The sequence below is a fragment of the Netta rufina genome (assembly GCF_964035555.1).
Source record: "Netta rufina genome assembly, chromosome: 21".
Lineage (NCBI taxonomy): Eukaryota > Metazoa > Chordata > Aves > Anseriformes > Anatidae > Netta > Netta rufina.
The window spans coordinates 4,534,906-4,673,910 of NC_140145.1; the positions used below are offsets into that span (position 1 = coordinate 4,534,906).

Genomic DNA, 139,005 nt, shown 5'->3' on the forward strand with positions numbered 1-139,005 from the left:
TCTTGCACACATTTTGCTCGCGGTGATGCTGTGCAGGCTCAGTGCCTCCCGCTGGCCATTCCCTGTGCCTTTTGGGCTGTAACTTGCAAACTAACACACCCCAAAGGCACCCCATGGAGCGAAGGGCTCGTGTTTTACCCCCTTAGTGGCTGTGTGGATGTGCTGAGCGTCACTGCCAGGTGGAGCCGCCAGTCCTCGGGGCGGCCTTGCCACGGGAAATTTCCTGAAGCAGAAACTTCTTCCTTCGGAGTAATTTTTGGTTGATTATTGCTTACATGTGCAATTAGTCTAATTGCATCTGATTATGCAAATGTATTTAACCGTATAATTAGAACGTGGGGCGAGGAGGTAGAACGCAGTCGGGGAAGCTGTTGTGAAGCTCCCTGAGCTCAGCGCACCGTGCGCAGGGCGGTTGTTAGAGCTCCTGCCGTGGGCTGGAGGGTTTGGTTCAGCATCCAGGCAGCTCCAAAACACAGCTCAGTGTGCCAGCAGTTACTCCAGAGTTGGAATAACACCCGTAATGGTGTAAAGACTTAATTTTTTTTTTTTTTATATGATGATATCAGGAGCCTGCTGCTGAGCTCAATCCCGCCGTCTCACATCTGCATGCATGCCTTGCCCCAGGACCAGGAAAGCACAGAGCTGGCTTCATCACCGAGGGGCAGTGAGGGAGAGGAGGACGAGGATGGAATAATGTGTCCTCGGGGTGCTTGTCTTTGTGGCTCGGGGACTGGACTAGCCCTAAAATGCCCTTTCAACCCCCCTGCCTTGTTAAGGCACGTAGACAGTAAGCAAAAGGAGGCAAAAATGACACATTTCCCAGGCGAAGAAAAGTGGCTGGGAGATGTTTGTTGTCATTCAGGAAATTGGGCAGGGGCAGGGGCCTGAGCCCTGCTTTTCAGGTGTCTCACACGAGCTGGAATCGCAGAAATGCCGTTTCTTGTCATTCAGTGGTTGCTTTTAAAGCTGTGCTAGGAGCTTCACAGGAGCAATCAAAGGGCCTCGCTTTTATGATCTAATTTTCAGCTGTGGCACAACAGCCAGGCTCACTGCCAAGGACTGGGGAGAGGAAAAAAAGCCGTGAATGATCAGAGCAGGACGGAGTGATTCTCAGCAAGACATGGCTGGGCTCTGCAACGAGGGCCTTGAAAAGCACGTGGATGGCGTGTGCATAAAGCACAAACACTGCCTCCTGTTTAGTGTTTGGGTTGTGGGAATTTCTCCTGGTTTTAGTCAGGGGCCTGGACCTGAAGCAGGTTACCCTTTTGCTAGGCACGTGGGCTGCTCTGCTGTCCGGCTGCCCTGATATCTCTGCAGGGTCGTGCTCTCTTTTTGGCTTTGCAGGTACATGAAACAACCCCCCTGGTTCTTGGTGTCTCACGTGGGGCTCGTGGCAGCTCAGCTGTTGTCCTGGTGCATGAGACAAACCCCACATCAGCTCCTACATCCTGCAGATGTCTGGGCGGGTTGGTTGGGATTTGGGTGCGTGTATCAGGGTGATGCACATGCATCTCCCTCGTGTTGGGAGTGCCCGAAGTCCTGCAGACCCGGCTGCAGAAAGGGGAGCTCAGGAGACACTCCGGGATGGAAATAGCCGCAGGCTGTGGTGTTTGGTGTGGAGAGACAGCCCGGGCTCTGAAAGGGACTCGCTGACCTAATATTTCAAAAATGTCATCTGAGGAGCACTTCAGGGCTTGGCTGCCCAGCCTCGGACTCGCCGCTTGTCTCCTTAAAGGGAGTTTCTGGTGCTGGCTGACAGCAGCAGAGCAGATAATTAATCTGTGCTGTGCTGAACATTGGGAGGAAACCAAGCAGCAGGTGAGGCAGGGAGGGCTGGGCATGCCTAGGGCTGGGGGACAGCCCTGAAGGGTGCTGGTGCTGGAGGTGGCATCCTGTCTGCAGGTCATCCCAGTATGTGGCTGGCTGGAAAACTTGCCCTGCCCCCTGACCTTGCTGCTGCATACCAAAGGAGCAGACAAAGCTCTCCGTGCTCTTTGGGACCTCTCTTTTCCCTCTGGGTCTTACAAAGTCAAGAGGCACCAAATGGGGTTTGCCTCCAAGCAGTGCTGCGGGGTGACGTGCCCCACGCTGTCCCTGCGGTCCCCAGGCTGTTGGGAAGGGCACTGCGGGCACCTGAGGAGGTCTCTGGCTCTGAGCAGGGGCAGGATTGCTGCCTGGCTGCTTCCCCTGCAAACTGCAGGTCTGGATCCCGGTGCTCTCTTCTACTGCAGGGCCCCCGGTGCCGGAGCACGGGGTGAGTGTGTGCTCAGGGACAGAAAGGGGAAGCGGGATGGGGCGGGCTGAGCGCAGCATCGCTCCTCTGAGCATGGGAACTGCGGCACGTGAAGCTCTCAAGTCGTTTTCCTGGGCAGCCTGTAGCAAAATCAGGAAATGAAGCTGGAGATGCCGAGCCCAGGGCCCTGTAACCTCCCCGTCCCTCCTGTGAGAACGTTTCCCGTTAGCCAAATGGAAACACCAAGCAGCAACCCAGCTTTACCACCTCTCCTTTTTCAGACAGTGCTTGGAAATACGTTATGGAGCAGCAAAATTAATTACGTTTGCTCATCTCCTGCTCCCACGTACAATACAGAGACATTTCTCCAGAATCATATTCCCTCTAAAAGCTTGTTTTCTGCCGTGCTCTGCTCGGTGCCTATGAGGGAAACGTGCAGCCGCTTGATAAATGCACTGCGGAAAACACCGGCGAGGCGGCTGCCTGCCTGCAGGAGAGGAATAGCTGGAGGGAGACCCAGTAAATAAGGTATGTGTAAGTGAATGAATTCTGCTCATATAAGCTTGTTTGCAGCTTCAGCTCCTGTCTGGAGCGCAGTGCCCAGCTCTGCGGCAGCAGATCGCTGTTTGGGAGAAGTGATTGCCTTTTGTCCGGGGCATCCTGCGCGGTGAGGCTGCTCTGGGTGTGACTGATCTGCTCGCTCACAACCCGTTCGTTTCTGATAGCCTGCTGGAGGATTTAGCTGTGGAAAGGAATCCTTCAAACCAGTAGGATCCGAACCAAGCCCAACTGAACAGATGAACAATTGCTCTCTCGAAGCCTCGCTGGGTTTCTTGCAGAATACTTCCAGCAGCGCTGTGTCGTGTTGCGATGCTGGATGGATCTGTTCGGTTTGATCTGGTGGACTGGTTATGGGGTTGGTGTGAAGCTGGGAATTACCCGAGGATTCATTTTGGGAGGCCAGCAGGTGAGCTGCGTGCTGCCCCTTCACTTCCCTGGTCCCCAGTTACAGACGTTTGCCTGGGGAGTGACCAGAAGGGATGGGAGCGACACGGCCCGGCCCTGCAGGTGGAGCACAAGGAAGGCGGCTTTGGGAGGCAGTGGGGCAGCTGCAGGCTGGCCGTGTGCCCTGCTCTGCTGGCCCTGCGTCAGGCCAGAAGCTCTCCAAGTGCAGAGCAAACGCGGCAGGTTTCACGCGGGTGCGTTTTGAAGGACGGGATCGGTGCTGAGCCAGCTCAGGGCTGCAGCTGGCTCTGGAGCAGCCTGGTGATAAGGACAAGTTAGGGGGCATGGGGCTGGGAACGGGGGCTGTGGGGGAACCTGGAGTGGGGGTAGGTGGGGAGGGGAGGTCCTGCCAAGGGGCTGGCACGCTGGTTTTTCTGTGGGGCTGGGGGCTGCTGGAGCCCAGCGCCCCTTCCCCTGCTGCTGCTGCCACCCCCCGCTGCCCGCCTCCTGCTCTGAAAGGATTTGTGCTCGGGGATTGAAGGGTTTAAATATAGTTTTAATAGAAGCTTTTAAAGCTGATTTCACCGTTTCATTACTGCTCCGAGTGACTGACGTTCCTGTCAATTTGTTTCAAACATGCTGCAGAAAAGACAGGAGAAGGGGGGAAGATTATTCCAGGATGGAGACGGAGAGGAGGGAGGTGAGCAGCGGGCCTGTGGGGAAGAAAGAACGTGTCGGGGGGGGATTTTTCCTCCCTGTGGCATGGCGTGGTTGGCATGCGACCCAGGGCTATGCCTGCCATCCAGGTCTTGCTCCAGTTTCTGTATTGCTATGGCAGATTTGCTGGAGTTTGGCTGCTGTGCGTCTGCAGGGCACTCGGAGGTCGTTCCCTGCAGCAGCACCCAGCGGGAGATGTTCACCAGGGCATCGCTGGGCAGCTCCAGGCCGGGCTCGATTTCTGCTCCCTGCCCCTGCTGGGGGAGCCCGCCGGTGTTCCCAGCCTGGTGGCTGCCCGCAGCCTCCTGAACTCTCCTGGCCTCCCCTTCCCTGAGTAAACTGAGCGTGGCCAGTGTGAAAGCAGGGCCCTGGGAGTGTTCCCTGCCCTGTGTGGGTATTTATGCACCGCCCGCTTCACCTGGAGCAAACCAGAGGTTGCAGGCCTCTTCCAAAGGCCAGGACGGAGCCCACGTGCCGATGAGCACAAAGCTGTGGTGAGCTGCAGCCCCGTGCAGCTTTTATGTCTGGTGAGCACTGAGACTGCGGCGTGTTTGCACGTAGGCTGCAGCCACGGGGGCCAGAGCAGACCCCAGACCTACAGACCCGCTTTTAAATCCCACCTTGGCCGGTGAGGAAGCTGCACGGGGGAACTGGCTGCTGGGGAGCGAGTCGGTGGCCGTGGCTTGGCTTCCAGGCAGCTCTGTGACACCGCGGGGCCACACAGGGCAGCGGAGCCTGCTGGGGAGCCCTACATGGCTGTGGACCGGGTGTGCTGCGTGCTGCCTTTGGCCGCGTACCAGCAGCTCTTGTCCCCTGTAAGTAAGAATTGGAGAGGCCATCAGGCTGACCCTTTCCCCTTGGCTGGGGAGAAGCTGCACTTCCCCTTACTGTAAACGCGGGCTGCCCCGCTGGAGCTGCAGAAGTTGTCTCTGTCGGCGTGTCACACAGATAAAATCTCAGCCTTATCGCTCGTGGAAGTTCCTGCAGGCAGCGCAGTGCTCGGCCCTGCCTCTCCTGGGTGGCACCGCTCGCACCTCGCCTGCCCCGCTGGGGGAAGGAGCCGGGGGCTGCCTCGGCTGTGTCTGCTGGGCGCTGTTAGCGCCGTTACCTCTCTGTGCTTCCTTCCAGGTGCCCTGTGGAGCTGCTCCTCGTGCCGCATGCTGCCGGTGAGTGCTGCCATCACCGCTCTGCGCAGCGCTGCCTGAGCCGGGCCTGGCGATGGGGGACTCCCCGACCAGGGGCACGGGCACGCACTGCCCGGACACGCAGCTGGAGCTGGCAGAGCGCGTCGCAGCCATCGCTGTGGCCGTTAGCCCGGATAGAAGTGACCAAAACGGTGAGGACAACGCTGAAGAAAACGACACGGTCTTCACTGAAAACATGAAGGACATCCAGAGAAACGGAGTCAGCGCTGACGTGGGCGCGAAGGAGTTCCTGCCCTCCCAACGGCCGGACGATGCTCACTGGAGGCACGGTTCCAAGAGACCTCTGGCTAGACCTGTCCTGTCCAGCAGGAAGCTGTCTCTCCAGGAAAGATCGTCGGGAGGTTACTTGGCATCGAGCAACTCCCCGGGTTTCGGTGCTTACGCCACGGGGCCGTCACCGCGGATAATGAGGAGACCAACGATCGAGTCCAACCGCGTCTCCATCTCGGATGCTGAGGTAGGCACGTTGCGTGTTCTGCCCCTAACTGCTGGGGGAAGCTGTACCTGCTCACGGCAGCCTGTAGTCTTTTGAAGCAGGAAATCTGAAAGCAGCCTTTATTTAAGGGGAAAAAATCCCTGAAAACAGGGATTATGCTGGCTTGAAATCGCTGGGCACCTTTACATCCATCCCCACACCTCACACGTGGCTTCTTCAGCCCTCGTGGGGCTGGGACCCCTGGTGTGAGGGGGCCGGGCCCCCTGCTGTGTAGCAGTAGCGTGCAGGAGCCCCGGGAGGCTGCTCAGAGAAAGGGCTGTGGCCAAACAGATTTGCTTTGTGTCCCTGCAGCGCGCGCCCTTTGGGGGTTTATCAGTCAAGGCAGCTTTGCCGCTGGTATTTTATGGATTTAAGCTTCTGGAGATTATGTATCTCCTATTATGTTTTGCCATTATTGAGTGCCTGATTTAATTTTATAAAGAGCTTAAATGCACTGGTGTTTCCTGCTCCTGTCAGGATTTTCTCTTGTCTCGGAAGCGTTCGCACGGCTTTGTAAGAGCAGAGGCAGCTGCGGGCCGCGGCCCCGTCCTTCCGAGGGGTTGCTGTGCTGGCTGCGGCCCCCCCAGGCCCTGTCCTGCAGATGGAACTGAAACTTCAGCACGGCTTCCTTGGGAACTCAGGGGTGATAGAACTGGAGAAAATGGGCATTGCTTGAAGTAAAAATGTGAAGTTGTACCAGTTGGGAGGATTTTTTACAGAGGGAATGGGCAGCCTGGTGCCCGGCGTTGCTCTCGGGTGCTGCCACACCGCTGCAGTGCTCGTGGGTGCTGTGATGCCCCCCCTGTGATGCCTAAATCCCACTGTGGGTCCTGCTCTGTGTCCTCAGCAGCCAAAATCACCGGAATTGAGACCCGGAGCCTAACACAGGTGGCTTAGTGCTTCCTTCCTGCAGGCAGGTGATTTCCCCGTACGTCTGAGATGAAATCGGCCACTGCCCACTGGGAACGTTTGCAAGTCACAGTAGCTGGGAGGTGGGTGATGGCTGGGAAGTGGATTTCTGCCTGAGATGAGCTGCAGAGATTGCAGCTCCTCTGACGACAGCCCTGAGCTTTAATAAAAGGGACGGGAGGGCGAGGAGCCAGCTCCTGGGAGCGGCCGTGAGCGCTGTGCTGGAGCTCCCCTGCTGCGGTGCTTGGCTGTGCCGGCAGCGGGGCTTGTCCGAGATCTGCTTCCAAGTATCTGCAGTCCAGGGCGAGTCTAGCACGCTCCAGGCTGAGAGGAAATTGAAAATGCTCCGTCTCCTTGCACAGCATTCACATCTCAGGGAGCGATCGTTGCTGCCTTGGGACGGGGATGCTCGGTTAGAAATGCGGGTGCGGAGCCTGCATCCCCCAGCAGTCAGGCAGCTCTGCTTTTACAGGTCACTTTGCTGTGACTGTTTGGAGCCTCGCTCCAGTGCAGAGGAGATGCTCAGCAGTGCCGTGCTTGTCAGAAGCCATCGCTCCTGCTAACGGGGAGCGCTGCAGCAGCGGGTGGAGGGGAGGCTGGGCAAGAGCGGTGCGAGGTGGCACTCGCTCCCCCAGCAGGGCCCTCAGGAGCAGCTTGTGGGACTGGGATCTGTACCCTGTGAGAAACAGCAAGAGGACTGGGAAGATGCACACTTGGTGAGAAGGTTCAGAAGTCTGAGGCTGACCACTCACTAGTGAAAAAAAAGCATGAAATTTGTGCCTGCAAGAGCAGCACCCAGCCTGCCCGCAGCCCAGCTCCAGCAGCCGCTGTGCCACCCGCCAGGTGCTGCTGAGAGCACGGTGCCCGTTCTGGGGCTGGGGGATGCCCTGGCAGTCCAAACACGAGCTGCACGGCTGGCTGAGATGCAGCAGGAACTCGGAAGAGAAACGAGGAGCAGATTTTAGGTTGCTCCATGCATTTCTTTGGTGCCTTGGTTGCGAGCTGTAAGCGGAGCCTCGCATGTGAGCTGGGAGGAACAAGCAGAGCCAGGAGATGGAGCAGAGCTTGTGAGAGCCACTGGGGACAAAGCGTTGGGGTTTTCAGCCCTATGGGGAATAAAATAACCCTGTGGTGAGTAACAACAGCAGCTGCTGCTAAGCACACTGTGATTCTGTGCCATCCCTTGATCGTTTTGCTGTGTTTCCCGGTGGCTCCCAGCTTCTGGAGCCGAACTGGGCTCTGTCCCCGTCCCCTGCTGCCAGCCCCAACCTCAGGGGGCTGCTTGTGTCGGGGCTGCTGGGCTGGTGGGCTTGAAGCAGACCCAGGGCTTGTTGCCTGGTACAGACAGCTCACGCTTCGCCGAGCAGAGCCACCAATTAGCTAATTGCCCCGGGACGAGGTGTTGGCAGCTGCTGGTTTCTTGCAGCCGCTGCCGATGAGCCTGCAGCTGCTGTAGGAACTTGGCAAGGGATGGAACTGGTCCTGCTGTCCCGGCAGCGGGGCTGTGCGTTGATTAACCCAATCTGCCCCAGCTCTCTGAAAATGGAGCCGCAATTTTCAAAGCACGGGGCGTGAGGCAGCTTCCCTGCTTGGTTCCCTCCTGTCTTAGGCTCTCGGTGGCCCATCCATCCTCCTGCGGGGAGTGCCCGTGAGGCCGGCAGGATTTTTCCTTGCTTTTCTCCTCCTCGGATGAGCCCGGCCCTCTTGTGTCCCAGGAAAAGGATGAGAGCCTGCAAACGAGTTCATACAGCCCTACAGGATCTTGTAGGTCCCCCTACGACCCCATCACCCCGTCTGACAGAGCGTGGCCCACCTAGGGTAGGTTTGGGTGCTGCCTGCTGGGAGCGTGTGTTGGAAGGTGCAGTGCTGCTGTTTTATTCGGCCATCCCAAAGCAACCTTCTGAGGCAGCTGAGAGACCTTCCATTTGGTGAGCAGCCAGCCAGAGCTAGAAATGCCTTTTTTCAGACTTTCTCCCCAGACCTGCCTACGCTGTCAGTTGCTTTATCCTCCTCCAGTCTCTGCTGAGCTCTCTGTCCTCTCTTCACACGTTCCCTTCTCTCCCCTGGATCCGTCCTGGCAGCCTGGCGTGGTTCTCCCAGCCCTGGCAGCCCGGCGGTGTCTGTGCCGGGGCTCAGCAGCTCGTCCTGCAGCTCCCCGCTGTGCTGTTGGCCCCGCGTCCTCAGGCAGGAGCACAGAGTACAAAAAGGGAATTTTCCTGCACTCCAAGTCCACAGCTCGCCCCAGAGGCACAGAACATAAATCACTGCCCCGTCCTTCCTTCCCTTGCCTTTCCACATTTTTTTTTTTGCGGGCCTGCTGCCTGCTTGGCTGACTCACCCAGGCCTCCCCTCAAGTCCCAGGAGCAGCCAGATTTTCTCCACCAGGTTGTGATTTCCTTGCTGGGCACCCAAATAGCCCCCTGAGGGGCTGGGGCAGCCATGGGACCAGGGTTTCGGCATGGCTGGCCTCCCTGTGCAGCCCCACAAGTCCCCGGCCTCGTTTCTCGCAGAGGTCTGGCTGCGGGGCTCAAGCTGCGGCTCTCTCAAAAAGATGAAGGCACTTGGGGAACATTCCTGCAAAGGAGAATCCCCCCCGGACGCTGCTAATTGCTTTTCCTAGGGCTAATTAACCTTTATTTAAAAGTTACATTTCCAATTTGCCTAAAGCTCGGTCTTAAGGGTGTAGGGTGGAGAGGAGGAGAAAGCCCGAAGGCAGAGCTGCGGCGGGGCCGCCTCTGTCCCGCTGGGCTCGCAGGGGCTGGGGAAGCTCAGCTGCCAGGAGGCTGAGCCCAGCCTGGTGCTGAGCTTCAGCATCGTGCTGCCTGCGAGCCCTGTGCTTCTTTTGGGGCACGTTTCAAACCTGCCTTTCCCACCTCCATGGGCTCCCCGTGCATCCTGCTCTGTCCCTTAGCAGCTTTCTGATTTGTCTTGGTTGCTGCCCCCAGTGCCCCGTCTGGTTTGTGTTTTCACCTCGGCTGTTTTAGGACTGCTTTCGCTTCCCCCTCCAGCCGGGATGATTTTAAAGCCGTGTTGTCATCATTAGCGGCTCGTAGTTCCCAGTTTTCCTTCCCGTGTTTCTCTCTGAAGCGTGTCTTGATGGAACTCAGCTGCTTGAATTCGGCTTCTTTTAAGGACAGACTTTTTCCCGGTATCTGTATGTGCGGCCAGCCTAACCCTTTCTGAAGATGCCGTCCTTTGGGCATTAGCCCTGCCTCTTCCTTCCCACTCCCCCTCAGTGGGCAGCGAAGGCTCAGTTCTGTTTCTTGGGGTTTGTCACAGCGCTGGCAACAGCGGATTCATGGATTAGGCCCAAACTCTGGCCTTTACCTTGCTTTGTGACCTTGTGATTGATTTTTGTCTTCTCTGTAGCTTTGACCTCCCCTCCTTCTCCTGAGCAATACCTTGGACACGCAGTGGAAGGGGGCACCTTGCTTTTAAGGTGGAACAATTCCTGCACACCGAGGTGGGCACCGTGCACTAATTCACCCATGGCCTTCATTAAAATTTAATTTTGTTCACTCTTTTTGTAGCTGCCAGCGGTTGCAGTTACAGGGCCGTGATGCAGTCAGCAGGGCCGTACGATGCTCTCTCTAGGAACACTTGGCCCAGAGGTAGGAGTTGGTGTCTGATAAGGACATGGTACAACTGTCCTGCTCCCTGCAGGAGCCCAAACACCAGTAACAACGCTGCCAGTCCGCAGTGACACGTGGCAGGAGTCACCAGGGCTGTCAGCTATGGACTTCCTGAAAGAAGGACATTAAAAAAAAAAGGTAAAAAGCAGCTGTAATGTGGTTTGGGTTTTGCTGAGTGGAGCTCCAAGTGCCTAGAGCCTGGCAGCAGGCAGAGGCAGCCTGGCAGCGGGTGTGGGTCCAGTGGGGATTGCTGCAGAGCTCGGGGGCCGTGCTGCAGGGCCGTGTCCTGCCAGCAGCCTGCCCTTGGATGAGGCCAAACACGGGGCAAGCAGGCCAGGAGCCATCACCAGAAACTGCTGCTGCTTAGTGGGTGAAAATCATCCCAGCACCAAGCACAGCCCCAGGCCGGGAGGTGAATCTGCTGCCTGGGGCAGCTGTCCCCTGTGTGTCCCTACCCGGGGTGCTGCAGGCCCCTAAAATTCACCGGGCCTTTCCTGCTCCGCACGTCTCGGTGGCGTTGTGCTTTGCGCCTTGTCTTCTGCTGGTCCCACTCTTGCTGCTTCAAGTTCTGATGGATTGGGTTTTGCCTTTGGAAAGATTTTATAAGCTTTGCTAGCGGTGGAGTTAATGCACTGCTGCGGCTCCATTACTCACTGCTGCCTCTTTCTCCCTGTCAGGGCGGTGGAAAAAAAACTTCCTTCGCTGGAAACGAGATGAAGATTTAAATCACTGCCTGTATTCCTGACAAGGTGCTGCTTGCAAGCTTAGAAAGTCATCATTTCCCCGGTTCTTCATTTCCTTCACTGCGATGATGGCTTGCTCTGGAAGGGCTTTGTGCTTCGTGGGGGGGAAATGCCCCCATTGCTGCCTGCTGCACCCGCAACAGAGCGGGGCGGTGGTGGTGGAGGGCACGGGGCTGTGCCACCTGCCCCTTCTGATGTGTGCTGGGGGTGCCTGGCATCCCTGCTGCTGTCCCGCTGCTGCTGCTGTAGGCTCCAGGGGTATCTTGAGGCTTGGCTGAACGTTTGCAGAAGGGTGAGCCTGGGGCATCTGTTTTCCCCTCTCCTGAGGGATGGGGCTTGGTGGTGCTCCGGGGTATGAAGGGCGATGCCTCTGCACCCCCTGGGCTCAGCTCCTCAGTGCCCGGTGCCCTGGCTGTGGGCTCCGTGCTGCTACGTGCCCCGTGTGGGGCAGGCTTGTGGAAATACAGGTGCTTGGGCTCCAGCAGAACGGGATCTCGCCTGAATTTTAGGAGGAGCTCTGCCAGGGCGCAATGGATTTCGCAGGGTTTCTTTTCTTGTTTTTCTGTGAGGCCGACAAACCCACAGCAGTGTGGCGGTGCCGTAAATAATTCTGTGCCTCAACATCTCCTCCTTCCGCTACGAGCTGCTGAAAGGGCAGCCTGACCTTCAGAGCCAGGGAAGGCAGGGGAAATTGAGCCTTTACTACCAACGTGTGTGTCAGGGCTTTGGTTGTACCCACAGAACATAGCCCCGTGGGCTCAGCTAAACGGTGCCAAGGCACAGCCCGGCTGCCGACAAGCGGGTAGCAGGAGGAGATGCTTGAAGGAAATCGATGGAGCCGAGCAGACACAGAGCAAGCTCCTGGCCTGGGCTGACTCCTCGGCACCCAGTGGGCTGAGCTCTGTGGCCTCCAGTGCCTGGAGCTGGTTGGCACCTTGTCTTCAGTGTAGGGATTCCTCAGCCATGGCTGATCTCCCCGCTGGTGGTGCTTTTTAACTCGTTCATGTCTCAGCTGCCGCAGCATCGTGCAGCAGAGAGCTGCAGGGGGTCACCCAGCACCAGCACAAAGCCTGATTTCTGTCTTGTATTTAATGAGGACGGAGGGGTCAGCCCCAAGCGCAACGAAGCTGCAGAGCTCTCGCTACCTCGGTGGAAAAAAAAAAGCATCTTCCTTTAGGTAGTGCAGTGCTAAAGGGAGCCGTGGATTTAGCACGTGCATCAATTTTTAGCAGTGCATTAATTACAACCCTGCCAAGGCCATCAGCCTGCATCCACCACCCATCAGCCTCCCGAAGCTGTGGAGCTCGGTGGCTTGCAAACCGAGACCAGGCCTGCTTCGGGGGGCTTTTATTTCAGTACTGTCGGCTGAGGGCAATCTGTTGTTCTTGAGTTGCGTTGCAGAGGAGCGTGACTGCGTTTTCCTCTCAAAGAGCAGCCCCTGATTCACCTGGGCCCTCCGTGTGCAGCTCTGTCCTCAGCTGCCAGCAGTGCTGTGCTGGTAGGGGAACGGGGAGCGGTTGGAGTGAGCCTCAGTCTTCCATTGTTCAGCACGCTGCCTCTGCTTGGTACCGAATCCAACTCTGTCATTTTCTTTTACCGATACCCTAATTTTCTTCTCCTTTTGATCCGCAGGACTGCGTGCAGTTAAACCAGTACAAGCTGCAGAGTGAAATCGGCAAGGTACGTTCCTGGAGCCTGCTTCTCGCAGGGACCTGCGTGCACACATAGGTACGGGTGGGAAGTCTGTGCCAGCCCCAGGGATCTTACTGGTCAGCCCTTCGGAAACCCGCGTTTGTTTTCTTTGGGGCTTTTATGTTTGTCTGTTTGCCTTGTTGGTTCCAGCAAGTTTTGTTCAAGGTCAAAGTGGAACCACTTCCTCGGAATCTACATTTGTTTTCCTTCCCCCTGGAGGTGGTTACGTTGGTTTTCTTCCAAGGGATTTGCTTACCGAATGTGACACTAAGTGCCTGTGGGCATAAATACAGCCCAACAAGGGGGAAAATAAAAATAAAAAATCAGGGCAGGTGTTTGGTCCTCGCCAGGACTGGTTTAAGTTTTTAATTCTGTGAACGAGCTGCTGGTTTAGTCGTAGCCCCTGGTTCAAAGACACAGAAGGCTCAGAAGAGATTCCTCCAAAGTTATTTGGAGGTCTGGGCTGGTGAGCAGCAGCTCAGACCCCTGAAGACCCCAGACTCCTTCAGCCTGACTGAAGGAGTGCGAGGTGTTCCCCCAGCAGCAGGCATGCTCCTGCCCCCTTCCCTGCACCCTGAGGTTAGCAGGGGGCCTGCGGGCCTGGATCAGCTGGGCGGCTTGTCCACCTCCCGTGGGGCCTGGACCTTGGTCCCAGCACCCCGTGAGGTCAGGAGCGGTGTTGTGAGGGCTGTGGTGGTCGTCCCACTGCTTTATCCTACGGGCAGCTGTCGGGGTGATGCCTTGCCACAGTCTCCTGCTGAAAATGGACTTGTGCCGGAAAGCTGTCCGGGCAAAGTTTCCAACCTTGCACCAGAAATCATCAGCTGAAATGATTCGATCTCCTCCCTCCCTGTTTTTGACTTGAGACGGGCAGGAGGTGATGAGCTAGCACACCCCTCCTCCTCCAGGCATTACTGATCCTCAGCAAGTGCCCGTGGTGCCACCAGGGCTGCCGTGACGTGCCGGGTGGTGCTGTGCCAGCCTCGAGCAGCAAGGAGGCAAGGTGCTGAGCTGACGGTGCCACTTGTTTTTATTTCTAGGGCTCCTACGGTGTCGTAAAGCTGGCCTACAACGAGAACGATGACAAGTACTACGTGAGTGTCTCTGCTTTGCTCACTGCTGCTGCCGCTGCTCCTCATTCCCTGCTGCACCCCTGGGAGCCGCATCCCCCTTGTGCTGCTTTTAGCAGATGCATTTCTCATCTGGGCAGCACGCAAGGCACCAAACCTCCCCGTGGGGCACAGAGCAACGTGCTGCTGGCTGCGCACCTGCCTGCACGCACACACGGCGAGAGGAAAACGGGGTGGGCTGCGTTATGCAACACGCAGGGACCTCGGAGGCAGGCTGCAGAAGCGTGCTGCTGAGCTGTCCTGACATTGCTGGCTGTGAAGCAGGTCACCTGGAAGCAGAGGCGTGTGTGGGCGGTGGGGTGCAGCACCTGCTGTGCGTCGCAGGCTCAGCCCACAGCGAGCTCGCCTGTCTCCTGAGGACACCGGAGGGTTCAGCAGAACGATGCTGAGCAGTGCCTGGCTCTGCGGGGTCTCACCCCCCTTGCAGGATGCCTCCCCACGCACTGGACGGGGCTGCAGGTGTCGGATGCAGTGCAGAGAGTGCTTCTGAATGCTTTCCTGAGCTGAAGCCAGAGTTGAAGGGCTTGGGCTTCAGAAGGGCTGCTTACACAGAAGGCTCCTCATCTGTCAGTCCCATTTCAGAGGCAGGCAAATCCGAAAGGTCCCAGCTGGGGTTCAGTGTGTCGGGGCTGGGGCCAGCACGCGGCCGTGCTGCTCTCCCTGCTGCGATGGAGCAGCCTCGGGGTGGGAAGGGGCCCATCAGGGTGCCTGGGCACACTTGTGCACTGCTGCCTGCCCCAGGTCACAGCCGTGGGGCTGGCAGTGACTGCAGGCAGCCCCGCTGTTCCCCAGCTGGTTTTTCCCCCAGCCCTTGGATTTACAGGTGATGGGGGGGCTGGGGGGCAGTTGCGTGCCTGTCTGTAGCCCTTCTGTGCTAGCATCCGGCGTGACACTGCAGGAGGAACACCGTGAAACGAGGGATGGAAGAGATGAGACAAAAATCTGGAAGGGGTGCCCTGAAGCTGGCCCAGCAGAGGAGGCGCAGTCAGTATGGCTCTGTGATTCTTTCCATCCCCGGTGCCTTCCAGGCTGACTCACCCAGCGCCCTGGAGCGCTGCTGTTTCCACCAGCTCCCTTCCTCTGCTGCCCTCCCACTGCTCCCTCTGGTGCCTGGAGCGACACGGCTTTGCCCTGCTTCTGTCTGTGCCCTCGGCCTGCCCAGGGTGAGCAGCACGGAGCAGCTCATCACGTCCCCTTTATTGCTGTGCTCACCTTTTTTTTCTTGGAAAATCGTGACCTGTGCGTTTTGGCATCGACTTTTGGTGGTGGGAGTCACAGTGCTGCTGAGAGGGGCAGGGCAGCCCTCCCACTGCAGGAGGGGAGCGTGGGTGCTGCCTCTCCTGGTGGTTTGGATGCCGGTTAACACCAGGGATGCAGATGGAGCTGCTCAAATCAAAGCCAAAAGTGAAAGCCTGCGTCCAGGCTAGCCTGACGCGTGTTAGTTAATCCCTGCTTAATCTCCATTTCTTCTTCTAATCTCGACACACACTCCAAAGCTACTGCAGCCGCAGTGCCTCCCGTGTCAGGGTGCTTCTTTGTCAGCCTCGCCGCCCGTTTTGCTGCCCAGTTTGTGCCCTGTGATCCACCCCAACCCTCTTCTTGTGGGGTCGAGGCAGGGGCTGGGGCAGCCTGCAGCAGGGACCTGCAGCCACCTGCATTTCGTTGCTGTGCACATAAGCAGAAGGGAGGGGAGAGGGCAGACGGCTGCCCTGCAGGGGACAGGCTGCGATGCTGATGCCTGAATTTTGTGTGTGCGCTCATCTGTCAGCTGGGGCAGTGCTGGAAGGCAGTAACAGCTAACGAGAGGAGATCAGGCCTCGGCTGGCATTTGGTCAGCAGCCCCACTGGTTGATTCACGTGGCACGAGGCCAGGACGCTGCTGCCTGCTTTATTTTCCAAGCAAGCATGCTGAGATAAAAAGGAGCCAAACTTTAAAGCTGAATAAATGATTCTGGGGTATAATTCAGAGCGTGACACCCCGATCCGTGCTGAGGCACTTTGCTAGTTCTTTGCTTAACTGCAGAACTTGGAGGTACCACGGATTGAATTTAGCTCCTGACGAAGTGAGTGGAAAGATTTCTCTTGCTTTAATGAGTTTTAGGTCTGGCCTAGACCTAGGAAAAACTCCCATTGCCACATCTGGGAAAAACGTAGATGGGCTGCATTTATCCTGTGGGCTGTCTGACCTTCCGTTACTGATCAGAAAGTGCTTCCAGGAGCTGCTGGGAAGCTGCTGATTTACACCAGTGGATGCAGGGAACACAGCCTGGGGGAATGGAGCAGCCAGCACTGGGTATGTGACTGGTGCCCCCTTCGAGGAGGAGCCCCCTGGGCGGCAGAGCTGGCTCCTGGAGCAGAGCCCCCGCCACGGCGCTGGATTCTGGCTGCTGGGGAGCGCGAAGGAGCCACAGCAGCGCCTGCAAGGCTCTGCCAAGGAGCTCGTCACAGCTGGAAAGGTTTCGGTGTCACAGTTTGCAGGAGATGCTTCGACAGTGAGTAGGGGAAAAAAGGCCAAAAAAAAAACGACAAAAAAAGCCAAGCTCTGCGAAAGAGCAGCAAATAAAAAGCGAAGGCAAACGTGTCCAGGCAGAGAGGGAGTTGGGAGTCATTGTGCTGATGGAATTTGATTCTGCCATGCCTCAGGTCATGGCTCCTTCCTCTTTCCAATCTCTAAATCAGCTCACAGAGCAGAGTGGTTATGATGGACATTTGTTACGCTGGTTCTGGACAAAAGCAATAGCATGGGAGCTTGTCAGGGAGTTTCCATTTTTTTCCTCTTTTAATCCGGTTTCCTAAGAAACAAGATTTATGTGCTCATGCACTCTGCCTGCCTCCATCTCCCAACCTTTGCATCGAAGGCTGTTTTCTACCAAGTGGCATTGCTGGGGACAAGTTCCTCCCAGGCTGATGAGCCCAGAGAGCTGAACAAAGTGCTACAGCCAAGGAAGAGTGGCCAGCAGCCAGCCTTCAGCCTTGCCAGCCCCTGGAGAGCTGGGATGGGGAGGACGGATGGGAAGGCACAGCTCCTGTGTTCCTCACCCTCTCACATACCTGCCAGCTCTGCTGCAGTGCGCTCAGGACCAGGGAAATCATTTCTGACTCACTCTCACAGCCCGTGCCCTTCAGTAGCAAGGAGCTGGATTGCTCAGCATTAAAGGGGGAGCCAGATTCTGGGGGCCTGGTGGCTGAGCCTCTCTGGTTTAGGCTTTTCTTTACCCACACAGCATCTCTCTTGTGAGCTCCAAGCTGCAGGGTGCTAGGAGGGAGAGCAGGAGCCTGAGCTAAGAAAGGCACATGGAGAAGGGCACGGGGTTCCTGCTGCCTCTCGGAGGGCAATGCCACGGGCTGTGTCCATGTGTCACTCAGAAGGAAAGTGGGCACAGGGCACGTGTGGGGAAGTCTCCGAGGCTCCCTGTTTCCCTGAGGAAGCCGAAGCAATGCTTACCAGTGCGAGGGGAACATCCCTCGGCCTGGCTCTGAGCTGATTCTTTATCAGGAAGGCATCAGCTGAGTAATTAGCTCTGCCTGCCACTGGAAATGTCGCTGGCACTTTGAGGCTGGGAGCCCAGAGGAGCAGTTTGCTGAGCAGCCCTGTGCCTGCCCCTTCTGTGCAGCCACAATTAGCAGGGAAGCCTCGCCCCGCCAGCTCCTGCTGTAATTAGTGAAGCTCCTCTGCTGTGTGTGCTCATCTCTGCTCCTCTGGCAGTTCAGAGCCTCTGCCCTGCGGCACGACGCAGTTTGTTTCTGTCTGGAAGTGCAGGGGACAGGTCCTCCTCTGATCCAGCCCTGCTCGCGTGGTGGCAGCTACCCAGGCTTTGGAGGTGGTGTGAGCACGTCCAGAGCTCTTGTGCCCTCCGTTTCTGGCCACAAAAGCAATTTGTGTCGTCGTTAGTGCCCCTCTCTGTCCCTTTTGCTGCCTTCCCCCCTTCCCAGAGCCTGCCCCAGGGCGGATGCAGCCGTAGCCGGGCGTTGGTTCAGCTCCTGGGGCTGGATTCCCCACAGCGTGGTGCAGCCGGGAGCTTCCTGCAGCAAACTGCATCTTCTGCTTCTTGTTTCTCTGAACTCCGTTGCCAGAGGGCAGACAAGACCCAGGTGGCCAGGGCAGCAAGAGCAGCTCCAGGGAGCTCCCCAAAACGTCTCGCTGACCTGCCCCTGCTGCGTGCATTAAATAGGGGCAGCGTGCGCAGCCTGCCCCCGTGGCATTCGTGCACAGTTCCTTGGCATTTGACCGTGTCCTGTGGGAGTCCTTAGCTAATTGTATCTCACAGGGCTCACCCTGCTGGGAACGAGGGGTTTGGATGCTTAATTAACGGGAGTAATCACCCCTGCAAGGGGATGGAGCCGTGCCCTGACATGCTGCTCTCCTGGGCCCTGTGGGGCTGTGGGAGTAGCCCTTGGAAATTTGTTAGTGCTCAGGGAGCTGGGGGCACAGCAGTGGGGCATGCTGCACATCCTCTGCATGGCTCTGGGACGGTGAGGAAGGCCTTACGGGGCAAAAAAAGGTCTGTGAGAATGCACGAGGCCCCACGCAGAGCTGGGTTAGGGGCCGTGTCCTCACCTACCCCAAGTGTGTGCTGTAGGATGAAGGGATGGTAGTGGCGTGGCTGTGATGCTCCAGCTCTTTGGCTTCGTAGACCTTCTGGCGAAGCAAAACATCAGGTGGAGTAGCCTGGAAGCTGCTCCGACCTGCAGCACGGCCATCGCACCATCCAAAAAGCCAGGTCTGTAAAGCTCTGCGAGAGGAGCACACCCTTTCCCTTGAGCTGTGGCCCGGAGCGCAGAAATCGGGCTCATTTTCTTGGGTCCAAATTAAAATAAATCAAACCCAGTTATTTTTTCCATGGGAAAAAAGATAAAGGCGCTGCTGTTCGCTTCATTTCGGAAGGCCTGTGGCAGGGTGTGCCTGCGGTGGCCGCCTCTAACCAGGAGCCTTCTGCCCTGAGCCGAGGGCAGAGCCGAGCCAGCCCCGGCCTCACAGCACCGAGCGTTTGGGGGCTCCCAGCTGGTTTTAACTCTGCTTTTTCCTCTTCCTCCAGGCCATGAAAGTCCTCTCCAAGAAGAAGCTCCTGAAGCAGTACGGATTTCCACGTGGGTATCTCACCCTTGGAGGCCTGCTGCCCTCAGCCAGGCACAGCGCTGCCTGCCGGGGCTGTGGGACGAAAGCTCCCCGAGGAGCTGGGGGCTGCTTAAAGTGCAGTAGTGAAAGGCCAGGCACGGATAAATTCAAAGCACTCCGTAATTAGGTTCCTGGCTTTGATTTTCAGAGTCTTTGAAGTGCTGGCTCGTCCCCGTTCGCCACCTCTGAAGCCTGACAAAGTGCTGGGAGCTGGGCAGGGCAGGGCAGGGCAGGGCCCCTCCTCCCAGGGGCTCTTCTGCCCCCTTGGGACCCGGCCCCGGTGGCAGACAGACCAGGCTGGGCAGCCAGCAGGAGCTGCTCTCAGTGTGGCTTGGCAATCCCTCTTCAGGGTGGGGACTGCAACGCTTTGGGGTGGTAATAGGGTGATGAGATCTTCCCCTGCAGCTGGGAAATCCTGCAGGGGGGCAGCAGCTGCTCTCTCCTGCATGCCAAGTGACTTCCTGACTCTGTTCTCACATCCGCAGGTCGGCCTCCTCCTAGAGGGTCTAAAGCATCCACCGGAGAGCAGCCAAAGCCGATGGCACCGCTGGACAGAGTCTATCAGGAAATAGCCATATTAAAGAAACTGGACCACGTCAACATCGTTAAGCTGATAGAGGTGAGCTACTGCCGCAGCCTACGCCGCACTGAAACAGATCTGGTTTGTCTTGTGGCAAGAGGACGCTTCTCCAACTGCTCCTACTGCAGCCAAAATTGTTTTAAAACGGGCGTTCAACAGCTAGGTTGGTGATTTTGAGTAAGATCACAGAGATGTGTACGACAAACTGACACACTTTGGTGCTGTGCTGAGTGAAGGCAGCTGGGTGAGCTGGTGGAAACAGCAGCAAGCTCTGAGCAGACAGGCCTGGGAAGGTGCACACATGCCACGCTTCGTTTCTGGTTTTGATAATGGCTGAACTCAGACCAGGATAAGCAGTTTCTACAAATATTGGTGGAAACCCTTTTTTTTCCTGGTGACAGGAAAATTCATGTCCTCCAACACCGTGCCCCCCTCTCAGGAACCTCTAAATATCAGCACAAGTCTTCCTTAATGCTCTGCAGCTCAGCACAGCACACAGGGAGCAGTAAAATGTTGTTTGATTAAAAACGACTCTTTCCCTGCTGTTTTCTTACTCCCCTCTCCCCTTCTCTCTCTGTTACCAATTGCAGGTCCTCGATGATCCTGCAGAGGACAACTTGTACATGGGTACGTGAGTCCTTACAGGCTAACAGAACCGTCCGGGCTTTAGACCTAGTGGTGCAAGTAACTCGTGCTGGGACTCGGGGTCAGTACCAGGAGGAAACTTGTACCAACTTGAGCAGAGGTATTTCTTCTGAACAGTTAAACACCTGTAAGGGCAGCTGAACTGGCAGGGCTACAGAGCTGCACGCGTCCCCTTAACATTATGGCACTACAAAGGTGTGACCGCAGCTCTGCCCTCCCCTCTGTGTATGCCAGAGCCAGGAGAGAAGGGAAAAGTGCAGGAGAGCTTCTTGTTCTCTCAGTCTGAGGTCCATCTCTCTGAACTCCTGTACGCTGTGGGTATTGGTGGTGACTGAAGAAAGCTGTCTCAGGATGTTCCCTGTGCCCCCTGCAGACACGCTCACCTCCTGATGAGCCTTGAGACCTTCTTAGCCTAATCCTTGCCCTGGCTGTCCCGATGGAAGGTCGCAGCTGACTCTGCATTTATGCCAGGGGTGGGAAAGTGCCCTCCATCCTGTCTTCCTCTCCCTAAAACCTTGGGGGTGCCCCGATTTGGGCAAAACCCCCAGGGACAGGCCTGGGAGCATCTAGGGTGCAGAGCTGCTGAGATGAAGACGTCCGCCCTTGTTAAATCTCTGCTCACCAGTAGCGTTCCCTGATGAGACAGGCTTAAAGGCTGCTTCTCGTGAAATAATTATGGGATGCTTTTTAAGCTGCTTCTGCAAGGCATCTCTGCCTAGCAAGTGAAGCCGTTTGCCTCCGAAGGGCCAGCCTTCCCTGCTGCTGGAGCCCCGTAGCCCTGGTGTGGTGCTGGGTGCTTTTGGCTTCTGCAGGGCAGGAGCTGGGTGCCATTAAGTGTCTGCTTCAGTTTGTAGAAGGGGGCAGAGCTTCCTCAGCCAGCCTGCAGCTGACTCCCAAGGCAGTGTTCCCCTAACCACTGCTGTCATGCTCCCTGTGGTTTTGTACCCCAGCTTTTTGGGAGCTGAGCGGGGCAGGGGCTGCAGAGGAACGTTTCCCTTCCGAGGGAGCCAAGGGGCCCAGCCTGGGGCTAGGAGACCTCAAACATCTTCCTTGGTTTTCTGCAAGTTGCTTCATATCCTAGCATTGCTACCAATACTTGGTAAAACCCCATTGACCGCTGCCACGGGACCAGAAAAACCCCACATGGCCGGGGCAAGTCCCTATTTAACCCCTGCTCAGGCACACAAACCCACATGCCCTACAAGCCTCAACTGATGCCAATAAACCCTCTGCAATTGCCCCTGCCAGGGAGCATTTCCCTCTCTGATAGCGGTGTAGCTGTGCTGCTGAGTGACACAGCTGAAATGGAGCAACGTGTTCTTACAGCATCTCCTTTGGTATCAGCAATTTAGCAGAAATCTCACACCAAACGCCCTCCCCGGAGGGACTGAACGAGGCAGGGCTCAAACCAGCCAGGGCTGACACCGGGAACAGCAGAAGTGTGGTTGGTAAATTAGCACCCGCTGCCTCCCTGGCAGGAGGTGGGGAGATTTGTCTTTGAAGAGATGAATATTTTCATTTTGCATTCCCTGGTGTCCTTGTCATGTGGGAAGAAAGAAAGGTGAGGGAGATAAATTGATTTAGCAGGTAGGGGAAGGGATGTGTTTTCATAGGTGCTAAAATATGAATAAGCCCGGTTCTCGTTTCTGCGATTCATTCATGGTTTGATTTCCTTCCTTGCAGTGTTTGACCTCCTAAGGAAAGGGTAAGTAGTCCTCCTGGGAACGCTTTTGTTGAAATTTCTGGTGTTGACTGTCAGCTTCCTGGGTGAAACGGGGATTTCACAGTGGGGCAAAGGGCTGCCTGCAGGCAGGTGAGAGCAGAGCTCCAGCTGCAGTTGCCTTCGCACCCTTCTAGCCGGGGGGGAGATGCTGTGGGATGTAATGGGCTGGGAGGAAATGCCCTGCTGTCAGGCTTTGCTCCACAACATAAAGGTGGTGCCACACCCCTATTAGATGCCAGGGAGAAAAGCTTTTTTAGGGCATGCAGCACTGGGGTAGCAGCCCCGTCGCAGCTTCCTCTGACGTAGGGCTCAGAAGTTCCATCACCGTTCACTTTTGCCCCCTGCCTCACTTTGCCCCCAGCATGAATATATCACAGGAGGCTGTTTTGGGGGCACATTTCCACAGCAGGAGCAGGGATAAGGCAGCGGGAGTCCCCTCACCACCTCTTGCTGCACCTGGGCTGGGTCTGCAGCTCTGCGCTCACAGCAAGGTTGGGAGAGCTGAGCGTGGGGTGGGGGAGATCCCCCAAGGGCTTGTTTCTCTCTCTAGCCCCGTGAATGAGCCTCCTGCACGCTGCCAGCTCCGGCAGGTTGCTGGTGAGAGGCTCCCAGTCTCCCTGGTGACCGGGCTGCTGACTCTCCTGGAGGAGAGGGGGAGAAAAAACCTCCTGTAATCAGCCGGGGCCAGGGAACGTGCTGCCTGGCCGCTCACAGCCTGCCCGCCCCTAGCAGAAGGCAATTAGACCCCATTAGCAGCTCTGCCGGTCCTGCCGCTCACATCAGCAGCAGAAAAATGTGCAGGAGGAGGGAGGGAAGGCGGTGGTTAGAGAAAAGTGAATGGGAGATGGTCGTCTGCCAAAGGCAGCAGGGGGGCAGAGAGGTTACTGCAGGTTTTCTGCTGCTTGCTGAGGGGAAGAGCCTCAGAGCCGGGTTTTGGTGATGGGCTCTTCTTGGCCAGGGTTTGACGTGCAGGGACGGTGTCTGAGGAGCACTCGCTTACACCCACCTAGCCTGCTCAGTGGGCATGTGTCCAAATGCAAGGTCTGGGGTCAAGCTGCTGAGCAGAATTAACCCCGCGGCGCAGCGAAGCCCTGAGCTCCTGCTGCTCGGCTGCTGGGGGGCACAAGGTGCTGATGCGGGGACACCCAAAGGGAAGGGGGGAAGCTGCTGACCAGCAAGTTACTCCTGGTGTTAGTGAGGACCTCGTGGCTCACACCTCACAGGGCAGTGCGGGGCAAAACCCCACGGGCTCTCTGAGTCCCAGGAGCCCTCGGACCTCCCTGAGGGTCTGAAGCGGAGGGACCTCTCCTGGACCTTGATCCTGGACCTGCTGGGAGCCCATCCCTCACTGCTGGGGCCGAAATGATGCAGAATGAGCCTAAAACCCCAGCAGTGAGTGTTGCTGCCGTTTTGCAAAGGACTTACTGCCCTCCCTCCTCCCAACAGGCCTGTCATGGAGGTGCCCAGCGAGCAGCCCTTCAGCGAGGACCAGGCCCGGCTCTACTTCCGAGACATCGTCCTGGGCATCGAGTACTGTGAGTACCTCCAGCACTGATGGCCCTTCACAGAGCACGTGGGTCAGCCTCCTCCTGGGCCGGGGAGAAACCTCTCAGCACCAGGGGGCTGGCAAACGAGCCAGCCAGGTCCCCTCTGACTGCAGGTGCCAGCTGGTGGCCGTGCTCAGCTCAGGTTTGTCAGGCTGTATCACCGATGCCAGGAGCAGGCACTCCTTGGAAAGGACTTTGGGAAAACAGTGCCTTGCTTTTGTCTTTTTCTTATCTCTTTTTGGAGATAGACTTTGAAAGCAATGGCAGAGCTAGGAAGGAGGCGCTTGTAGTGACGTGGACTGAGTCAGGAGCTTCAGCCGGGACAAATCGCTGTGTCCAGCTTGGCAGGGGCAGCAGTCCCAGCAGCAGTGAGAGCTGGCTGGTGCTTCCCTCGTGCACCCTGACAGAGCTGCTGTGTCCGTGTAACCCCTCACGCTCTGCAGCAAGGGCTGCGAGGCTGCTGGATGGTGCCTTTTGCTCACTGCTGAGCTGCAAACCTTGTGCTGCAGGTTTCATAGGATCATTAGGGTTGGAAAATCATTAGGGTTTCATGTCTGGCCTTCTCTTGTGACCTGTGCGTGCAGTGGGAGGATGCCCATTAAGTTGCCGGGTGCTTTCTTTTCTATAAATAGGCCTCTGAGAGTAACACGTGCAGCAGAGCTGGGCGGTTATGGGTGCAGGACACGTCCCTACCACCCATGGGGTTGAGGGTCACAGAGCGTGGTGCTTTGTGGTCTGACTGCTGGCGTTACTCCCTTGCTGCTCCTAAACATTGCACTGCACATTCCCACTCCTTCTGAGCCTCAGTACAGGCATTGTGTGCAGGCCAGAAGGTACAGCTCTGATCCTCTGCTGGTCACCCACACTAGCCTAAACCTTCTTCCCCTTTTCCAGAAGAAGGTCCCTGTGTAGCACAGCCTCATGTGAGAGGTGTACCCACGAGTCGTCTGGGCTGCAGCCACAGCTCATGTTCCCGCTGGGCACGTTGTGGTGCTGGTGAACAGCACTCGGCATTTTTTGATTCTCCTGTCTTTGTTGTAGGTGGCTTTCCACAGTGTTTGGTGATCTCACCGTTGACTGGTTTCTCTGAACATTGGTGGACTAAAGAATTGGCCGTGGTTGGATGGCTGAGTAGGAGGAGGAAGAGCCAGTAGAGCTTTTCCAGAGGGAACTCTTGCCTCACAGATCTGTTAGCTTTCCAGAGGAGTCAGCACAAATGCAGATAAGGTGATCCTGTCACTACAACACACGTGAACAACCAAGCAGCTTTATGAGCTTCTGTTAACAGATCCAATCAGGAGAAACTAAGTCGTCTTGGCTGGCTGACCTCTTCTGGATTAATAACTAGTCAGATGATCAGGAAAGTAGGTACACGGTGGAGAGAGGTCACTAGTGCAGTTAAACTGGAATCCGTAATGTGGCCTGGGCTGTTCAATATGTTCCTAACGACCAGAAATAGGACGGAGTGCAATATGGGAGGCTGGTGACGATACCTCCTTGAGGATAGTCATCGTTAGAGCTGACGGGCGGGAGGATGCCGTGGTACTGAGTGCTGGTACGGTAAAATGGCAGATGAAAATCCATGCTGCTGAATGCAGGGTAATGTCTGAGGGGGAGAAACAGCACTAAAAATATGTACGTCGTGACGGGCTCCAAATGAGCTGTTCTCACTCAATCTTCATTCGGGAGAGTTCTCTTCAAAATGCCAGCCCATTACTTAGTGACAGTCACCAGAGCTAACGGGGTTTGGGGAATTTTGGGGAATGAAATAAAGAAGAAAACAGCAAATATCATTATGCAGTTGTTTGGATGTGTAAGAGCTCTTAAATACAAGCAGGGAATACCGTGAATGCCGTGTGCAGTTGTGCTCAGCCTGTCTCAGAAACCGCTCTCTAGAGCTGAGAATAGCACAGAAGGGGTGATCGGGTTTATCCCATACAGAGGGGTGAGATCAAAGCACTTCAGTTTTGAAAATTATCACAGGATACGTACGGGAGAGGCTTATAAAACCCTCTGTGTCAGGGAAGAGGTGAACACAGAATGAATCTTCTCTGACGGAAGAACCGAGGGGTAGCAAACAAAATAATTAGGCAGCAAGTTGAAAACAGAAGGAATTACTTTCATACAGCGGGTAATTAAACCCTGACATTTATTGCTAGATGAGACGGCAAGTGCCAGAACGGAACGGGCTCAGACGAGATGAGACAGCTCTGCAGGAGAAAGGAGAATCGAGGGCTGTTCCATGGGAGGATGCAGGCAGTTTGCCACTGGGAACACGGGTACTGTACGTGTGGCATCTGTCTTCATAAAGCTCTGCCCCCGGCTACTGACCCTGGCAGGAGACAGGGTGTTGGGGTGGGTGGGTGTTGGGGTGGGTGTTGGGGTGGGTGGGTGTTGGGGTGGGTGGGCCCCTGCTTTAGGGGGCTGCATCCTCAGCTCTCCTCCAGCAGCTTCTCTACACCATGCACAGGTTATTGCTGCGCTGACCCTAGGGGTAATTGTGGGGTAATTGTGGGGTAATTGTGCTGTGCCCAGCTCCCTGAAGCTGACCTAGGTTAGCTTGGCATCTCTCAGGCGTGGCAACTTTTAAAATATCTGGCTTACTTGCACGATTCTGGAGGCAAATCTGAAGTCAGGGCAGCCAGCAGGGAGGGCCGAGGCCGTTTAATCAAGCAGGTGTCGTCCCCAGTCAGTGAGCAGCATGTGAAGCGTGAAAGGCCGGCCGCTTGCAAGCCGGAGAGCTGTGCTGCATCCCGGTGTGCTTCGAGGTGAGAGGTTCTTCAGCTGGCTCAACCTCCGTAAATGCTTGTTTCTCTCACAAATGAGGGGGAATTATTTCCAATGTGCTTTCAAAGAGCCAGCATGCGGCTGCGTCGAACATGAAAGGAACAGTTTCTGCTGTCATGCCTCGGGCCATGTCTGCCTTCATTCTGCCAAATCTCAGGTGGCCCCTGCAAGCTCAGCAGCTCCCCAGAGTCGGAGCCAGCCCCTCGCTTTCCCAAGGCTTTCATTAAAGTGTTCAGCAGGTTTCAAACACCTGCAGGGAGCAAGACGAGCATGACGGACCTTGCCACAGCAGAGGAGGGGGGTTTGCAGTGCGCTGCTCCATCCCCACACTGAGATGCAGCACCACCTCACCTGGTTCATCTGACCTCACCGTGAGGTGGCTGGGAACGCAGTCACTGTTTGCTCTCCTGTGACAGGCCAGAAGCTCCCATGTGCTGAAAGCTGCCATAAACAGTCAGGTCATCTCAGGAAGTCAGTGGAAATGCATATATGAATGGGAATGGGGAGCTCAGGACTGCTTTGCAGTAGAGTTTGAAGGGCAAGGACTGCAGCTTTTTGGTTCTCATCAGTATTCACGCTATAGCAGAACCTGTGTGCCTCGGCAGGGAGATCCAGGCTGTGCTGTGCTGGATGCTGCTGGCGCCTGCAGTAGGCACCGGAAGAAAGTTTAGTTTAGAAGACAAGCCAAAAAAAAAAAGTTTGTGTTTCCTTAGGCAGGGAGGATGGATCTGGGCAATAAATTATAGGATGCCCAAGCACTCACAGCAACGGGAACAATGGGATGCTTCCTTTGGGGCTATTGAGTAAGCACTTACTTTATTAGCAAATGAAAGTTAAAAATGGTGTTGTCTCAGAACTGGTGGGTAAATGCACGGCAATTATTGTGTAATTACAGGGGGAAAGTGCACCGTTTGTGCACGCCGAAGGAGAAGTGTTGCCAGGCAATCTAGAGATTGCAAGGTAATTTTAATGTAAGCATACATAATTGTTAGGTAATTTGGGGGAGTCGATAACCATGCAGCTGCTAGAAGCTCGCAGGCGTCAGAGCAGCAAATGCAGCCTTGCTGGCTGGGTTTTTATTAAATTAGCAGCTGCAAAGTGGCTTCCTGTCAGAGCCTGCATTAATCCAGGCCGTGTGCGGTGCAGGGAAGTGGCTGCAGAGGCCAGGCAGGTGGGAAATGGGCGCTGGACTTCACAACTGCAGGGGGTGGTGCACAGTCACTGCCTGTCTGCAGGGAGCAGGCTGCTCGTGACGCTTGCCTGTTGGTTCAGCAGCCCTGGGGAGAAGCATCTGGAGGAGACGGGTCAGTGTGATGAGAGCAGGTGGGAAGTCTGTGGGTTGTAGGCTGCTGAGAGGCAGGGAGGGATGCCCCAAGCAGAGCCAGGCTTCTTGGGAAAGCCCCTCAGCCTGGGACGGCACAGGGCCACCTTGCTTTATCAGCTGGGCTTCTATTTGTAGTAGGTTTCATGCTAGGAAGTGCACTCTGCTTATAAACACGGCCTCAGCCTCATTGAACCATCGAGGTCTGAGAGGAGGGGAGGTGTGCCCACGTCAGTGTCCCTTCCTCCGGTCCCTAAGCTGCTGGGAAAATATTTTAAGCTGACGTGTGGTAACGTTGCCAGTTCACCTGCTGTGGTTTTGTGCGTGTCCTAAACCTGTGCTCTGTGCAGACTGCTTCAGGAGTCATTTAGGCACGTGCATGCTTTAATTCACATCCTAGTGAAACGGGGCCAAAAAGGAAAGTGCTCCTCCTCCTGCTGGCAAGACTTCCCCAGTACCGATGGTGCTGAAGGCACCCTCGTGAAGCGTGGAGGCAGTGTGTTGTAAGTGCCCCTGGAGTGGTAATTTAAGAACGTACTTAAGTGTTTTGGGTAGAAAAATTTTGCTGGATTATCCGTGTCGTTAAGTACAGCGTGTGCCTAAGTGGCTCTGAACTGGGGATCCATGCAGTTGCCTCCCTTCCCTCTTGTAACTTGCCTCTCGCAGTGCTTGTCTGGGGTTCTTTAAGCTTCAGTCTCCCTCCTGGAAAGGCAAATGTCGCGTTCCCAGTGAGACTCAGCAGGAATGGATGTGCTGGGAGGGGAGGAGTCCCTGGAGGAGTCACAGCCACGGCAGGAGTCAATTCCAAAGGCCGGACGGTGAGCGGGGAGCTCTGCAGGGCCGGGCAGCTGTACGGGGTCAGCCGAGGTGCCTTGCACCCAGACCCGTGCTCAGCCACAGCTGGGCTCCCCGCACCCGTGGCTCGGGCATTTCCTCAGCCAGAGATTGGTTTTTTATCTAACAGCCTGTGATGTTTTTTTTCCACTAATGTGTTCGGTCCCTTTTTAAGCTTGTGTAAATCTCCAGCATCTGCTACCTGCTTACACGCTGCGGGAAGCAGCCCCTTCCTGGCTCTGAGTCTGCTCCTGCAGGTTTCAGCTGGTACCAGGAGCGAACAGAAAGAATCTCGCCCTGCCCATGCCCCCCTGGTTTTATAGACCTCCATCACGTCTTGTGTCAGGGGTGTCTTTTGGGGGCTGCAGAGTCTTTATCTCTTCAACCAGTGTTGCAAAGCCAAGCGTCCTGCCAGCCCTTGAGCATCCATTAGGAAAAGCTAGCGATCCTGAGCCCCCCAGGCCTTATTAATGACAGCACTACGGAATTTCAGGGTTGTTTTCTACAGTAAACGTGGCTGAAAATGCTAACAAGGATTTACTGTCTCCCTCCCCCCATTAAAGCCTACAGTTTTCCCACACAAGGCCAGGTGTCCTGCTGTGCTCTGCTCACTGCTTTGCTCCCGATACCTTGGCTGTGGTGATAGCCAAATACAGGCTGCACTTCTTGAAGGCAGTGAAGTTTCCTTCTGGGCTGACTCAGGGTGACGGATATTTAAGAACCCCACGGGGAGTTTGCTGAAGTGTTTGGCGTGACGCCGCTGTGCTCTGGCAGCCGACCAGTGGAAGTACAGGTGAAGCATGTAATGGGAGGGTTTTCTGCCGTTGTTAGGCTGCTGTCTGCTGGCAAGAAATGTTTTTCTTGTTGTGAGCAGGCAGTTGGTTCACCACGAGGAGCAGACACCTGAAACTCTTCTCCAGCGGTGGGAGGTGGACGCTGAGCTGCAGGAGAGGTACGGGGGAGAAGTGATGAGAGGTGAGCCAGGGGTATCCCAGTTTGGGTTCAGGACTGGGACAGGAGTAGTTTTATTTAGTAGGAGCCTTTTGTTTAGTAAGGCATAAGAATAAGCAAACGGAAGGTCTGAGCCCAGCCCTGACAATAGCCAGGAGCAGCCACTTAGCGCAGAGCAAGCACGCAAGCTTGACCCAGGGGAAAACCCTGCTGACTCGCATAGTCAGGATGAAGCACAGAGGCCATCCCTTCTGCTATTTAGCTGCAAGCTAATTACTCCGTCTGGCTCATGAGGAGCTGAAGCAATTGCTGTCAGCGTGGCTGAGGGGAAGAAAAAAATATTTTCTCCCACGTTCTGTAGAAAAAGCACAATTTCCCTGCTGCCACTGTGCCTAGGGATGCTAAGGGTAGCAGTTCTGGGCCTGCGTGCAGAGGAATGCTTGTATGAGCGACTGGGTTCAAGGGAGGGTTGCATACACAGCTAGGGGCATCGGGAAGTTACCTCTCCAGGATCAGTTCTCTGCTGCACACCTGTACAAGTGCCTGGGAAGCTCCGGTCCCAGTGTGCTAAGCCTGGAGCAATAACGAGACGCCTGACACGCTGATCAAAGCCACCTGTCCTGAGATAAGACTCAATCTACTCAATCATCAATCTGTGCGTATAATTTCCATTATCTTAAAAGGAAAGTTAAGCAAATAAATCAGCAGCCAAGTAAACACAGGCTTCTGGCTTCTGAAGGATATTGACTGCAACGTGAGCCAGAGGTAGGGGCTATCAGGTGGCAGTGCTGTAGATGGGTTTGGGCTGTTTGGCTCTTGGCAGGGGTGAGCTCCTCAGGCCTTGTGTCGGCAAGGCCCAGCAGAGATTTGTTCCATCACCAACCCGTGATGGAGCTCCGGTGGGTTCCCAGCCTGCTCTGCTCTCCTGTGACCTCCCAGCGAGCTCCTTAACCCAGCTGTGCCTCCTTCCTGGGTGAGCTGGGGACCTGCTCCCTCCCCGTCCCTGCGTGGTGCCTGCACAGGTTGGTGCCCCCTTCACACCCAGCGTGTCGAGGGGCAGCTTCTGAGCTGCGGGGAGCTGGGTGTTGTGAGTGACACCACCAGGAGGGGGACAGGTTTGTGTTTTGTCACGGGCAGGGCAGCTCTGTCTAGATACAAACGTGCTGATGTGGTTAGAGGAGAGGTGTAAAGGCAGCCTGAGTGACCCCATAACACGCTGCCCCAGCTGGGAGGGCTGAGGATCCCTCCCTCAAACCAGCAGGGCACTGGGACTCATCCATCAGGCTCTACTTTAAAGGCCTTGGCCAGCAACACATTGCAGTGACAGAGGTTTGATGGATGCAGCAAGAGGCCAGTGGCAAAGTGGTGAATAGGGAAAATCAGACCCAGGATCCCCACCTGAGCCCCCAAACAGGACCCCTGAAATGAGCGGAGGGGGGGAAGGAAACAGCCCACTGCATCCATTCCCCTGGCTCTGTGCGGAGCTCTGCAGACAAGCCGGGAGGCTCGCCTCAAAGAGCAGCCTCTGGTTTAGGCTCTGGATCCTGCAGCAGCTTCCCTGGGAGGGTGTTAAATCATTTCTTTGCTCCAGGAGTGATGTGAGCGTAATACTAAGCAGATTCTGCAGTAGCACCATATGGGTTGCTCTTGCCCTTGGATGGGAACAGGATTCTGTTTCTAATCAAGTATAATTCAGCATCAGCCTCAGCAAATTGCAGGATGTGTCAGTGCATTGCAAAGTTTTATATATATAATTTGTAAATGGGCTTTTAGCAACTTAGTATTAATGTGCTGGAGCCCTGAGGTTTCCAGAAGGAAATGCAGTGAAAGGCACCGTTCTGAAAAGGGCCAGGGGACAATCTCTTATTTCTCTTCTCCCAGCACTGCTGTCTCTGCTTCCCCCTGGTCTTCTCTGGCTGTTTATAGGCAGGCAGGTCCCAGGTATTTGCTTCTGAAATAAAAGGACAGCCTGTTCGGTCTCTGAATTGCCTGTGGTATCTGGAAACAAGGAGGATTTCTTCCATGCTGCAAAAAAAGCTGGCGTGTCCCACCAAGGGGAGTGAGCAGCAGTGATGGCAGTGGCAGTGCTGGGCTTCTGCGGGATTTGGTTTGGTTGGTGCTGGCCCTGAGGAGCGCAGGCGTGGTGCTGCAGGGCTGCCCACCCAGATCAGAGACACGTAAGCCTGTGCTTGCCTTTACCACTGTTCCCACATCACCCGCTGGCTTTTCATGGAGATGACATTCAGCACGTGCCAAAAGCGTGCCCTAAGAGGGCATGTTGTGCAGCCTGGAAGTACAGATTCACTCCCAGAGCTTCAGCACCCGGAGTGCTTGCAGGCTTGGAGCCCTCTGATGGCAGAGCACAGCCAGGCAGCTGCAGCAGCCTCTTGAAGGAATTCGTCCTTGTGGTACAGGACTGAGGTGAAATACCGTGTGTGGGGCTGATATAAATAAGGGAGAAGTGGGTGCGGGCTGGCTGGAAGTGTTGGGAGGCTTTGAGTGATGCAGGTGCAGCTGGAGAGGCTTGCAGGGAATCCATCCTGGGACCAGCCGCAGGTCACAGGCACCTTCTCGGGAAGCCCCGGCTGCTTTTTTACTGCTTCTGCTTTCCAGGCTTGACTTTTAGGGGTGATTTCTGTTACCTTTGAGCTCCCCCTTGGCCTTTAGGGTTTGACCAAGTCCAGCTTTGGGTTGTGGCCAGCCTTGCTAACAGAAGCCATGGTGGAAGCGTAGCACATGCACCCTCCTCTGTTGTGCCAGCTCTGTGAGGCTCAGCAGGCAGGTATTCCTGGTGCATTTTGGGGTCTTTGCCTAGGAGATGCTCTACAAACCCGTGGGGTAGCTCTCCAGATGCAGATAGGCCTGCAATACTGTTACCTTTCCACAGAAGTGAAGGATGGCTCTAATAAACCAGATTTATCAGAGTGCTCCAGAATCAGCCTCTGGCCTGAGGGCTGGGTAATATCTGACATGGCTTCGTTTTCATTATGGAGCAGTATTGATTTCTCTGAATTGGGTCTGTCAGCACAGCAAGTGCAGGGCAGCCTGGGGCCTAGGGAAGTCGGCACAGCGAGCTGCTGGCCTCTGCTTTTAAGGGCAAAATCATTTCCAGACAACAGCAACGGCGGGGTTGGTTTCATCAGTGTGTTGAAGCGACTTCAGCGAAGCTCTCTGCTTTCGCCAGCTCTGCTTTCGGCAGTTCTGCATCGATTTCAGCTTCAGGAAGGATGCAGATAAGGACCTGTACATGGGAACCGCTGTGTTTGGGCTGTTGGTGCCCTCCTTGTGCATGGTACGTGGCGTGGTGGGGAGCAGCAACGGGATGGTCCTTACACAGCACCCAAGGAAGGCACTAAGGGGAGGTCCTGGGATGATTTAAAAAAAATAAATAAAAAGAAATCCCCAGGCTCTCATGGAACAGGTTGAGGTGCAGCAGTACAGATACCAGCGAAGCTGATAATGGAAGTTACGTTCCTCTGAAGCACATTTGGGGTTTTTATGTAGATGTTGAAATCGCTTTTTCTTCCGCACTGAGCCCGATGCAGCCCAGCTCCTGCTTGCTTGCAGCGATGTCCAAACATGCCCTTAATGCCGAGGACCAGGACAAGCGGGGTGCTCCTGGGGTCTCTGTCCTGCCCTCCAGTGACACTCAGCAGTGGTTTTAATGAGGCTGCCTTTCAGCCCTGCTGCTCTTGATCTGCAGGGGGGGAAAGTTGCACCCAGACACCTCGGGCTGGTGAAATGAGAGGGTTGGTGTGTGCTGGGGGTGGCTTCTCACTCCGTTCTGACTGTCTGTGGCTTTCAGCTGCCCGAGGGTGGCTCAGCGAGCTGTGTGCTCCTCGCAGCGTTGTCCCTCCTGTGCTGTTCCTGGCAGCCTGGAGGGCACTGTTAGTGCTTGGGTTTTATTTCTGAGGTGCGTAGCTCTCCCTCTGCAGTTCTGCAGGGATAACAGCACCGTTTCCTCTGCATGCTGTTCTGGAAACACGGATCTCACCGGTTTAATAAGGACCTGCTGGCTCCTCTCACATCGTGTGGCAGCAGTGCCTGTGTCCCTGCGGGGATGTCCCATGGCGTGGCTGCTCTGCCCCCTCCCAGCCCTGCTGTAACCTGCCGAGGACTTCAAGAACTGTGCTTCTTCAGAGCAGAAAGGGGATTTTAAGTTGCCTTCATCAGGTTAGCAGCTCCATAGCAGATCATTTCCTGGCAGATGTGAGCTGATGTTGTTCACGTTAGTAGCTGTGAAGCAGCCTCATTCACTTACAGCAGCCGGTGCTCGGTGCCCAATTCCTGTCCCTCTCTCTTCACGGCTCTTCCCCTGCACAAGGCAGGCAGGCAGCAGCGAGGCTCCGTGGATAGCTCAAGTTTTTCAGGCCAGCTGGCACGAGAGCTGCGTCGCTGTCACCCACACCTCACGGCAAAGCAGCGCGGGGTGCGTTGGGGTGGGCCCTGCTCCTGTAGGGACTGTCCCTGTCCCTAAAGCTCACGACGAGCACGTGGAGGTTCTGTCCTGAAGGCACAAATGGTCACTGCCCCTCGTGTTTGGCTGTGGTTGTAGCAGAGGCTGGGTTCCCAGCTCTTCGCTCCACGTCCGTGTTGCTGCAGTGCCTGGACCGAGGCGGGCGCTGAACAAGCACAGAGCAGCCAGCAGGAGCCCACAGCTCCTGAGTGCATGGGGCTGCACAAAGGCAGGGAGGGCATTTTATGAGCTAAATAGTACAGGGGGGAGGAAAGCGATACAAATTTCAGCGTAGCTGCTTCCCTTGTGTGAATCCTTCCGTGTTCAGACCAGGGGTGAGCTTCTGTGGTCCCTGCGTTTTTGTGCTCTGTGTATTTGGAGGCGTTGGGAAGCTCAGCTGTGTGGTGCCAGGCGTGTTCCTCAGCAGCCTTCACCCAGACACCTGCATGAGAGGCAGCTCACCATTCCCTGAAGGGAAACGTCGCTTCTCCCCCCTCCTCGTTTTCTCCTTTTTTGCTCTCCCTCAATTACCATAAGGAAATGTCAGCCTGCCACCAGCCGTGCTGCGCAGCAGATGTCTGCTCGTAATTGCTGCTGTTACAGGGTGTTCGCTGTTTATCCTGACTGCCTAGCCAGGCTGGTACAACGCTAACTGCCTCACGGCACGAGCACGGAGCTGCTGCACATCTGGAAGAGGCTGTAGCCACCAGAGCTGTCAGCTGAGGCTCTCCAGCCAGCTTTTTTCTGCTGCGGCTCGAGCTCAGCTTTTAGGGATGGAGCATCCCACTGAACCTGTGGGTTTGTGCTGCTGGCCCAAACATCGCCCATCCAGCCTCGGTGTGCTGCCAGGATGAGTTATGTGAAAGGTGAGCCTAGGTCTCTGCCTGGCTTTGAGGCTCTCTGTCATGTGCCAGGGGTGGCACCTATCAGCAGTGCTTCAGAATCCGAAGAGGTCCCTGCAGAGGGGCTGTAAGCACCCCTCCTGCCTTCCCCTCCCCAGACGTGGCTGCTGGAAGCTGCCTTGGGACGAGCAGAGCAGCTGGGGGAGTTCATTCGTGCTCCCGAAGCACAAGCTGGGGTGCTCTGGGGGCAGGCTGCCTTTGTGGCAGCGTGCTGGCCGGCTTTGTGAGAAGGGTTAGGCCAGCATTTCCCCCCAAACAATTGCATGGTTCCTACAAGAAACGAAAAATGCTTACGGGCAGCTGTGAAACCACAACCAAAACTTGACAAAAGAAACGTGAAAGTGGGAACTGAGGCTTTGGGACAAGGGAGGCTGCAGGGTCCTGTTCCCCTGGGAAAGGTGGTGAAGATCAGAGCATTTCTCTTCCTGTTCTGTAAAGTCCCCTGTGTTCTCTGCGCTTCTGCTTTTGGGGCCATTCCATGTTCTGAAAGAGTTTTTGGTGTAAATTTTCTCTCCGTGTTCATGAGAAGTCAGCCACTTCCCTACAACTCCCCGCTGCATCTTCCCACCGATGGCTTTATTGCAGCTGCAGTATTGCTTCCCGGCTAGCTTGTAAGGAGGGGGACTTTTTATTTTATTTTATTTTATTCATTTTCAGTGTGTCTCAGCCTCCAAGCTCTTTGCAGGGGTTTACTTCATTTTGGATGTACAAGCAGTTCCGCTGGTGCCTGCAGTTGACCTCCTGGAGCTGGGACAGAGCTGGAGGCTTTGAGGCAGCCCCGCAGAGCGAGAGGCACGCGTGGGAACAGCCTGTGCTTAGCAAGGGCTCCGGGGCAGAGGTTTGGCCGTGGGTCTGGGTGAAAAGGGGCCAGAGAGCAGTAGTGGAGATTTGGGATGATGCAAAAAAAAAAATAATTAAGCTTATTTGCTCACCTCATTACGATATATGGCTGGAGAGAACCTGCCTTTTCTGGCGTGCTGGCACCAAGCAGCTGAGGATTGCTCCATGCTCAGAGCTGTCTTTCGACCTGGAAGCACCCCGTGATTTCTGAGTTGTCCAGCCTCGGTGCTGGCTGCCAGTTGTCACATTTTGCCTAAATATCTCCTCCGGTCCTGTTTCATTCTGCCTGTGGTTCTGCTCCTTTTGCTTAGCTTTACGGCACCGCAGCTTTGAATTAAGTGACTTGAAAATTAGCCTCTCTACCTGGAGCCCATCAGTCTTTAATACTGCAGGCTGCCTGGCCCATCATCTGGTCCAATGAAGCCACACAAATCTGCAAGGTTTGAACGATTCGCTTCTCTGCTCTGCACTGCTTGGGTTGTTTCTGGGCTCACGCGTGGGTTTTTTGTGCAATTGCTGGTGACAGCTGTATTTCTCTGAGCGTTATGCTCTGGTGAACATCCCAGCAAGGCACTAGAAAGGAATAACTCGAGCAAATGGCACCTGTGCTCCATCCTACGTGCCTACACAGCGGCACCTTTCAGGGATGTGTGGGCCTGCACTGCTATTTGCATCCCCCTGGCAAGGTGTCCTGTGGGTGTGTTTCCTGCCGCAGCCCATTCTGCTGTCTTTTTTTTTAGTGCACTACCAGAAGATCATTCACCGGGACATCAAGCCTTCCAACTTGCTCTTAGGAGACGACGGGCACGTCAAAATCGCGGATTTTGGAGTCAGTAACCAGTTTGAAGGGAACGACGCCCAGCTCTCCAGCACAGCAGGGACACCAGCCTTCATGGCACCAGAGGCCATTTCAGACACTGGCAAAAGTTTCAGTGGAAAGGTAAGTCTCTACTCGCAGCCAGAGTTGCCCAGGACCCCTCAGACACAGCACAGAGGGCAGCACCACGCCTGCACCCTTTGTGTTGTCCACCCGGGGACTGTGCTGCAGACTGGGGTTGTTATTAAGTAAATCAAAGCTCTAATTCTGTGCTCAGGTTAGACAAAACTCCCATCAGTTGTTCTGTGCAGTGGGTAGATGGACTTTGCAGGCCCTTGTTGAGACAGGAGGTGGGTTTGAGTCCAGCAGGACCCTTCCCCTCCCCAAAGAGGAAAGACCAAAACTCCCCGTTCCTTACCAAAACAGTCAAAATTCAAAGGGGGGAGCTGGTCACCAACATCATGTCGTGGTACCCTGAAAGTGAGGAGCACCGGTGAATGCTGTGATGCAGGGGTGGGAACAGGGGCCAGTGGTTTGATTTGGGGCTTTTTTTTTTTTTTTTTTCTCAGAAGAAGGCTTGAGGTTCAGCTCCTCATTGAGGTTCAGCCTTGAACCATTTTATCCTGTAAGAACAAGGGGCTGCTAGCTGGTCACTGGCCTTGTGGTGAGGACAGTGGTGGCAGCGTGTGGCCCGGCACAGTGCCCTTCCCCCAGGACGGTTATAGCTGCCTTTAGGAGCCCAGTTTCAGAGAGACTCTGCGATAAAATTCAGCATAGTAAAAGCTAAACGTGTACAAATAATCTTCTGTGAGTCAGTGGGAAAATCCAGCCCGTTCAGATCATCTCTGGCTTGCATCTAATTTACTGCCTGCCCTTGCTCTCTTTCAGGCACTTGATGTATGGGCCATGGGGATCACCCTGTACTGCTTTGTTTACGGGAAGGTAAGCTGGCTCTCAGATGCTCTTGGCCCTGCCTGGCAGTGCCTGCCCGCCTGTCTTTTGACTCATTCCTTTCCAAATAAAGGCAAATGTTAGGAGCAAAGCCCTACTTTCCGCAAGCTCCAGTTATCCCAAATCGCCCTGCCTGTGAGAAGGGGTTTCTAGCCCCCTTAACTCAGCAGTTGTTCGTGCTACAAGCCCAGAGCAGCACTGGTAGCACAAACAGCGGCTTGTGGGGGGCTGTCTGGATTGCCTGTGTTCAGAAACAAGCCAGAAAAAGCGTGGAGGGAGGCATAAATTTAATCCCAAGCCACTGCAGAGCGCTTCAGCAAAACAGATTACAGGAAGCTTTGTCTGCCAGAGCTGTGTTGGGCCAGATGGAGCCCGGTTTGGCTTTGGCAAATTGCATGTCCTGTCATGGCCTTCCCCTCGCTGGTGGTCACAAGCTCCCAATCCCACCCACTCGCTCCCAGGACGAGCAGCAAGGCAGGTGTGTGTGATGCCCGTATGCAGGTGTGTTGCTGAACCTCCTGTCCCAGCAAGGATCACAGCACACGGGCATAAAGCATTCAGCTCAGGGGTAAAAGTGCCTGGAGAAGGCAGCAGCAGCAGAACTATCTCCATTGCTGGTGTGGTACTGCTGAACTAAGCCAGGGTGGAAAACGGTCTCAGAGCTGTGTCTGTAATGTCTTACTTGGGCCAAATCCTGAGGTGCAAACATTGTTTTTATATTCTGATATAATCTTGTGATTATATTATTTACCTATGAGCTGAGGGGGTGTCACAGTTGGGTTTTGGATCTGTTAGGTCCCTCTGCTGTTCTTCTGCATTTTTTTTTTAACAAACCAATTTGTGCGAGGAGAGGTTTTACTTATTTCCATCTCTGTGTGAAGTCCAGGTAGCGCACACAGAGTGCACTTGTGCTGCATGAACGACAAACACTGAAGTGGTGCCAAGATCTGTGACAACAGGAAAATCTTTTGTTTGTTTTGCAGTGCCCTTTTATCGACGAATATATTCTAGGTCTTCATAACAGGATCAAGAACAAGCCCGTGGAGTTTCCAGAAGAGTAAGTAAACTTTCCTCAGGTGCTGTAAAATAAACTTCAGCCTTGCTCACTGTGCAGCATGAAAGTGGGTGACCGGTGGGTCACTGCAGAGGGGCAGACGAAGGCAGGTGAGGTTCTTTGTGTTCTCCTGGGTCCTTCGCATGAGTTCTGTGCCACCACTGCTGTCAAAGCCCTACAGCATTACAGGCAGCGAGGGGAGAGTGTTTGGGGTCTTGCCAGGTGAGCCTGGCAGGAGGTGGCTACGCTTGGTGTGTGCTCAGTCCATGCCACAGAGACACCAAACCTTCCTCTGAATGCATTGGCTGCTCCTCGGCATTTCCTTCATCGCTGGGCACTCTAGTGATTAATTTGCTTCTGCTGCTCGCTATCAGATGAAGCAGCCAACGCTGGATTTCTTGTCTTCCTTCCCAAGTCAGCACAGTAGTCAGGCAAAGAACATTTGACCTTCTTCACCTAAGAGTTCATTCTAATAAAAAAAAACAGAGATAAAATTACTTAATTTAAAACAAGCATGAAGGAATTAAGACTCTAATGAAAGGCACATCTGGTATTAGAGAGGGAGGGAGGGATATTTCCAGACAGCCCCAGATAATGTGCAAATAACCACTGTTACCATAACTGTCACGTGAATGATTTGCAAGATGCTCACTGAATTTTTAGACACCTACAGTGAGGGGCTGGGCCTCTGCCTCAGCAATCCCAGGCTCCCTTCTGAGCGTGCAGAGGGAAATGGCCGTGTAGGCTGTCCTATTTTAGCCATCTGCTCTGGCTGGATGACTCACAGCCCAGGTCTGTGTTAATTACCTCCGCGCTGACTGTGAGGCACAGGCACTGCGGGTAGCTTGGGGGAGCCGTCTCCACTCAGGCAGATGGGGGCACGGTGAGCAATGGGCAGTACCCCTCTGCCCCAGAGGACCTGTGGCCACTTGTATCTTGGCAAACACGAGCCCCAGTCATTGGTACGGAGCAATTCTGGCAGCCTGGTGCTGTTGGGGAGGTTTTGCAGGAAACCAGGCACTGAGGGCATGAAGGCAAGCTGTGCCGCATCGCTGGGCTCCCACCCGCTGGTCTACAGCCGGGGCTGCCCTTTGTCTTAACAGCATTAGCACCAAAAAAAAAAAAAGTTTGTTTCTCTGGCAGCCCTCTCTCTGCTTGCTGTGGTGCTGGCGGGGTGCCCGTCCTCAGCGTCGTGTGTTCGGCTTCGCAGCCAGCTCGCAAGCGACCGTGCCCATCTGTCTGTGCAGCAAGCTATTAACGTTTAATGGGCTAACGGGGCTGTGCTAAGAGCACTTTCTTCATTCAGACGTTTTCTCCAGCCGTGGGATTTATTTGGATTTCTCGGCGACCTGCTCTCCGTCTAAAAACAAACTCCACCCCCGTTAGGCTGCTGGGTAGCAGAGTTGCTGGGTGTTGTCGCCTGTCTGAGCCGCGTCTATTTGTTAGATAAAGGCAGCGACGCGGAGGCGCACAGGGCTGGAATGCACTGGCCTGGATCCAGCCTGACCTCCCGTGGAACCAGCACCTCGTTACGGTTGGGAATATTTTGGTTGCGATTTATTTCACCATGGCTACGAAAGCCACGTTCCTTTGTGCAGACAGCCCCTGGAAATTCATTGCCTGTTTCCTGACAACCCGCAGGGCAGAGATGAAGCTGACTGTACCCGCGTTGTCGTCCCGTCCCTTCCCTTGGAGACACGGGGATAAATATTTATTGCTCCACAGTTCTCATTCACTTCTGTCAGCCCTCGGCATGACACAGGGTGAGTGGGGTTAGCTACAGCTCACACCCCGATGATCCTGGCACCACTAACAGCAAGCTGGAGAAGTTCCTGTCCAGGCATGTACTGAGAGAGCCAGAAGCTGTGCCTCTTTCCTGCTGGTGAGGAGCTGAAGTTCAGGGCAATGTTCTCTGCCCTCGGTGCCCGTGGGCACCCTGTGAAATGATGTATGGGGTTGGCAGCCCTCCCAGCTAGGTGCTGAGCTCTGTGGTGCCTGGCGTCTTCCTGAGAGCTGTTACAGGACAAATTCTGACACATTCCAGATAACGCAGGCTTTTCAAGGGAAAAATGCTGTCGGGTACAACGTGCACCCTGGCAAAACGGAGAGAAGGGAAAACAGAAGCAGGGTAAGGCAGCCCGTTACCCACCTGGAACCCACCTGGGACTCGGTGATCTTGTTCACGGGGCTTTTCCTTGTGGCGTCAGTCCTCTTGCATAGAAATCAGTCTGGTAACCAACCTCGTTAGATGATGATATAATCTTAAAATACAGCCTTGCCCTGCTGTTAAGCTGTTGCTGTTCTGGCACAGGTCTGCTGCTAAGTGTTTCACAAACACCGTGCTGCTGTCTCCATGCGGAGCCTCTTTGGTCCGACCTGCTGCAGGCACTGCCGCCCTCCGTGGCTGCTCCTCTGTGCCTGGATCTCATCTCCAGCAGCACAATTCTTCCCATTCCCACCTAAAATGTCACTTGAGGTGCAGCCTCAAGTCTCTGGGGGCTCGTGCTGCCATTCTCCTTGTCTGGGCTGTATTGTACCCACCTTCTGCTCTTTCCCCCTGAACAAGAAATGTTCCCTTGGGATCGTTTATTAAGGATCCCATAGCCCAAGTGCACATAAAGTATTCATAAATTATTGAGCAGCAGCTCTGTTTCCCTAAAATATCCCTCGTTTAGGTTTATGGTAGTTTATTCTTCCTTCTCGGGGAAGGCAGGGAGGAGGTGGGCACAGCACCAGGTTCTCATCAGTGTTTTGAATCTGATGGCAGCACGGAAATGCAGCCCTGCTGGGGAATGGCATTTCGTGCTGCCAGATCCCATCTCCCTGCAAGTCATTTGTGATACAGACCTTCAGCACCTAACGCACTCCTGTCATACGCTGGCACTTTATGTCAGCAGCACTTTGATCATACAGACCACGTGTGTTTAAGGACGTCGCCTGCATCACTAACAGCAGAAGTCAGCGAAGTCTTTGGATAAGAAAGACTGCAGGAGAGCCAGCAGGGCCAAGGGCTTTAGGAGAATAGGGGTGGCTTCTGGGTTCAAGCAGTCCATCATTTAGTCTTAGAAATGGTCCTAAAAACTCAGACGCATTTCTCCCTCCTAGTCACATCTGTTCATTCCCTATTTTGATATCCCAAGGCTGAGCTATAAGGTAGGAAATACTGAGTTACCAAACTGGCTGCTGTCTGTTTGTGGAAGCAATTTCACCAACAACCTGTACGCTTAGCTGGGCAGAAAGGTCCCCATCTGACATCGCAGTCCCAGCACGTTACAGCTCATGGTGCAGGTTCTGCACATCGGGTTCTGTCCCCACCGGTATCACAGAACCCAGCTCCAGTTCTGCCTTCCACAACACTTTGTTTTCACAGAATCTGTCCTCTGAAATTCCCCAATAATGTGCTGTCTTTAAAAATGTCCTTAAATCCATTTGCCTGATCCCTTGCCCTGCGCCTTGAGAGCCTGCAGCCGTGTTAGCAGACAGAACAGGAGACCCAAACCCCTTAGTGACTGTCATGCCTGAGAAGGAACCAAGCCACCTAGACCTTCCTTTTCCGGGCCAGTTTACCTTCTGACCAGAGCAGATTGTCTGACAAGTAACTGCAGGAAGGGCTGTGCATACCCTGAGCGTTTAAAGTTCTCTTATAACTGTACGTTGCTGTTTTCTTTTCTCAGAGCACAGATAAGTGACGAGCTCAAGGATCTGATCCTACGCATGCTGGATAAAAATCCAGAAACGAGGATAACAGTCCCTGAAATTAAGGTAAATTGGACATCAATATTACAGCCTTTTGTTTCAGCTGATTTTTTGTTCCTTTGGCACCTCCTAATGAGCCAGGGCCACTCCTGGTGTTTGTTTTGGGAGCTCTTTCTGGCAAACTGCCTTGAAAAGGGAGCGCGCTCGTTCTGCAGCGTGTCACTGTTCTGTCACTGCTGCTTGCTTGGGGAATATTGACAAAAGCCCTCTTGTTTACTTATTTAAATTAAAACTACTCAAAAGCTGCACGATCTTCAGCAAATCCCCGGGAGAATTAGCATTGTATTGGGAACTGCGAGCGGCAGAGGCCTCGCTGTGAGCGTTAGACCAGTGCTAAGGGGCTGGCAGTGCCCTCCTGCACTGTTACTCGTGGCAGCAGCCTCAAGGCACACACACACACACACACACACACACACATTTGTTTCCATCAGCATTACTCGGAGGAAGCTTATTAGCACAGAGGATGAATAGGCCTGGGTAGAGCACAGTGCACTGCAGGGTTTGGTTCATTCTGCCTTTGCACGTGCTTTCTGTCCTCCTGTCACCCCTCAGCGCGGCCTTGGACCTGCTCGACACCGTGAGATTTTTGCAGGAATCCTTCAGCATCCCCTGCTGGGCACACAACCCTTCTGCTCTGTCTCAGGCCAGCACCAGCACGTCTGCCTCTAAAGATGAGGGTAGGAAGGTTGAACTTTGAGCAGAAAGCTGACAGCCCTTCTCTCTGTGCCCAGGAGGCCGCAGCCAGAGCTGATGGGAAGTGCTTTGGAGCTGCATGAAGCAATTTTACTTGGCAGCCCTTGCAGGCTCTTCATGTGGAAACCAAAGCCCCATAAAAACCCTCGGGGAGAAGAACGGAGCAGAGTGCTGCCTCTTATCCCAGCTGTGCAGGGAAGGCGCTTGGTGTGCTTGAGGACTTGTGTTTGATGCTGAAAGAGCACGTGTCCGTAGTGCCGGGCTGGGCTCTGCGCTCAGTGCCTCGAGCACTGCTTTTCTCATGTTCACCACCAAGGAAATCATCCCGTGAGAGGCAGTCGAAAGAGGGCAGCTGTTCTGTGCCATTCCCTCCTGTAGGACGATGGCCAAGCAGTTTTGTGGCAGAGGAGGCTTTGGAGTGAGGGGAGCTTTTCAGGAGAGCGTGGAGAAGGTAAAAGGACTGAAGTGCTACATGAGTCCAGGTGAAAAAAAAATCATGTGATGTGTCTTGGGAAGGAACTTTAAAAAAAAAATTAAAAAAATCAGCCAGTTTGCATACTTGGTCAGTTTTTTGAGAGAGGAATATTTTCTGGTTCCTTCCTTGTTTACAGATCAGGCCCTCTGGGAGAGGTTATTCCTGCAGCTCGGTGGCTCAGGCCCAGTGATGTAGCTGTGCCACCTGGCCACAAGCTGGCCACCGACCTTCAGCAGCACAGTTGCCAAACTGCTGCCATCACTGAGGGCCCTGGCTGGTGGGGTTCAACCCAGAGAGTACAGGAGAGGCTGCGTGCAGCTGCTGCCGTGCAGACAAGATGACACGCTCCCTCCATGTTCATATTCACAGACCAACCCCAAGGAGCTTCTTTGCTGTGAAGTAGCACACAGCCAAGCCACCTGGCATCAGGGCTCCAGTCTTGGCTCCACAAACAATGAGATTTTCTCAAGCAGCTGCTCCAAGCCTCCTCTTCATCTTCCTCCTCATCCCCAAGTTTCTTCCCTTCTCCTTTTCCCGTTTTCACACTCTTCTCCTCCTCCTCTCTCTCTTTCACCTTGCTTACGTGTAATAGAAAATACTCACGGGACTGCAAACATGTTGGTGTAGCTGGGCATTAGCCCCGTGTTGCTCCTCATATATAATCATTGAAAATAAACACAGCAAAAGCCAGAAGGCGATGGTAGGATTCTGTAGGGAGTTAGGCGGGGACAAATACCCTGACTGCTCTGCTGCCTGTGCTTGGAATTGCTGTTCAACATCCAAATAAATCAAGCAAATTGTTCATATGAGGAACATCGATCATACGGCTGGGCATATGGGCTTAGTGCAGAGGTTTTGCTTAAGGCTGAATGCGATGTGGTGCCTTTGAAGGGAGTTGTTAGGAGCACAATTAATGATCTTTGGAAAACACAACTTAAGCACCACAGAGAAGCTCAGTGCTGAGCCCTTGGAGAAGGTGCTGGACACCTGCATCCAACTCACATGAAGGGCACTAGGCAGTGAGTGCCGTCGGGCAGCGCTGGGGGGACAGGGAGAGCTGGTGGGGAACTTCCCTGCCTCCTTGGTGCGGGTGCGTTGAGGTCTAGGTGGTGGCCACGTTACTACTCGTGTAGGCAGGTGAGCACGGCAGCAGCATCCAGACCTGGGTGCTCCATTCTAGGCACTGCAATCCTTTTTTGTGCAGATGTATAAATGGTCCTGGTTACCCCAGGTAGGGAGCGCACACAGACGTAGTTGGAATGTGTGCACACGAGAGAGAAAGATGAAAATGTTCTGGATAGCTCCCATTTTCAAAGCATTGCAGACTTGCTGCAGAGGACGCTGGCACAGTGGCACTGGAGGTGACAACGCTGTGCTTCAGGGGGTGCTGTCTGGCCAGCACCACCTTGCAGCGATTTCCAGGGGAGCTGGGATGCATCACTCTGAGTGGAAAATGGAGCACAACCAGCAGGCAAACTGCCCCTGTCAGCAGTGCTGTGTCCTTTACCCTCTCCTTACCAACATTGTCACTCTCTGCTCTGGAGGGAAGGCTCAGAACTGTCTGTGTCCCTCTCCACTTAGGTGCATCCCTGGCTAACCAAGAGTGGGGAGGAGCCCCTGCCACTGGAAGAAGAGCACTGTACCGTGGTGGAGGTGACGGAGGAGGAGGTGAAAAACTCAGTGAAGACCATCCCGAGTTTGCCAGCTGTGGTATGTATAAACCACAACCGCTTCCTCTGTGTAAGTCTAGAGTACAATGCCTTGCTGAAGTTCTCAGCTGGTGAAGGAGTTTTGGAGGGTACACGTGTGCTACTGGCATGAGAAAAATTGAGTTTCAACTCCCTGTGAGCTTTCTGGGTCTTGGAATACTGCAGGGGCCTGACCATGTGAGCAGCCGTGTTTTCGGCCTGCCTGTCTGCTCTCTCTAGAGCTGTAGGGTCACACACCCAACGTGTCTGGAACCAGACATCCCAGAACACCAGAATTATCCCAGGTGTGGTTTGTTTCATTATCTAGAGGATTCAAGACAGCTCATTTGGAGCCTTCAAACACAGGCTCCAAACCTGGAGGTGACCTGGCCAGAGAAGCAGGGAGAAGACATCTGACGGTACGGAGCTGGCCCTTACCTGCCAGCCCTGGGCACCAGCTGTGGGTGCTTAAGGCTCTTCTGGCAGTTTGTGGGTAACCAGCTGGGGGTCTGTTCAGGGGAGCTGCCTGTGGTTAAGGTGCCTTTGTGGGGAAACCTGGAGTCCCTTGGGATAGGGAGAAAGGTGTTGAGCACAATGAGCACCCATTTTCACAGCTCTGGTGGTGCGGCATGAAGGTAACCAGCTGGGGCAGTGAAAACCCAATGAAAACCATCCTTTCCCCCTGGCAGCAGACCCTGTGTGTTGGAACACGCGGCAGCTGGCAGGACTCACCTTGCAGTGCCACCCCAGGAGAGCTCTGGTGCTGCCTCCTTCCAGGCTTGGACCATCAGGAATGTCAGGCAGCAGCAGCAGCTGCTTCGACTCTTGCCAGCAATGGTTTGTGTCCAGGGGTCTGAGCTCCCTGCTAAAGGGAATGATGTGGACACTCCCTGGAAATAACTGTTCTGTGGGTTTCTCTGGTTCGTGCCCTAGCTGTAACACTGATAAATGTCTGTTGAATTATTAAAGCAGTTGTTGTTAGACTCTTCTGAACTAATTTCAAGGGGGTGATATGTCAGTCCTGCTGCTCTCACTGCTCTGTTCTTCTTCCTCAAAGATCCTAGTGAAGGCCATGCTACGAAAACGCTCCTTCGGAAATCCGTTCGAGGTCCAGACCAGACGGGAGGAGAGGTCCATGTCTGCTCCAGGGAACTTGCTAATGTAAGTATATAAAGCCTTGCCTGGCTCTGCCACAAATGCAGGTTAAAGGTGCGTGGGAAGGATAAGGGAAGCCATTTACTAATATTTTTCCATAACATTTAAGGACAAAACATACTCCTGAATTAAATACTGAGGATAAATTCTGTTTTGAGTCCTCTACGGTTAAAATACAATGCAGTAAAACAGGCTAAAGGCCCTCTTTATAGATGCTGTTCTACCTGTGAGATGTGTTTGGCCTAAGCGCTGTGATCAAAGATCAGTTAGAAACTGGAGAACTAAAATAAGGTTAGAGTCTAGTCTGGATATGTACTGGATGGTTTAATTCTTCTGCTTTTTACAGATAATAGAAAAGGCACCAGACAAGCAGCTTGTGTTTTATAAGCTAGAAATGAGATGATGTGGTGTGTCTGGGGCCCGAGTCTGGGTGTCTGGACTGGCAGAGACACCCTGGAGATGCATGGGCAGACAGTGGAGAACACCTTCACATTGCTTCTTTCTTTGAGGAAACATGAAGTATTTTTTTCACACAGCCGGTTACGAAATGGTGGGACACATTGCAACGGGACATTGGCTATTAATGGCTGTATTGAAATTAAAAAGGGAGTAGACTGATGTTTTTTGGATTCATCAACAAGTTTTAAATGCAATGGTCCAGAAGCTCAGGAGGGGAAGGATTTTGCTGTCTTTTACTCAGTTCTTGCTCTTTCTCCATCATATTCAGAGTTAGGATTCTGGGCCACCAGTCCAATGAGCGACAGCTGGGCCGTCAGCCTCAGCTGAGACAATTATTTTTGTGTTCTCACCCTGTAGAATCTGTAAGAATCTGTTAACTGCACTTAACAAGGCTGTGTTGTCCCACAACAATTCTTTTCCACTCCAAATCATTCCAGCACCATGCCCAGCTCCCATGAGGATGTATTAAGTGCCTTGCTGTACCTTAGGCAATGCAGATCTATCTGAGTCTCTCTCCCTGGTGTGTAGGGATTTAAGGGCCCAGCTGTGTATTGAAGACTCCAGTAAAGGCTTTGCCATTATTCTCCAGGAGCAGTTAATACCAAACACCAGTTCAGTAGTTAAAGCACCACCCCATACCTTGCCTGCCGCTGTGGGGCATGTATGAAAAGCACCACATTGACAGCTCCCTTACAAGCTTAGCACAAGGGATTTGTCCTCTCTTTATTTCCTTTGGCTCATTGCCTTCCAGCATAGTTATCGCTAATTTTGACACCAGTCCCTGGCCATATCTTCACTGTCCTCCCTGGTCAGTGCATTGCATTGCTTTGAGATGAAGAAATGTTTACTAAGTTCAAAGAAAAACATGTTGTATGCCTATCCCTATCCAGGCCAGCTCTAGTTCAGAACAAGGCGGGATTTCTTCTTTTCAAACTGATGCCTGAATTGATATTCCAAGGCTGTCTGGTCTAGAAACTTGAGTCTCTTTCCAGAAGAGACTTGTTTCCTTCCACCTTCATCTGAGGTGCTTGAAAGCTGTTGGGAAAACTTAGCCCTGCCATGCTATAGCTGGTTCCTGCCTGGAGAGAGAAGGGCACTTCACCATCTGCTCCAAACAAGTAAAGTTCATTTGATCAAATGTAGCTGTGAAGCTTTTGGTTAGCTACATTATCAAGATCTAATCACTTTTAAAACTCTCTTTTGACCTTCAAGACAAGCTGTATGCCTCCATTTTGTCTTTTGTATCCTTTCTAAGGATAACAGTTCAATTCCTTTCAGCTCACACACAACTAGCGTCTTTCCCTGCCTGTACTCATTGTTTGGTTTCAGTCTCCTTGTGCAGGACAGTTCCAAAAGGCTTCTGAAAACCATATCTGATTTCCCCTGTTGTGCTGCTGTGTCAAGTGCCCTTGGTTTACCAGAACACGTCAGGTTAGGCACTGGTCTACGGTCGTGCCAGGCTGGCCTCTGCCCAGCAGGATAAATGCTTAGAGCTGCTCTGAAAAAAAAATGTTTCAAACAAGCAAAAAAAAACAACTAGTGAACACTCTGAATGTTCCAGTTCTCTGCTGCACTAACCCCTGCACCTAATTCTCAGCCTCCTGCAACCAGCACCAGTTTTTGTCAGTAACAATTGACTTTATCCTAAATTAATTCACGCACAACTGGAGCTTTGAGAGCCCATCTCCAAACCTTTCTGTTTAACCGCAAGGCCTTGGCTGGGGCTCTTCTACAAATAGTGTCGGTTATTAAATGCTACAGCAGGGATGGTTTTTTTTTAAGGAATGTGGATTATTATTTCAAACCTTGAAAAATCCTAGACTGGCTCAATCTAATTAAGGTGAATTAGATATAAATAGGTTTGTTGAACCTAGTGAAATTGATTTAAAGTGAATTGGGTCTAAATGGGAATGTTCATTGTTCGGTGATTTCTCGTGATTAGTGTTACTTCCACAGGGGCATACCCAGCTAGACGCTGAGGTCGTTCCCCATGCCATCAAGTTCTTAATTCAGAGTGGCTTGTTGTGTAGTTAAATCACCCCTACTATTCATATAAAATCTAATATCAGTGCAAATGTTACAAATAACTTATTTCAATGAGCACAGCACTGTAAGTCTGGATGGCTCTGCATTTCTAGGACCAAGCAGGAGCAGATAATATTGCTGTAGCAAGTAGGCTCTGCAGTTACTGCATGTCAGGCGCTGTTTCCACGCACATAGCAGGACAGGTTCTGAACCCCCTCTGGAGCCCTGCTGTTTCTGACCGGGACCCACACGTTTATCAGAAACACCGCACTCAGCTGGATGGCTGCAGCGTGCCAAAGCCATGCTGGATGCTACAGGTCTTTGCTATCCATCACTGGTGGGGAAGGCCAAGCAGAGGGTGCAGTTTCTCCTGGTTGCTTTGATATCACCACATTTGGCATCCTGGTTTTGTTGAACCCCACCCCGAGAAGAATGGCAGCATCACAGCCATGCTGCTCTCCTGTCCACACGGAGTCCACCCAGCTGCTTTCGGAGTTCCCAGTATCTCCACCACAGGGCTTCTCCTCCCCAGCGACACAGTCTCTAGAGAGGTGAATCAGCTCTTGTAATATTGCAGCTCCTTCCACTTACAGGTAGAAAATGACTTCTTTGTATTTCTGTGTAAGAAAAAACAAAAATAATTAGAAAATCTCTCCAATTTCACATTCAATTTATTTAATTAGGCTGCACGTGAAATTGTCTGAGCCCCACTCACTGGCACGTCAAGTGTCTTGCAGTTGTGCCCGTATTGAGAATACATTTTGCAGGAAATCCTGTGACAGCTGAGTCTGCTTTCTGGTGCTTGATGCCTACTACGTGTGTTCCTTAAAATGGATCTAGCTTTTAAGAAGATAGGAAGAAAAAGGAGCCCATTGAACGCCTCACTCTTGAGGACTCAGAGAGGAGGAAACAAACAGTAAATGCCTTGGTTGAACTTTCCTTAGTTTCTGCCTAATCTCTGCACTACCCGCGAAGCGTGTGCCAGGCTCCGTTCTTGGAAATGCTTCATGCAGAAGTTGCATGGGCAGAAGTCTCGGCAAGGAAGGTCTTCCACGTTTGTCACGGCCTTTGTTTCCTTAGAGGACACCATTAAGACATCAGGGATTTGAAATAGTTTTTAAACTATCACTGTCAGGAGAGGAAGCTTTTTCAGCTCTCCTCAGAGCTGGAGGATGCAGTGCTCTGCTGGGTGCTGTTCACAGCTGTGTTTAGCAGCACTGAAAAGCTAAAAGGCAGCTGCTGGAATGGCAGGCATAGAGACCAGGTAACCAGAAGGGAACTAAAAGGAAGGTGCCCCCTTTCAAAAACTCTTTTACAAGATCTGCCTCTCCCCCAGGAGCACCCCTGCACACCTACCGGCTGTGTGTGTGCTGCCAGCTCTGACTTAAGGGCTGGCTGGGGCTGGGTGTCCGGGCAGCACCGGGATGGGGCAGCCACCCCCAGCCCTGCCTGGCTGCAGCATCTCCCAAAAGGCACAGGGCACATCCAGGGCACTCCCAAAAGGCACGTCCATTCGTCATGCCTTACAGATCTGCAGAGCAGGGCCAGGTTCTGCCCAGTGTCTGTGGAAGGTACCTGTCGTTTATTAATTCCCCCAGTTGCAGAATACAGAGGTATTTTTTAAGCCAGCTGTTTGGTGTCCAAAGCTGAGTTCTAGGTTTCTGTTAGTGTTCGCCGTATTTCTTCTGCCTGCTCCAGATTTCTCCTAATTGAGTCAGCGCAGGCTTCACTACGTTTTATTATGCTCATTTATTGCATCTACTACCTATCAAATTAATTGTGGTGTTTTGACAGACCCAATTCACTTTCCCGTTACGGCTGCTACTGCTATTGATGAAGGGTGGTTGCATGGGTGATCAGGCTCTATTTAAAAGCCTGTCCTGCTTCCAGGCTTCCCCAAAAGGGTGAGAGAGCTGTCACTACCTATAGGGCCTTTGTGACCACATAGGGTAGGAACAAGAGAGGAGGGAAAAGTGGTTAAAATGTGGCTAACAGCTGATCCAGGTCTCAGGCCAGGAGTAACTTCTCCCAAAGCGGCACAGAGGTACCTTCATCGTGGGGGCTTTGTGCTGAGGAGGTCCTGGGGCTTGCTGACACAGGGCAGGTCAAAAACACACTGCAAAGATCCCGCTAGGCCAGCCAGGCTTTCAGCATCAGCTTTAACAAGGAAATGGCCGCAGGCTGTGTTTGAGTTTGTCAGGCGGCTCCACTTAAGACAGCCGCTGGTGCCCGGTGTCAGGCTCTGTAGTCCCCAGAAGGTTTCAGGTAGGTAACACGTGGATTCTGTCAGAACAGTCAAACCCAACCAAAAGCCACATCAGTTTTCACTCCAAGGAGACAACTGCACCTTGTGGAAGAACTGTGCCCCGCGGTGCAGGTAGGTGTTGTTGGGGTCTGACTGAGGACTGAGGCACGGGGCTTTGCTCTGGCAAAGACACCAGGAGCGTTCAGCAGTGCTGGGAGCTGGAACAGATTTGTTCCAGTGCTGCCAGTGCCCATCCTCATCTCTCCTGTGGGCTGCGAGTGAACATGACTGCTGCTCCATCCTCTGTTTCACTCCGCTTCCTAGGCTCATTAGGTGCAGAAATACAAGCTCGTTTGCCTGCTGCCATCATCTTCATGATCACTTTCTTCCTTTGTCTCATTGTTTTGCTCTCAGGGACAGATTCCTCTTAAACACATCTATATATTTGCATCCATCTTTAAGGTAATTCAGTGTTTGTGTTTCCCCTAGGTGCTGTAGAAATATGTGTCCTTCCCTCAGCCTGTGTGATTTGTGCAGTAGTGAGAGCGTTTGGCTCCATCCTTCCTTCCTGTAGGAGCAATTTTACTGCAGTAGCTGTGTGTGTGTGTGACACTAATGCTTATGTATACTTTTTATTATTGCCATTTCTTGTTCTTTGGTGTCTCCTCCTCCTTTTGGGAGGGAGGCATGACAGAAGCAGAAAACAGTTGGGTTTAAGCAGGACTGCTCAGACCCACGTACAAGGAGCAGTAATGGAAGGGTTTTGGAAAGGCTGAGGCTGAACCTTGGAGTTTGGGCTCAGGCTGAATCTGGTGGTTCAGTGGGGCTGCTCTGCAGCTTCACCCTGTGACGGCTCTGGGCTGACCAAAACCACTCATTCTGCGTGACCAGCCACCCAGCCTCAGCCAGGGCTTCTTAGAAGATCATTTTTCAGACCAGTTACATAGACCCTTCTATTAGCAGTCCATCCAATTAACTCTGATAAATAGCAAAGTAACCTCCAACGCGACCTACAGCAAACCATTTAAAAACACTGCAGATGGGGCTGTTACTCGGCCTCCCGGCAGGGAAATGCTGCACACCCTGAGTTTGGGGACAGCTCTGTCCCAGGGCTGTCAGAGGCTTTCCTTGGTTTCTTTCTTTTAGAAAACTGGCACAGGCCTATCCAGGGGAGTGTAAAGCTCTGTCCCCAGGGCATAAGTGCAAAGCCCTGTAGCGCTGCAGTGCATCAAGCTGGAGTATCGCTGAGCTGGTTGCACGGTACCAGCACACCAGGCTGGCTCATTGCTATTCCCTCCTAGTATTAATGCTGAGCCGGGTGGAAAAAACACAGCCAGCTTCATTTTTTATTTTTATTTTTTCCAGTGATGCATGCCTCTAACCTCTCTGTTTCTGTGCTGTTCATGTAGAAAACAAGGGAGCAGAGAAGGAGGCAGGGACCCGGAGCTGCCTGACGTGTGTGAAGATGAAGCGACGTCCTGAAGCCGCGTGGCGCCGCAGGCTGCTCGCTCCCGTGCTGCTGCTGTTGTGCCCATCACGGTGTTGTCTAGCACGCATCCGCCCTCATCGCCAAGTCCGGGGCCTGCAAAGCAAAAAACAAACCTGACCAACCAACCTAGCAAAGCCAACAGGAGGAAAAGAGCAGCAATAAAGAAAAGAGTGGATCCTGGGGTAGCTCAGCTGGCAGAGGGCTGGCTCGGCCTCGTGGGCAGCTGCATTCCTCCCGCGAGGTGTCCGTGCGCTCCTCCATGTGTGCCTTGCTCTCCACTTGTGCTTCACGTGTCAGCTTTGTAGATGGGTGTCTTGACGAATGAATGTGGTTTTATTTGTAACGCAACAAACCAAACGTTGTCCCTGGGGTTGTTCGCCCTGGAGACCTTTTTCTTGCTTTTTTTGCATTCTCTATTTCAAAGATCAGGAAAAAAAAATGACAGCGATGTCAGGTCTTATATCAGAGGGCGACTGTTGTAGTTAATGCACAGGTAAAGCACTTGTGTATGCCAGGACATGGTCCTGCTCCTCTTGGAGTTAGTGGCAGAATATCTGTTGACAGCAGTTGAACGAAGATGAGATCTTCCTTTTGGAGTTTGCACTGTCGATCTCTCTGCCTTTCTTTTTTTTCTCCCTTTCCTCCTTTCTTTTTTCCTTCCCCTTTCATCCCTTAATTTTTGCACGGTGTCAATCCTGACAACACTGATCGCTTCGTTCAGGGCAGCACTGTAAAGGATGAGAACTAATGTGATGCTCCCTGGAACGTGCAAGGAGCCTCTGGATGCTGCAGAGATCTGGAGCACCGGGATGTGCTTTTACACATAAAGGCTTCGAGCGCTGGGGACATCTGCTGATGAAATGGCTCTTCCCAAAGAGCCGCGAGGTCGCTCCATCAGCTGCAGCCAGGCCTGTGCGTGTGCATGCACTGAATGCTGAAAAGTGGCAGGTTTGGCGTTCATGTCATTTAGGGGTGAATTCCTTTCTCACTCATCTCCTAGCTCCTTTAAAATTGCATACCTGATGCTTTTAAACTGATTTCCTGATAAACGGCCCACACTGGGAGAGCTCTCTAGGATGGAAAACGTTGGTGGAGGGTTTTTAGACGAAGGGAAGCTACAGAACGCAAATGAGATCAATTCAAAACTTGGTCTTATTTCTTAAGGCTTTAATTTTTAATTTTATTTTAGGACTGATTGTTATGCACGTGCTGATGCTGCTGTTTTATCCATAGTTTGCTTCTAACCTTGGGATTAGAAGCTTCATCTCTACATTTTGACAACAGGTGAGAGATGGCACTCAAAGGGCAAATGCAGTCACTGCAGTGGCTGCTGACTATACAGACTGTGCATAATCAGGAATTTCACTCTTGCACTCCAAGAGTAAAAGCCAGTGACATCCATCCATCAATGGACACGTCAATATTTTTCCTGGAGCTTTAGAGGGTCTGAACGTGCCCTGGAAAGCCAATGGGACTGAATCCTTCTTGTACTTAAAGGACACGATTAAATTTGGTTCCTGCATAATCATCTTACAGACCTTTTTTTTAGGTGAACTGTGAGGGCTTGGGACTTTTAGTTCCCTATTTTTTTGTGCCAGGGGATACGTGTACAAGGATTAGCAGTGTATAGCAGTTGTCCCATTCTGTTTGCTGTAAGTCTGTTTCCCAACATCGTTGCAGCTGAGCTTTGCTCCCAGTGCCTTCTGCTTGCCGTCCCCAGCCTGCCACCTCCCCACGCTCCCCTCGGCTCGTCCCCAGCAGCCTCGCAGTGCCAGCAGGGAGCCCAGGAGCAGTCACCAGCCTGGGCTCTGCCCCACGTCCTGCCTGTAAATATCAGCCAAGCCCCGCGGTTTGGGAAGTAGCGTTGTAGGTAAGGCATTTCATCAAGGAGACCTTCAATTTTAAAATCAAGCAGCAGGATTAGATCCTGTAGGTGTTGCTGCTCTGGGGCTGGATTCATCGCATCCAGGCACTAAATGAAGCCTGGACGTGCACCTCTGCATGCTCCTACGCTCGGCATCCTCCGGGGGCTGTGGCTCTGCTCCCGCTGAGCGCCGCACGACGTCCCCACGCATCGGAGCGCTTGAGCACGTGCTTGAGCCACGTTGGCTCCTAACGAAGATTTAAGCACCTGGGGAGAGGGAAGGAAGACGGGGATGGAGCCTCGGCAGGTCTGAGAGGGCACCGGGGGCTCTGAAATGCAGGAGGGACGAGTCAGGACAGCCTGAGCTGCCTTCGTGGAGGGGACACTCTGTGCTTGCAGTGGGTGTGTGTGCACAGCAGGACCACGCTGCTTGTTTCTGCGGGCTGCAGAGAAATGGGATCTCTAACCAGGTCCCTGGGGACTGGCCCCAGAGGCAGGAGCACGGCCCCAGGAGCAAAGGGAGTTCTCAACATGAAGCTGCTGAGGTTTAAGAAATACTTCGGTGCTGCTCAAAGAGCTCCAAGGCTGCAAATGTGGTTTTATTTATTGTTTTTAACAGACAGTAAGAATAATTCGGGAAGGGGGAGAGCTTTGCTGACCCAGCTGGTTGTTGGGGTTACTCAAAAAATGCCCACGGGGTGCGGTAATGGGGTGAGGCTGCAGGAGGCTGTTCTCAGCCTCGGTGAGACCAACCAAGCCATCCATTACAGTTTGGCTGTGTCCTGTTCTGGCGGTAACTAGAGCACTGCTTTAGTTTTGGAGGGTGATGGGGGAGAACGGGTGTGTTTCTGTGATTATCATTGCCCTTTTTGGTGAAAGAAATCCTTTGGGAGGCGTTCCCACAGGAAACGAAATGAATTAACCAGCTGAGCTTTTGTCAGACCCTTGCTTCTCCAGCAAATCTGCCAGCCGTGGGGGTTTTGTACCTGCAGAAGGCTCATTGCAGGCGGCAGGCTGAGAGCTGCACAGGGCAGACAGGAGCAGCAGCGCCAGCAGCAAGAGAAACGCTTGGCTGTGTTCAAAGGCTTGGGTTGGCTTCTGCGAAGATATTTTCTTCGCTGAAGTTAAATTCTTGCTCATTTATATGGGTGTAGGGCGGCTGGGAGCAGCGCTGGTCCTGCTGTGAGGAGAGGAAGAGACTAAAGAGAGAATTCACTTCACACTCACATCTCTGGCAGGCCGGCCCCTCTGTTCACTTCAGGACGTTGTTCCCATTAGCTGGGTGCCCGAATATTTGAATATGGGTGTCTGAATGTTTCAGTATGGGTGTCTGAACATCTGTCTGGGTTCTCTGTGAGCAAGGGATAGGATTCGGCATGGCAGGGCTCCTGTGAGCAGTGTGAGGAGCTGTGAAGAGCTGCTGGAGGCACTCGCTGATGCTTTAAAAAAGCAAACAGTCCTTTTGTTCCTCTCCAAATCCAACGTTTGTGCTGTGCCCATGAGACCCAGCTCCTGACTGCTCTGAGCAGCTGGGTTGTGCAAAGGGCTCCTCTTCCCGAGGGCACACTCGGCCCCGGGCAGCATTGCTGGGCCCGCATGGAGACACTGCGAGGGAGATTTCTCTTCTGGAGCTGTTGCACATCTTTGTGATCTCTGTTTTAAGAATCCCGTTTGAATACCTGCTGTGTGAAGGAATGCTGCAGCGTGTCTCTAACGTTTTGGGCAAGAATACGTCACTGTCAATACCACATTTGCTTGATGAGCTTCTCCGCTGTTTAACGACACACTGTGGCGGATGCACGAGTGACAACTCGTGGCACTTTGGAGGCTGCCTCAACCAGGGGATTGCAGTGACAGCCCCGAGAAAGCAGCGTGGGGAACCGTGGTGCATGTGTGCAGTCAGCCCTGCAGCAGGAGCATGGCTCGAGCCGGGGAGCAGAGAACCTGGGCTCATAGCTAGCCCCTGGGAGGATTTTTCAAGGTGTGGGCAGGGCTCAGGGGCGCTGGCTGTGGCACAGCCTGGGCAGCCTGAGGCCTGCGGCCACCTCCAGGCACGAGGGAAACAAAATCACCCGCAGCACCACGCGTGTGCTGTCTTTTTTTTTTTCCAGTGCCTTGAGATACAAGAAGCAATCTGCACGGCAGCTGGGTTTTCTGGACAGCCAAGTGCCACAAACGTCTCTGCCATGTTCCCGTTGCTGTAACACGGAGGGTGGGTAAGGCCAGGTGTGGCCCACACTGGTGGCATCAGCAGTGTCCTAATCCACGCTGCGGATTAGAGACACGCTGGGGTTTGAAAGAGGAGAGCTCAGTGGGAAGCTGGCGCTGAGGAAGCGGTGCAGGGCGCTGCTGCGGGTCCAGCCGGGGATGGGACCTGCCTGGGGCATCACTGGGGGTTGTGGCACTGTCCTTAATGCAGAGAGAGGTTGGGGTTGGGTTTTTTTGGCCATGGACACCATGGCAGGTTTGTGTATCTTCTCCATGCATGTCCCTGTGGTACGTGCTGGGCAGCCTGGCTGTGCGAGTTAAATGGATTATTTATGGTGCTCAGCACCTCTGCCGGGGATTTCCAGGAACAGAGCCCACATCTTTGCTGTTTTCACCATCATTCTGCTTGGTGTGGCTGTCCTGCTGCAATGAAAGGGGGTCCTGCTGCAGTAACTGGGGGTCCTGCTGCAGTAACTGGGGGTCCTGCTTCAGGAGAGGCGATCTCAGTGGTGTGGGGCGGTGCTGGCAGAGGAAGGGCAGGAGCTGGGTGAACGGGAAGGCGTCTGCCAAGGAAGGAGGGCTGCAGGCGGTGGTGTGGAGCCCTGCCACGTCTAGCAGGGCGTCTGGAGGCTGGTAACGGATGATTTCCTGTGTATATTTAACCTGCTCTGGGTACCAAACTTCCCCCCCTTACCAGGGCGTGCGTGCTGTGGTGTTTGCTGAGACGCCCAGGCCCTCAGGTAGTGACTGCAGGCATTGGTAGCACGCCAAGTGTTCCAAAAACCTCTGTAAATTCAAGCAAAAAGACAATCTGGGACCTTTCAGGATGTAATTCCGATCCTCTGTGCCGTAACCTCGCTGCTGTGCACCTGGTTCATACGCCTGGTCTGTTGGTGTTTGAGTCTCTCCTTCCCCTCGCTGTTAACTCCTTGGCTCTGTCCGTGCTCCGCTCTGACTCCAGCATGAGGTCAGCACCCCGATGGCGCGTGGCCGTCACACTGTAAATATGTACCATGAATAGAGAGGCTATTTTTTGCATGCTTTTGTACTCTAGAACCAAGAAGAAACTGACAATAAAGGCTGTAGAAAGGAGGCTCGGTGTGCGCGTGGTTCCTGAGGGGGCAGCGCGCGGGCGGCTGCTGCTCTCTGGCGTTAGAGGCCTCTCGGCAGCTGCAGGGCAGAGCTGCCCCCAGCCCTCCTCCTGCTCCTCTCCGGCCTTGTCCCCTCCCTGGATGGAGTTGTTTTGCCTCAGGTGTTCACTTCCAGCGCCTCCTGCCACGTGCTCTGCAGAAGAGCAGGGCTCTGCCAGTACTATTCTGCCTGGAGAGACCCAACGGCTAATTGTAAGCACGGTAATTTATCGGTCTGTAAATTGGCAGCACCTCATGAGCCTGAACGTAAAAGGATGCGAGTCACAAGTTGGGCGTAATGAGCTGACCTGCACGGGTTTGATCAAGTTTTGTCCGTGTGCCGCGATGCCCTGGGCTGCGTTTGCCTTCCTGATGCCTTCGCAGCCAGGTCCCAGCGAGCTGCACAGGACGAACCGTGACAGAAAATGCGTCGTGCCCCACCTGCAGGGGCTCCTCGCTCGGGCTGCACGCTGCAGGCTCCGCTCCCTGTCCCCACGGCTGGTGACAGGAGCAGGGAGACCAAAACTTCCCAGCCAGGACACGTCCCCGCTGCTCCTCGGCAAGCAAAACCCGCTGGTTATTATGGAAACTTCGCAAAAACCTTACGTGCAACCAGGGACGTAGCCAGCACCACCTTCTAGATGCAGCCCTAATTAAAAAAAATACAATAAAATCAGGGGTTGTGTGGATTTTATAAGCCACGTGTGTTGATGTCTCCCATAGGGGTGTGTTTTCGGACACGTCCAGTCTCTGCGCTCTCGTTACGGGCCAGGCCCTCCCCGGGGTGGCAGCGAGGATGGCTGCAGCTCTCCCCAAACCAGGGGACGCGCTGCTTCGCTCCTTTGTGCTCGAGGCAGCCACGGACCAGCCCTTTAAACTTTTATCCCCATTTTTCCCCCAGTTGGGTTTTCTAGCGTGTTTCCAGCACACCAAAGCCCGAGGGAGCAGCTGAAGGGCTGAAACCAGCTTGGGGCAGGGGCGTGCGGGGCTGCGGCCATCGCGACCGGCCAGAGGAGGTAAGGGCTGTGCCGGGGATGTGGTGTGGGGTCGGGGGTGTGGTGTGGGATCGGGGACGCGCCTTGGGAAGCAGAAATGCCCCGTGATGGGGACAGGTGTGAGAGAACGACACCAAGACCCCATTAACACACAAGGATTTCGGCTGCTGTCCAGGCCCCTCTGCTGCATCGGCTCCCCCGTCCTCTCCTTGCTGCACTCTGTTAATTTTAGGGTCTCGCTGGGGACTTGGTCGGGGTTTAATCGGGGCAGGGTAACGGCCTGAAAGCCGCTCCTCCTCGTTTTCTCTCAGATTGTGTTTCCAAATGGCTTGTCCGAGTGGTAAATTATAACATCATGCCTACGACTGTGTTCGTTAAGAACTGACTTCTCCCCCAGCACTGTGCCAGATACTAATTATTCGAAATTCAGGTGACACGAGAGAATAATAATCGGAGTAGCAGGAAGAATGACAGGCTGGGGCCATGCAGAGCAGGGCAACGGGGGAGTTTCCTTTCTGCAGGGAAACGAGAGGAGAGAAAATCCCCGATGGCAGGCACGAGGAGCACAGCCTGTCCGTGGAGAGGGCTCCCCGTGCCCACTGCCCCCAGACCAGTGCAGGTCACCAAGGGGCCCGCACACCTCGCGCAGCTCCAGCCTGCCACAAGCCGCTTGTCAAAGCCCTCTCCTTGGGGTTTGTGCTGCTCCCCACCCACCAAGCTGCCTCCAAGGCTTCCCTCTGGCAAAGGCTGCTTAACCTCGCTCCCCTTCCCTGTTGTTTAACCATGGGGAAAAAAAAGAAGAGCTGACAAGTGAAAGCCTTCCCTTTGTTCCCACGTTTTTTAAGGATTTTTTTCTTCGCCTAGAGTACAGCAGAGCAGGGGAAAGCTGCTCATCGTTTCCTTTTCTAAAGCAATTCCCAGGGAGGTCCTGCGGCCTAGCAGCAAGCGCCAGGAGCCGCGGGCACCGAGCTCTGACCGAGTTTCTTTGCTCGAGTGAATCGGACGCTTGGCCGCTAACGCGATCCGAACGCGCGTTTTGTGCGCCCCATTTCATTTACTGCCTTCAGGAGGAAGCCAGGGAGGGCGAGCAGTGCAGCCACGCAGAGACCCCATCACCCCATTCGTCCTCTCTGCTCTGGGTCTTGATTTTGTTCCGGCAGCGGGACCTTCTCAGGGCTGCTTGGGAGCAGGGCTGCTCTCGCTTGTCCCAGGCCGGCCAAAACCCAGGAGAACATTTGGCAGAGCGGGGGCTCGCCATGGTCACTGCAGGGTGTGGGGGCGCATCCTGCGGGCAGCTCCTCCTCATCCCATTTGTCCCTTCAGCCCTGCTGCAGGATGGGGACAAGGAGGGATCGTTCTCCTTTTTTCCCCCCTTTGCACCTCGCTGCAAAGAATTTCCCCGTCCCATGCATGTGGGACCTCGCTGCACAGGGACCTCGCTGCCGATGTTTCCACCTCAAGATATTTACACCAGGAGGAGGGGTTGGTGTGCGTGCATGCAGAGGATCCCAGCCCATTACCTCAGGATGGCAGCAGGTAAGATGACTTGTTTGGGATGCAGAAAGCTTTTGTTAAAATGTGGAAATTAAAAATAAATAAATAAATAAAAAATCTGATGTCATTGTAGGGAGCAGAAAGGGAAAGGCGTCTGCAGAGGGGTGTGGGGGTGGTGCTGCCAGAGCCCGATGTGCCCGGGGCCTGTCCTTGGGCTGTCCCAGCTCGGTGCCCTTCACCTTTCACATCAGATCTTTACCTGAACAGCTGTCAGCTGCAAATCACGCTTAGGCATTCTTATGGCTGCATTTATTTATTTTTTAGTAAATATTAAAGTAAACAAATGCTACATTGTGTTCAAAGTTAACATTAAGGCCGCGAAGATACCCTCTGTCAAGTCATCCCACCAAAAATTCATTTTCAGTCACTACTTTCAGAGCTACACTTGGCAGAAAACCAAGGCTTCGTTCTGCTCCCTACTCCCATACTTGCCAAGTCGGCACACACTGACAGAGGTGAGCAGAAGCACAGCAGCTTTCAGTCCAGGTGCTGGCAGGATCAGAGGAGCGAAGGCATCGGGGCAATGCTTGCAGGAAGCTAAGCCGCTATCATTACAGGCGAGCTGTCTGCATGCTTTTTGCCTCCTTTTCAGAGCATCCATCCCAGTCACTCGTCTCCCCTCTTTATCTTCTTGCTTTTCTCCTTGACCTCTTTCAGCACGTCCTGCAGCTTCTTCGAGTTCTGCGTCAGGAAGGTGAAGCTCTCCCTGACGTTGCTGGTGCCGTGCTCCCGGCAGGTGTTCTCCAGCCCCTCAAACCACTGCAGGATCCTCTCCAGCTCGGCCTGGACGGCCTTCTGCTCCTGCAGCTCGGCTCGCAGCGCCTGCCCGGCGGCCGCCTCGGCCCTGCACCGCTGCTGCAGGTGAGAGGTCTCGTCCTGGAGCGCCTGGAACTGCTCCCGGCTGTAGGGGTACTGCCGGTGCACCCTGTCCTCGGGCAGCAGCACGTGCGGGGGGATGCTGAGCACCAGCTGCAGCAGCACCTCCTCCATCTTGCCGAAGAGCTGGTCGAAGTGCTCCTTCATGAAGCGCAGGAACTTCTCCGTGCTCTTCCTGACGTCCAGGCGGCTCACCCTGCCGCCCGGCGAGGCCTCCAGCTTCTTCAGCACCACGCCCTCCACCACCGCCATCATCTCCAGCAGGTAGTCCTGGAACGCCAGGTAGATGCGCAGCATGCAGGTCTGCGGCGTGAACCCGAAGAACTGCGCCTCGTAGGCCATGGGGCTGACCGACATGGCGCCGGGGGGCCGCGAGGGGCCCTGAGGGGGCTCTGAGGGGAGCCTGAGGGGCCGCGGGCGGCTCCGCCGGGCGCTGAGGGGCTCTGAGGGACGCCTCAGGCGCCGCTTCCCGCCTCGCTCGGCTCCCTCAGCTGCCCGGCCAATCAGCGAGCAGCACCCGGCCGCGCCGCCCAATCCCCGCCCGCTGCGGCTCTCCTGGGCGGGAAAGGCGGGGACGGGGCGGGCGGGCTCGGGGCTCGGCCAATGAGGGCGCGGCGCGAGGAGGTTGGGGGGAAAAGGGGGAGGAGAGGGGTGAAGGGGCGGGGCCGGAAGCGGAAGTGGCGGCGGCGGGGCGGGGGGCGCCAAGATGGCGTACCAGACGTTCCGGCAGGAGTACCTGCAGGTGCCGCCCGTCACGCGGGCCTACACCACGGCCTGCGTGCTCACCACCGCCGCCGTGGTGCGTGGGGCCGGGGGGGTCTCTGAGGGGGCTGGGGGGGCCGTGAGGGGTCCCTGAGGGGCCCCTGAGGGGTGGGGCGGGCCCTGAGGGGGCTATGAGGGGCCCTGAGGGGGCTGTGAGGGGAGTGGGGGGGCTGTGGGGGCTCTGTGGGTCTCTGTGGGGGCCGTGTCAGCTTCCCGGGGCGCTCACTGCGCCTCTCTCTGCTCTTCCCTTGCAGCAGCTGGAGCTGATCACGCCCTTCCAGCTGTATTTCAACCCCGAGCTCATATTTAAGCACTTTCAGGTGAGCGTTCCCTGGGGGGGGGGGTGGGGCAGGGGGTTAAAGGTGCCCGTTGGTCCGGGTCATCTGCTGGGGGATGGAGCCTCACAAACCACGCTGGCTCCTCCTGTCAGAGGTGTACGTTAAAAACTAAAAACCCTAATGAAGAGAGATCAGTGGATGGGAGCCCGAGCCTTAATCTCATTTACTGTAAAGAATTTTTCAGTTGCACCATTACTTTTCTTTCTATTTAGGATGTAAAAATGAGATGTCACGTCTAAATGCCTTGTTTCTGTCTTGTTTCCAGGTATGGAGGTTAATCACAAACTACTTATTCTTTGGACCAGTTGGCTTTAATTTTTTATTTAACATGATCTTTTTGTATCCTTCATCGGGTTTGTGTCCTCTCCTTAGAAAGCACAGCTCCGGAGTGTAGCTGTGTCACTGTACGTGCAGGTAGCCAAAGACTCTGTTCTGCTCCACCGTGGAATTGCCGGGAGCTCAGCACTGCTGACATCACCCGTGTCATGGACATCAGCAACATCTCTGTAACTTGCCAAGAGGCCTGCCACTTATTTCTGTAGCGTCAAGGCTTTGTTGTACAAGCCTGATCCTTCATGGGTTTTGCAGCGAGTTGGCTCTGAAACTCGGAATTTTCTCCCCTGTAACATTTTACTCCTGGGTCTGATCTCTCTGCTGAGGTGCCCAGACTGAGCCAACCAATGGACTAAGTTGATGCCTGAGCTTAGGTGCGTGTTTTGCATAATTGAAACCTTCTCTCTTTAAATTCACTTGCTCGCAAATTTTCCTGACCGGTGACTTCAGATACCGTTACTGCCGAATGCTTGAAGAAGGCTCTTTCCGAGGTCGGACGGCAGATTTTGTATTTATGTTCCTTTTTGGAGGACTTTTAATGACTGTATCCTTCCTGGTTTTATTCCAAGCTACTTCAGGAAATCTACCACGCTGTTAATTTCTCTTAGTTCTCAGATGACAGCATGTTTGTCTTGTAGCTTGCGGAACATTAGTACTTGTTAAAGTGTTTTTTAATGCTTATTGGCTGTCATTTAATTTAATTAACATTTAATGCTCTTAATTACTGGGCTGGTCCTTTACCTTCTGCTGTTCAGCACAAATTGCAGAAATGAGATCCTCAGAGGAGGGCGCTGCTCAAGTGCGTAATCATGCCCGGGTTACCTAAGCAATGCTATTGCTTCACTGATTTCACGCTAAGCTCTATTTTAAAGAGATTATTCATGCTGTGGGCACTGAATCCTGATTTAAGTGTTGAATTTGACCATAGATCCAATTTACTTGAACCTGGGAATGTAGATGGGGGGGGAATTGTATGGAAAATGTGGGATTACAGGTCAAGCTGATGAATTCTTTCTGTGCTTGACTTGAGAACAACGACTTGGTGAACTGTTTCCTTTAACCACCCCTCAGCTTTTTGGCCTGTTTGTAAACCTGGTGTTCTTGGGCCAGGCGTTCACGATAATGCTGGTGTACGTCTGGAGCCGCAGGAACCCCTACGTCCGCATGAACTTCTTTGGTCTGCTCATTTTCCAAGCCCCGTTTCTACCGTGGGTATTGATGGGCTTTTCACTGCTTTTGGGGAACTCCATCATCGTGGATCTTCTGGGTAAGGAGTTGTTCAGTCACAAGGATCTGGTCCTGCCGATGCTTTACATGAAACAAGGAGCTTAGGGAAAAAACCTGGGACTAAATGCTTTCTCGTGGCTTAGCATTAGTCTGATGTAATATTAAGGTATTTATACCAGGCTTCTCTGATTTCTAAACGTTGCAGCACTTTTTTTTTTTGTAACAAGGATTAAAAGAGCTTCTGAGGCTTTGGCTCCTTATTGCTAGGAATCAGTGAAGTCTTACGCTGAAGGAATAATATCAGCGCAGGTAACATCAGCACAGATGCATAATCTAATTATTGATGTGAGACTTTTGGTATAGAACCTCTTATAATTGCTGGTCTTAATAACTCTATCAACACCTTAATGTCACTATGTTTTACAGTGACAGCTGCTTTCCTTGTGGAAGTTAAGCTTATCATCTGATGTCAACGTGCTTCCGTGTTTTTTGTGTTTCTATATTTTAATATTTTCTGTGAAGGAATCAGTGGTTTTTTGTTTATTTTTCCTGAAGACTCTTGTGAAGCTCTTGTAAGTCATAAAGAAGCACTGGAGAAATAACCGTTTGGTATTTCTTTATTAGGCATTGCAGTTGGGCATATATATTTTTTCTTAGAGGATGTCTTTCCCAACCAGCCTGGTGGAGGAAGGCTCCTGAGAACACCATCTGTCCTGTAAGTACTGGTTTCTCATTTGGAACGGGTATAAAACAGGGCTGGCGTGAAAGCTCTTCATAATTCAGTCCAGCTGACTCCTGGTAAAGAAGGCAGCTTGAGACAGAATTGCGGAATGATGCACTCGCTGTTTTATTTATCTCCTGTTGCCAAACAAAGGAGGGGATGGCGTACAGGCGTGTAGGTGGCTGGTAACCTGAGGGGAAGGGCTGAAGGGTTCCTGTAACCTCCGATGTCTTTGGTAACACTCGGTAGGCTTTGCTGAGCTCTGCCTCTTGGTGGCACCAAAGATGCGTCTCACTGGGCTGTGAGGAGCAAGTCCAGTTAGGTATGAGCAGGGCGATTGTTAAATGTGATGTAGCTGATGTTTGCTGTCTGTAAATCAACCTCCTTTTGCAACCTTTGCAGAAGGTGTCGGTGTTTATAGCACTGAGCACTGCTCAGCGAGGGTAGCTGACACCAGAAGGCGGGGTCTGTGAGGCTCTTGGAATGGAGCTGAGCTGATTCTCTTCTCAGTAATTAAAGTGCCATATTTAGGCTCATTTAACTGATTGGTCGAGTGCACGTGCAGGGAGAGTTCCTTGTTCAGCAGGGCTTTGCCTTCAGCAGCTGTTCGGGGCGATCATGCAGCAGTAGCTGTCCTGGAACAGCTGCGCCGGTCTCTTTTGGTAGCTCTGCGCTCCTCTTGGCTGGCCTGAGCAGCCGCAGGCTGTGCCTGGTGCAGGCTGCCTGCCCGTAAATGCAGCCTCAGGAAAATGAGGAGCCCAACTGCAGGTGTGTAACGGGGGAATGCTTGAGGTTTATATTTTTCCCATATTCACACCCAGCTGTGTGCAGGAGGAATCGCCAAGCTGCCAGAGCAGTGCATGCTGCCTCGGTGGCTTTCTTCCTCTGTGGAAAAAGTGCCACCCTGCTCTCAGGCTGCTGGTTAAATCCCTTTATGTGTGTGTTCAGAAGGCTGCTCATTACTCGCCTGGGTCCAGATTTGTGGACTTTTTTCCCAGATTCATTAATTTTCTTTGATGTGTCAGCTGTAATCCTCTAATACTCTTGGTATTTTCCATTTTCCCCACTCTGAAAATACCTCTAAAATGGCCTGTCACTCCTGTGAAGAGAAATAATCCCCTCAGCTACTCTAAGGACTGTCTTAAACATTACTTTTCAGATGTCTTGGATATAATAGCTGTTCTTATGCAGCCTGTGATTTTTTTTTTCTTGGTTTGGTTTCAAAGCACCCACTACACTGTTGTTTCTGGACAAAAAAAATAAATAAATGAAGAGAGGAAGGAATATGAAACTAGTTTTGATGGTTAAAATAACATACAAGATAAAGCATGAATATTATGTTTTTGTAAATTGGAAACTCCTGGTCTCTAACGCTGTCTCAAACATACAATATTCTGTGGATTTCAAGTCTGCCTGTCAATGCCTGCGTCCTGTCTGTGAAATTGAGATAATACCGACCAGTTTTGACTCTTACTTTGTCTGCCTCTTAAGGCATAAAGAGCACTTCAATATTCTGTTCATGTTTTTCTGTCTTAGCCAGTCTTGAGAAAACATTCTAGCTGGATGAAATTCTGCCTTACACTGGAGATGGAAGTTTTAACTTCCAGTTAAATCTCATCAGTCTCGGTTGATTTAGCCACATAATTCTAGACCTCCTTCCAGATGGCTCCTAATTGGAGGGCACGTGTGACTTGGGTATAAATCAGCGGTGCTCTGGCAGGCAGCTTCTGAGGGAGGGCAGCGTACGCGTGTAGAATTTGAGCAGTCTGGATTTTATTGTGAAATGTGTGTTCTAAAGAAAAAAATATATTTTCCAGGAAAGCGATATTTGATACGCCAGAAGATGATCCTAATTACAACCCCTTGCCAGAAGAACGGCCGGGAGGATTTGCGTGGGGAGAAGGTCAACGCCTTGGAGGCTAGCAGGGGGCTGTGCCAAACCCCAGCGACAGCTGGCAGAGACTGACTGACCTGACGTTCTGTACCGGGGAGTCCCTCGTTCCCCGTTGTGGAAAGAACACTTTTCAACAGCTCTATGGTTTTGAATACAAGCACTTTATGAAATGGCAGTCTAATCCAAGACGCTTCCAGGCTACCAGTGTCTTCCCTTGTCGGGGAATTTATTGTGCTGGTAATGCAAATATTAATCCAGTGGAGCCAAAAAAACTAAAACTGGAAACCATTTCCTGTCAACTTCAGTTAACAAGACCATGAGTACTTGTTTGAAGTGATTTCTAAAGCATTTTTTCAAGTTATTTGATACAGGAAACTATATGGGAAACTTTGCAGGGGACAAAAACAAAACAAAACATATTTTTTAACTTTTTTATTCTTGGATAAAACAGCTACAAGATGGTTGGAAGTGTAAGTCCCTGTTTCAATGGCAAAAGTTTCTTAGTCCGGGATGCTAACGTCTCCAGCCTTGTTTGAGTTGTAAGAAATACAGCATTCAGCATAAAGCATACAGGCTTTTTATTTTGCCAGTTATTTCTGGAACGTGCCTCTCTGTGAACACACTTGCAGGCTGAGACTACATTTTGATGGTTTTCCCCCAAAGACTGTGTGTTCTGATAACCAGGTCTGAGTCTTACTGGTTTGTCTAAAGAGGTAGTTCTACAAAATCCAGCCCTGCCTCACACCTGCACACTTCCAGCAGTCATTTTATCACTTGGAGCACTAGGGAAGAGAGCTTGTCTGGAGTTGGAACTGCTCAAATATCTCAGATGATGAGTTGAATAAAATGTCTTGTGGATGCTTTTTTGTTACTCTTGTATGATAATCCTGTAGTCTTGAGGCAGATAGTAAGAAAGCAGAGGTGGAAAACCAGGCCCCTGAAGAGAACATTAATGCAAGCTTTCCCCAGAAGTGCCTCTATGAACTGCCAAGACAAAGGATTGTTCATTCAGTGTGTTCAATGTGTAGTCCCTGTATGAAGCTTGTGGTAGGAGCATCTGTCCACTGTGAGTCGGTGACAATAAGTGAGATCTAGCTTGGAGCTGTGCTGAGTTATAAATGCCTCTTTGAGGAGCCTCACGGGGCATTCAGAGCACAGGTCAGCTCGTGGGGTCCATTCACTCTTAGACTTGGCTGTCCTGAGTAGCTGTGATCATATTGGGACAGATGGAAATATGAGTTTGATCTGCAGCTTCCAAATGCAGGAGGAGAGGCTCCCCCTTTACACCTGATCTTGGTTAGTTGCAGATTTTTGCTGTTCTTGCTTTTAAGAACGAGGTTAGGGCTGTTTGTAGTGCCGGAGAGCGATGGTGGGGTCGTGTGAGGAGATGCTTTGCCTGCAGGCGGGCTGTTAGGGCACACAAAACCAGGAGTGCTTTGTCCCTGGATTCTCCATTAAAGCTCACGGATACACGAGGGAGCGTTGAGGTTGGTTTGTTCCTAAACAGACCTTAAACTCTCCAGAATTACACCATTTCGGGCACCGTGTCCGGCTGCTGTGGGGGCAGTGCCCCGACCCGCCCCCCCCCCCCGCTCATTTACCTCAGAGCAGCGGACTACAGCTCCCACAATGCCCCGCGCCGCACCACGTGACCCCTCCCTTCTCCCTCCCCTCCCTGCCGGCCCCGCGGCCCCGCCATGCTGCCCGCCGCCCCCCCCGGGCCGGGCCTGGCCCCCGCCCGCCGCTCGCTGCCCATCTGCAGGGCCCGGGCCGCGCTGCTCGGCCAGCTGAGGGGCCTGCACAGCGCCGTGCTCATCGGTGGGGGCCGGGGTGGGGCCGGGGGGCCTTGGGGAGGGCGTGGAGGGGGTGTGTGGGGGGCTAAAGGGGCTGTGGGGGGGGCTGAGGGGGTGTGTGAGGGGCTGGGGCGCTGCCTCAGGGCTCGGGAGGGCAGAGGGTGCCAAGCCCTAACTCGCTGGTGCTGTGACAGCCTTAAATTGTCATTAGTTACCGCTTTGATTTGATTACGGGTTTGCTTTGGGAGCTGCTGGTGAGGGGCGAGGACAGGCGCACAGACACAGTGCTCTCTGATCACCTCAGGCACCCCACAGACCGCGGTGTGGGGCGTGCTCTGTAACCCGGGGGGCTGGGGAGAGCCTGGGTGAAATAACGAGATCTGGGCAGGGGGCGAGGCGTTGGATTCCTCCCCTGCCCTGCTGCTGCTTTTCTGTAGGATCCACTTGCCTTCTCCCCATGCTGAAACACCTAAAAGTTAACCCAAAAGTTGAACTGGGACCTCTTGTTTGATGGACAATCTCTATTCGTTTGGTGTTCCTCAGGAGAAACAGGCTCCGGGAAGACCACCCAGATCCCTCAGTACCTCTACGAAGCAGGAATCGGCCGCCAAGGCGTCATCGCGGTGACACAGCCCCGCAGAGTGGCTGCCATCTCCTTGGCCACCCGAGTCTCGGATGAGAAGAGGACGGAGCTGGGGAAGCTGGTGGGTGCCCTCCCGGGGGCTGTAGAGGGCTGCTTTGGCACTGAAGTGTCATAAATGGTGTGGGTGTGATAAAAATGCTAGAGACATGGGGCTAGTAGGTAGTCTTTGTGTAATAATATGCTTGAATGAAAAAAAAAGAAGCTTCTTGCCTGCTTCTGTGGCTCAAGGGAACCTGTATTTGATTTCAGTATTTTACTCCTTGGTTACTATCTGTGTTCCTCTACTTGAAAAAAAAACTGGTTAGTGAATAAAACAAATAGAAAAACTGCATTCCCCTCCTAGGCCTTCTCTCCTATTGCTCCCTGTGCCAAAATTCAAGGAGAGCAAAGTGCTGGATCCATTCAGATCTGTGGGAGAGAGGAGGAGGAGGAGGAGGACTTCCTCTAAATAAAAGCGTTCGGAGAGCATGCAGCAGTTCCTAGCGGGGGGAGGAAAGAGAGAAAACGTGGAGCGTTTATGATGAACTTCCAGTTGGGAAAAAGCTCACTGGTGTAATAAGTGGCTGGGGTGCGGTGTTGGGACCCTCCTTTGGGTGGAGTGTTAGATTTACCAGACAAACTGCTCACAGTCTGCGGATGCGCTGTAGGCTTTCTGAAATTCTCCCACAGTTCTGGCTTGGCTGATGTGTTGACCAGAACACTTTGTGGTCCTGCTGTGAGGTACAACAGCAGTGAGAAACGTAAATCCCGTTGTGTTTATGCTTCTGTTATGGTTGCTTCGTTAGGTGGGCTACACGGTGCGCTTCGATGACCTGACGTCTGATGAGACAAAAATCAAGTTCTTAACGGACGGGATGCTGCTGCGCGAGGCCATCGGGGATCCTCTGCTGCGCAAGTACAGCGTCGTCATCCTGGACGAGGCCCACGAGAGGACAATCCACACGGATGTGCTCTTTGGAGTGGTGAAAGCCGCCCAAAAGAAACGAAAGGAATTGGGCAAACTGCCACTAAAAGTATGTTTGGCTGGGATGGCAGCGAGAGGCGGGGATGGGGCTTGGCCTCTGCGCTCTGAGTAGCTGCTGGGCTTTTCCATTGTGCTTGAAATTTCAGTCTTGAATATCTTCTGGTTCTTTTAAATCCAAATAGTTTAGAGTGGCCAACTCATGATGTGTTCCTGAGAGTGCCCTGGGTACAGGACCTTTCTGTTATCACAGCTGTATGACATGGTTATACTGGGGAGGAAGGTTGCACGTGTGTCAGGTCATGATTTGGAGCAAGCAGATGTTTTTTATCTAATGAAGATGGGTGCAAGTACACAATGAAGCGTGTGAGTGCGTGTTGGCTTTGATGAGGAAGGCATATAAGGGACTTTGTAGGTTCCCAGTACAATTTCTTTCAAAAGACTCTTGTGCAGCCCAGCATTCTGGGTGCTCAGCTCTCTTTATTAAATGTCAGAAGAGAATTTTAACATGACTCCACTCGTTTTATCGTACCAAAACGTTACACTTGTGTCATACCAAAGCTGATGGCTGTAACATGGAAAAATGGCTCTCTTCTGTCCCAAACTCTGTGCTTCTGCTGTTCTGAGCCTGTAGCACAGTCTCAGGAAGCTGGCTTTTGGTTAGTCCTCGACTGCTAAATGTTCTGCTGGGTCCGAGCTGCAGCGCTAACCCATTTTTGCTCTTATTGTAGGTGATCGTCATGTCGGCTACGATGGATGTTGACCAGTTCTCCCAGTACTTCAACGGAGCTCCCGTTCTCTATTTAGAGGGCAGGCAGCATCCCATTCAGGTCTTTTACACCAAACAGCCTCAGAGCGATTACCTCCAAGCAGCACTGGTGTCAGTCTTCCAGATCCACCAGGTACGGGGTTCTCGTCGAGTTTGTGCCTCCCTGGCGCTGTGGGGGCTCGCAGGTTGCTGTGCCAGAGGCACTGAGGTGTCCCTGAGAGGCTTGGGCTTGCTGCTGCTAAATCAGAGGTGTCCCTAAGGTGGGTGTGGGTCTTCTAGAGCTGCCCCGACCACAGAGTGAATGTGGGAGATGGAGAGAAGCCCTCACATCAGCAGAAAACATGGCAAGTGGGTGTACAAATGCACAAAAAGATGTAACCTGTAGTTTTGTGTCAGTTATAAAGAGCCTTGGGTTGTGGAGGGAAATTCGGGCGTAAACTAGCAGTGGCATGAAGACAATCCTAACTTACTGGCAAATTCCAATTTACTGCACGTACAGAGCAAGCAGGGATGTATTAAAATGACAACTCATAGGCATTTTGTGATGGGGTGTTTGAACACAAAACTGCCAGGTAGGCAGTTAGATCGTTTAATCAATCTGTTTATTACCCTGCGTCTAGTGCTTTGAAGGTGATCTTGGTAGGATTCTGGGGCTTGTACATCAAGGCTGGAGTTGAAAGCAGACTGCTGTGCAAAGCTCTCTGATGTTCGTTCCTGCCTAATACCTACCTGTTCCTCTCACCTGAGCTTTCTGTCTTGTGCCTGGTGGCCCTACCCCTTGCATGTCCTGGACAGTTATTTAATGAAATAGATGTGTGAATATGAGTGATTCCTCCATCCTGTTAAGACAGAACCCTGCAAAATGCTGTTCCCTTTGCCTCTGATGAATCCTTTGGGATCTCAAGGCTGATCCGCAGCTCACACATTCTGTGTCTTTCCTTTCTTCTGTACGTGCTTCAATGACCTGCTCTCTGGCCATCTTGGCAGACTTGCTGTCAGTACAACCTCCGTTCTCCCTCCCTCTCCAATCTGCTGTAACTTCTCACTTGCTTTTTCCTCTGGCTCCAGGAAGCACCCTCCTCTCAGGACATCCTCGTGTTTCTGACTGGTCAGGAAGAGATTGAAGCGATGACCAAAACCTGTCGAGACATTTCCAAGCACCTCCCTGATGGCTGCCCGCAGATGACGGTGATGCCTCTTTATGCTTCTCTGCCCTACTCTCAACAGCTCCGAGTCTTTCAGCCTGCCCCCAAGGTGAGGCAATGTGATGGGTTAACAGGGTGAGTTTATTTGCTTGCATGATTGTTTACTTCAGGCCGAATGGTTCCAGTGTGATATAAGGCAATGCAACTGGGGTGGTGTTAACAGAGGCGTACAGTAACTTGTCTGGGATTATGAAAAGAGGGAATGATTAAGGAGAGGAAAAAAGGGGCAGAGGAATTGAAATTTGCCCCATTTCATATGACTTCATATCGCATAAAAAGCTGTGGCAATTAATATGCCAGCCAAATGCTAAGAAAGCTAAACACCTGGGCGTATTTGGCAGGACCATAAGAAGAGGAAACTTGTGGCCTTGGGCCTTTTGTTTCCCATTCAGATTCTCTGCTTGTGCAATAAATTAAACCAAAATGTTGTAAAGATGTATTTGATACCTGTTCTCCTGTTTGGTGTGCTTTGTTGCAAGACTTGTAGGTGCATGTTTTAAAAACTGATTAGGAACTAGTGGTTATCTTAATTTACAAGAGCTGGCATAGCAAACATGATGTGTGTTTATAGCATGCTATCGTGATACGGAGGCTTGACCCACACTGGCTGAAACTGGTGGAATCTCCCATGGCAGTTAGCCAGAGATGGCTTTTGACTGGCTTTAGTTTGTTCTTCCTCGTAGGGCTGCCGCAAAGTGATCCTCTCCACCAACATTGCAGAGACCTCCATCACCATTTCGGGAATAAAATATGTTGTGGACACAGGCATGGTCAAAGCAAAGAAGTACAACCCTGGTGAGGAACAATGCAGAGATTGTTTGCAGTTTTGTGGAAGTTGTTTGAGGCAATGTGCCCCACTGGCAGCTGATATAAAGCACCCTCTGCACTGTCTAAATTAACATCCCAGGTGTTAGATGGCTGTTTTTGTGGAGTACCAGCCACGTGGGGGTAAATTCTATCAAATATGAATCTTCTCTTCACAGACACAGTGCATGATAATGAGCTTTGCTTCAGGGTGCTACATCAATAAAAGTTTGAGCAGCAGTTGTATGGGAGACTCCTGGGATGTTCTGTTGTTAATTCCACAAGGTTGTGTTTTTTCAGAGCCCTGTGTTATGCAAATGTTGACTGAAATAATTCTTTTCCACACTCAGAAATTGGTCTGGAAGTGTTGGCAGTCCAGCGGGTGTCCAAGGCCCAGGCCTGGCAACGAACAGGGAGAGCAGGGCGGGAGGACAGCGGGATCTGTTACCGGCTCTACACAGAGGACGAGTTTGAGAAATTTGACAAAATGACAGTACCCGAGATACAGAGGTGAGAACGTGGTGGTAAAATTACTAATATCAAAGATTTGAGAGGTCTGGCTGGGAAGTTGTTAATTTCAACCAAAGCTGGCAGTCTGATTATTCATCCCCTACTTCCCAGTGAAGATAGTGCTGGGTGTGCCACTCCTGCAGGCTCCACCAGGAGTCATCTCCATGTTGTCAAATCAGGCCGTTAACAGGCTGATTGAGTCCATCTCCAGGTGGGTACTTGATCTTATTAACGTATAAATTATTATCTGGAGTCCATCCTGCCAAAGGAATGCACACCTGGCTTTGCTAACATTAGAATTATTTCCCTTGCTGCTTTCATTTGAAGCAATATTTAAGTCTGGTCTTCATAGTCATCAAGAGAGAACACAGGGGCAGAGGGGGGGGATGCTGCCTGAGTGTTCTCTCACTACAATCATAGGTAATAAACCTTCTGTCTGAGCTGTCCTAAATTGTGCTTGTTTGACATTACGTGGTTGGAGTCCTGATATTCCCTGACAAACAGAACCCTGATGCTGTCCCACTTCTTGCCACACCTCTTCTCTGTACTGCTACAGATGGAGCTGTGTAAAAACTCAACAGCAAAACTGGGTCTAGGGGATGGCTGTTCAGGAAGTCAGGCTTCACCAGCCAGCTTTGGACTGGTCTCTGTAAAGTTACAGCACAGATCTGAACAGATCTGAGGATTCTGTTCTTTCTCTCCTTATTTTTTTCCTTCACTCTTCTTTGCCTGTAAACTGAGATATCTCCGTTGTTTTTTGCCCGTGCAGGTGTAACCTGGCCAGCGTGATGCTTCAGCTCCTGGCTTTGAGAATTCCCAATGTACTCACCTTTGACTTCATGTCCAAACCATCTCCTGGTAAGTGCTTATAAAAGCGGTTTTGGAAAAAATGAGTCACTGAGGGATTGCTTAAAAGTAACATCTTTGTGCCAGCCTGAGAAGATGGAGTGTGGAAGGCCAGGGCTGTGAAAAGGGAGCTGTCTGTCTCTGTGCATCTGCTCCTGGTGGTCCCAAAATCTTGATTCATTCATCACTTGTGCTCAGTCTCATCAGAGCAGCCATGGTTATGGCAGAGTTGGAGAGCCCAGCCTGCAAACAGAGCAGGGAGCAGTTTTGGATCATAAAGGACTTGGCCTTGACTGCCAGGGAAAGCCATAGAGAATCTCACAGGGCCTCTGCTCAAAGCTGCAGACAGCAGCTTTAGGTCTGCCTCTGTTCTTGCTACTTAAATAGGAAGAGGTGATTGTTCTGCTGGATCACTGGGGTGCTCATGTCTCTAAACTGATAAACTGAAAGTGCTCGTCCCTCTGCTCAGGGGAAAAGGGTGGTGATGGTAGCTGCTGATCCCTCTGGATGGCACTGGCAGGGATGTGATCTCACAGCCTGAACCTTCATGTTCTGACAGATGCTATTCAAGCAGCAATCGAGCAGCTGGACCTGCTGGGGGCTGTGGAGCGAAAGGAAGATCAGCTTGTCCTGACTCCCATGGGAAAGAAGATGGCTGCCTTCCCGCTGGAGCCAAAGTTCTCAAAAGTAACACTGCAGAAAACCCAGCTCACTTTGATTTCGTGTGCTTCTCCCAGTACCATTAGCATTTCTCTTTCAAACCCCTAAAACGAGGTCTAGAATTTGGGGCGACTGCAGCTGTACTGGTGTATTTGAGGTGCATTAATGAGCACAGCTTTCTTTACAGCAGCTGTGCTGGTTTGCCTGTCATTTGTTGCTTACATAAAGGAGATTTTTAAAAGCTATTTTATTTCCTTTGGCACCTCTGAAGCTGAAACAAGGTCAGTTCTCTTGCAGTTTCCGGGATTGCTGGTAGCACTGTTTGACAGTTTCATGAAGTGTCTGATTCTGTCGTGGGTTTTAGTCACAGTGTTTGTACTGAATCTGAGCTGGCTGGTCTCAAAAAAGAGCATGACAATTTCTGTTAAAGGTGCTTGGCAGGCCCCGAAGAAGACTTACAGTTGTCCCTAGGTCCAAATGTTTATGGAATTGCCTTAAACGGTGCTTGGTAAAGTTCTTTTGGCTGTCAGTGAGCAGAAGAGTGCCCATCTGGGGTGCATTTGGTCAATCAGTTTTCTTCTGTGGTTTGCAGACCATCCTCCTGGCCCCGAAGTTCCACTGCACAGAAGAGATTCTGACCATCATAGCGCTGTATTCAGTGGACAGTGTCCTTTACAACCCCCCAGCCCGGCGGGAAGAAGTGCAGTCTGTCAGGAAGAAATTCATCTCCAGTGAGGGCGATCATCTTACCCTGCTCAACGTGTACAGGGCCTTCAAAAACGTCAGTGGCAACAAGGTAGGGTGCTCTGAGGTGCTGTCAGGGGTCGTGGCGGTGAGGGGTTCTTTTGGCATGCAGCAGTGACAGCTGCATCCTTCAGAGCTGATACAAAATGCATCCTTCCAAAGCACCTGCGAGAAGGAAGCTCTCGCTCGTACTTTACAGTTGAGTAGTGGGAGAAAGCTGTTTGGGCACCTTCTTTCCCCAGAAGGCTGCAGCAGATCTGATTATCAGAGTTGTGTGAGACCCGTTCTGTACTCACAGAACTGGATTTCTTCCTTGCCTGCTTACAGCTGGAAACAGGAGGGAATGAGAGAGCATCATGACTGATAAATACCTGAACATACCCCTGTCATTGCACAAACACTGACTATATTTAGAAACAGATGCTGATTTATCCTGCTCTATAAACTTCTTAGTTTGATTTCTAGATCTGTAGGCTAGCACACCCCATTCTGTGCAACATCTGCTACTCTTGGATAATTTGTTTTCACCACCTGTGGGATATCAAGTGCTGGTTTGCAGCACACGGTGACCTTGCAGAGCAGCCCTTACTAGGAAGAGAAACAGGAGTCAGTCTCTTGGTGCTGTGGGAAGGAGTGCAGACAAAGGGAGGTAGTCAGGGGTGGAAGTCTGACAAGGAAATGGGTTAGCAGCTTTTTTTCTGGGAGAGTCCATGTTTGGAGGATTCTGCTTTGCCTGAAGTCCAAAGTCTGTTGTTGTTCTTGGGTGAAGAAATGGCTCCTCCTAACTCCTTGTGCTTCTGCTGCAGGAATGGTGCAAAGAGAACTTTGTCAACAGCAGGAACATGATGCTTGTGTCAGACATCAGAGCTCAGCTCAGGGACATCTGTGTAAAGGTAACTTGTTGCCATACTGTGTTTGCCTGTTTCATCTGTTTGTATCCTTCTCTTTGTCCCCAAACTGATTTCTCGGTGCGCCAAGTCCCAGAAGCAAGAAAACATGGTGGTATTTTCAGTTTCTCGTGGGTAGTCATGTAGAAGTCCTGACTGTGCAGCTGTGCCCCAAAATCTTGGAGCTGCAGGGCTCAGAGTGCCGAGGAGAGGTGAAAGGAGAAGCGGAGCTCTGGGAAAGCTTCTCAGAGGGTGGTTATTCCTCATGAATTTTGCTGCTGTAACGTGACTGGGCTGTGCTGTGTGCGCCCCTGAGTGATGCTGGGCTCTGCAGCCGCCACTGACTGGCTTCTCCATGGAGTCAGGCAGTCGGGGTAGCAGCCCGTCGCACGCCAGCACCGTTCCTGCCAGCCACACAGCACAAGGCACAGCGTGGGAGCTGCCGCTGGGTGCTCACAGTCTGGATGTGAAGTGGGAGCTGCCATTCAGCACCCCTGTCCTGCTGCAGATGCTGTTTGGCCTGAAACTCGCTTTTAGAGGCGGAGAGTCTCGACCTGTTTTGTGATTCATCTCTCTGCTATTAGCCTGGATTAGCTTAATGTCTACCTGAGCTGAATTCCCAGCGGGCCCTTTGTATTTCACACCCCAGCTGAATTTATGACACAGTCTCACCTGATCTCAGGAGCCCATTAGAACAGGGCTGTGCTTCCCCACGAGGGTGCCCATACACGTTTGCTTACTCGTCAGCACAAGCACGCTCTGCGAGAATAACTCCCAGCTGGAGTCCTGGGCAAGCAGATCCGTACGGGAAGCGAGAGCAAGTAATGCTTGGCAGCGAGCATTTCCTTGCACTATAGCTGTGCAGGTGGCAAAGGTCCCTGCAGCACACGATGCCATGGCCTCCAGCTCTCCTCCAAGCTGCCGAGGAGGGAGGGAGGACTTTTGGGGCAGGTTGGATGGGCCCAGTAGCTTTGGAGGGTTAGGAGCACTCAGACCTTGCCAAGGCTGCTGTTTCTCTGCAGAGCATGGATGCCGGCCCAGAGGGAGCAGCAGGCACAGCCTGTCCTCTCCACGCAGCGCTTCTGGGCAGAAAGGGTTCTCTGAAAGCCTGCGGGTGAGGTTAGGGCAGCACCTCAGCTAGCTCTGTGGGATCTGGATCCCCTCTGTCTGGGTTGAAGCCTTCAGAAGGAGTATCGGGAAGTGATGCATAAGCTGGAGCTGGAGCCCCAGCTTGCTGGCTGGCTCTGCTGGGTGTGATGTGAGGGGTCCCTGAGCCCAGGCTGCTCTGTGAGGCGTTACCAGCCACCTTCTCTCTCTCCTGCTGCTGACCAGCTCTCGATCCCAATGGAGTCCTCCCGCGGGGACACCGGGAACATCCGCCGCTGCCTGGCTCACAGCCTCTTCATGAACGCCGCCGAGCTGCAGCCGGATGGCACTTACAGCACCGTGGACTCTCACCAGCTGGTGGCCATCCACCCCTCCTCCGTGCTCTTCCACTGCAAGCCAGCCTGCGTGGTGTACAACGGGCTGCTTCACACCAACAAGTGCTACATGCGGGACCTGTGCGTGGTGGACGCAGACTGGCTGTACGACGCGGCGCCCGACTACTTCCGCAGGAGGCTGAGAACGGCCAAGAACTGAGCTGGGGGTCTGGGACCACCAGGCGTGCACCGTTTTTAGGCTCACCCTATAAGACTGTTTCTCGTTTTGTAATGAATGTACAGGAACGGTAGAGCTTGGCCTTGCCAATCAGGTAAAAGCCTTCGAGGAAAATGGCTTCTCTGTGAGAGCCAGACCTCACGAGTTTCTGTGGTTTAGAACAATCGTCCTTTTCACAGTTAATCTGTGAGAGGAGAATGCAGTGTGTACTCTGTGCGTGTGTGTACATGCGTTTGATAAATCCCTACTGCAGGGGGCAGAAAGGGGAGCTGTTTTCAGACCCCTGTTTTTAACACTTACTGACATTTAACAGGTTGTATAAGAGGAAATGAAATCCTAAGAGCTCTTCTGAGCAGACTGGGTATTTTTTGACGATTGTGCTTGTATCTTTAGCAGGTTTTATTGCCAAAAAAAAAGGAGAAAATTTTAAATGTCTACTTTTAAATCCCTATATATAGGGGGAAAAATGACGTTTTTTCCTTTTACTATTTCTAGAAGGGAGGTGCTACTGTCTTACCTCATCACACATCTTTCTGCCCATGTCATGTTCACCACCTATTTGGGATTGTGTGAAGGCCACTAATGAGGATAGACCCCAGAGAGGTCTTCACTGTTTATTTCTAAGCCTTGGAGGGGCTGTCCAGCCACCTGTGCATTGGACGTCCTCTTTGTTCTCCCCTTTGCTGTTGGGGCAGGTGATTCCTCAGCAGACACTTCTGTCTTGACTCGCTCTTGTCCATTTGCTTCTAGCTTTGGAGTTGGCTCCCTGTCCACAGTAGCTAATCAGGCCAATTTGAGGCAAATTCAGCAAAACAAGAACGAAAATGTGGTTTAGAGACTGGACTTCATTAAAAGCCCTTGATTCAGCAAACATTTCTGTCTTCTGCTCAGGCTCCAGTGCTTCTCCCCTCTTCAAGCTCCCTTAGAAGTTTGGAGCATGGTATTGTCAACAATCATAGTTCTGCCATTAGTACCTCTTATTTGTATTTTCTTCCATATCCTTTTGGCATCTACCTTTTTTTTTTTTTTTTTTTTTTTTTTTTTCAGTTGTAGAAAACTGACAATATGAAACTTGTTGCTTAATTCTAGAATTTAAGATCTAGAACCACTCCAAAGGGCAAACTTCCTCTTTAATCTGAGGGAAAGTGTTTGTGTTATATTCTCACTGTGTGCTGTTGTGGGATAAAAAGTAAATTGTTTTTAAAGGATATACTTGTAGAATGACCTCTCTGGGAGAGGTAATTTACAGTTTCAACAGAGTCTGTTGATATAGCTTGTTAATTTATGCAGATTTTTGGATGAGTTGAACTAAAGAAGATTAAGTGTCTGAAGGGATGGGGGAGGAAACTTCTGTACATGCAGTGTCATTTTGTACTATAGGGGGATTAGTTCATGCAGGCTATGATAGGATTTTCTTCTGACTAAAGTGGTGGTTAGTCCTTGTATCCCTCAAATATCAAATATACAAGCTCATGACATATTAATGGGGCTGCGCAGGGATGCAGTCATATTGGCTATTATATTGGCAAGCCCTTGTCAGTATTTTTCTGGGGAAAGCTGCTGGCTTTGCTTGTGATCTGCAGGGACAAACTGCATTTTGCATGTCATGGTATGTCCTTCTGGTTACATACATCACGGTCACACAGTACCTTGTAATATGCCTTCTCTTTGGTCTCCCAGTATGGACCTGCCTTGGTTGTTTCTTTAAAAGCCGGGACAAATACCTCTTTTTAAAACTGGAATTTGAGTTGTGCTGATCTTCAAATTGTCTCCCAAAGTGGTAGTTAACTAAGTAGGTACCTGGCGTACCTGGAGTGTCTCGGCTCAGCCTGCTCCTGGAGAGGGTGATACTGAATGTATGCAGTATTGTTCTTTGGTACTTAAAAAAAAAAAAAAAAAAAAAAAAAGACTGTGGGACACAGACAACACTTGTCTCTTTTGTGTGCATGACACTTTGGGTTGGGATTTCAGGAGTAAGCTGTTACTTCAGTTGTAACTCACACAAACTGCAGGGAATTATCAAAGCACTCTATCTATTCCATGGTTTTACAGACTTCGCATCTCTACGGAAAGTGGAGTAAAAGCACATTTTGTTTGGACAGTCTTAATTAAACAGCCTGAGGGAGGGGATGGGAGTTGACTTAGAAGTAACTGGTTTGTATATTTTTCCCTTAATAAAGAGTGATGGCAAAAATCCAGGTCCCGGGAGTGTTTTGTGAGGCGGGGGGAAGGTGCTTGCCTAGAAGAGGCAGGACAGGCCCCTGTCGTACCTGCTCCTGTGGGGTTGCCTTGGCTCCAAGCAGCCTGGGGTGGTGATGCCAGGCAGCATGGAGCCGGGGGTGTGAATTTAGCACGGGGCCATGAGCCTGAGCCTCGCCTGTGGCTTCGTGCTGAGGCCACCTCACCAGGGGGCAAGTGGGCCAGCTGCCAACGGGGTGCAGGGCCTTGGCCCAGCCTCCTTGAGACACACAATGGTGGTGCTCTGAGGAAATGGGTGAGGGGCTGCCCAAAAGCTGGCTCTTTTACCACAGAGAGGGGCAGGGTGCTTTGGTGTGTGGCGTCCATGTTCTCCTCACACCACTGGGCACCGTGCCAGCCTGCCCCATCCTTGCTTCCAAGTGCCAACAGCAGTGGCACATCCTCAACATCCTCACTAGGGCGTTTATTTGGTTTTGCTTGTTTGTTTTTGTGGTGTTTTTTTGTGGTACTTTTTAATTTTTTCCTTCTCCGGATCTGCCGAGGGTGGGCCTCTGACCCCTATGAGCCCTCCTCTGGGTTCTGCTGTGGGAGCGTGGGCATGGGGCGTTGTGGCGGGCTGGCACATCCTCGCTTCCCAGTGCCAGCAGCAGCGCCCCACCCTCACTGTGGCGATAATTCATCTGCTTTCGGTTCGCTCATTCCCTCCTGCCCCATTTTTTGTGGTACTTTAAATTTATTTCTCCCTCTTCCCGCCCGATTCGCCGGGGGCGGTCTCGAACCGCGGTCCCCGCTTCCAGTTCCGGGGCCGCCTCCTCCCTTTCCCCTTCCCCTTCGCCCCGTGCCTGTCCCCGCCATGCTGCTCGCACGGGCCCTGCGCGCCGCCGCCGCCGCCCTCCCCGCTCCTCGCCCGCTGCTGGCGGCCGCGCTCCCACCCCGCGCCCCCCGGCCCGGCCCCGTGCTCCCGGCCCCGGCCCCGGCCCCGTCCCGCTCCCTCTGGCAGTTGGGGGGCGGCGGGGGCCGGGCCGCGCTGCTCCGCCCGCGCAGGGGCTCGGCCGGCGGCGTCTCCTGCGGCTGCGGCGGCCTCCACACGGAGGGTGAGGGGGGAAAGGGGACGGGGACACCGTGAGGGGACACCGGAGGGGGAGGACACGCGCCCGGGCTGCACGTGGAGGGGAGGCGGGGGGGGTCCCGGGGCTGTCCCCTGGCGGTGACATTTTCTCTCTCTCTCTCTTCTCGTCCCGTGTGCAGGGGACAAAGCCTTCGCGCAGTTCCTGGCGGATGAGATCAAGGAGGAGAAGAAGATCCAGAAGCACAAGGCGCTGCCTCAGGTGTCCGGGGGCTGGGAGCTGGAGGTGCACGGCACGGAGGCCAAGCTGCTCCGCAAGGTGGCCGGCGAGAGGTGAGTGCCGCGGCCTCCCCCCGGCCCTAAAACCAGCAAATTCGGCCTAATAAAACCTAAAAAATGCTCACAAGAGCAATCAGAGTCCGCTTCGTTAGGGAGCGTCTCTGTAGTATAGCCTTGTTCAGGGCGTGCGGATTCGTCAGCGCTAATTCTGTGCCTGAGGCAAACTTTTTAAGTCAGAGAAACACAATCGGTGTTTGTGTGTGTTTAAGGTCCTTACTGCGGTTTCTTTTGAAGGATAACGGTTACGTTCAACATCAACAACAGCATCCCACCCTCAGTGGATGAAGACACGCAAGAAGATCAGAAACCCGATGAGCAGGAGGTAAAGGTGGCGGTGGGAGCTTTCCTGGTGGGTACGAGCACAGGGGGAAGGCCCAACACTAGAAGGCAGAACTAGAAGGTAGAACGCTAGAAAGTGTTAAGTCACGTCCCCCCGTTGATATTTGGGAGTATCAAGTTGCAAAATGCAGATTTGTTTTTCAATAGCCCTTGCATGGTGGTGTTGGGCAGAAGGATCTCAGTCTGGTTTAATTAGGCTTTTAGTCAAAGTCCCGCTAAAAACTGTGAAAGAGTGGTAGAATTTGAGGCAGGTGGCTTGGTCTGCAGTGACTGGTGCTGAGCGAGCACTGTGACCAGTGACTTCTCCCTCTGTGACCAGATGCAGAGCAGAGAAAGCTGAGAGACCTCGGGGAGGGGAGGCTGTGCTGGTCCCTGGCAAGGCTGGGGAAGGAGGCTGAAGGGACGTGGGGAAGAGGGCGATGCGCGGCGGTGCTGGGCTGCGGTCACTTGGGCTCTTGTTCAGACTCCAGTGCTGATGCAACTTTTTTCTTATTTAGCCTGATATTACATCAACTCCAAACTTTGTTGTGGAAGTAGTTAAAGATGATACAAAACAGGCCCTTGTTCTTGACTGCCATTATCCCGAAGATGAGGTGAGTATCGAGCTGGTCCTGTGTTAGCTGTAGCCAGCTGTGGCTCGCTGCACGGGCATTTCCTGCTTTTTACTGCAGTGTAATTAATTCTGCCACTGTTGGATCTAACTGCTGGTTATAGTTTTCTTGGTTTTCCTGAATCTACAGAAAATGCAGTCTCCTTTTACCTGTTTGTTGTTTTGTTTTGTTTTGTTTTGTTTTGTTTTGTTTTTTAACTTGGAGGCTTTATCTTTGCAAAGATAAACCCTGGGGAGATGTTCCATTGCATTCCTTACATCCTGACCTGCCTTTCTGATCAGCTGCTTGTGGGCCAGCTTACTGAGTGAAATTAGAGAAGGGAAGCATGGCTTCTTTAACAGAGTGACACATTGAGAGGGGCAAACAGGAACGGCCCAAACGAGTTAGATTTAATACAATGCAGCAGTAACATGCAAATCTTACTGGTACAAGACATTATCACAAAGAGAGGCAGAGATTTAAAAAGGGGAAGGGAGAAATTTGAATTGAGAGTTTGGCTTCAGACTGACCCCTGTGGTTTCTTTTGTAAATCTTAACAGATTTCTTGTGCAAGCAGCGTTAGCTGACAAAGGCAAGGCAAACTTCTGAAGACTGGTTTAGAACCACACAGAAGAGACTCGTACATCTCTGTATAGTCGGGCTGCTGGTTTTCCTCAGGTGTCTCTGGCAGCAGCAGCTGGCAGGCTGCCTCCTGTGGGATTTCCTCTGTTCTTGGGCACGTGTGTGCTCGTCTTCAGGCACACGCTGAGGGGAGAGGAGTGGCCTCAGTACCGGTCTTGAGGTTTTGCCTGGTTTTGCCTGCAGTGTCGTATTTCTAGGCTTCAGGATACAATGGTTGATGGCGCCCTGTAATTAGAGCTAATGAATGTCTTGCATCTCATTTCCTGTTTCAGGTTGGGCACGAGGGAGAGGAGGAAAGCGACATCTTCACAATCAGGGAGGTCAGCTTTCAGCCCACGGGAGAAGCAGATTGGAAGGACACCAATTACACCCTCAATACAGATTCCCTTGACTGGGTAAGTGCTGACATGGCCGAAGGCTGCAGGGGGCACTCCAGCTGCTCTTGCCTGGCCTCCTCCTGCTGCTGATTTACCAATGAGTCCTGTCCTGGATGCGTCACCCTGGAGATTCCCCTGCTTTCTCCCAGCTTGCCACAAGGCAGTAGTTCCCCTGCAAACTGGGGATTATTATGTGGTCCCAGCAGTCACGCAGCACTGGGACTGATAAGCTGAAGCTAATTCTCTGCCAGGTTTTGTGAGCTGATCATTTCCTAGCAGTTGTAACATATTTTAGAGGTGCTTTGACACTTGGTCATATCTGCTTTCATCTGTGATTTGAACAGTGTTGCTTACAGATTCCAGGTGTAGATGTCTTTGTTTTCTAGGTTCTTTGTGTATGATTTCGTAGTAGTGACACTAATAACAAACATCCAGCTATCTGGCATCTGCTTACCTGTTCGTAATGCCAGGTTTCCAAAAGGTTACAGCTGAGTTGGAGGCCACGTGTGATATGATGAAAGCTTTACTCCTCGGGTGCATCTCTTTGGGAGGCATTCATATTCAAATTGGTCAGTGTGCTCTAGAATATTCCACGCTACTGTTTTCCCCTCTGTCTGACTTGAGACAGCAAATTACTTTAGGAATCTGTATGATTTACTATCTACTCAGATTGCAGAAGACCGAAAGGAATGATTTGCTCGCTGACACTGCTCTGTTTAAAGGCAGTATGGCAGCCGTGAGCAGTACTGCACAGAACAGCAGCAGTTCTTGTGAGGAGCAAGGGGGGAACCTCAGTTCTGAAACAAGGTGCTGCAGTTGCAATAGTTAGGTAGGATTGAAACCCAAAAAAAAATGATATGGTGATGGTAAAAGATTTAGTCTCTGAAATCCATTGTTACATCCAATACGACACTTTCCAGATACCGCTAGAGCAGTTTACCCCCAAGGCCACTGCATTGTGCAGAGGGGAGAGGCAGAGCTCGGTATTGCGGATGCGTTGCCTTTGACAGCCTTTATCTCCTGGCCCTGCAGGCTGTTCATCAACCTCAGGGCGCAGCCTGTGTGCTGGCTTTGGGTTTATACGCCCAAGGTTTGATGACCTGTGCCCTGTGCCCTTCCTCCAGGCCTCTCACCCTGCTGAGGAGGGGATGGGGAGGTGGCAGAGGTCTCCCTGCTTGTTGGGACATTCCAACAGCAACCCGTATTCAGGTGTGCTCTGCTAAGGACGTTTTCTGTCGCTCTCTTGCAGGCTCTGTACGATCACCTGATGGATTTCCTGGCTGACCGAGGAGTGGACAACGCGTTTGCTGATGAGTTAATTGAGCTCAGCACTGCACTGGAGCACCAGGAGTACATTAAATTCCTGGAAGACCTTAAAAGCTTTGTCAAATGTCAGTAAGTTAGGCTAGGAAACTAATCTTCAGCTGTGGGCATTACACTGCAGTGCTCCAGCCAGCAATAACGCCCAAATGTATCTTCACGACAGCTACGGAGAGTAAGTACCTTTGAGTTTGGAAGTGCACATCATGGGAGAGTGAGGAATCTCACTTGTATTTTGGGTTTTGTATTTATGTTGCTGCCCAGATCAAGTTCTCAAACATTACTGTGTAGAATTGCCTCACCCTGCCTGGTGGGTTTCATACAATTAAGAATGAATGTGAAGAATAAAGTCTGTTCAACGAGTCACTGAAAAGGGGTGGTCTCTCTTCTTTGTGCTGACCAGAGAGTTGCCATAATGATGATGTTTGTGTCCAGGCCCATGATGGTGTTAATAAAGCTTCCTGCAGAGCTGGAGCTGCAGAGCTGGTGTGTGCTGTCCCTGTTTTCTCCAAGGAGAGCTACTCCAGCACCCCCAAACACACAGCGTGCCTTTCTGCCAGCATAGTTGTGGCTGTAGGAGGAATTTTGCTGGCCAAGCTGCGCTAATGATGTTTGTGAATCTCATTTGTGGCAGGTTGTGGTAGTGGGGTATGACTGAAGTCTTGGCTGCCTGTGCTGTAGAGCAGAATTTAGGCTCTCAAACACTGACTTTGAGTTGTTCCAAACAGGAACGTGCTGCGATAACCTGCTAGATTAGTATTAATACATCTGCTTCAGAAAAATACCACGGGGAGGTTGGAATGCTTCAGTTCTGGCAGAATGATTCAAATTCTGTGGCTGCTCACGGCAAAAGCATTGCTGCAGGGCAGCAGCTGTGGCCTTCTGCTCAAACTGGTGTCTCCAGTTGTTGCCTCAAGGTCCCAGGCAGTCCTGCTGGCAGAGCAGAACCGCAGAAGGTGCTCTGCCATGTCTGGGAGCTGCACGCCAGCTGGCAGTGCAGTAAAGAGCTGCTTCTAATTAGGCTTGAGCACATCCATGAACAAAATGATAAGAGCCTGTCAGAACACCTGATGGCACCTGACTTGTACCTCTCCAGTGGTTGTTTCTTGTTACTTTTGTCCAGGATTACCTTTTAGGCTGGAATGGTGTTGCTCAGCTGGTAAGGCTCAGCAGAGCTGTGCGGGAGGCTGGGGAGGAAGGAGGGGTGGCTGAACGAGAACCAAGTTTCTGGTAAGTGTTCTTTGAACTGGAAGAGGGGAGACTTACAGAAGAAGTTCTTCCCTATGAGGGTAGTAGGGCTGTGAGCAAGCTGGTCTAGGGCATATGCCTGTGGCATAGGTTTGGAACTAAACATCCCTTTAAAGGCCCCTCCTACCCCAAAATGAAGCCTTGCAGATAAGCCATCCCCCCTCACCCACCAGCCAGCCTTAGTTACAGGGTTTTGATAGTTTTGGCCTCAAAATAAGTGTATCCAAGTTATGTATGAAACATGCTTGTCTTTGCTACTTACAACAACATTCAAACAGATGTCACATACAAGAAGTTTCATCTTTGCAACCCCATTGTCTTAGAGGAAACTGACTCAAAACTGAGTTTTGGTACAGTAGAAAAGACAAGGCAAAGGAGAAGCCTAGCAGGGATAAGGGGCAATCAGAATCCATTCCTCCCTAGGTGGGTAAGTTCCCACAAATACTTGGTGGAAAAATTGCATATTTTACAGAAGCAGTTCCAGTGAAATCCTCCAATAGTCCAGGTTGAAGTACACAACTGCAGTTAAGCCTGTAGGCAGTTACCTGTTCCTTACAACAAAAGGATACAGCAGAAATGCTGTCATTGACCAAAAACCAAAGCTAAAGCCCCATGCAAGCTGTGAGATCACCAATAAAAACACCACTGTTAAAAATGACAAGCCTAGAAATAAGTACATTTATTATAAAACGTGCTGTGCCATCAAAAGTGCAGGTTAAGGCAGTAGCACTGCCTTGTTAAGTATTTTGACACAGCACATACAAGTGTATACATTAAGAGATAGTAGCAGCTCTGAGTGGGTTTTTAATCTTGAAGTCCTTCCAGTGAAAAAGCAGCAGCTGAAACAGCCTACAGGAGAACCGTCCAGGAGTCACAGACCTTTACAGAAGGTAAGGTTAAGTTAGACAAGCTATGGTAACGTACAAAGCCAGTTACTAATGTTCAAAACCATTTGAAATGCTCTGCTCCTGACCCTGTGCCCACCATGCAGGTACACATGCTGTGTGCAAAGGGATTCAACTTCTGCAGCAGAGCTGTAAGAACTCGTGAGCTTGAGCTAGAGGGAGCCTTGTTGAAAGATCCCCTAATTCAGCAGGGAAGGTAAGCTGTGGTAGGCAGCTCTTTTACAATTACTGGTGGTCAGATGTAAAACCACTTCCAAGAAAGTTTGGGGGGGGGGGGACGGACACAACAGCAACACAACCCCCAGGATCACTGGGCTTGTGGCTGCCCTTGCAATCAAGAAATGGACCCAGGCAGAAAGGCGCGGTGTCAGACAGGAGCCTGACGCTTGACTCACCGGACAGGTCATGAGGAGACTCATTTCCTCCTCCATCCCACCGGTAACTGTGAACTCTGGGTTGTGCAAGCACCTGTAGCTGTGTTCTGTTAAAGTGTTTTCTAGAAGTGCCCGAAGCTTCTGTTCCGTCATACCCTGGAAAAAATGGGTTAAGAATAGATTTTATACGTAAGTTCTTGTCTGTAGCTTACTTAAAGCTTCCTCTTCACAGCAGACTTAAGACATCACTCCCAGCACAGCTTACCCGTGTGAGGATGTACAAGCCACACTGGCAGAAAATTGAGTGACAACTCACAGTCAGGGTGTTCCTAGAAAGAGCGTACAGTGAGCACCTGAACAGCCAGGACATTGCTCGTTTTTCTGTTTTGTTGAAATTCACACCAACAGCAGCCTGTTTGCCTACTGCTATTTGCCTGTTTCTGAGCACAAACTGCTGTAGGAGAGTGGAGACTTGCTCCAGTGCTGAGGGCTTTCTTACTTTCTGCACACCGGGCAGATGATCTTGTTGCTGGCATCCAAGCCATCAAGCATTGCATTGAGACATTCTTCATCGAACTGCAGGCTTCGCTCATACTCTTCTATAACCAGTTGTTCTGAAAGATATATATGTGCAAGTTTATCCTCAGCTATCTGTTACAAACACAATGCAGCACTGAAACATACACATAGCTGCTGGCTGTTCTGAACTTTTCTTTCTTTGAATTGGATTTCTATGCTTGAGGAAGCTGTTGTTGCTAGCTTGTTTTTCCCTATGGTTCATCCTTTATCTGATCTCAAGTGTGCAACTGTAACACTTTCCAGCCAACAATTTAGAAGTATTCTAGAAGTATTTATACAGAAATAGAAGTATTTATACAGGCACATACAGTTCGCAGCCACCACAGTGCTGTCTCTGCTAGCCTCTTACTAGTTCCTCACAGTCCTTAGAATGTTGTGTAACTTTTAGAACTCTCCAACAAGGTCTCAGTGCATTAGAGAGGCTACAGAGACTAAGGAAGCTCTTCCCCTGTGTCACGTGATATATGAGAACTGAGAACTGCAGCCTCAGGAACTACTAGAAAGGAGTCGTGCAACTCAAGCAGGAGCCAGAAGATGTGCTGAGAAGTTACCTTGCAAGATCAACTCCTGTTGGATTTCATCCAGCACAGCTAGCTCATAGGGGTCCTCTAGCATCTGAAAGGCACAGCAGTCAGTAGCTCTCCCATAGTGCCCACATTCTCACATAACTTCCACCCGTTGCTGTGAGTGGAAGTCTGCTGTGCTCAGTTTCCTGGTCGGTAAACCTCTATTTGCACAGACATGCAGTGGGGAAAGCCAGACACACCGCAGACTGCCCCCAGCGGGCCCGGAGCAGCCCCCCGAGCTCAGTACTCTGCGGGAGGCGGCTCCAGACCCACTGGGGCAAGGTAAAGAGATACCAGAGGAGGCCGGGAGGGGGGGGGTCCTGATAGGGGCTGACCCCAAGCACTGACCTGCGCCGCGTCGCCTCGCCTTGCCGCCTGCAGGCTGCGCCACTCCATCTCCATCACCTCCGGCACCAGCAGCGCCCCCGGCCCGGTGCCGCCCCCATCCCCGGCCCGGCGGTAGCGCTCCAGCAGCTTGGCGCGGCCGCTCCTCAGCCTCTCAGCGCAGCGCTGCGGGGGGGAGCGGAGCACAGGGAGGGGACGTCAGGCAGCGCCCGAGGGACCCGCGAGGGGCGGGGAGGACCCCGCGGTGCCCCCGTGAGCGCTCACCCACCCGGCGGTACGCCTCCTTCCAGGGCGGCACGGCCAGGCCGGGCGCCTTGTACAGCGCGCGGTGCCCGCGCAGCGGCTCCTCCATCGCCGCCCGCCGCCCGCCTCACTCTGCCCGCCGCCGCGCGGCACGCCGGGACTTGTAGTCCGGAGCGGCGGCGCGCGCTGACGTCACGGGGCGCGGCGGCGGCGCCGATTGGCTGCGAGGCGGTGTGGAGGGGAGGGAGGTGGCTGCGTGCGCGGGGCGATGGCGACCGAGTGGGGCCCGGCGGAGCAGTGGCGCGCGGCCCTGCCGCAGCACTCCGTGCTCGGACGCCTCCGCGACCGCGTGGCTGCCGCCGCCGTCGTCGCCGGCCCCTCACGGCCCGGGGCCGGTCCCAGGGCGGCGCTGAGCCGCAACCTGCTGCTGGGGCTGGACGGGGACCTGCTGCTGTGGGACGGGGACTGCAGCGCCCTGCACGCCATCAGCCTCCGCCGCCTCGGCGGCCCCGAGCCGGGGCTGAGCGATTATCAGGTGGGGAGGGGGGTATGAGGTGTGAGGGGGGGGTTGAGGGGTCGGTGAGGCCGGGGAGGGGGTTGAAATATGGGCGGGGGAGGTCCCTGAGGTGAGGGGGGGGCTGTGGGGCTGGGAGGGGGATTTGGGGTTGTCAGGGGAGAGGGGTTTGTGAGGGGTGGGGGGTGTTAGGGTGGGAAGGGGCTTGAGGGGTCTGTGGGGTGGGAAGAGGGGCTGTGAGGCCGAAGGGTGGGTCCTTGAGGCTGGGAGTGGGGCTGTGAGGTGGAGTGGGGGGGCTTGGAGGTGTGTAGAGGGGCGGGGTGGAAGGTGAGACGAGGAGGTTGTCTGTGAGGTGGGCACCCTACCCAGCAACGACTGACTAACAGACACCCCCACCTGGCACAGACCCCCCTGGCACTGACTGACCCCCCCCTGGCACTGACTGACCCCCGTTTCTCTCCTCAGACGCTGCTGTGCATAAACCCGCCGCTGTTCGAGGTGTACCAGACGCTGCTGAGCCCCACGCAGCACCATGTGGCGCTCGTCGGCACCAGGGGACTCACGGTCCTGGAGCTGCCCAAACGCTGGGGCAAGAGCTCCGAATTCGAGGGTGGGAAGGAGACGGTGAACTGCAGGTGGGTTGGCGCCCACTGGCAGCACGCTGCAGGGAGGGCCCAGATTTAACGCCCCCTGCTAACGCTGCTGGAGCCGTTTGGTTGTCTGCACAGCTCGTCTTGCCCCCACCCGAAGAGGTAGCTCTTGTCACTGGGCCTGTGTCTGCTCTCTGTTTCAGCACCATTCCCATCGCCGAAAGGTTCTTCACAAGCTCGCCGTCTCTGACTCTGAAGCACGCTGCGTGGTATCCCTGCGAGACGCTGGAGCCCCACATCGTGCTCTTGACTTCAGATAACACGATAAGGTAAAAGCTGCTTGTGCTCTCGCTTGGTTTTTCACTAGGTATTTGTGCTTTGTCCTTCTTACAAGAAGCAGCAATATAAGATAGGATGGGTGGATTTTTTGACCCCTATCAGCTGGTGTTCCTGCATGAACATTACTGCTGTTTCTTTCCTCTAGGATTTACAGCCTGAAGATACCTCAGACGCCCATCAAAGTGATTACTCTTTCAGATTCAGAGGAGGAGACTCTTACAATCAACAAAGGGTTTGTGTGGCTTCTTGTATTTTGAAATGCTTTTGACGGAATAAGCTCTGCATTCTCTGTCGTGTCCTTAATGAGTGATAAATCCACCTTAAATTCTGATACGAATTTTCTCATGACTTCTGATCACAGACTTCTGTGCTAGAACTTCTTCCTAGCGCAGTAGCTGCGCTATTTTCCTGATCTTTCTAAAAGAAGGAACAAACTGTACAGTCAGTGTTTATCAGAATAGTCGTTTGAAAAATAGGCATTATCTTTAAGGATTAAGAAGGGCTTTTTGAGTGGGGAATGCAGAAAAACAATCTTTTTATTTCTTCCTTGGCCTAACTGGGAAGGAGAAACTTGAGGGCCTCTTGCTCAGTGAAACTGGGCTGGCTGGTGGGTGCATTTCAGAAATGAGGCCTTTTAAGAAGGATGTTACCTGCGTGCCTTTGCTGCTGCAAGCAGCGTATATCAAAGGACAGATGGACAGGCGTTCAGAAGTAATTCGATGTACTTCTCCCAGTCACTGCTGACTCCAGGCTTTGTTCTGACCTGTCCCTAGGAGAGCCTACACGGCGTCACTGGGAGAGACTGCGGTGGCGTTTGACTTTGGCCCGCTGGTGCCAGTCCCAAAGAACGTACTTGGACAGCGAGGCAGCGACGAGGTGCTGGCTTACCCGCTGTACATCTTGTATGAAAATGGGGAGACATTCCTCACGTACATCAGCCTGATACAGAGGTAGGCGTGGGTTCATCCTCATGTTTCATAGGGTGCCTGTACATTGGAGAGCCATCTCTTCACCTGGCTGGGACTCTGTAATGGATGCTGGGCTGATTTTTCTTGTATTCCATTCTGTGTCGTTTCTTTGTGGCAGTGCTAGTAGTCGTAACTCCAAGAACAGTGTGTTAGAACTCCATCATGTTTGTTCTTTATTTTAATCATCCTTATTCTATAGTTATTATTCAGCAGACTCCTGCAGGCAGTCGTGGGGAACTCTCCTTCTACACCTAGTGTTGTGAGCACATCTTCTTTATTCCAGCACTGGGAATCTTGGCAAGCTGCTCGGCCCTTTGCCCATGCATCCTGCTGCAGAAGATAATTACGGCTACGATGCCTGTGCTGTCCTTTGCCTGCCTTGTGTTCCAAACATCCTGGTGATTGCCACTGAATCGGGAATGCTTTATCACTGTGTGGTACTGGATGCAGAAGAGGATGACGAGCAGGTACCTTGTCTCGTTTGTTTTGCTTCCTCAATCACAGTTCAAGACAGCAGTGAATGCCTCGCAGTGAATGCCAGGTGCTGTGTTCTTCTATAACCAAGTAGTGAGTCCTCCTCCTACAGCCATTCCCCGTAATCCTCTTTCACTTTTGTTTTAAATATTGCTTGTGTGAATCCTGTAGATATAGAAGTTTTCAATCAAACTTGCTATGAGCTATTTTAAAGAGGATCTTCTGAAGAAATCATGTGTCAGAGAGAAGCTTTTTAAGTGGAAAACCATAAGGGGACTTAAACTAATTACTGTAATGATTATTACACATGCCTATATTACGTAACACTTTCCTACTGCTATTTGCTTTGGTATTTCTATTTAAGTGCTGACTCATAGAAGAATTCAATGCTCTTTACAGTCGGAAAAGTCATGGGACCCAAGATCTGATCTTATTCCTTCCCTGTACGTGTTTGAATGTGTTGAGCTGGAACTTGCACTGAAACTGGCATCAGGAGATGAGGAAGAGCCTTTGGAGTCTGATTTCTCTTGCCCAATCAAACTGCATCAAGGTAGGGTGGTGGTTCAGGTTGTTGTCTTTTGTTTGCTTTATTTAATGAATTCAGGACCAAGTTATTTTTAAATTACCATTGGTCTCAAACAGCAGCATTACAAAAAGCATTTGCATGATGCCTTCAATAAAGCTGTGGAAAATCTGCAGAGTAAAAGGGAAGTTGCCATAAAAGAACTTAGGAACCTCTGAACCTTGCTTCTGAAGCAGGTGTGAACATTCAGTACCTATTATCACCATTGGGGTTTTTTGGTATCATTTTTATTAACCACTTGCTGTATTAAAATGAATGGCAGAAAGGTGACTGGTGTTTCATGGTCTTTTCTGTTGTAAAGTGTATCTATGAGGGGGCATGTGCTTCTCCACTGATGTGTGAAAAGCCATTTGGTAGATCTTTGTTTCGTAAATAGGACCTGGAAGAGTATGGCAAATACTGCAGATCACTAAAAGAAAGAGCAAGGCTGGGATGTGCTTTATTGTTTACTCATGGGCGGATTACTGATGTTTACAAAACACTAAATTATTTCAGCTGTGGATTAGAAAGCAGAAGTTGTTGTGCTTGTTCTGTTCTATGTGTGTAAACAAGTGATACACTGTGAGGATGAATCCTGAAGGAGGAGTTGGTGTCTGTTCATCAGCCTGTCACCTGGGGCAGGAGGTTGGGCAGGACAAAGGGTTTGGGTCTGTCTGAACAAGAAGCCTGTCTGAAAGCTGGTCGGCTTTTCTGATCTGCCCTTGAAAGTTTGGTGGACAGAGATGTCGTGTAATACAAGTAGTTCTAAACAATGCACCAACGGGTTAGTAACAGGTGTTGCAAGAGTAATTGGTTTATATGCAGAATTCTAACAACGTGGCTGATGCCCCTAGCTCATTTTGTGGATAGGCGCTAGTCAGTACTTGCAACGAGATGTTAATGCTGGCTGGACAAGAGGTCAATACACGTATTCAACAGCACACAGCTGCAGAATGAGATTTTCTTCGTTCAGTGCCATCTACTACATTCGCTATTTAAATTTCAGATCCAAAATGTCCCTCTAGATACCACTGCACACATGAAGCTGGTGTCCACAGCGTGGGGTTGACGTGGATCAACAAACTGCACAAATTCCTTGGTTCAGGTGAGTGGCGAGACTCTGTTGCACATAGAGGAAAGGGGGAAAGGGATTACTGTCTGTACTGTCTGAACAGCTTTGTTTTGCTAGTAACAAGCTGGGGAACGTGTGAGTAATACTGAGAACACCTTACCCTGCACAGTGGATATTGCATTCAGACAAATCTCTTTGCAGATGAAGAAGATAAAGACAGTTTACAGGAGCTGGGTGCAGAACAGAAGTGCTTTGTTGAACATATTCTTTGTACGAAACCATTGCCATGCAGGTAAAAAACAACTTTCTGTTGCTTCCAAATCAGTGAGTTTTTCTGGAAAAGTATTTATGATTAGCTGTCTTCTGCTGCATTCTTATCACTAAAAATAATGAAATCAGCGTAACAGAATTCAAATAAATATAAATAGGCATTTCATGCATCAAGCTCCTTAATGCACAGTTAGATATGTGAGCTAAATTTTTATGTCTGAAAATTACCTGTCAAACTAGCAGAAACTTTTGCTTCCATTTACCTGTCCCAATAGAACTCTGGGGCTCAATTAATCTAAGAGTCTTGAACACTGATGTGTTCCTTTTACCCACAGGTTAAAAGACAAAGCTGTGCCTTGATAGAACAGCTTGTTTTTTTTTTTTTTTAGCTGGTAAGGTACCCTAATCAGGGTTAAGAGGCATCATTGTCTGGGAAATGTGATATTTGTGTTGGCTGTGTCATCTCACTTTAATACAGCCTGATCGCTTCCGTGGAATGCTGTTCATTAAACATATTGAAGATACAAAAAAATGCTCTATTAGTAGACATCAGTCATCTAATCTAAAGGGCTCCCTAAGTTAGTACAGGTGACAAATATCCAGGGGTGTGAGTTTTCACCTGAGGAAGTGGCGTTTGGAGCAGACGAGGTGGTATGCAGAGCACCTGTGTATGGGCAGAAGCAGTCTTTTCCTGAGGAAGTCTGTGCCCTGCACTAGAAGGGGGTAAAGTTTCCTGGGTCACAGCAGATTTTAGCTGCTGATTCACAGCTAAGTTGTACGGGTGCTCCCTCTCTCAGGGTGGATGACTTTTTGCCTGGTAACATCTGACTCAGTCAGACTGCATGGCATGAGAATAACTATTTTGCAGGACTCCTTCAGAAGAGTGGTTCTTTACTTTGTGATATGGGTCTGGCTTAAGTTGATTGCTATAAATAGAGCTTCTCCAAAAGAACTTGCACAACAACTTTCAGGAACAAAGAATGTTTTTTCTTGAATGAGTAATGCTTGTGTTTTCTTCCCTTCAGGCAACCTGCTCCAATCAGAGGATTTTGGATAGTCTCTGACATCCTGGGGCCTACGATGATCTGCATCACAAATACCTACGAGTGTATTACAAGGCCGCTCTTGTACGTGGGTCTTAATTGGATTGAAGTCCATGACTGTCCTATAAAAAAAAGTCAGATTTTTTTTCCCCCATTTGTTCTTTTGATCCTTTCAGCCTGGAGTTCTGCACAATGAAGCACAATGCAGTTTACCTGCTGAACAATCCCTGGCAGAGCACTTAAGTGTTCTCAGGGTAGTTGCTTACTACTGATAAGGTGGTTAGAGGGGATATAACTAATCTGTATCACTACTAATGAGGATTCAGACAAACATTGCGTCAAAAAATTGTTGACCTTGTTGTCTTCTTACTTACTTTTAGATGAGGATTCTGCAAATCTGAAACTCTTCAGAGATTGGGTCATGTTGCCATTTGAATCCTTGCTTGCCTTGTTATTTTTTTTACCTTTAAATAGGAAGATATTTGTGATTCTTGACCTTTTCAGCTATGACCAAAGATGTGGGGATTTGAGCTCCACCCTGTCTAAAGCTGGATTTATCACACAATTGAAATATTTCCTCTTGGACCACTTCTGACTTGCTGCTGTAATATGTTAATCCCACAGTGGATGAGTTCCTTAGTTTTAACTACTGTTTAAACTCTGGTGTAGTGTAATGCTTACGAGTGTTCTGTATTTGCTGTTCTCTGGCAGAAGCACAGTCCATCCTGCATCCCCTCCTTTACTATGTACCAGGGAAGACAAAGATGTAACCGTTTCCCCTCTCCGGATCCTGGCTGACTCACAGCATTCATTTGAGAAGCACATCCAAAGCATCCTTCAGCGGAGTACTGCCAATCCCTTGCTCCTGAAGTAAGTAAAAACCATTCCCTAGGGAAGGTGAAGAGGGAGGACTCTTTAGGAATACTACGTGTTCATCATCAGCTCCTGACTGAACAACAGTAACAGGGATGCAGCTTCTGCAGGAGCTTTGTGCCACTGTACAGGCATGGCATCAAATAATGTAGCCCTTTAGGCTGGAAGGGGAATCACCTCGCTCAGTGCTGGGCTAACCGCAGTGCTACATTAGGTTGTTCAGGGCTGTCCCAGTGGGTTTTCAGCATCTTCAGAGAGCTCATGATTTCCTCATTGGGAAAATTGCTTTATAGCAAAGGGCTTTATTTGTGCCCCTCATTTCCATATCTGAACCCTCAGAGCCCTTACTGTAAGTGCTCTAATTTAACCTTTCCAAGGAATGTGGAAAAGTAGGATTGAGGAAAAAACTCTCCTGTTTATTCAGATCTGGGGATAAAGATGCTGCTCCTCCCCCTGAAGAATGCCTTCAACTTCTTAGCAGAGCCACACAAGTGTTCAGAGAAGAATATATACTGAAACAAGATTTGGCAAAAGAGGAAATTCAGCAAAGGTAAGAAAAAGTCCCTCATAAAAAGTGCTGTACAGTGTTTGGTGGAACAATGACACGAAGTACCTAGCACTAACCCTCCTTTGCTGGACTAACCACTATAACGGAGTAAAATGTGTTGAAAAAAAAAAAGTAAAAAGAGATGAACTACTGCTCTTCTGGTGTGGATGAATGAAGTCAGTGTGTCAGTGCTTGGGCATGGCAGAGGAAATCCTTTGACCTCAGCAATAATCATGACAAAACTGCTAAAAGGAAAAATTGCATTAAACAAATCTCTGCTTTTTTCAATTATAGTTGTTGATTTATTTAAAGCTGGGCCAAAATAGAAGAGTTAGTTCTTAACACTGCCCCTGTCTCAGTGGCTTTAGGTCTCCATACTACAGGAGTAGTGATTACTTCTGTGTGTTCTCTATGTGGCCTAAATACAGATTCAGCTGGATTGTTGTTGTGGGTGGCTCGATTTTATGTATATATTTATCTTAAAGAGTGAAGCTGCTGTTGGGACAGAAAAAGAAGCAACTAGAAGATCTTAATTACTGTCGAGAAGAAAAGTGAGTATAATCTGTCTACATCTATCAAGTCAAAATCCAGAATGATGCAACTTCATGCAAAAAGGTACTTTATATAGGGCCCTGTATGAAACTATCTTAGAAGGGAAGGCAGTTCTGGCTTTAATTAGTCATTCCCCACTCCATTTTTTCAGGCTCTGCCTGTTTTTACATACAGACTAATTTCCATGTAAATAAGAAATAAACAAATGTTTCTCAATTGCATAAAGGAAAAGTTTGCGGGAAATGGCTGAACGGTTGGCTGACAAGTATGAGGAAGCCAAAGAGAAACAAGAAGATATTATGAATAGGTGAGTGCAAACTACTCTGTTTCATCACAGATTACATGCTGTTAACATATGTTTGTCAGCATGGTAGAAGAACACAGTAGGTGGGAAAGTGCCTCACTGTTTTTTTGGAAGTCTGAGCTTCTGAAATTCCCTTTGCTCAATGGTGACTTTCAGTACTGAGTCCGCTTGCAGTTGAGAAATGCTGTGTGAGGCTAGCTGAAAGAGGAGAGTAGAGTCTTGAACCTCTAAGACTTAGGAAGAATGACAAACGATGCTTCACAGTTAGAAGACTGGTGGAGTCTGAGTGTAATTATTCTTAACAGACGAGTTAATTAAGCAACATTTCTTGCTTTGTATATGAAGGATGAAGAAAGTACTTCGTAGCTTCCACTCTCAGCTTCCTGTTCTATCAGACAGTGAAAAAGATATGAAGAAGGAACTGCAGACAATACATGACCAGCTGCAGCACTTGAGCAATGCAATCAGACAGGTGAGATAAAATATCTGGCTGGTAGGTTATTGGTGACACTTCATCCACAATGATTGTGATGAATTAAAATATAGTCCTTCCGCACAGAGCAGCTTCATGCCTTCATTAAATTAGCAACATCATGCAGAAATAACTTCTGAACCTTATTACTAATACAGATAGAACCAGCCTCTGGAACCCTGTGGAAACCCTAAGAAAGTCTCCACACCGTTCCTCAGTCCTAGCACTAATTTTCTCTTTGTAGACTCAAGGAATCATTAAGGTTGGAAAAGACCTCCCAGACCAGGTGCAACCATGCTCCTACCCCCTTCCACGTTGTGGAAGAATGCAAAAGCAAGCTGATTTTAACCCACACAGAATCAGAATTTATTGCACTGTGACACCTGTTTGTAGCTATAACTGGCTTTCACTGTGGCAGGCAGAACCAACACTGACTGCGGGTCTTTTTGTGCGTGACTTCTAGGTTAAAATGAAGAAGGAATACCAGCAGAAAAAGATGGAAAAAGGTACTAGCCCACGAAAACCCAGCATCACCCTCAGTGCCTACCAGAGCAAGTGCATCCAAACCGTTCTGAAAGAAGAGTAAGTCAAAGCTTGGATCCTCCTGTAGAATTCAAGCCCTGGCACTTATATAGGCTGTCCTAGTCACGTTTGTAGGGTATAGTTTAACTTTGATGCATGGGGGCAGGGGGCTGACTGCTGCACCAGCTGGAGTTTGTAGAGAGAGTCTAAAGCATAAAGCATGCCGGCTTATGACAATGGTACTGGTCCATCTTGTGCTACTACTAAACTAAATCTGCTTTTATGCCTGCTTTTTGTCTGAAGACCTTGTGGCAGTCTGTATGATGCCTATAATTAACAAAATCACCTGCAAGTGTTTCCATGCTCTGCTTCTATCTACCACATGAATTATTTTTTTTCCTAAGTGGTCTCGAACAAAAATGACTTTACAGCTTTTTGACTTGAATTTACTTTTCTTGAAGGGGAGAACACATAAGGGAAATGGTAAAACAGATTAATGACATCAGAAGCCACGTGAACTTCTAACATGTCCAGGAAGATGAACCTACAATGAAAAGTTGGATGAGCTTTAATTTTCTCTGGTAATTCCCCTTGTATATTTAACATTTGTAAGATGGACAATATACCTTTTCTTTATTATTTTGTAAAGATAACTATGAATTAAAGTACTTTTGATAAGATACCCTACATGCTGTGTTTCTTGCTTTTCTCCTGGAAAAAGATTGTGCAGTAGGTTCTTTTAAACCTGAAGTTATTACAGTGTAATACTCACAGCTAGCTCAGTAGTGTGGAAAAGCATGGCTGCTTCCTGCAGAAAACTCCCTGGGTTTACTCTGGGAAGCATCCCCTACCCTGGGTCCATGGCACAGTTACTGCAGTGGAGGCCTGTGGCAGAAGGCAGAGTAGAAAGACGAGAGAAGCGCACACACTTCAGCAGCTTTTTTTAATTTGGAACACTTTCTTCATAAAGGACACACCTTCAGTACAGTTAACAAATGGTTACACTTGAATCCTGTAGACAGCAGAATTCTACATCCACAATTGCACAGGACACCAATGGCTTGGTTCACTGGAATGCAGTATTAACTTCCAAACACTGTTCGCCTTCATCAAAAGGTGGCTCTGAAGTCCGTCTTAACATTAAAAGACCAATTATCTGCTGTAGACAAACTTTAGCGGACAATAAATAATTGTTGTCTCTGCCCCCCCAGTTCCCCTTAGAAAAGGTGACGTGGTCAAGCTCAGTTTTGAAAAGTAGTACTGCACTGCTACAAAAGTGGCACAGCAAGAGGTGCCAAATAAAGCTGTAAGGAAAGGAGGGCTGTTATTACCTGTTAGGTAACGAGGTTACCAGACATGCTGCAAGAACACTTGTTTTTTGTTGCTTTTTTTTTTTTTGTACAGATTAAGACTATACAAGTATAGGAATGCATACAAAACTTGCTCTCATCCCTTTTACAGTCTGCACAAACAGAATCTGGCTTTCTAGTCCACTCACCCTGTGCATCAGAGCTGACCTGCCAGGTTAGAAGTAGTGCCTGTTACAAAAAAAAAAGGAGGAAAAAAAAAAAACACAAAAAATTTACTGTGTGAGGCAAACCTACCACCCCATTCAAATTGAGCTCCAGGACACCAGGAATTGGAGGGAAAAGCATTTAGTTGCTGATGTTTTCAGAGACACCAGAATCTGTTGAGTGAATACAGAAAAAGCTTTTAACTACACTTAATTGACAGTGGTTTAAATTTGCTCTGCAAATTTGGCACACTTTTTTTTTAAAGGCTGCTTTAAATTTCTTAAATTTGAGTTCAGCAGAAGCTTGAGTTACTGCTTCTGAAGCTGTGTTTTCCTTCCCAAGGAGTGAGTTCCCCTCAGGGTTAGCAGGACAGCTGCTTGTAGTGAGCACATCTACACTCCTGTGGCTAGTCAGGCTTCGAGTTTAAAAAAACATTTTTAAAAGGGATGATCAGTGGCTGGTGGAAAAAAGAAGTCATTTACCTTCCAACTAGGAAAATGGTCATAGCTAGAACTTAAAGAGGACTAAGAGTGCATGATGGTGTGAAGTGGTTAAGAAGGAAAACCACCACACAGTAACTGTAGACCCTTCCTCTCCAAACCAAAGGAAGTTATCCCACTGACTCACGCAGTGCCTGGTTTACAAGCAAGGAACTCAACAGCCAGCACCACTCCTTTCAGGTGAGCTCTCATCAGCCCCCTTTTGCCCTACTGCACGTGCTTCCAGCCTCTTCAGATCAGCCTTACACACCATTGCTGTCCACTGAGAAAAATACCCAGGCATGTATACAGACACACACATGCACAACTCCATTCTGCGGCTGATATGTTTGTTACTGTGCCTCTGAACGATCACAGACTGATTGAGGTGCCACTCACCTGTTCCCCTACAGACTGGGAAAGGCAGCCATCACCTGTAACGTACCACACCTATATAAAGCCAGAGCAACAATCTGTAAAAATATGCTAGGGACAAGCCACACCAACCCTGCTCTAATCAAAACAACTTAGAACGGTCAGCTAAGGCCAGGGTTGTTTAAGTGTAAGGCAGGAACAGACAGGAAGGTAGGGCTGCTGAGAAGGGGCACTGAGAGCTGGACCAGAACGGGGCGTTGGAATGCCATTAGCAGCTCTTACATTAAGACGACAATCCATAAACTCAACTAAAAAGTCTTTTTCTGCATAGATCTTCAGGTGCAGTTCCTCAAGTGTTCAGCTTGCTGAGATTAGCCACAAAACAACAGGCTTCCTTGAAGCACTGCTGCACAGGTTAAGTGTCAGTAACCAGTTAGAGTTAGTCTTCAGGAAGGAAGGGAACACAGGAAGATGTTCTTCATTCTGCAGCTCTTTAGCAAAGGCCTGTTCCCCCCCATGCTCCCAAGAATTTATTCAACAGAACAGTATGCTAACCGTTGGAAAACTGAACACAAAACATCTGGTATTAGATTTATGCATTAGAAGGCAGCTGCTGTCACCTGTTGTTTTTGTTTGTTTGTTTTTGTTTTTTTGCTGTTCAGTAAATTGAGAGGTTAACAAACCCAAAATCTGGTAATAGCCAATTAATAAAGAACCTAAGCCACATTTCAACATCTGCTAAGTGACATAAGGTGTCACCTGGAAGATGATAATTCCGCCGTCTACTAGTCTAGTTGTCACCAATGTAGGAAAAATGTTGGGTGTCAGGATTATGAAAGGAATTAATTTCTAGGATGAATAAAATGCTTTAATTCTTGCAATAAATTACAAGCAATTGGGCTTGTATACTGCTTTTTGGCTGTTTTTTAAGGCAACCTTCTTTGAAACCACCGGTTTCCTTCCAAGTTTATGTTAGTAGCAGGATATGCACTGCTAAAAATACAGTCACATGCATTACAGCTTGGAGCATTTTCTGTCACTTCTGGCTTTCTTCATCACCATCAAATCTGTGACCAAGTATGTAAAGAAAACACAGTAAACAAGAGGCAAGCTTAAGTTATAAATTTTGGACAAAAACAAGGCTGCTCTCTCAGCCTCCTTTCTTTTGAGTCGTAACAAGGGACTACCAGTCCAAGAACTCCATGTCCATTTCCAACACCCACAGCCATACACAAAACCGTTGCTATCCAACTGCATGCATGAATCTCCAATAAAAGAAGAAAAAAGGAGTCATGCTGGTGGTACCACCATATTTGTATAGTAAGAAACTCAAAACTAAAGCCTGATTGATCACAACTTTTTTTTTTTTGCCTCTGCTGTTGTGTAATTTAAATGTATGCCTCTAGAAATACAGGACAGTGTAGGAATCAACTCAGAGCAGTAACATGATGCCATACTTGTAAGAGATGCACTGTACCTTTCAAACTTGAACCAGCAGAATAATGCAGCTGCCATGCATTTGTGCTCTGTGACCAAGTGCAGTCACTGTTTTGCTGACCCAGGAGAGGTGGGTCAAGCTGACTTTGCTTCCTTCAGCATCTTACCTTGACCATTTTCAGTGAAAGCTAGCGACTTCACATCTATTGCCACCCACTAGAGCAAAACAGACCTGTAGAAACTCCAAGCCAATGTACTGTTCAGCTTTAGAGATGAGAAAGAACTAGCTGTAATTCCATGTTTTAACTTACACTGGTGAGAAGAGATAACAAAACAGTACATGTCTTGTGCTTTTTTTTTTCTCCAAAGGATCAGAATTCAAAGGAAATATTTCAAGGAGCTAAGTTCTCAGTACAGTTTTTTTTTCAGGGTTTTGTTTGTTTGCTGTTGTGTTGTTTTTTTTTTTTTTTTTGGATTGGCATTCTTTTGTTCAGGAGACACACAGCTCACTCATGTCCACCACATTTCAGCAGCATTCAGATTCTACAACACAAAATCAATGGTTTAAAAAAAAAAAAAAAAAAGCACTGAGTTATAAAATAAAATCAATATCCAGTGTCCTGCTAATAAAGTCATATTTTAATATAAAATATTCATACAGCATACTCTACACCTCATTCTCTCTGCTAGCTGAATACTGTTACTGACTAGTCAAACAGAAAAACTTCAACCACTTTGCTCTTCGATGTTTTGGAGGGACAATATGGTTTCCAGCAGCTACTTTGATCACAGTAATTGGGGGAAAAGGAAAAAAAAAGGGAAAAACAGGGGGGTAAATGTTCCAAAAAATCTATATTAGGTTACAAAGTTGGCTGAAAGAGGGGAAGTTTTTCAGAATGTAAGGACTGATCCCACTCAGTGGAACACGAAACACCACACTCATTAGTGTTTCCATTAGAAAATTCTCCTTCCTACACAGCAAGTCACTCTCGAGCTCTCTTCCTGCCCAGTATGAAACCTTTTCCCCTCTAGAAACAAAACTTAGTCAATGCTCCCCTCTGTTGTCTTCTGCTCTTTCGGTTAGAGTTAAATAATAATTAATGTTGCTATAAAGATGAGTTAAAAACCCCAAATGCAGCCTTGGAGCCCGCTCATCAGGGTGTCATGTTTCAGGTAGCTGATTAATGTCCGTCAGTTTTGTGTCATTCAGGATTGCACGGATTCTCTCCAGGGAATCTGCCTGCCGGATCCTCTCCAGCTGCACCTACAGAAAACCAACAGACACAACGAGCTAGTAAAACGTGCCGGAGCAAGACCAGAGGCTCATAACCAGAGCTAAGCCAATGACGTATCATTGGCTGAAAGACACAAGGCTTGAAGGAACACAAACTTAATTTAGAATCAAGAATGGGTAGGAGGGATGAAGCAACATATAACAGTTTTGCTTTTAAAATAAAAGCCACTCTCTGGGGGGCCCAAGCAAGCCCTCATTGTCACTGTGTTTTGCCTAATGACCAGCCACTGTTACTATCCTGGCCAGGCAAACCAGAGGAGCTGTGTAAAGCCACAACATTCACAGAAAGAATGTAAAGGAAGTACAGACCTGCCTGGCACATGCCTTCAAACCTCTCAAGATTAAAGCTGAAAAGCTTTTGGATGAAATGTTCCTACATTGAAGTATAATCCTGTCACTTGTTTGTCTGATAAGCCACTTCACACTGAAGAAGTGCACTAGAAAGAACCGCATGTAAATGAATGCAAAGAGATCACAATATTTTTTGAGAGGAAGGAGGTGGGGGTGCACAGGCAGTCATTCAGCTTTCTGTGCTCTTTGTATCAGCGTCTAGGTTTTCTTTTGTAAATTCCCAGCTATTGGTTACTTGATTCTTAGCTCTTATTCTCCATTGCTGATACCTAAACTCAGCCAGTTGACACCTCACACACCAATGACAGCAAGAAACCCAAATCCTCATCCAGCAGTAACCTCTCCTCTTGTGTTCTTGTGTAATGCAGCAGACCTTGTGCTATGGACAGCACAAACCATTGCTTTTCCTTAGCATAAAGACTTGCTAAGTGCTAAAAAAACAAAAAACAAACAAACAAACAAACCAAAAAAAAAAAACAAAACCCAACACGTAATAACTACTTAAGGGCAGAAAGAAGAGATAAAATACAGAGCTCTAACACTCACTGAGCTCATCACTGAAGGAAGGCCTACCACACTACCTGCAAGTTTTGAAAGAGCACCACACATCTTCAAAGTGTGCTTTTGCTCTAAGAACTGCATAAACCAGTCTATTCAGTACTTTTAAGAAGAGAGAGAGAGGCGGGATGATGACAAGCAAGAAACAATTTCACCAGCCAGGGCAACTCAATAGCCTCCCTTGTACTACCTACTCCTCCAGAAACAGCCAGAACAAAAGAGGACAGTTCCCTATTGTTTACTAGGCAGAGCTTAGCTGGATGGACAGTCTCCAATATTCCTGCTTTTGTTTTCCAAATAAACCTGAACACTTGACTCAAAATAATCTGTATCTCTAATTCTGCTGAATTTCACTGAGTGAACTGGGCAAGAACCCAAAGGGGAGACAGTGCTGAACTTCAGTATACCACTCGTGAGCAAGATTTCTAGTAAGCTGGACAGTGTCTTTAGCAGTGTTAGGGGGATAAATTTCCAAACCAGACACTTAAAGTGAAACCTATTTTACCTGGCTCCCTGAGGTTACAGCCACCCTGCAAACACTACAACTGCAGGACCCTTGGCTCTACAGTTGGCATTAAAAGTGATTAAACTGAAACTGGAATTAGTCTCCAGGAACACTCCTGCCAAAACTCTTTCCTGCAGCCACCTCTTGATATCTCATCACACACCACAGATTCCACTTTTCGGAGGAAATGGGAGGATAGAAACGCAAACAACAACAAGGATAAGACTTTTAGATTGTTTAAACAGAAAGCAGTAAGTATAGCAGGAAGAGGAACAATTCCATATATTCAGATCCAACAGTACAAGTTCCTGATTTTATCCTCAAATATACACACCTTAAATTGCTATGGAATTTAAGATACAGAAAAATGTCAGGAGATGGACAATGAAATGCTAGGGCCTAAACTTATCATCACTTATGGCTCTTTACAGTTTAATGTAGCACAATAAACATGTACCTTTGCTGATAAGAACATGCTGGGATTAAGTAATCAGAATAAAATCCCTAATAGAATCCCTAATTAGAATAAAATACTAATATAACCCTAGGAATACTTGGTCAGTTTACTACACTGGTAATTAAAAAATCATTCATTAATACCAACACAAGGAAATTTTACAACTGCTATTTCTTATTTTAATCAGCCCTGGACAAGTAAAGAAACAGAAGTAGCACCTTATGAATTGCACTTCCCTTACCTGAAGCGTCTGAGAAAGCTTTACAAAATCTCTTTGCACTTGCTCACTGACATCTAATTCAGTCTGCAACCGCTGAGCTTTATTCTTCTCTTCAAACACCAGCTGTTCAAGGTTTGCCTAAAAACAAATAAATTCTTTATGTTATACTTAAACTGAATTAAAAAAAAAAAAAGGAGAAACTTGTATAAACTGAATAGAACGTTACACTAGAGCAAGGAAGCATGGCTAATCTCAGAGTCCTGGCAAGAAATTAATCCTATCATTCTTTCCACACCTCAATTTTTTGAGCTGTGAAACATGGAGCTAGTACCAATCAGACAAATTTACTCATTATCAGATTGGTTAAAACATGGAAAAGCCTCACATCTTTTCACAGCACTATGTCCAGGGACCTCAAGATGAAAGAGCAGGTTTCTGAGTTCTAATGAAAACGTACTGTAGAGGAAAGGCAGTAATCTGCTGGTGAAAATATTATTCTCTTACTGTCTTTAGTTTTGGAAAACACCCCAAATCTGAATTGCTGCAAATCAGCAACAATTCAGATGCAGTGCTTCAAAAATCCAAGTGCAAAGTGATTGGAATGCAGATTTAGACTGCACCCAATGGAGTTGATTTCACTGACAATCTTATCAACATTCAAAAACTTCCTCTTCTGTTCTTGTGTTGTAATAAGCTCTGACCACAGGTATATCATCAAATAAGATGCACATATACTTCACACCCAGACGTAGCTACCTTTGCTGCCGTCTCCTTCTTCAGCTGTTCTTCGAGAGTGTTTTTTGCTTCCTGCAGACTCTCCAGCTGCTGCAGGTTTTCCTGTGAAGAACTTTCCAACTATACAAATAAAAAACAAAAGCACAACACAAAAGATTAGAACTAGAATTCCTGACACTTCAATTTCTCATAGTCCCTCCATATAGGGAATACAGTCCAAGTGTCTCCCAGGGATTCAGAAATAAACCTAAATAATTTCTTGTATGTAGATAGAAAATAATCTCTTTCTCTCCCCCCAGTCTTCCTTTTGGAGCTGGAGAGAACTGACCAGGGTTGATATTTGGGTTATTAATTGGATAACCTAACATTAGCTAGGGATTAGCTATGTTAATACTTCACTTGCAGATTAATAAACAAACAGACAAAACACAATTTAAGTAACAGAACTCTGAATGTGTCCCTATCCCACACTGGCATCAATAGAGCAATTCCGTCCCTCAAAGTTCCAGGCATGACCTTATGTGTTTCCTTTGAGGAGGTCACAGAAACTATCTAGAGCACAGGTGCACGTACATTCTTAGCTGATATCAAGAGCTGCAATAGTTTGAGAACGTCCAGTACAATGTCAGTCCTTTCAGAAAGAATATTTGTAAATGCATAAACTGATGTTCCTTAGTACAGAAAGGAAAGGTTATGTACACAAATAAGCCAGCCCTCAACCATCCCACAACCAAGCTGAGATGAAGGAACAATAACGTTAGATATTTCAGAATTCTCTCCTTAGTTCAGCTCTCTCTCTTCCCCAATGCTAGGCATACTAAACATCACACACAAAAATATATTTGAAGTGTTACTGACACCTCTTAGGCAGTTGGGAAAAAAGTTCATTTTTTCAGATATAAAGACGTTGATAGCAACAAAGACACCAAGACAGTGTCACTTTCAAAGTCCTGATAGAACTAGCAGGAAAAAAAAAAAAAAAAAAAAAAAAAAAAAAAAAGAATCTTATTCTCTTTGTTTAAATACATGTATACACGCTACGATTGGTATAAGCACTGCTCTGCAACAATTAAAACATCGGGGTGTTATCAGCACTCTTCTCATCCTAAGCCAAAACACAGCATTCCACCAGCTACTAGGAAGAAAATTAATTCTGTTCTAACTGAAACCAGGACACACGCAAAAAAAAAACAAAAACAAAAACAAACACACCCCACAGTGAAAGGGCTCCTTACCTGTTCCTTCTCCACTTTTATTCTTTCCAATTCAGCTTTTAAACTGGAAATGGAAGCTGAAAAACAGTAACATTAAAGCTTTAGTGCAAAAACAGCACAAGAAATTGGACAGCTCCTGTTTCTTTCTGTTAATATTCAACGGAGATTTAAGCGTGCACTTTTTTTCAGCTGCACAGCTTGGGTTAATACTCTATCAGACATGGAAGTTTTAAAAATTCAGGTTAAGTATATTCTATCACAAAATCAAGTCTTCAATTACTCATTTTGACATTGTTTTATCCGTGCTCACCTATTTCCTCCTTGCAATTCTCTATTTCCAGCTGTAGAGTTTCTTCTATGTTTTCTTTCAAATATTGTTCAGCTTGAATCTGTTCTTTTAAGAATAAAATCTCTGCCTTAAGTTTTTCCTCAAGGTGATCTGCTGTTGTCCGCACGCTAATTATGTCTTCACGATATTTTAAAACCATCTCCCGGAGCTCCTGAATCAATGATTAGCAAGGGGTTGTATTATGATCTTCAGACACACAAAGGACCATATTTATAGCCAGCACAAAGTTGTACTACCCCAAGGTTTGTTCTGCCATACCAGATCCTGCATCCAGCAACACATTAAAACAAAACTGCAAACAGTTTGCTTGGACTTGGAAATAAGAAGCTTGTAAACATTACTGTCTCCACAGGATTATTTACAACCCTCTACCCCTGCTTTTCATTTCCTGACCTACCCTATCTTTTAAACTTGATGTGCTCGAGTGTGAGTGAGCATGGCCTGGATGGCTCACACTTCTTCAAGGCTCAGGACTATTACTGGTTTTAACCTTAATGCCTCGACAGAAATTAAAAGGATTGACTTAGCTTTACTTGGTGAATCAATACTTGCTCTGGAGTCATGGTGACTGGGCAGGTGTGTGCACAACACAGATTAAACTAGCTGAACCAGGATACGCCTGAACGTTTCCGACAACAAAGCAGCTGTCAGGCCACAGTTAACTAAATTATTATCTTTCTACCTATACTCAGAAGCATGCTCAGGGAACAGCTCGCAAGCACCAGTTGTGATCAGATGATTTTGTACATCACAGACTATGGGGTTTAAATCCAAATTATTGTTCAGTGTGCTGTTCTGAGGCAGCTTTTTGATAAAGAAGCTTCTTCCAATGACATCAAGTTCTGTGCACCAATTGTGTTAATGATTTCAAAGTGTTTTACCTCTGCTGCTTCTGGCAGAATGAAATCTTCAGCTTGTTGTAAAGACACATGCAAGCTATGTTTTCCTTGAAGACTTTCATTATCTTTTTGCAGTCTCACCAACTCTTCTGAAACCTGCTCCCTTGACTGTGTCAGGACAGCCTTCCAAAAAAAAAAAAAAAAAAAAAAAAAAAAAAAAAAAAAAAAATCTCAGTTAGGGTCATGCTCACATCTCTTCATGCCCCATTTACTATCACTGCTTTCAAAAGACTGAATTTGTTGTAAAGAAGGGAAACAAAATGGATCAGCATAATCAGTCCTCTCTTTTGCCCAGCCTCGGCACCAGAAATGAAAGCAAGATCAATCTTAACTGTGCAGGCAAATGAAAGGAAGCAAGCAATATATACAGCATTGCTAAATCTCCCAGTTTTCTTCCATAATTATCCAGTTAGCTAGCTGTGCTTATTCAGGCAGGGAAAAAAATAAAATCAAATATGGTTCCAGAAACTGGCAGAGCTGTTTATTAAAACCATCCAGCAACTCAGCTGTAAGATCAGGTTACTGAAAAATTAAATATTCAACCTAAAATTCTCAGTGGTACTTGTCTGCCTCCCACCATCTTTTAGGAAGACATCAGAAGAGCTTATCCCTTGCAAAGAACAAGGATTAAGAAAACACAGTTTTGCTTGCATTACAAAAGAAATACATCCAGTGAACGTTTTTTTTTTTTGAGAGAAATCTTAGTTTAGATGCACCGAGACTTAAACTTTGACAAATGCTGCCCTTTGCATTCATTATAGGTGAGTATTTCTGAAAAGTAAACCCAGATCAATACATTTTCTGAATCTTCTGCATCTCCATTAGGCATGGTCTCACAAAGAGCAAACAGAATGGTTCTGCAAGTGATCTCCCAGTGTACTACAGGCAATCCTGGATGCCAGAAGTGCAATACTGGGATTCAGGAGAATGAATGCTTTTCTCCCAGCACTGCTGCATAAGGGAGGAAAAAAGAAGAAACTTGATTCTAATACAAAAGGGAATGGATTGCTCTAAGGAAGTCAGACTTTGTTCTGCCCTAGAAAATGAGGTCCTATTCCTGTCCTCTGGCATAATTCCTACAAGATGCTCAAAATAGTTTTAAAAAATTAAGTTCCCATACATATCTCTTTCTGGGTGTTAGGGCTGATATTTTAAGTCTGACCTGTAAGAACACTGAGCATTCATCTCAAACTGAAGAAAATATTCACCAGTAATGCTACTTGTGAGGAATCCTAAAAAAAATTGTCTTGAGAAAAATATACTGTCTTTAGATTTGACATGAAATAAAATACTAAATGGTCATTAAACATACATAATAAATGAGGAAAAAACAAACAAACAAACAATTCTCTAGTCAGCTCCCTATTAATCTACATGGATATACACACAAAGTGTGACTGACTGACCCTACAGACCATTTGAGGGTCAGCACCCATATCGGAGCTCCCTTGGTCACTATCTTTACATGTTAAGATTCACAGCTCTCTCCAGCCAAGCTTAGTTGGACAGCAAGACAAACAGTCTTTTACAAACACTCTGAGCCCCAAGGGCTAGACAAACAGCATTGTTCAAATGATCTCTTGACTTGAGCTGTCTTACCATTTGCTCCTGGACACTTCTCTTTGCTTGTGAAAACGCCTGCTGCAGTTCACTGAGGAAATTCTCCGACTTCTGACACTTAACCATAAGCAAAGAGATCTGAAAAACAAAGAAACAAAGACAACATACAGACAGATATAAAGCATGAAAAATTTTAAAGAAGAAATAGGCTCTGAAGTTCTCTTCCCTGTTATCACTGATAACATACACTTCTAAATTTCAAACTAATCTACTGAAGTTTTTGTTAATTGCTTACTCAGTAAAATAGTAACACAGTTCAAATCAGAAAGAAGTGATGCTATGCTTTTATAACAATAGTAAGCTTATATGCTATTTACCAAACTCTAAACAACAACAAAACAGTTAATTCTCATCAAGCCTCAATGTAAGACACTTCATAGACACTGAAGGGAAACCGCAAAGCTATGAAGTTTTTAAAATTTCCTTTATGGTAATGGTTTTTAAAAATATACCCTTCTCTGAAAGCACAGATCTCCAAATACTGTTAAGCATGTGCTGTTGTAAAATTACTTAATTGTAGAGTGAAGTAAGATGAAATACTACTTAGTTATGATTACTTTTGGTACATCAAAAAGAAAAACATATTCATGTCATCTAGGACAGATTTTATCTAATGACTGCTATTTCCTTAATAAGAAAAAAAAATTAAAACATTGGGTGGGATGAAAGAGGGAAAGTCTTACAACTCAAGAGAAGCAAACCCAATGGCTTGTATATGGTATCTACCTAATATTGTAGCCTTTAATATGCTCAAGATGTTATTTTTATATTTTACAGCTAGGACTACCACACATTCTATTTGGCTTCACTATGCCAATACCCATCTGTACACATCTCAGACTGAAAAATCTTTTCAATTGGCTACTATTTTAAAGAAGTCTAGCACATATTTCAGACAAACTAGTGTTAGTGTCTTCTCAGATACTCAGTAACTGCATGTCTTCACCACAAGTCTATGAACTGTGTGTCAAGTGTGTGGTATCATAGTTCTACTCTACACGCACAAAGAACACGGGGTTACTTTTGCACGTTTGAGTGATTTCATAGACAGGTCACAAACTCAAACGCTACTCAAATTCCAGTGATCACCTCTGTAAGGGATTTCAAGATTGGAGATGAAACCTTAGGGCCAAGATTGGGTAACATGTCAGACTTGGCTAGAACCAAGGGCAGACTCAGATGGAGCATAACTAACCCTAGAACCTCTCACTTTTGTTGCCTCTGCTGCAGGTAGTTCACCCTTATCCAAGAGGAGATGAGTTCTTGCTATATACTATTGAATAATGTTTCTTCATTCCTAGCAACTTTATTATGAAGTGATTGTACCTGATTACCAGAGTCTTCAGCACTTTGTTTCATATATTCCTCCAATTCTTGTTTATCTTTCATAGTCTTTTCCAGCTGGTCATTGGCTTGCCTCAGCATCACCTGCAGCTTTTTCACCTGTGTTATTACAACAAAATAATTTAATTTTACATTATTTTGGGGAATTTTTATTCTCTGAACACATATATAACTTGACTCATCACACTCCCAGAAAACAAAACAAATCCCTCAAAAATCCTATGCAACTCAGAAGTTCCTGTGCTGCTCTGAAATACCGAGCACCAGAGATTACACCTATAAGGAAACACGGGACATCGAGCTGCACTGGACCTTTGCCACGTAATGACTTCAGACACTTATTTCAAACCAGAACATGACTCATGCCTTCTGTACCCATCTGAAAAATTGTTCTTCAGAATATCCTAGGAAACAAACCTCTTCCAGTACTTTATGGTCATTTTATGCTGCTAGGATGAGGTCCTCTCTGTTAAGAACTCTTGCAGTATCAAAGATAATATAATTTAATGCATGAAAAGCATTTTAGAATATAAATTATGAAAGACACTGACTTCAGCATGAGCACAACACTTTTTATAGAACGGTGACTTTACCTCATGATTTTATGGCACTGGGTAAAGTGGTTCTCCGAGGTAAATATTTAAGAAATACACATACGTGGTGTTCATGGCCACACACCAGTAACAGATTAGGTTGTGTTAATAAAATTACATAAATTAATTAAATTTCAAGTGTGCTGGCATTGGCTCAAGTAAAAACAATGAATAAAACAGCAAGTGGTTCATCATTGCACACTTATTCATTCCTAGAATGGCTGCAAAAATCTCGCTAAAGCTAGAAGAAAAACCTTACCTGGTCTCTTGTCTCAGCCTCCTGAATCTGGATGCCTTGCAACTGCTTCTCATAATTGGAGCACATATCGCAGCGTCTGCCCAGCTTGTTCCCTGCATTCTGCACCTAGAGGACAGAGTTATCACCTCCAATACAGGCTATAAAATGCAAGGAATGCAGGAGTGATACATACTCTCAGGTGTGTTGTGTGTTCACAAAATATTACTGATAAAAGACAGCAGCAGAATCATGTAACAGCAAGATTAAATTGCTCTAGAGGTAACGGATAACATAAATCAGCTGCTGTACATAGATTTTCCTGGCACAAATTCCACTATTAGTGAAGAGCAATAAGCCATGACATGCAAGAGTTTATCAGGTCATTTAGTGTGTCCTTCTGAAATTTATCACATAATTACCTGCATAGAAACAAGCCTTTTGGAGAACAGATTTTAATAGCCTTTAGCCTTTTTTCATGCAATTACATTGTGTTACAAATCAAATTATAAACACGACACTACATTTTTTTTGTTTGTTTTTAATTAAATGAACGCAAGCCAACTAAAAAGCAAGTCAGTTCATTGGGTTAGGGTTTTCTTTAATCTTTTTCTCCCTGAAACTGGGATTTGAGTATTTTTGCAACAGCATATACTAATGGTGCTACAACAGCCATCCAGATTTATTTATTTTTTAATATCCTCCTTGAACATAGCTCAGTATCAGAGGCTGAATAATCAGCTAAAAGAACAGTTGGGAAAGATGCAAGTAGAAGAAAAGTTTAAAACAAACAAAAAGACTTCCAACAAATGGGAAGGGGAAAAGTATTAGGGTATGCAGCAAAGAAACAAGAAATTTATTTGCCGTTTTGGCCGAGGGGACAAATGGGAGTTTTCTCAAAGCTCCTACTGAAAGTCATGTCGGGGCTGAAGTCTGATTTGTGTTTGCTGCTTCATGTCCCTCCCACACGGGGCAGCACTCACAATCCCCACCAGTGTTCCTGCCTCCAGAAATACGTGGGAAGCAGGGTATTTCTCCCTTAATTCTAAGACAGGATTGGAGTAAAATGTCATCGGGGCAAGGAAATACTCAAAGTAAAGGACTGAAGTCAGCTCTGAGATTGCAATGACATAGTTTCTCCCTCTAGATACTACAAACTAGCAGCAACATAAAACCCAGCAATTTTACAATAGGTCTAAACCTAAGATCCCCTAAGTAACGATTTGCAGATAAGCTGAATTTCATTAAGTTGAGGAAATAAAATATCAACGCTTCTTCACCTCATCTGTCCTTTGCCTGGCCTCTTCCACCTGCATTCTTACATTTGGTTTCCCTCCCCCAGCATCATCTTCACCCATTTCTGACTCATCTCTTCTGCCTCCCTTTCTTACCCCTAAAGCATTATTCCGTGGCCTCCCTCCTTCTGAAATCCAGGCCCCAATAATATTCCTCTTTTCAGCAGGAAACTAAACACAGGCTTTAAACTGGCATCACATAAAGCTGCTGAAAATCTGCCAGGCAGAACACCCAGAAGCAATATTTCCTTGGTCACCCATACTGAAATTGGCACAGCGTTAAGCCTAATCTGCTGCTCATTGCTCACCAAAATTAGTTTCTGATGATGCAAATCCCTAACAATTTTCTGAAGCTTCCTTTGTGGTAGCTCTGTGTGTTATGCATATCTCGGTTGCTCCTTTCTAAGTCGCACTCCATGCGTAATTCTCAGTAAATATCCTTGGCATACAAAGCAGCACTGTTAGCCCTGATCCTTTTGTTAGGTCTTTGTCCTTTCCCAGTCACCCCCAGCTCCCCCTTCACATGAAATCACAGCAACCTCTGCCAAAGCCTCCCCTAAAAATGCTCTGCATTGAGTAAAGCTGACTTCACCATGAGCAGTCAGTTGATAACTCTTACATTAAATCTGCTTGAGCTAGAGAAGTATTCCAGAGAGAAGCAAGTAGCTACCTATGATGCTGCGTGTTTTCTTCCATGACTGCCCTCCAAGGAAAGCAAAGCAGCAGGAGCTGAACAGCCTTCCCCCGGCAGGCAGCCCACAACACAGGTGGCAGCAGGGCGGGCACTCACTCACCTCTTTCTGCAGAAGATTCCACTCCGTCTCGCTCACCAAGCGGTACCCGCTAGGAGACACGTAAGCGCTTTCTACCCCTTGTGTAACGCTGGAAAGAAGCGAAGCAGTCTCTTCTTGCTCTGGCGTCATTGCTTTGATTGCTTTTTCCTGATCTTTGGTTAACATAAACCCACTTGGCATTTGCAGAGACCCAAGGGAAGCTGTATCAAAGTTCTCAGAGACGGAATCTGCTCCAACAAGTGGTCCAAAATCTGACTCATCCAGATTCCCAGCAGATTTTGCTTTGTTGTTGTATCCTAAAGCTTTGGACTGTAAAGATCCAGATGTCCCCAGACTGTCTGTTGACTGTGCTCTCCGTAGTCCATCTTTAAACATATCATTTTCTGATTTATTGAAGGATTCACCAGAAGACAGAAGCAAGTCTGCGTCCAACGAATGGACTGAGCCATGGGTGCTATTTAAATGCACCTGGAATTGGAAAACAAGATAGAAAAAGTTAACATTCTGGGAGCACAGTACAAGGGGAATGCTGGACGGCAAGTATAGGACATAGCAAGGGGAGGTTTAAGTTGGCTTTGGCAAGAACATCTGATCGCCAAACTTAAGACTGAAGAAAAAAGGATATAGAGCTGAAATGTACCAGCTGCAATTAAAAAGAGTCTTCTGTTAAGAGTGCTTTTGTAAGAATCTGTCTTCCTGCCAGCTCTTAGCAAGGACACAGTCACCTTATATCTTCCGGTATTTGAAACAAGGCACTTCTTCCATTAAAGGGAGACACTTGCAATGTCACTTCTAGAACTATAATCAACAACAAAACACAAGTGTCCCTCTTCCACAACTAAGTCCAGAAGTCTGTCCATATGAAAATGAAAGGACTTAACGCCAACATAAAAGTGAGTGGAGAATGATGTATTTAAAATCTACTCTGTAGTGACAAGTGAGTATTTTTCTTCTATTTCTTTTTTCTACTTTGAGCGTCTCATAAAATATTGCAAGAGGAAAATATTTTCTTATGATACTTAAAATATTCTTTGCAAATAAAATAAAAAAAATGAAAAGGCAAAAGGCTGGGATTAAACAGAAAGGCATCCTGGGGAATGTCAATACCAAAAGCCACAGTAACTGTCCTGTGACCTGTACAAGGAACATTAAGTCTCTTGATCTATTTTTGTTTGTAGCACTGAAAAGAGAGAGCAGCAATGCTTTATTTAAGAAGCATGACTGTTTTCAAAATACCATCCATTCCAGTGCACTTCTTCTTTGCCATTAGACATGTAAAGGAAGCACCACTGAAAATAAATCTATTGAGAAAAATACTGAATTCCAAAATAAGTCCAGCATGGACTAGTAGGGTGCTGCTACTTCCATGTGTTTACATTATGTATTTACTTTAAAATGCAAATATACGAGTTGAAATTCATGAAAAAAAGTCAAGAGAGTATAGACATATAAAATCGCATCATCAGACAACTGATTGATGATATAGTTAAATTGGTTTTTTTGTATTGCAAGCTGCAAAGCCTTTTAAATGCTCAACAGAGAAGAGCTCAGAATTTAAATTCAGAGATATAAGACATGACTGATAATACACTTTATTGCCACTTGTAAAACACTTTCTGTGCAGCTAAAAAGGCTCTAAGAAGCAATAGAAAACAAATCCATAAATAGCAATTGAAAACAAATCCTAAATGACTTTGGAAACCATATCCTTCCCCAAAATACAAGATTTCCCATTGCATATAATTCCTAGAACTAAATAAATGCAGTACTTAATGGACTAAAATGTATCCCAAGAACTGAAATTATACAGAAAACATCAGAAGACAAAACCTTTGTTTGTCATCAATTGTTCTTATTTACCTATCTCGATAAAGAAATGTTAGTATTGAACACTGTATATGAAACAGAAAAAAAAAATGTATCCTTGGTGTATTATAAAGGGTATCTCTGCTCCATTTAGACGTTATGATTTTGAACATCTTTCTGCATTGCGAACTGTTACAAAGCATTGATAAACAATGAATAGCAGACCCTGGAATTTATACATTTTCTCTCTTTAAAAAGGATAAATAAAATGAACAAAATATCAGCTCACATAGAAAATTCTCAAGTCTCTTGGGGCTTACGCAAGCTTCTATAGTGCAAAACACAGTTTTTATATTATTTTGTCCTTACTTTGACTTACAAAACCAAAATGGAACCTGTTAGGGTATCAGCTAAGCAAGCAAAATACATTGGAAAAGGAGAAATAATTACCCATTCTGGTATTTGGTTTCTAAGTTCCAATCTGTGTGCTCCTTGGACTTGTTTCTTCGCAAATGAAAAGTTTAAGTAAATCTCAAATACTATTTCAGCTTGTCCCAGTGTATGACTTCCTACAACACCAAAACGGCTTGCTAACCAATGACATCCTGTAGTATCGCTTTTTCCAGCTGTCTAACGAAGCTACTAATGTAGCTCAAGCAGCTTCAGCGAAAACTTGGTGCTAAGCCCCAGCTACCAGCTTGGATTAAAAACAAACAAACAAAACCCCTAATCTTCAGCTGTAGAACAGATGTGGTCAAAACCCTCAGTTTACACAGTTGGATATATCTTAAAACACACATGCGCACGCACTCAACTGAAGAAGCAGGTTAGCAAATTAGTTACAAAATGTTTGCTTACTGTTCAGATTTAATTGGTTTCATTCTGAAAATTTAGATTTCAATTCTGAATTTAATTAGAATTTAATTCTGAAAATGTGTTAGAATATGGATATAAATCCAAAGAGAATTTAACAGCTGGTACCTCAATTTAATAATTTACCTCAAAAGGTAAATTACAGTTTTAACAGCATCTCTCAGAGGATTTTACAGTATTGTCTTCCAATCTTTATTTGAATTTATATATTCAAGTGCATCTCCAAAGATTTTACACTGCTTATTAAGAATTATAAGTGACAGAGAACAAAGTCACTACGTTTGCATTTCTATTTGTAATCACCCTGAGGAATGCAAAAGAACTTGAAGTTGCTTTGAACTACTCAGTTGTTTTACCTCTTCATTAGAGAGCTGGGTAAGGGATTCCTCATGGGCTAGAGAACATGAAGCTTTCGTTTCATCATCTGAATCTTTTTGCTTCTGCTCCTTCCTCTTGCTAAGTCTCTGCTGATCATCATCTTCCTAGAAATCAATGGTCAATAGTGAATGCATATATACAGGATTTAATTTTGCCACTGTAGTCATAACATTAGCTTTCATCATACACCGAACTACAAAGGAAGACAGCACCAGAAAGACTTTTTATCTTTTGGCTAAATACTCCTCTATTTGTCTCATAAGGGTTATTTTCATTTAAAAAAAAATCTAGTGTTCATTTCAAAAGGCACCCAAACTGACTTATTTTTCATGTTCAGTGTCCAACATACATTCTAGAAAAAAAATATCCAAAGAATGTATTATTTAGATCCAAATTCTTATAGGAATTACCAAATAGGGAACAATAAAAATAGCTGTTAGTGGCTATTGTACAGAACCTGATAACATGCACTCATCTAATGGCTGCACTAATGGCCGGTATACAAGCAAAAACCTCCAAGATAAATGTGAAAACAAGTGCTTTGATCACAAACAATGCAATAATATATACAAAAAGAATCAAATAAAGACCTCACAGAACACTAAGCCATAAAGCATGAACACAATCACTTGCATCAGAGAATTCAAAATGAAGCTCTTAAATTTATGCCTGAACTAGGTTCTGTCTTAAATAAATAAAATAAACAACTAGAAGGAAGTGAATCTTGCTATCTTAACATCCTTGATCTTGGAGTAAGAAACTGTCATCTGTGATGGAAAACAACTAGGTTAACCTCTTGATATTAATACCTTTTCACTTAATAATATTGGCAACATTACTTTTAAAGTTACTATAGGTAACAGTATTAAAACATTCACATAAATGGAGAGTTTGTTACAACTCCCAGCTGTCATTTAAATGGAAAACTATTAAAGCTGACTGCTGTCATTTTTTGGAAATATTAGCACACAAATAACTTCTGCTTCCAACATGTTTTCCATACTTTTCTGTACCACATTAAAGTTACAGTACTGTAATTAAAAAATAATAAAATAAAAAGAGGGAAGCAGCAAGTAACCTGATCCTTTTTTTTCAGTTCTTCAACTTGTCGAAGCTGCTCAGAGGTCAGAACAATTTCCATACGTTGCATGTCTCTCATCAACAAACGCTGAGACTCCAAGAACTGGTCATTGGCTTTCTGCCATGTGTGTTTCAACTGGTTGTGCTGTTGCCGCTCTTGCTCTAAGAGATGGCAGACTATTCAAAAATAGAAAGAGTTGTTCTGAACCAGCAATTTTTTTTAACCTGTCTTCTTAAACAAGGCATTCTCATGCATAAAAGTAATTATTGTTCTAATCAAAGACAATATAGCTTTGTTCAACAGCTATGTAGAATGAAATAAGACATTTTCTAAATTCCTAATCCCTAAAGCTGTCTTGAGACTAGGAATGTATCACTGAAAGTGCAAGATTTCCCAATTAGAAAACTGTTATCTTAAATTCATTCATGAGTTCTCATAGTTTCTTTTTTTAGTGCTGGTTTTAAAAGATGGTCTTCTAAGTCCCTATTTATTTCAACAGAAGGTTCAGCTTTACATTCCTCTACAGTGACTCTGCGCTGTACTGCCATGGACGTACATTCACACATCTGTTCCACCACCAGGCGTTCAGAATTGGCATACCTCAGAGAGATGTATCAATAGATTACTGCATTATGGAAATAATGCTCATAATTCTACACAAATAAGACACCAGTAAAATCACTTTAGTAAGAATGAAGCTTGCAATACTATGAGAATCTAACACAAATTCAACTGCATAACAGCATCCCCAGAGCAACTGAGTGGATATTATTTCTCTCCATCATAAGAGGACTCCAAAGTCACCTCTTTTATAAACATTTCATGGGCTTTCACGTATAGACACACTGCTTCCTCTCCATCCCATTTTTTTCCCCAAATACAACTCAGATACAAGCTCAGAAGAGAAGTAACAGCTATACTGTTTATTTTGTTTTGTGTAACATCCTTACATAGAAGAGTCAAAAGGATTATCAGCACATAGGTACCTTCATGCAGTTCTTTCCGCAGCTTTTCTGCATCTTCTTGCAGTACTGATTTTTGCGTGTTGAGAACAGCCACGTACATCTCTAAGTCAGTCCTACATGACTTCTCAGCTTCCAAATAATGGTTCAGTTCTTTAACCTGAATAAAAAGAGGGAAATCCACCATCTCAGTGAAGCAACACTCTCAGGCATTTCCTTTTTGTTAGAAGTCATCGTGTCACCTGTTTCAGTAACATACAGCTGCTGAAGACAGCAGTTTATTCCTAGAAATCAAAAGTATTCAACTATCAGTATGCAGGTAGCATTTTTTTTCTGAATAAATCATTTACTTATAAAATTCCACAAAATGAAACATTTAAGTGACTTGATTAGAGTTTCCACAGATGGATCCCAACAGTGAGGTGATCCCACTGAGAAGTGGTAGAGAAGCAAACAGCACAGAGAATCATACAGTGGTTTGGGTTGGAAGGAACCTTAAAGATCATCTAGTTCCAACCCCTGACCGCTGTCAGGGACACCTTCACTAGAGCAGGTTGCCCAAAGCCCCATCCAGCCTGGCCTTGAGCACTTCCAGAGCTGGGGCATCCACAGCTTCTCTGGGCAGCCTATGCCAGTGCCTCACCACCCTCTGAGTAAAGAATTTACTCAGAATATCTAATCTAAATCTACCCTCTTTCACTTTAAAGCCATTACCCCTTGTCCTATCTCTACATACCCTTGTAAGAAGTCCCTCTCTGCTTTCTCGTAGGCCCCCTTTAGGTACAGGGAGGCTGCTGCAACGTGTCCCCAGAGCCTTCTTCTCTTCTCCAGGCTGAAGAACCCCAACTCCCTCAGCCTGTATTCATAGGAGAGGTGCGCCAGCCCCTTGATCATTTTCGTGGCCTCCCCTGGACTGACTCTAACAGCTCCCTGTCCTCCTTGTGCGGGTGGCCCCAGAGCTGTGTGCAGGGCTCCAGGTGGGGGGCTCACAAGAGCAGAGCAGAGGGGGCAATCCCTTCCCTCACCCTGCTGGCTGTGCTGCTCGAGGTGCAGCCCAGGATATGGTTGGCTTTCTGGGCTGCAAGCATGCACTGCTGACCCTGCATCTGGTTTGGGGTTTCACACCCAAAGAACGATGTGGAGACAATTCAAAATAGAGTAAAGATAGTAGTCAGAAAATATGACTATGAGGCAAGATTGGACGAAACCTCAGAAGAGAGAAAACTTAGGAATGGGCAGAAAAAACAACCATTCAAACCCATGAAGGCCTGCTGCAAAGAGGAAGGAAAATCTGTTTGGATGGGATGAAAAACAATTACAACACGAAAGACTGATATATATTAGTAGTTTGTTGCTTGTTTTTTTTTGTTTTGTTTTGTTTTGTTTTTTAAAAACAGCAAAGGCTAACAAAAAAACTGAAACGAATGTCCCACAGAGACTGCAGAACCTCCGGTGAGAGCCTTTTAAGATAGGGCTACATAAACATCTGCCAAACTTGATGCATGTAGAAACGGATCCCATCTTGCAGCAGGGAGTGGGCTGAAAGATCTCTTTATGGCCCTATAGGGTTTTATGGTTTTCTGAGTCAGGAATCATAGAGTTTTTATATCAAAAGCAACAAAAGCCTTCAGGCAATTCCTGACTGGCTACAGAGTTGTTCATCATCTTCCTCAATGCAGTAGAGGAGCCACAGGCAATGACTCAAGAGTTGAACAAAGCCCTTCTACTTTTAATTTCCGTTAATGGTGGGGACAGCTTCTCCTGCCCTAGGATAGAAGTTTTCTCTCTGCAAGCCTTTGAAATGGAGAAATCTGTAGAATAGCCATTGGGAAGGGCAGAACAGTGGACAAAAAAAAAAAAAAAAAAGCAGCATAGTTTCACCAATCCAGTTAAGTACCTGACACTGAAAAAATACCGTTACTTAAAGCAGACTTGAGGGATTTCACCATGAGCAATGGAAAAGCCAACTGCACCGCTCATTCTGCACAACCTGCCAGTCCTCACACCAGTCTTGTAATAAAATCATGCAAATAAATGCCTTGTATTTTTATAGCACTGTAGATTAAAGTACTTTAACAACTTCCTATGTCTATGTTTAAACCCCTCCTTGCTATATAGAAAACAGCAATGCTCTCTGTTCAGGTTGAAAAGGTGCTTGAAATAGGATTACTGGGAACTTCAGACAGAAGGAATAATGAAGTTGAATTGACCACAGGTAAGAATTAAGGCCTAAATGATTTTTTGTAAGAATTACCATTTAAAGGGAGAATTCTTTAAAAAAAAAAATCCCCCAATAAACTATAAGCACGGATAAACTCATTTTTCTCTTTTTTTTTTTTCAGAAGATGTGCTTGCATTTTACTCATCCTGTAGAGCACCGCGCTCATGTTTTGAGAGCATGAAAGAAAAGAGAAAGTTCCCACTTTGTCACCTTGGCAATGAAAAGAAAAATATTATTTGCATCAAGAGAACAAACAGAACTACCTGGAGAACTATTATTCCTAGGCAACATTTCTGTCTCAAAATGTGACCTATAAAGCAATTTGCATAAAGAATCTATGAAGAAAGAAAAAGCTCAATCATGGACTCCCAATCAATCTAGTACAATTAATAGTGTTAAATGAATTACACCACTTCCTCAAATCACAGACAGACCTCAAGGTGCTGAGTACCTACTGGGATGATTTTCAATGAACGTGATCCAGAAGAGCACAAGGAAGGTGTTTGGATGTTTTAGAAACATCCAAATTGTAGGTTATTTTGCAGTTTCAGCCTATTTGACTTCAAAAATAGAAATACTTGTTACAGAAGATATTTGCATGCCTGTATAAAACAGTACATTACATGCAACTGTCTTAATGTGATGGAGCTATTATTTACCACCACAGCTGATGAGAAAGCTCAGTACAGGTTCTGAAGAATACAGGAACATTGGGGAAATTGCTCATAATGATTTTTTTTAACAAGATCTGGGATTCCTTTCTATGAATCTGAGCTTTGCTTAAAGTTTAAGATACAAGATTTCTGGTGCTATTCCCTCAGCTTTATGCCCAGGATTAGAAGATGAAATATAGCAGATGCTAGGTGGTAGTAGATTAAAAAAAAAAATCTGCCAAATGCAAATCTCTTGGGGGCTTTAAGCATGACAGTAATCTAAAGGCCAGGCTGTCGGAGAGGTGCAAAGCAGCTATTTTTCTAGAGCTTTTTTTTTTTTTTTTTTCCATTTGCAATAGAGCTGAACTTTAGCAGTTATATCTAAGCAGAGATGACACACGAATATAAAACAACCCTGAAAACAGAAAGACAGAAAAACGTATAGAGGTCAAAAATGTTATCTGCAAAGCAGTAGAAAAGTATACCTTTTTATCTCTTACAACATTTGCCATTATTAATCTGCATCAAACTAGTAGGATGCAAGACACAAATCAGGATACAGTTACAATTCCTCCTCACCTTTGATGCTTCTAACTCCTTTATTTTCTCTTCAGCTTCTGTCAATTTCTCTTTTAGTGCTGCAATCTCCTTCTCCATAGGCATCACAACCGAACGAAGCTTCTCAGCATCTTCCTGAGCCTGAAATTAATGCAATAAATTATGAATAACACATTATCATAGTTTTCACCACAATTTTTCCATTTTGTGAGACATTTGGAGGAAGTTTCCATGACAGTAAAAACTGCTGACTAAACTTCCACTTTCAACACTTGTCTTAATACTCTTTATTTAGTTCAGCTATTGCCTCTATGACAACAGGCAGATGTTATTCCCTTCAGAAAAAGCAACTAAATTTTGAATCCATGTATGGATTTGGGCCATGAGTATCTGCTTTTAAATTTCAATACTCTCAAATCTTGGGGGACATGCATTTCAAAATGTGTATCCTTTTCTGTTATTAAAGGCCTAGCTGTCCTGCGGCCTGCTGCCACATGGCTCACAAAAAAAAAAAAAGTGTATCACGAGAACTTCATGGTGAGTGATTGACCATTCATTTACTTACTTATGCAGTTAAAAGGAAAAGGATCTGCACAGTAACACATAGTGCAGCTTTGTTCTGTTCTGGAAGATTATTCTTCAGTTTAAAATTACTACTGATGCAGCATCCGTTTTTGGTGTTACCATACTCGAGTATTTCAAAACCACATACAGACCATCCATCAAAACCCGTGATATATTCAAGAAAACACTTCTGCAAAGATCAAAGCCAGGTCAACAGATTGAGGAGACTGATGAGGGGGAATAGAGAAAGAACGAGGTTAAAATAGCAAGAATTAAAATGAGAAATAGCATCCAGTGTGCAGGCTTCCTTTCATGTCTCCAGCAAAGCTTTTCAAAGTGAGAGCGACAGCTCCCACAGACTCCACAAGCAGAACACTCCGGAAAAAAAAAAGGAGACTCAAATATTCACCGCAGTAAAATTCTTCCTGCCAGGAAAAATTTAAACCACCTGATTTGGGTTGGTTTTATGTATGGAGGCTGAGAACGCTCAGCTTTTCCCTGCCTTCTACTGGAGGAGTTCAGGAAGGGACAGGAGGAGGGCAGAGAACCGTGTCCTCAAGCAGAGCCTCCTAAGGATGACACTTCTCCCAGCCCGATCAAATGTGGTAACTGCTAGAAAAAAATATTCATGTCTTGTTTTAAATCTAGACTAGAACGTAGGTTTCAGAGGCTACTCACTGGATTTTCATTTCCTGGTAAGCTTATTGACAACTGTATCCTAAATAAGGCTTTTAAGAAGAGCAGACAATGGAAAGCTTTGATGTTTTAGAGATGAATTAAAATGAATACATAAAACACTATTGCATACATAGCAATCGTACAAATGTTACCAGGCCTGTGGGGTCAAAAAAGCTACAAATAAAATTCTACAGGCAAAACAAAACCAAATTTCTTCCTGTTTCTTTCACTTCTGCTATATTTTGTCACTGCTGGTTTGTTTGTCCAAGGCACACAAATAAAATCTGTGAGGAAAAGCAAGGGACATCACCTGACCCAGTGAATTCAATACTGGGGACATGTGACAGTGTCACACAAACATACATATCCCGTCACTAGCAGCCAGCAACTAACTCATCAGTCACATTTTTCGAACAGATGGGAGCAGAAGTTCAACTTCACAGATTTTTCTTTCTTAATATTTCATTTATTCGATCTGTTCTCTCACTTGAAGCTACCTATAGCAGGCTCACATAGACAGCCCAACATTTCAAGGACTGTTGAATAAGCTTTTTCCTAATTACTCATGATAACTACAGGAACATTTCGTCACCAGTCTGATTTCACACTGTTCAATGCTGAATATAAAGCAACAAACACATCCATGGTGGAAACAACCAGTTGGAGAAACAGACAGAAAGTCCTCCTAAAACAAGATCAGACTGCTCAGCAGCAAATAACTGAAGAGACAAAATTGTTTATCAAATTCCATGTGATAGAAGAAGTACTCTAGCTTTTACTTCTTTGTTAATGAAGTTTGACATTGTCCTTGCATCACATTGCAAATCTTTACTTAAAAAATATGGGGAAGGATTCACATAAAAGGTCACCGTGATACTAAGATAAATACTCCAAACAGCCTCTCTCTGCTAAGCAAGAGGAGTGTTGCTTGGCCCGTCTGCTTTTGAAAGTCGGGTTTGAATGAAACATGCCATGTCATTATTTTTTACTCCATGTAACAACAGCACACGCAGAGTTTAACCTACTTGGAGCTGCCACTGAACAGTCTCATAAACCATGCCGTCACGTGGCAAGAGGTGTCACAGTATCACGTTGCCTCTGTGAAAAGGAGCCATTCAGTCTCCTCCAGAGGTATCATCATTAAAACATGCACTTCTTTTTCTTTTTCCTCCAAAATTGACTGCCACAGACCTAGTTTTCACATATTACCACCTTGTATTTATTCATCACCTGACGAAAACCAACCAACCAGAACCAAAACTGCCTCTGCAACCAATCCCCAACCCCTCCCCAAACCAGAGCAGCCTGCTGTCCCCCAGCCTGGCACAGAGGATCTGCAGACCACGGCACGAGGATGACCCCACAGACAGAACACCCTAAAAAAGGAGCCCAAGCCAACACCCCAAACATTGCATCATTCATCTGGCAGCTCAACACAGCGATCTTGCATGCCCTTTACTGCTACTAAAACCAACATTTTCAGCTGGAGAAATCTCAGGCAAGTAGAATACCTGACTGCTCCCTACAGATACACAGACAATCTGAGAATCTCTCCTTAAAGCAGGACTAATATTTACAGTTCATCTAAATTTATTCCAGTGTTATCACGAACAATGAAAGCAGAATTGAACAGCAGATTTTATGGCCACTTCTGCCACAGAAATCAAATTACCCTCCCCTTCCTATCTCCCCTATCCTGTCCAACAAGCACACTTTGGGACAGGTCTGTTCCTTCTCACTCGCTCGATACACAAAGCACCTGCTTGTTCTGTGGACTTCTGCTGCTCCCAGGGTGACAGAACTGTACCAGGAATGGCCTTGAGATTCATCACAGCTCCAACGACAAAATCAGCCCCATGCCTGGATGGAAGATGAGGTTGAGAAAAATGGACTAGCCAAAGCTTGGGAGCCTGCGGGATGCCTCCCCACCGAGCCATGTTCCAGAAGGAGCCCAGTCACTGCTGAGCAGAGAGCTTGATGGAAGCACACACTGCTACAGCCAGACCTCTTCCAGCTTCTGTGCTACCTGAAAGAACCTACCTGGGATCACAAAGCAACAGGAAGAGAGATTTTTATCAATCAATAATCCATTTTCTCAGAGATTAATCACCAGGTAGGCACATTATCGTTAGAGAATGGTATTTACTTTTTCTGAGTTGTGAACGGAGATCTATAGACCATGCACACAGTTTCCAACAGAGATTTCCTAGAAATTGTTGCTTTATCATAAAAATCACAAAATACCTAGGTTTCCTCCAGACATTCGGCAATTTGCAGCTTGAAATATATTTACATGGAGAAGCAGAACAGCTGCTTCCAGACAACAGCCTGTGCTCCACCAGACACGCTCTTTCTGACAAGGAGACGCTCAAGAATGCCAAACTCCAGGTTTGCAGACAAGACTTGGAGACTGCCTGCAAAGCAGTCACAACCTAGTAAATACAGCTCAAATTAGACTTTTATCAAAACATTACCCACCTGACCTGAGTGCTCCCAAACCGTGACGAAAACCAAGCACATTGCAAGCCTGATAGCACACAGATCAGATCTGTACATTCGACCGAATAAATAGGCGTTAAATTCAAAGAGATGATTTCAGGATTTGGAGCAACATTTGTTATCTACCCTTTTTCTCCTTAAGGCGAAAAACATGCAGACAACAAGCATAACCTTTATCAAGTATGTGGGTGCAGTATTGAATTTCATAGATTCTCTGTTGTTTAAAATGGATTTTATAACTGAACTGAACACAACTGAACTGAGATATTACCAAGTCAAGAGAGCCAACAAGGCTTGTGTCCTGGACTGAAACACAACACTTGTGACCTTGTCTCTGCGCTGTCCATTCTTCTCACCTCACATGGTCAATGCTAGACAGTGGTGTTGTTTTCTCCTGGTTTTAAGAGCTGTTGTATTTTATATGCTGGAATAGGGCCTATTTACAACACAAAGCAACATTTTTAAAATTTTTGTGATGTTTGGAGATTCCTTGGAGCTGAAGATGAAATTATTAAAGAAACTATAAATTCATGCCTTAGCATAAAATAAATCCATCTTTATAATCCCTCATCCTTATAAGGACAGAGGATAAATACCACCCCATTGGATGGCAATACCATTTTGCATGAGGAATTGATTCCAGGTATTCAAACAGTACACCCAAATGATCGAGAAAATTCATCCTTCCTCACTGACTGCTGTGGCATGAATATTCATTATTTTGCTAGTCAAACACAGCTTTTGGGGGGCTTGGGATTTGCTTGTTTGTTATTAGGTGAAATTGAACGTCCTTTTCCTGATTTTGATCTAATTCTTAGTCTCCTTGAGGAAAAACCTCACAGGTTTAATGAGAAAGAAGATTAAAAAGCCCCATGCAAAGCAGTTTAAGCAATTATTTCAAGCTGCACTCTGAAGACCAGCTTTCCCCCTCCCCCTCTTATTACATAAAGTATATGTTCCTCTACAGGCTTATAAACCTTTCCAAGCTCATATTAATCACAGATTAATAAGCCAGTCACCTTTTCCTTCAGGATCACAAGAAACATTGATAACACCTTTGAAGAAGTGCTGCTGAAATCACTATTTATCTGCTGTCTTAAACTTTTCAGTGCTAACTGGCTCACAGCAAAGCTACTGAGCCTCAGTGAGCTGCCATCTGAGCAACTTGCAGCTCTGTTACATGATCACCACGCCAGCTAGGAAAAAAAAAGAGAAATTTCTGAGGTTTTAGTTACCAGAAGACTTTCAGTGGAGAGATTATTTTCTGAAAGTTGTTACTGACAGTTTGTTGGTAATGCACTGATAGGACTTTTACACTACGAGCTCTGCATTTTCTGGGTTTGTTGGTAAGGGACCCACCACACTGATCAAATTCCTCCAGCTTTAATCAAAATCTTTTTTCCCCCTATTAGGGGTAAAACCTTCTCTAAACAAGGTGATGTCTTTAATCCAGAAGCAGTACGTCTGCAAATATAACACTGTCAAATGGGCTTTACTCAGACTTCCACCTTTATAAATCAAGGACTACATGAAGAACAGTGTTACTGAATAGCAAACATTCAACAAAAACCAGCAATATTTGAGAATCTCTTTTATAGTTTTTAGAAAGGAAATTCCATTTTGAAATAGTAATACTGATTGCTTGTTACTATACAGTACGACTAGGTAACATATTTAGAATGTTTGTGATATTCAATACTCCACTTCTGACAGCAAGCAGAAACATGGAAATGCAGTGACGTTGCACATTATCAGATGTTAGACTATTCTTCATCCAACACAGGACTATTTATTACATTTTAAGATCTTAGAATACCTTAAAGACTACAGTAAGCATGCTGAGAAGACAAGTTCACTTAAACATGAGTTGTTAATAACATGATGTATACAAAGATTCAAAACCTATCTATTAGGACCAGTTCATTCCCCTTCCCACCTGAAGGAGAGAAAATAGACTGAATTTTCAAATGCAACAAGAAAATCCAAACACACTCCAAGGCACCTCAACTTACTTCCAGGAAATGTTCAAAGTCACAGATCTTTGAACAACAACAAAACCTTTCCAAACTCCAGGGCAATTACCTTTCACCATCTACTAGGAGGAAAATTAGCTCTGTCCTAACTGAAACCAGGACAAAAGCCTATTGTTTTATGGCATCAAGGTTCAGTATTTTCTAGGAAAACAGCAGAATGGTGTTGCACAAACACGGCTAACCTCATAACAAAGGCCAAAGACATTTTAGACATAGTGCCCATTAAAAACCTCAGAAGTAGTAATGAGATCTGAGAGAAAAAACAAAGGTGCAGGAAGTAAAGGAAGCTTTACAAATCTGCAGTCACTCCAGAAAAATCTAAGGGAGGCTTTACTTGAGTTCAATTGACGGAACAACCAAAGACTTTACAAGGCCTCTTGCTTTTACCAACTGAAAACCAAACCTTGCCATCTTCTCAAGTTGAACCATCTTACTGAATATATATCATCAGATACAACACCTCTATGGATTCAAAAGCAAGATCATGACGACTTCCACGAACAAAGAGCTGAAAGTTGGCAGAACCGGGCTGTGTGTACTTATGGGGAATTATAGCAGGGTGTAGGAATGAACCCACACATAACACAAATACATCTCGAAACTGTAACTGAAGAGCTAGATCTCAACATACCTTTTTCATTTCATTTTCTAGATTTTCCTCCTCTTGACCTTCAGACAGACGCCTTCTTAACTCTGCTATTTCCCGTTCCACATTTTCTCGATACTGATTCCACTGAGCTCGTTCCTGCTCCAACCTGTGATGATACTGGAGCTCATAGTCACGAACAGTCTCTATAAAACAGCATTTCCAAAACTTACTTTCAATGCAAGATGCACAACAGAGCTTTATGAATTTCATCTCCAACCAGCCAATGATTTTTCATAGTTGACCTAAAGTAGGACATCAGTTAAGTCTTCCTTCCCCTCTCTTCCCTTTGACTCTTACCCCAGAAAAGCAAAAGATACTAAGAAACTACATTTCAGTTTGGGCCATTGCTAGAATACAAACAAACCAGCCCTCCAAACCGTACAGTCCCTAATTTCAAAACAGCATACCTATCTAACATCCTATTTAGCAATATGTTTTGCACCTTTCAGCACATTATCCAGACAAACTACTGAAATCCTACTTCCTCACTCTAAAATGCAACTATAGACTGTAGACTCAGGATATTATGATCTTGTTTGTGAACCTTGAAGAAAACAGCCAGTTATGGCAACAATTTGTTCCCAGTTTACATCCTATATTTTATTCCTTGAATATAGTTTGTCTCAGAAATTAGAACAGCTGCGCAACATGCAAAGATAATAAAGAATAGCTCAGAAACATCTAGAAAAAAAAAAAAACACACACAAAAAAAAACAAACATGAAGACCCAGAGCTGAAAAACAGCAACACATGCAGTAACTAGCCTGGGGAAAAGTCCATGTGATGATATTGGAGGGACACAATTGTCTGACAGCAGAACTGTGTTTACACAGGAGAGAACAGAATCATGCTGTCAGCCTAAAGCTGTTTTCAGACTTGCCAAATCACATGTATTATACTTATCTTCATGAAGGATGAAGTATCACATTCCCAGTTCCTCAGAAATGTTTTCTATATATGTGGAAATTCCCACTGCCATGATTCCTTCTAACTTTTATCTCCATATTACCAGAAAAGAAGAACCAAGCTCCTTTTGCCAAGCCTAGAAATTATGCTTGATCTGCCCATTCTGTAGCTCAGTTTTGCCAAGCCATGAAGAGCAACTTTCCATACTCTGTACGAGAGCATACATAAATCACAGAATGCATGCTAAGGAGGTGTCTGATCTCAGTGGCAGTGGCTTGTCAGGTTGTTACCTTTCATTACAGCTTGCAGTGAGGCCACTTCTTCTTGCCACTGTCTCTTCACCTCATCGATAGCTTCCTGCTTTGTATTCTCAGAGACAGTGGCTATAGCTTTGATGTTCTCCATTTCAGCATGAGCTTCCATCAGTTGTGTCCGCAATTGTCCCAGATCATCTTGGGCTGCTTGAAGCACTGCATTTTGTCTTTTCAGGTCCTCTGAAAAGTATTATTATTTCCATTTAGCTTGATTAAAAATAAATTCAATCCGAAGAGTATCCACAGTTGCTATGACAAAGAGCAGTGCTCTAACAAGGGCAGGGAGGGAAGCGCTGATATTACAGCATCTACCTATAACAACTGAACAAATGTTAGCAGGTATCTTTAGGGAACATTATCTTGAATTCATTTGCCCTTGTCTTTTATTTGACTTTTACTTGAAAAGTGACTCTTTTTTTGCTGATGCAGCCACAAATCAGACAGTGTAGCTGTAACCTATGAATGAACATGCCTGGTGAAGGTGAACTGTGCTTTTAATTAGTTCAGTACTATTTAATTCATTCTGGTAATGAATTTGGAAAAGATAAAACCAACAGAGAGGAAGACAGTTCTTCACCATTTTTGGCACCAACTTGGTCCAAATTTGGACAGAATACTTTGTATTCTAGACTAGAAACACTCTGTGAACACTACCTGGAGCCCGTATATGAAAATTAAGCAGCCAAATTTGCTCTATTGTGCCTGTTTCCACTAGAAAAAGAGATGCATTCAACTGAATGTCCACTACTTCCCTAATTGTTGCAACCAGAAGCAGAGATTAAACTAATTTCATATTATCCTCTAGAGGTTTCAGTTAATCTGAAGCAAAAGCTTTAAATGCTATATATTATACAATTCATTCTAAAAGTACTAACAGAAAATATAGTTTTATGCCCATGTAGCCTATTTCAACAGCAATAACTTTAGCAGAAAGATCTGGCCAGCATACAAAAACAACAAGCTATCTCTATTAATCAAGCCTGGTGCCCAAGACCTTACTACTTGAAAAAGAATATGAAACTCTAAGCTAATTGAGTACTAAAAAGGACATTAATCCTTGAATTAAAACAACAACAACCACCACCACCACAAAATCCTATAGCATCTATGTTATTTAGTTCCTAAATGACAGTGTTAAAGATAGCCTGCCACTGTCCCACATGTATTTTTAGGAAAGGGTCTCAGAGTACAAAGAGGGGGAAAAAGCTTTGGTGGAGGGGGGGAAGTAATTGCTTGTATATTCTTCTCTGGTATCCTTTCACTCTGGTACATATAAAAGTTGTTTTTTTTTGATCATCATAATTTTCTATTTTTTGACTGCTTGGAAAAGAGAGAAGTACTGCTGATCTCATCAGCAGCATCTTGTATCTCAAATTTCCTTTCATCCAGCTGCTAGAAACACAAAGAAATAGGCCTTCTGTATGATCTGATCTTCATTATGCCTGTTGTATTTCTGCTCTCATAAGCTAATACAAGCAGCTGCAGTCCTAATGCATTATTTTTTGGGTTTGCTTTCATATGTTAAGGACAGAAAATCATCAGAATTAGAAGTAAACCAATTTGGCTCTCAGAACAGCAACTATCACTACTCTCCAAGTCTTCATTGGATATTTGAGCTCATATGGTTCAAATTTTCCTACAGCGTGCTATTGAAATAAATGCCCTTGGCTAGTATTAAAATTTTTACAATGTTTTTCTGCTTACATTCTAGCTCAGATTGAAAAGTAAGACAAATTAATACTGTATGAAAGAAGCTAGCCACAAAGCATGAAAAGCACATCATCTAGACTACATCTTTCTGCTTCAGCTGCTGTTCAGAGAGAATGAGCACACTGACTTTAGAGTTGGTATTAAATTCAGGGGTGATGTGTCTGGATGTACAACAAGTTGCTCGGCTGACTCCTGTCTGTGCAGCCAAATTTTTAAATTAATTCCAAAAATTTGTTCCTGTAAGCTAAAGAGCCACCAATTGAATTTTACTCCCTACTCATCTCTTACATTCTTACTATAACTGTTTAAGACCTTACTTTTCCATTTTTGGCAAATCAAAAGCAATGTGTTATCTCATAATGGGTATGTAGCCAATTATCCCAGTATTGGAAGAAAATTATCTTAAATCCTAACTAGGATTATCCTTAACCAGAGGAAAAAAAATAATTGTGGTGTGCATGTGCAAATGGGAAGCAGTAGTTGGCATTACAGAGGTTATTCTTCATATAGGCTTTACATACAGCGAAAGTTTATTTAAACTTTCAAAGAATCCAGAAAATAGAGAACTTACCTTCCTTAGCCAAGTACAGCTCCTTAAATTTCGCTCTCTTTTGATTAAATTCTTGCTCGAGTTGCTGCTTGGTGCGCAGAAATTCTGCATTGACCTTTTCCAATTCTGCCACCCGTTGTAGAAGAGCAACTAAAAATAAAACAGAAGATAAGGTACGTCACTAACAGTTAAGGCATCCCATTCTGCAGCTTAGAGGTTTGAGGCTTTTGCTTTTTGAAGTATATTTATTAATTAGTTCAACTGTTGCCCCACAATAAATCAGAACAACCAGTGAGACTCCTTTAAGCACAGAGGGAAGGTAAGTTCTCTTAGACTGCAGCATCAAATCGCAGTAGGTATCTCCAGAGCTATTTGGGAACGTGGCAGGGAATTCTATAGAAAACAATTCCCCCAAAGAAAATCATACTTCTGTAAATACACCGAAGGAAGCAATTGGGAAAAAACAAACAAAAAGCCCGTGAAGGCCGAGCGTCAAAGCACCAAGTTCTCAAAGGCTAAGGTTGAAGAAAACTCAATGACAGCTGCTGAGCTAACAACTACAGACAAAAAAAAAAAAAAATCATAAACTAAAACATGGTGCCTTGATGTCTCCTGCCTTCAGTTCTGCACTTCCATTAACACATTTTGCAAACTACATTCATTCAACCAAACTGCCAGAAGATGACCACAATCTATGGAGAAATAACTGATCATCAGATCAAACGCTTCCTGTTTCCAGCAGGTAAAAATCCGTAAGCGAGCACATATATATCTGCATTTTCCAGTATTTACTGCATTAGCAGATGACCTGGTGGTATGGCAAACAAAAGGAATAGTATTAAGTCCACAAGGCACTGAAGACTGTTACAACACGATCACCACAACGCTGCATGACACTATAAAGAGTGAGAAGCACAACCGCCACCCCTATAATACTGATCTTCATGTGCAATATTAACTGCTTTGCACCTCAAGAAGCACAGGCCTGCTTTAGGTGCCAGAGGGTTTCCTACTGTACACCTCAGAACTCAAATTCAAAATAGAAACAAGAGGCAGATGAGCTCAAACAAAACCCACCTCCATGCGGCAATGCACTGAGCAAACAGCGTTCCTCTAAGCAATCCTCTATCTGTTCTGCAAAAGCATTTTATGGACGTGTTCCAACTCCGTCTGGTAGAAAAGCTGAATCACTTTGTTTCAGTTATAGTCCCTACACAGCACAGACTACATACACAAAATATTGATCCACCAGACACGCTTACATAGCCCACCCAAAACACTTACCACTAAAACCAAGTACAGAAAACGTAGTACAGTGGCCACACAACTTCAGCAGCAGCAAACATTGAGACTTGCAAAGCGGTGGCAGCAGATCTACAGCTTACAGTGGTAAAATGCTGGCTGGTGAACGCCATTGAGGCTGTGTGTGTTATGTTTATTTTTAGTACCAGATGACTTAGAGTAACTGCAGACACGAACAAAAGGATCTTTTAAATGCACTGGTATGTTTTACTGATTGCTGTTTATGAGGGCCTGTGGTATTATAAAACGTAGTGCTTAAGTTATCTGCTCAACTCCATGCTGGATAAAAGGTATATGTAGCTACAGAACCAAAGAAATCTTCATTTCACTTTTTCAATTGAACTTTCAGTATCAAGACATCAGCTTTCCTGGCCACCCTCTCTTATTGGGATTCTGCAAGGCAAACTGCACAGGGGAACTCTCCAGAATGCAAAAGAAACCTGCAGCAAAGACAGCTCACTGAGAGGAAAGCTTCAAAGGAGCTCAGAAAGCGCCTGGATCAAAACCAGGACTGAAACAGCATGCGTGGAGCCAGGCCCAGGCTCGACTGCACTTCCCAAGGCTAAAGAGCTGCCTTCGATCTCTTGCAGAAGCGTAAGCCTACGCTTCCACTCCCCACTGGCTCGAGAGAGATCGATGCTGGAAGCCAAGGCAGCCAGGCAGCAGGGCTGGAGGCGCCTGGCGGAGCCCCCACAGCCACCACGCCGCCGCCTCAGAGCCAGGCCAGGCCAGGCTTAGAGGAGGCGCTTCTGGTGCCATGGCTTCGGCTCTTGAAGGGACGCGATGACAGGCTCTAATATCTAGGGGAGGCTGGATTGTGCCACAGCCGGGCAGGTGCCCAGAGCCATACACACAAGTTGAAAAGAAAGCAAAAAGGAACCTAGGCATCACTTGCCGTATGACCGACATTTTGAAGACCTCAAAACAGCGGCTGTGCTACTGCTCCCATCAGAAAGCAAACTTTGGCTGTGCAAAGCAACCACATTATATTTCTTCTGAAGAGAAGACTTCTGCCGAGGACAGAGGGCAGAGGACACCACAAGAGCAGACACTTCATGCTGAGGCAACAAGAAGTTCGGCCTTCCTAAACCCTCCCGCCCAAGCAGAGAGGGGTGGCAGGGTCACCAAGCAGGAAATGGAAATGAAACTTCAAGTGCTTTTGTTTTTACAGTGTGGCCTTTCTCTCCAGCCTGCCAGTTGCATGTAAAAAGAAAAAAGTGAATAACCCGGCACAACAGTGCTCTGGCTGCTGCCAGGCCAGCTGTAGGCCCTGGGAAGAGCAAATGGCGACAGGTGAGATCTGCAGGCCACACATCGGCACAACTATGTGTTAGCATTATTGCTTTCATTCATGTACTAGGCTCAAAGTGTTTTTACCACCCGTATGAGGTGTGTTCAGGACAGATCCTGGCGTTCCACACACACAAGAGGAGTTTCCCCACACCAGCGTTATCCACATTTCACTAACACACGCACCCGAGGAAAATAAATCATATTATATGTCAACCCCCAGAAATGCGTATGTGTAAAAAGAAAAGCAGGTTATTTTTAAGACATCATCCCAACTACCTTCTTTCTACTAAGTGAAAATGGTTATATTTTCACAAAAAGATTGTCTTTTCAGTGGATATGGTTTGTACGACAGCAATACAGACACTCCACTTTCTAGAACGAACCCAAATTTGAACTGCCAGCTGCAGGTAACCGCAGGCCACATTACACAGATTAAAGCCTGCCTGGAAAAGCACTGAAGTCACTGGCAGGAAAGGGACATTCAGAGATTTTCAATTAGATCACTGTCATTTATAGCTGAAGTCTTGCTCTGAAGTTAGGCCCAAATCACCTCAGTTCTGTAAAAGAGCTGAGAAAGAAAAGTTTTTGTTTGCCATCATAGGCTGCCAAAAAAAAAAAAAAAAAAAAAAAAAACAACCACCAAAAACTGTTCATTTTGGAATTGTTCATGAATGGGAGCACCATACACAGAAAGGCTGAGGACATCAATGAAGCACACAGCGAACCACTCTATGACAGGAGCCACCATTACACGCCGGCCCCCAGGAGGCAGGGAGCACTCTGTATCCCCTAAGAGAGGCAGTATGGGAGGCCTAACTCCCCAAATTGGGCCCTAACTCATTAAGAAGCAAACAAAAACCCTATAGACCAACTTGGTAACTCACAAAACAGCACCAATAAGAGTTTAAACTAAAATCGATAGGCCGAACTGAAAATGAAGCAAGCAAACAAGAAGTCACTTTGGCCAACCATTACTCTACAAATAAGGCTTTTTTTAGGGTATCGGGGACTACTGATGGGAGTCAGACAAACCAAGGGCATTACCAGCTTTGTTTCTAACGAACTACATGGATGCTGCATAGGTACTTCATGTCAAGAGCAGGGATCACCATCTACCTGTTTAACGTTATAAAACACACTGCATGCTATTACATGGCTTAACCAGGTGGAAGAACTCAAAAGAAGGGCAGCAAAATCCACTTATGAGTGGAGTCATCCATTTACGAGAAGGCTATGAGACAATTGGAACACGTAACAAGAAACTACAGTGAAAAAAAGACCAAACTTTCTCTTAAACCAACACACAGCAAGGTTTCAACGTAAGGCAAACACACGAACAAGCACACATCCTGTATGTGACTAGTTACTTAAACGCTGCTTCACAGATCAGCTCCCAAAAGGATTAAATTTTATCTATGACAGTTCCCAGTTATGCAAACATGTAGTGACCATTCCTGAATTAAGACAGACAAAGCCGATTATCGCCAAGTTTATTTTTGAGTACTAGGTCTATTTATAAAATTAATACCACAAAGCTTTCCACTTGATATTTTAGGATGTCAAACATGACATCAAGAGTTCAGTCCTACAGCTGAAATCTGAAAAACAGATCAGAAACAAACTACTTGCCTCCAAAATATTTGCTAGACATAAGTCACTCGTGTCACTTTCCACCTCTTCCTTTTCCTGTTATGATTGGGCAGCCATATCTTTTTATTTTTTCCATACCTCTGTCTCAAGCATTTTTTTCTTCATGCTTATTTCCTAACAGCCCTAATTTTTATCCACCACGATGCCATATTGGAGCCACATTTACGGTGCTACATAAATTTGCAGTCTAGAAGTCTGCCACCAGTACATGTATTTTGACTGCAGATAGCTTTTCTTAGTTTTATTTTCTTTAAAGATTTGATTAAAACAAACAACTTGCAAAACATACTCCAAAGAATGCAGTTGTTTGGTAAGTGGCACCCGAAAGTAGGGTTTTTTTAGTAAGCGAGTTGAACAGAAAAAATTCCCGATTTATGACATTGAAGTGGTGTTCTCTTCAAGGAGCTAAGCTTTCCTTTACACACTTGAACAGCAGCACACCAAACTGAAGGGGAAAATAAAAGGGGGTGGGAGTGGTGTAGAAGGAAAAAAAGAATTATTTGCTTTCCCAAACTTGCATTTGTAAGCATCAAGCATTTCATTTACCTCTTCTGGACAAACATCTATAGCTTATTGGTCAGCATACATTCGTTTAGTTTTATTTAAGGACAGAGAACTCATTTTCAGAGGCAACAAAACCCTTTGCATTGTCACAGATCTCCTTTCCTGAGGACGTCACTGCGCGCAGTGCTGACAGCCAGGCTCCAGAAAGAGAAGGAAAGACGGCGATCCTGCAGCTGTGCTACGGGAGACGCGCTGCTGCTTGCCAATATCATTACCAGCAATTCTGCAGAAGTAACTTTTAGGCAGTTCCCTATTTTGGGCACTGTGGCTTTCAGAGACCTTGTTACATTTGCCCAACAACTTATAGCTTATGGTACAGCTGAAGGTTATTTGACATCCCTAATTCCTTCTGTACTGACTAAACATTCGCAAGCAAGAATCCAGTACTAATTTAATGCTATGTTCATTAAAACTTGGTGGTGGAGTCAAATGCACGTATCAGTTAAGATACTGAACTGAGCCCTGCTGCAGCATATCAGTTATAATAACTTTTTATTGCAGTAAATCAACAATTGCAGTATCAAAAACATTCAACTGAGCACTGCACATTAAACATCTAACCACATTATAAATACATAACATCAAGCAGAACAGCTTGCATTATGCTATGAAAATAGTATCTAACTTTTCCACTGTAACTTGTAGTCTCAGTAATGCCTGTTCCTATTCTTTATTTTCCTTGTTTTAAGCACTGTATGACATGCTACTGTAAGGATCTCAAAGAAACACAACATTTAAATAATTAAAGTCTAAAGAAATGAAGAAGGTGAGATGGGAAGGAGTCTCTTCTAGAGAAAACAAGGGTCCTTTGCGTGACTTCTAGCTATCCAAGGATTAATTAACAACTAGATAACTTTTGATGTGGTACTGTAAAAACCCACGCAGCCGTTTGTATGACCATCTCCACGGCATTTGAAGCGAGCTGCTTGCATGCTGCAGGTGTCCCCGAGGAACCCGCTCCTGCTCCCACCAGCTGGGGTTGGGGCGGCCGCCGCCCCGAGCGCAGCGACAGCTGGCACTGCTGTTCTACATCAGCACCCAGGTGCACAGCCAGCAAACAACGCTGAAAGCGTTTCCAGGTTCAGGTCAAATGCTGATTACCAAAAATGCCATGTAGTACTCGCTAGTAAGGCAACTTGTTGTCCTCTGTCTTCCTTGTGCAACCATTTTTACCCAAATCGTCCTGGAAGCATGATCACACAGTGAATGTTGTCATGTAGAATTATAAGGGGAAAAAGAAGCGAAGACATTGTTTCTCCTTCTCCGTTTTTCTCCACTACTACTTCCCTCTTTTTCTCTCCTTCCTATGGGGCACACAACACATTAACTACTTCCTTGCTTTGTTACTGCCTCCCTCGCCTTTCTTCTCAGACACAAAACCGGGCAGTTGCTGTTCTGGAGTCCAAATCCCCGATGCTCCCGTCACCCTCGGTGAAGGGGAATCACAACTTACCTCCTCCCAATCTTGGTAAGGCCGATTCACGTGGTGAGTAATGCTCCTCACCTCTTCCACACATTTAGTCATTCTGGCCCCAGGTAATTTAAGTCTAGTTTTAAGTTTATGCTTAGCTAAACATTATTTAAATCAGAATGCAATGGAACAGCGGTCACTCGCATCAGGTATCACGGGAATGCAGCTATTTACATAGGGTTGTATGCACAGAAGTGGGCTTGGACTCTTTTCCC

General features: G+C 48.3%; 8 protein-coding genes across 8 annotated transcripts in view; 5 read left to right on the forward strand and 3 right to left on the reverse strand.

Moving 5' to 3' along the window:
- Positions 1–5,113: 5,113 nt before the first annotated feature.
- Positions 5,114–52,183, forward strand: CAMKK1 (calcium/calmodulin dependent protein kinase kinase 1; the record flags this gene model as incomplete). The annotated part of the gene is made up of 15 exons (XM_084299983.1): positions 5,114–5,557; positions 12,492–12,539; positions 13,592–13,645; positions 18,718–18,769; positions 19,283–19,416; positions 19,968–20,004; positions 21,706–21,727; positions 23,192–23,280; positions 36,124–36,323; positions 37,089–37,142; positions 38,135–38,208; positions 41,880–41,967; positions 44,711–44,839; positions 45,875–45,978; positions 52,111–52,183. The coding sequence occupies 15 exons, from the start codon at positions 5,114–5,116 to the stop codon at positions 52,181–52,183; spliced, it is 1,602 nt and encodes a 533-aa protein (XP_084156109.1).
- An 8,345-nt stretch (positions 52,184–60,528) lies between these two features.
- Positions 60,529–61,174, reverse strand: MIS12 (MIS12 kinetochore complex component; the record flags this gene model as incomplete). Its single annotated transcript, XM_084299652.1, has 1 exon — positions 60,529–61,174. One exon carries the CDS (start codon positions 61,172–61,174, stop codon positions 60,548–60,550), a length of 627 nt encoding a protein of 208 aa, XP_084155778.1. The 3' UTR covers positions 60,529–60,547.
- A 320-nt stretch (positions 61,175–61,494) lies between these two features.
- On the forward strand, positions 61,495–66,952 carry DERL2 (derlin 2). The gene is made up of 7 exons (XM_084299984.1): positions 61,495–61,616; positions 61,834–61,899; positions 62,183–62,256; positions 62,701–62,794; positions 63,322–63,517; positions 64,102–64,192; positions 66,016–66,952. The coding sequence occupies exons 1-7, from the start codon at positions 61,524–61,526 to the stop codon at positions 66,119–66,121; spliced, it is 720 nt and encodes a 239-aa protein (XP_084156110.1). The 5' UTR covers positions 61,495–61,523; the 3' UTR covers positions 66,122–66,952.
- Positions 66,953–67,781: 829 nt separating this feature from the next.
- Positions 67,782–78,630, forward strand: DHX33 (DEAH-box helicase 33). The gene is made up of 12 exons (XM_084299366.1): positions 67,782–67,910; positions 68,429–68,589; positions 69,314–69,541; positions 70,221–70,391; positions 71,327–71,512; positions 72,147–72,258; positions 72,618–72,777; positions 73,547–73,635; positions 74,183–74,310; positions 74,876–75,079; positions 75,834–75,920; positions 77,247–78,630. The coding sequence occupies exons 1-12, from the start codon at positions 67,790–67,792 to the stop codon at positions 77,553–77,555; spliced, it is 1,956 nt and encodes a 651-aa protein (XP_084155492.1). The 5' UTR covers positions 67,782–67,789; the 3' UTR covers positions 77,556–78,630.
- A 1,953-nt stretch (positions 78,631–80,583) lies between these two features.
- Positions 80,584–84,818, forward strand: C1QBP (complement C1q binding protein). Its single transcript, XM_084299566.1, has 6 exons — positions 80,584–80,866; positions 81,021–81,171; positions 81,412–81,499; positions 82,014–82,109; positions 83,021–83,143; positions 84,375–84,818. The coding sequence occupies exons 1-6, from the start codon at positions 80,626–80,628 to the stop codon at positions 84,522–84,524; spliced, it is 849 nt and encodes a 282-aa protein (XP_084155692.1). The 5' UTR covers positions 80,584–80,625; the 3' UTR covers positions 84,525–84,818.
- A 1,523-nt stretch (positions 84,819–86,341) lies between these two features.
- Positions 86,342–88,841, reverse strand: RPAIN (RPA interacting protein). Its single transcript, XM_084299531.1, has 7 exons — positions 88,731–88,841; positions 88,466–88,627; positions 88,103–88,166; positions 87,472–87,586; positions 87,238–87,301; positions 86,994–87,128; positions 86,342–86,572 (listed from the first exon to the last, which is right to left on the reverse strand). Exons 1-7 carry the CDS (start codon positions 88,812–88,814, stop codon positions 86,543–86,545), a joined length of 654 nt encoding a protein of 217 aa, XP_084155657.1. The 5' UTR covers positions 88,815–88,841; the 3' UTR covers positions 86,342–86,542.
- Positions 88,842–88,944: 103 nt separating this feature from the next.
- On the forward strand, positions 88,945–98,494 carry NUP88 (nucleoporin 88). Its single transcript, XM_084299441.1, has 17 exons — positions 88,945–89,240; positions 89,685–89,854; positions 90,013–90,138; positions 90,294–90,380; positions 90,922–91,098; positions 91,400–91,583; positions 91,990–92,140; positions 93,159–93,257; positions 93,426–93,516; positions 94,520–94,621; positions 95,249–95,407; positions 95,835–95,960; positions 96,443–96,508; positions 96,736–96,816; positions 97,159–97,285; positions 97,749–97,867; positions 98,269–98,494. The coding sequence occupies exons 1-17, from the start codon at positions 88,974–88,976 to the stop codon at positions 98,330–98,332; spliced, it is 2,196 nt and encodes a 731-aa protein (XP_084155567.1). The 5' UTR covers positions 88,945–88,973; the 3' UTR covers positions 98,333–98,494.
- Positions 98,495–98,731: 237 nt separating this feature from the next.
- RABEP1 (rabaptin, RAB GTPase binding effector protein 1) overlaps positions 98,732–139,005 on the reverse strand; it is a 52,476-nt gene continuing 12,202 nt past the window's right edge. The window contains exons 2-18 of the mRNA XM_084299816.1: positions 132,532–132,660; positions 130,227–130,430; positions 129,013–129,173; positions 122,629–122,748; positions 119,200–119,335; positions 118,211–118,389; positions 117,111–117,236; positions 114,076–114,543; positions 112,011–112,115; positions 111,141–111,257; positions 109,794–109,892; positions 108,177–108,317; positions 107,257–107,446; positions 106,968–107,023; positions 105,754–105,852; positions 105,019–105,135; positions 98,732–102,876 (exon numbers count right to left, since the gene is read on the reverse strand). Coding sequence (XP_084155942.1) covers positions 102,775–102,876; positions 105,019–105,135; positions 105,754–105,852; positions 106,968–107,023; positions 107,257–107,446; positions 108,177–108,317; positions 109,794–109,892; positions 111,141–111,257; positions 112,011–112,115; positions 114,076–114,543; positions 117,111–117,236; positions 118,211–118,389; positions 119,200–119,335; positions 122,629–122,748; positions 129,013–129,173; positions 130,227–130,430; positions 132,532–132,660 — 2,549 coding nt within the window. The 3' untranslated portion in view covers positions 98,732–102,774. The remainder of the gene's footprint in view (positions 102,877–105,018; positions 105,136–105,753; positions 105,853–106,967; positions 107,024–107,256; positions 107,447–108,176; positions 108,318–109,793; positions 109,893–111,140; positions 111,258–112,010; positions 112,116–114,075; positions 114,544–117,110; positions 117,237–118,210; positions 118,390–119,199; positions 119,336–122,628; positions 122,749–129,012; positions 129,174–130,226; positions 130,431–132,531; positions 132,661–139,005) is intronic.

Coding starts and splice junctions, on each gene's coding strand:
- DERL2 (XM_084299984.1), top strand. CDS start 61,524: ATGGCGTACCAGACGTTCCGGCAGGAGTACCTGCAGGTGCCGCCCGTC. Junction 62,795..63,321: donor TTGGAGGACTTTTAATGACT/GTATCCTTCCTG, acceptor ACCACCCCTCAG/CTTTTTGGCCTGTTTGTAAA. Junction 63,518..64,101: donor CATCATCGTGGATCTTCTGG/GTAAGGAGTTGT, acceptor TTTCTTTATTAG/GCATTGCAGTTGGGCATATA.
- DHX33 (XM_084299366.1), top strand. CDS start 67,790: ATGCTGCCCGCCGCCCCCCCCGGGCCGGGCCTGGCCCCCGCCCGCCGC. Junction 68,590..69,313: donor GGACGGAGCTGGGGAAGCTG/GTGGGTGCCCTC, acceptor TTGCTTCGTTAG/GTGGGCTACACGGTGCGCTT. Junction 74,311..74,875: donor TGGAGCCAAAGTTCTCAAAA/GTAACACTGCAG, acceptor TGTGGTTTGCAG/ACCATCCTCCTGGCCCCGAA.
- C1QBP (XM_084299566.1), top strand. CDS start 80,626: ATGCTGCTCGCACGGGCCCTGCGCGCCGCCGCCGCCGCCCTCCCCGCT. Junction 80,867..81,020: donor CGGCGGCCTCCACACGGAGG/GTGAGGGGGGAA, acceptor TCCCGTGTGCAG/GGGACAAAGCCTTCGCGCAG. Junction 82,110..83,020: donor GCCATTATCCCGAAGATGAG/GTGAGTATCGAG, acceptor TTCCTGTTTCAG/GTTGGGCACGAGGGAGAGGA.
- RPAIN (XM_084299531.1), bottom strand. CDS start 88,814: ATGGAGGAGCCGCTGCGCGGGCACCGCGCGCTGTACAAGGCGCCCGGC. Junction 88,167..88,465: donor GGCGAGGCGACGCGGCGCAG/GTCAGTGCTTGG, acceptor TGTGCCTTTCAG/ATGCTAGAGGACCCCTATGA. Junction 86,573..86,993: donor GTCTCCTCATGACCTGTCCG/GTGAGTCAAGCG, acceptor CCTTCTGTAAAG/GTCTGTGACTCCTGGACGGT.
- NUP88 (XM_084299441.1), top strand. CDS start 88,974: ATGGCGACCGAGTGGGGCCCGGCGGAGCAGTGGCGCGCGGCCCTGCCG. Junction 94,622..95,248: donor TGTATTACAAGGCCGCTCTT/GTACGTGGGTCT, acceptor GTTCTCTGGCAG/AAGCACAGTCCATCCTGCAT. Junction 96,509..96,735: donor AATTACTGTCGAGAAGAAAA/GTGAGTATAATC, acceptor AATTGCATAAAG/GAAAAGTTTGCGGGAAATGG.